This window comes from Xenopus laevis, chromosome 9_10S (genome assembly GCF_017654675.1).
Source record: "Xenopus laevis strain J_2021 chromosome 9_10S, Xenopus_laevis_v10.1, whole genome shotgun sequence".
NCBI lineage: Eukaryota > Metazoa > Chordata > Amphibia > Anura > Pipidae > Xenopus > Xenopus laevis.
Window position 1 is genome coordinate 81,039,573 of NC_054388.1, and position 120,590 is coordinate 81,160,162.

At 38.1% G+C, this 120,590-nt stretch overlaps 3 protein-coding genes and 1 pseudogene across 4 annotated transcripts; all 4 read right to left on the minus strand.

The window, feature by feature from the left end:
• Positions 1-4,144: 4,144 nt before the first annotated feature.
• On the minus strand, positions 4,145-81,720 carry plekhm3.S (pleckstrin homology domain containing M3 S homeolog). Of its 2 annotated transcripts, none has more exons than XM_018239020.2 (8): positions 81,259-81,720; positions 73,377-74,096; positions 60,494-61,423; positions 46,404-46,549; positions 41,808-42,001; positions 35,675-35,738; positions 24,335-24,492; positions 4,145-6,658 (listed from the first exon to the last, which is right to left on the minus strand). In XM_018239020.2, exons 2-8 carry the CDS (start codon positions 73,960-73,962, stop codon positions 6,490-6,492), a joined length of 2,247 nt encoding a protein of 748 aa, XP_018094509.1. In that variant the 5' UTR covers positions 73,963-74,096; positions 81,259-81,720; the 3' UTR covers positions 4,145-6,489. The 2 variants fall into 2 exon arrangements, with proteins under 2 accessions (XP_018094509.1, XP_018094508.1); XM_018239019.2 differs by lacking the exon at positions 81,259-81,720 and adding an exon at positions 80,880-80,983.
• A 14,172-nt stretch (positions 81,721-95,892) lies between these two features.
• Positions 95,893-97,437, minus strand: cryga.12.S (crystallin gamma a gene 12 S homeolog). Its single transcript, NM_001093020.1, is given in 3 exon segments — positions 95,893-96,216; positions 96,636-96,878; positions 97,421-97,437. Coding segments are annotated over 3 exon segments (528 nt in total). The 5' UTR covers positions 97,430-97,437; the 3' UTR covers positions 95,893-95,940.
• A 5,973-nt stretch (positions 97,438-103,410) lies between these two features.
• Positions 103,411-113,828, minus strand: LOC108702290 (annotated as a pseudogene).
• Positions 113,829-115,985: 2,157 nt separating this feature from the next.
• On the minus strand, positions 115,986-118,381 carry cryga.9.S (crystallin gamma a gene 9 S homeolog). The gene is made up of 3 exons (XM_018237866.2): positions 118,277-118,381; positions 116,891-117,133; positions 115,986-116,309 (listed from the first exon to the last, which is right to left on the minus strand). The coding sequence occupies exons 1-3, from the start codon at positions 118,283-118,285 to the stop codon at positions 116,034-116,036; spliced, it is 528 nt and encodes a 175-aa protein (XP_018093355.1). The 5' UTR covers positions 118,286-118,381; the 3' UTR covers positions 115,986-116,033.
• Positions 118,382-120,590: the final 2,209 nt, after the last annotated feature.

Genomic DNA, 120,590 nt, shown 5'->3' on the forward strand with positions numbered 1-120,590 from the left:
CGTCTCTCCATCTGAACTATCCTCCTCTTGCTCTCTTTTACTGGGCACCCACAAAACATCAATCTCCTCATCATCATTCTCCTCAGATGCATCAATTTCTTCTAACAGCTCACAGAAGGAAGCAGCAGCGGGGACCTCCTCATCACTCATTATGTCCATCTCTGTTGTGTTGTCTGCCAGAATTATATCTGGTGTTACGTCCTCATCTCCTTCATCTTCTTCTGCCAATAATGGTTGCGCATCACTCAGTTAAAAAAACTCATGTGTAAATAACTCCTCTGACTCCAGTGAAGAAGGGGCGCCGGTGGTGGAGGAAGTGTTACGTGGGGTGCCCATAGCAGAGGAGGATGAGGATGTTGTGGCAAAGTTAGAAACGGTAGAGGATGGGGTGTGCTGTGTAAGCCAGTCAACTACCTCTTCAGCATTTTGGGAGTTCAGGGTAATTGCCTTTGTAAAACTGGGCAATTTCCTAGCGCCACAGGATAGCATAGCAGCACGCCGTGCCTCTGCGTGGCGGCCTGCCTTTGCCTGGCATTTTTTTTAAAACAACAACAACTCAGGTGGTGTTTCTGGAGACGGTATTATTATTGATATTTAGACAGAATGTGAACAAGCTCACACAGCTAGGTGACCGTTGTTTGAAAATGAAGAACACACTGGGCAAACAATGCCTGCAAGGTCAACGTATACACTACAGCAGTGGATACGGAATATATTATTGCTGCTTGAAAAACGTCACTCAGGTGGTGTTTCTGGAGACGGTATTATTATTGATATTTAGACAGAATGTGAACAAGCTCACACAGCTAGGTGGCCGTTGTTTGAAAATGAAGAACACACTGGGCAAACAAATTGAAACAATGCCTGCAAGGTCAACGTATACACTACAGCAGTGGATACGGAATATATTATTGCTGCTTGAAAAACGTCACTCAGGTGGTGTTTCTGGAGACGGTATTATTATTGATATTTAGACAGAATGTGAACAAGCTCACACAGCTAGGTGGCCGTTGTTTGAAAATGAAGAACACACTGGGCAAACAATGCCTGCAAGGTCAACGTATACACTACAGCAGTGGATACGGAATATATTATTGCTGCTTGAAAAACGTCACTCAGGTGGTGTTTCTGGAGACGGTATTATTATTGATATTTAGACAGAATGTGAACAAGCTCACACAGCTAGCTGGCCGTTGTTTGAAAATGAAGAACACACTGGGCAAACAAATTGAAACAATGCCTGCAAGGTCAACGTATACACTACAGCAGTGGATACGGAATATATTATTGCTGCTTGAAAAACGTCACTCAGGTGGTGTTTCTGGAGACGGTATTATTATTGATATTAAGACAGAATGTGAACAAGCTCACACAGCTAGGTGGCCGTTGTTTGAAAATGAAGAACACACTGGGCAAACAATGCCTGCAAGGTCAACGTATACACTACAGCAGTGGATACGGAATATATTATTGCTGCTTGAAAAACGTCACTCAGGTGGTGTTTCTGGAGACGGTATTATTATTGATATTTAGACAGAATGTGAACAAGCTCACACAGCTAGCTGGCCGTTGTTTGAAAATGAAGAACACACTGGGCAAACAAATTGAAACAATGCCTGCAAGGTCAACGTATACACTACAGCAGTGGATACGGAATATATTATTGCTGCTTGAAAAACGTCACTCAGGTGGTGTTTCTGGAGACGGTATTATTATTGATATTTATACAGAATGTGAACAAGCTAACACAGCTAGCTGGCCGTAGTTTGAAAATGAAGAACACACTGGGCAAACAAATTGAAACAATGCCTGCAAGGTCAACGTATACACTACAGCAGTGGATACGGAATACATTATTGCTGCTTGAAAAACGTCACTCAGGTGGTGTTTCTGGAGACGGTATTATTATTGATATTTAGACAGAATGTGAACAAGCTCACACAGCTAGCTGGCCGTTGTTTGAAGAACACACTGGGCAAATAATGCCTGCAAGTGCACTACTATTGGTGCACTACTATGAAGAACAGCAAACAGCACTGGACACGTTAAAGAACAGTGAGATAAGTAAAATAAAAAAATATATATATATATTAAAAAAAAAAAATTACTCTGGTTGGTGCTGAACTACTAGGAGCAGCACACCAGTCCCACTCCCCACCCCAACACAGCTAGACTAATAGCACTGGGCTCTTATAGTAGCAACTAGCAAAGTAAAAAAACAAAAAAGAAAATAAAAGCAGTCCTTACAAGGACTATTGGGTTACAGGCAGCAGTCAGCAGATGAGAGATCAGCAGCAGTGCCCACAGCAGCTACACACAGAGCACTGCAGTAGAAGGTAGATTACTAGCCAGCAAAGCTACCTAACCTGAAATGTCCCTCAAATCCCTGCAGAGTTCTGTCCCTCCAATACAGAGCAGTATCAAGTAGATTACTAGCCAGCAAAGTTACTATCAACTGTCCCTCAAATCACTAAAAGCTCTCTCCCTACACTAGCTCTTCCAAGCACACACAGGCAGAATGAAAAAACGCTGCAGGGCTTCAGTTTATATATGGAAGGGGAGTGGTCCAGGGGGTGTGGGGGTGGTCCAGGAGGGAGAGCTTCCTGATTGGCTGCCATGTATCTGCTGGTCTGGGGTGAGAGGTCAAAAATAAGCGCGAGCTATGGCGAACCCAAATTGGCGAACGTCGCGCGACGTTCGCGAACATTCGGCGGACGCGAACACCCGATGTTCGCGCAAACTAGTTCGCGGGCGAACAGTCCGCGACATCCCTATCACTGGCTTTCCAGTAAAAATCAGACTGGCCAGCAGGTTTATATCATTTTGACTATAACACTAAACCTGGACTGTCAGGTCTTTTTTTTTTAATGTTTTATTACAGGATCTTCAGGTCTGAAGATTGAGCAATTTATTAATCAAATATTGATAATGTAAAAATATGTATACTATCTAAACTGATAAACAGAAGTAGGTGGTGCTCGCTGGGTTTCTCCAGTCCAGGAGGGATTGTCATCCTGCTTCTTCAGATGCATGCGCAGTAGAATGAAATAGACGGCTTTTTTGTTACAGTTCGGATTTTCACTCTAATGCGCAGCCACTAAAAGAAAGAAGAAGCCGGAAGTGGATCGCTCTGTGGTGCTCGCTGGAATAACCAGTGCAGTTTTCTGCTGATAGGAGCACCGGCCTGGAGTGTTGGGTAAGTAAATACAATACTTGGGGTGCCTGACTTTTGCCACCCCAAGTAGAAAGTGCCTTTCCTTCTCCTTTAATAATGTATTGAACTAAATGCTGCAATATCTGAAACTGAAAGAAAAACATTCTATTTCCTGTTTGTGTGAACAAAATCAATACAAATCACCAGTCCACTAAGAAGCCAACTATCTGAGCTGCTCCTTTTCTTAATGTCTAACAGGCTGCAGATGGGGGAAAGGATGGCATTGTTTATACAGAAGGCTTCTTAGTGGACTAGTAATTTGATTGTGGGTGTAAGAAGCAGAAGCCTAATGTTCATTTCACTAATGTTAAAATTGGAGTACCCCTTTATGCACCTGTGGGTGCTCAGTTCCCATTAGGTTTTCAATAAATAATTCGGTTTCACACAGTGTAAGAGCACTGGCATCAGGTAGCAATCCTTTGCTCCCTTCATGTGTGACCTTTATAATAAAAGTGTATTGCAGATCTCAATCAATTTATCAGAACCAAATAGACCGATATCACCAAATTTAATTTGTTGTGCACTGCGGGGTTTCAGTACTTGTTTGTTCTGATGAATGTAAGATGATTCAGAAAACTATGGCATCAATTTTAAGTACTTGGAACTGGACTATTGTACGTCCCATGATATTGGTAGTTCTTATAGCAGCTGTTCCCATGATGAAAAGACTGTAAGTTTCCAGTATCTGATCTTACGTCTACTTACCAGATCCATTTCAGTTTATTTAAACAGATGCAGCACCTTTTTAATGCAGTACAGGTAAAAGGTCTAGCACCCCATCCTAGTGTGGTTCTCACGGTTGGGTGCAATGCTTTCTAATTCACATCCAAGACCCAAGAGCTCTTCCTGACACCACTTGCAAATTTCATTAAAAAAAAAAAAAAGAAAAACTGCACCGCTATAACAATATTAAGTGTTAACCCATTCAGATAAAATTTACATTTTTATTTATGCAGTACCATTTAAATCAATAAATACAAACAGTCTGGCCTGAACCAAGAACAAAAACATCACCAACCATAACAATTGTAAATACTAAATGGAAAAGATCATATGGCTTTAGTTATTAACACATTTTGCTTAACAGGCCATAAATGATAATAACATAGCATGAGGTGGTTAGACATATGTGGATTGTGTGTCCAAAAGACCCACTTGCTAAAAGGTTGGACATTTTACAATTTGACCAGACAAAAATGGATGACCAAATTGCATAGACCAAAAAAGAGGAGATGTCCCATCACTAATGATTCTGCTGTCAGAGACTGAAATTTGTTTCCGGACATACTGACTGCAAATTGATTGCAGGTCGATACATGTAACAATGGTCATGCAGTAAAACTAGAATTGTTTAAACTGATTGGTGGCAAAACAATCTCACTGGGTTTATTTAATGTGTAAATGATTTTTAGTAGACTTAAGGTATGGAGACCCGAATTATGCAAATATCCCTGCAACTGGAAAAGAAAATGTATACTTCTAGTCTTTTAAGGGAAAATTCTTCATATACAGGTATCGGGAACTGGGGCTGTAAAATGGTAATGCAGTACAGTCCTTATAATTTATACTATCATGTTACTATCACTAGTAAGGAATGTAAAGATGGAATGTGATATCATCTAAAATCAAATGTTTAAAAGAAGACCCCCCCAACCCATCCCTATAGGTTTTACAGTACTCTGGGCTGGGGAGGCACGTTTCCTTTAACAGGTCTAATTATAGCATTTACATCTGGGTAACTAAGTGTATAAACTAATCCCTAGTCACTAATAGTTGTTATACATGCAGTGTTCAATTATTATTTTTAGGTATTTTTATGGTTGCGTTGTCATTGTGTTGCACTCCTGTGTAGCTAGCACACACAGGACCAGAGCTGTTCTTATTTAAAAACAACAACAATTCTGGCATGTGAAACATCACCAGTCAGGTGAAATCACAAATTGTTGTGTGTGTTTATATGGAAGAGCCCGGTGAGCATTGCTTACCAACATGGCATCTGTACAAACTGTGTGCAAACACAATATCACAAAGCTGGCAATAATTATCGACATAAACAAGTGAGTGCACATTATTTTATACTTGGTTGAAATTTCTGCTTATGCCTACCTCATTTATTACTATTATTTATCCTGTATTTACATAGCGCAATATATTTTGCAGCGCCAATATACAGTTTGACGCTTTCTTGCAAAACGCAACATAGGGGCTGTAGCATCTTACACTTTGCAAATGAAACCTTTTGCACTGACTAAAAAGGGTGACATTTCATTTCTGTTTTGTTAGCACAAATGAGCAGCTCGCTAAAGCATAAGCCATGAGGTAAGGCATGCACCTAGTGGAAAAAGCACTACCTATGGCAGATACTGGTGCTGTCAAGTAGAGATTACTTGGTCCAGTGTCTTCTAAATCCCATGTCTGCTATAAGTGAAGTGTTTCTCCATTCAAATAAGTGTGAATTGGTTGGAAGAAAGGAAAGGGCATTGTTTCCTTCATGGCTGTCTATGAGAGGATTGTGGTAGTAGGAATGTGCAGTATGCCATTAGCGTTATGGGCTGAATAAGAGACCTGCTGGCCAGCCCTACATTTCAGAAACAAACCTGAAATAATGACACTGGTAAATAGGTTGCAACAGTTATTGACAATATAAATAAAGTGTATACTTAAAGGCAGATTTATTAAGGTTTGAATGGTAAATTCAAATTTGAATTTTGGAGGTGGAATTTTGGTCAAAACTCACAAATTCGAGTTGGGAATAATCCAAACTCAAATTCAAGATTTATCATACCTGCACCCTGGGAACAGCTCGAATTCTATAGTATGCCACCTAAAACCTGCCAAGTTCATGTAGAAGTCAATGGCAGAGGTCCGGTGACCCATTTGAAGATGTTAATAGCCTTCCTGACATTTGAATTCGATTCTAGTTTTTGGGTCGGTAATATTTGTTTGAGTTTTTTCTTAAATTAGATACTATTCGAGTTCATTCGAGGGGAAAAAACGGTATCACTCGACCGTTAATAAATCAGCCCCCTTAAAGTTTCTGTATGGCCCATTGAGTTTCAAGGCCTGAATTCATATAAAAGTAATTAGCGGAAGGAGAATGTAAGCGTAGTCAACAACTTTAAATAATTCCTTCAGAACAGTACTTTAGAAAAACAAACTAGCAGAGGTATCACTATAGGACTAGAAATGGTTTGTGGTTAGGGCAACAGCTTATTTAGCCAGTATCTGGGTCGGAGAGAGCAAGTGGGGCTACCCAGGTCCAAACATCATGTGCTCTAGTAAGAGAGCTCAAACATGCTGCAGGCCTCATCCAAGCTGCCGTCCATATCCAGCTTCTGCCAAAACGACTTCTGCTTCTTCTGGAGCTCCTTGCGCGCACACTTGGGACAAGGAACAGTTCTGAGTTTGCAATCTGAATGGAAAACTGCGCTACAATTTTCACACCTGTAAGTAAAAGCAAAGTCTTAAATACCCGAAATATGTGTTAAAACATCCTTTAATGGTAACTCTAATATTTACAAAAAAAGGCTGTATACTTAAATAAGTGAAAATAATCTTAACCTATACAATTCCATCTAACAATTCATGTTCTAATATAGAATGTGTTTCCGGATTACAGCCAGTGTGGCTTATATTAAAGGGGAACTATTGCGAAAATAAAAATGGAATATAAGCTTCATTATACTGAAATAAGAAACGTTGTAAATACAATCAATGAAATATTCTGCATCGTTTCTGAAATAATCAGGTTTATGTTCACTATCCCTCTCTCAGCATCTGTTTCTCTTCTGTTTTGTCTTCATGCAGCAGTTGGGTGTCAGATATTCATTGACAGTTAGATTCAGTATATCTTATAGGGGGGCTTCCTTTCGTAGCAGATGTATTTGAGCTCACTCAAATAACTTACAAACAAAATCGAACAAGATAACTGCCTTTTGCACAAATCCTGCATGTAGAGAGACATGATGTCTGGTGATTTTAATAGAGTGAGCTCTAACACATCTTCTAGGCAAAAGGAGCCCCCCTATAAGATATATTGGATCATTCATCTGACCCTCAACTCCTGTATGAAGACAGATTGAACTTGATTATTTCAAAAACAGTACATAATTTTTAATTGATTGTATTTACAAAGTTTCGTATTTCAGTATGCTGAAGCTTGTATTAAATTTTTATTTTCGCCATAGTTCCCTTTACAACATGAGCGATACAACAAAATTGGACATAGGTAGCAATATTTGCATCATATCTGCATTAATGATTTCTCTCCTGTGATATGACAAGAGCTGTAATGTGCAGAAACCTGTTATCAGGAAAGTCTACAGAATCTCTTTTACTATGGGGCAAAGTTTTTTTTTGTTCTGTAACTCTTGGAATCCAGAGAGATTCTACTGCTGCAGACTGAATACAACATCTCATTGCATAAAATACTTGTTACAAGGTTCCACCATATCAACTGTCTTATTAGCTATACAGGTATGGGACCTGTTATCCAGAATGCTAAGGACCTGGGGTTTTTCAGTTAATGGATCTTTCGGTAATTTGGATCTTCACATGTTAAGTGCATTAGAAAATAATTTAAACATTAAAAAAACACAAATATGCTGGTTTTGCCTCCAATAAGGATTACGTATATCTTAGTTTGGATCAAGTACAAGGTACTGTTTTATTATTACAGAGAAAAAAAAAATAAACATTTGGATTATTTAGATAAAATGGAATCTAAGGGAGATGACCTTCCTGTAATTCAGAGATTTTTGTATAACAGGTTTCCGGATAACCGATCCCATACCTACATAGTATATGCTGGTCAGGAAATGCCACAAGCATTGTTCCCTTGTTGTCACTGACCATATGGGAACCCTGCAGTGCACTTGGTGTTGCCTGCCTGTTACAACTTTTCATAGAGATACTGTATATAGAACAGGCTGACCACCTCTTAAAAATGTAAGTAGTGGTGCACCCGTCACACTCCTATGCTTCTGGCATTAACTTTCTTTATATCTCCATGGAAAGAGGTGACAGGCGAATAGGAATGTTGTGACTGCCTCTGTTTCCATCTTAGCACAGAAGTGGTCAAAAAGCCCTCGGAGACTAAATTAACATTGTTTCTCTTCTGGCCTAGCGCAAATTAGATTTTTTTTTTTAAAGCTTTGATAATTTGTCACCAACTTTATCTAAGCTTTGCTATTTCAAGTGTTTATTTTGTTTTAGCATTAAATTTACACATTTACAAAAAAAAAGATATTACTGCCAGAATGAGCTGCCCCTCTCAACTTAGGTTTTGTGAAAGTAGGCTAAATACAGTAGGCGCTAATAAGACGTTAGATTGCTTGGGATGTAAAACAGTGCAAACACATTAAATTGTCTTACTAAGCAGGATGAAAAACACACAGTCATTGTCTACTCTGATTAATGGAAAACAAATAGATGTTAACTAGTGTGAAGGCTAATGGACAACAAACAGATTTGCATCACTTGCAATAACTGGAAACGAATAACCTTAGTTTTGTTCCACTGGCTTCACATTTCAGCCACCCAGGCCAGATACTGAAACTTTTTCTCAAAACTTGCACTTTTATATTATAAATAAGAGGTTTTTAAAAAATTTTTAAATTATGCCGAATATCAAGAAAAACACTATCTTTATAATAAACTGAATTTTAGATTGATAACTATTGTTAAATGAAACTACTATATTTAATTAGTGTCCATCACCCTTATCATATGAGGTACAAAGGAGGCTTCTTGTAGGAGATTATAGATACAGGTATGGGACCTGTAATCCAGAATGCTCTGGACATGGGTTTCTGGATAAAGGCAATTTCTGTAATTTGGATCTCCATACCTTAAGGGGCACATTTACTTAGGGTCGAATATCGAGGGTTAATTAACCCTCGATATTCAACCATCGAAGTAAAAATCTTTCGACTTCGAATATCGAAGTCGAAGGATTTACCGCAATTTGTTCGAACTATCGTAGGAAAAATCGTTTGATTCGAAGGATTTTAATTCATCCATCGAACGATTTTCTTTTGATAAAAAATATTTAGAAAGCCTATGGGGACCTTCCCCATAGGCTAACATTGTACCTCGGTAGGTTTTAGGTGGCGAAGTAGGTGGTCAAAGTTTTTTTTAAAGAGACAGTACTTTGACTATCGAATGGTCGAATAGTCGAACGATTTTTAGTTCGAATCGTTAAATTCGAAGTCGTAGTCGAAGGTCGAAGTAGCCAATTCGATGGTCGAAGTAGCCAAAAAAAATACTTCCAAATTCTAAGTATTTTTTATTCTAATCCTTCACTCGAGCTAAGTAAATGTGCCCCTAAGTCTATTAAAAATCATTAATTAAACCATATAGGATTATTTTGCTTCCAATAAGGTTTAATTATATCTTAGATGGGAACAGGTACAAGTACCATTTTATTATTATTGAGAATAAGGAAATAATGTTTACAAATCTGAATTATTTGATTAAAATGGATTCTACAGGAGAAGGCCTTTCCAGTACTTGGAGCTTCCTGGGTAACAGGTTTAGAGAGAACGGATCCCATACCTGTATACTAAAAAGACATACAGGGTGCAAACTAGAGGGGGCAAATAGATGTCCCTCTCCCATTCTGTAACTTGCATGCCATTCAGATGCACAAGTTTGTGAGTGCTGGTGGGCACAGGGTACAAAGAAGCCCTGCACTTACTGCCTGGCAGCTGGTATGGAAAGGACTTCCTTGTACCTGGCTGAGCTCTGCACCTCATGCTGGCATGGGTAGTGTCAGTGATAAATACAGTTTCATAGCAATCAGTAATCCTAATCTTATTGGCACCGCAATCATTTCAATTGCAGAGGGAAACTGTAGCGTGTTAGAGAGAATCTCTTAGCACCAGCCCTAATGCCGCCTAGACAGCAGTGTCCGAATTACAGTAAAGTAGAACCCCCATTTTACGTTTTTCAGGGGACCAGAAAAAAATGGTGTAAAATCGAGGAAAATGTAAAACCAGGGAAATGTATTGTGGGAACACAAAACAACATTGTAAAATGAGGGAAAACTTGAAATCAGGGGATGAAAAATTGAGGTTGCAGGTCGAGAAAAACTCGACCCGCACCTGACCCTAACCCGCAGCTCCCCCAGCCTGCACCCGACCTTAGCCCAGCGCACCCCCTCTTTATATACCTGCACCTGTCCCGACGTTATGAAAGGGGTGGGGCCTATGCGAGTATATAAAAAAGCACGCAAAGGCAGAGGCGGGGAGAATGGAGGCTAGAGTTCAACCCGAACCTGCCATCGGCCCGAGGACATACTGCGGAAGTTGCCCTGACCCACGGGCTTCGGGCTAACCACTACTTTTACTTCAACCAACGTAAACAACAGGTGTAAAAAGGGTTAATTATGTAGAGAAATGCAGAAGATAATCAGTATATTACAAGAAGAACAGCAATCTGATTAATGAATTAGGTGGAAACTGAAACCCTATGTTACAATTGCATTTATCAAACGAATGTACCCCAGTGTGAATGCAGCTGCACATGGCTTACTGAAGCTGAGATGACTAATAACTCTAATATTGCCGGCAGCTTTGTGTTCTCTCACTGACACACCCTGGCTGTTAACTAATAGCTTCTGCTCACTCACAGCTCTTATCACTAGTCCTTGGTGCAACTGCCACATAAAATGGCTGAACAGCCCGCAGCACCTGTTGTTTCCATCCAAAGGTCTCTACTCAGGAAAGGAAATAAAAGATAAAGGTGAACAATTGCAAAATAATAACATGGGGACAAGAATAATAAGTCACAGATCTTAACTTGGAGCCACTTGGCAAAAAATCTAGGAGGTTCTGCTTATCATGCAGCCTTTGCATCGGCATTTGAATGTAAACACGGGCTTCTGTGTGTTAGGGAAACGCTAGAGATAAAATGTGATTTATGATTCACAGGATACAGAAGTTACACATTAGTGGAAACATGCACTAACTGTAATATTGGAACGCGCTTAATATGTACAGATCTCAATGACAAGATAATGACTGTATTAAATGGACGCATATTTATACATATTTAGTCATCTCACTTCAAGACAGGCTAAAACTGCCATTTTAAAAATGTTCTCTTTGCATTTACTTCAGGGAAATGAAAACATGAATATCAAACTGTATTGCTTTGGTTCATGTAATTGTTGCAGATATTGAGTTGTTATATATGGAGGGTCATTTATAAACTCTGCAAAACTGCACCTGGGCTGCAAACCATGGCAACCAATCAGATGTTAGTTTTTATTGTTCTACTGGCTACAAAAAATAAAAAGATAAATAGAGATTAGTTGCTATAGATTACTGCCCAGGAGCAAATTTGCCCATTGTTTGTAAATGAGCCCCACAGTCCTTCTTTCATAATCATTCCATGTTGGACCCAGCCTCCCAGCACTGACTTGTTGACTTTCTTCTCTAATTCTGGACCAGTCTGCTAATTTAGCGAAATAAGAAATGAAATCCAGTATTAACTCCCAAACCTTGCTGTTAGCCATATTAGCATACAATGAGATGCAACCTGCAAACAGTTCCAGAAGCTCGGGAAAGGAAGAAACGTGTACCAGAAAATAAGCCTTGGCCACTACTTAGGGCAGCTGCAAGGATGGATATTGGGGATCAATTTCAGTGCACCTCAGTGGAATATGCCCATTTGGCTTGGAGCTTATGAGCTGAAATAATATGCTATGCATGTCTTCCAGTTTAATTGCACACTGCTTGCTTGCTTCTATGTATATGTTTCCTGGAAATTTCCTTTCCATTTGACATGCCCCTGTGACAAACATTTTGCAGAAATAACCTCAATGCAGGGATAGGGCAACATTATTTATATATTAGGACCAAATTCTTTAATGCTTGGGGGTAAAGACAAATGTCTTTACATACCAAAATGTTTAATGGCCCAAGCAGCCATGGCATGACCCATGCAAACCCACAGATTTAGGACCCAGCGATTGTACCATTAAGCAAATTGAGGTGGTAGAAGTGGAGGTGATGGACCACACTCACTGAGCTACCTTGTAAATATGTGGAGGCTGAGCTTGTGCATGTTGAGTTTTTCCTCACCCACACATCACTACTACCATGCCCATTAAAAAGAGGGTATAGATAGAGACACAGAGTTTGAGAGCATCCCCTTACTCACCCCACATGTTATAGGGGATACAGCATGGACATAAAATGGCATTTACTTCTCCTGTACAGGTTATAAATATTTGAGACCCCTAAAGTGAATGCTGGCAGAGGTTTCAGAGTCTCAGCAGTGTGAGTCTGTTGCCTCTCCAATAGCCCTAAGCCTGAAAAATGGCCTCTTCCCTGTCCAATTTTAAGACTTTTGCAAGTTCTATGTGGTTCTGACCTGCTGTAAAAATGCGTAAAAAGGGTTAAAAACATTTCCAAAATAATCACCTCCACATGCATGTAACATTGATCCGAATTAACTGTATGTATGAACTGTAACATCAAAAAATGAAGTGTTTTTAAGTAATGAAAATATAATGCAGTTTTGCCCTGCACTGGTAAAACTGACGTGTTTGCTTCAGAAACACTACTATAGTTCATATAAACAAGATGCTGAGTAGCAATGGCGGAAATTGAAAAAAGTCTATATGGCACAGGTTAAATATTGGATAACAGATAACATTATGTTCTGCAGAGTTTATCTGCAATCTGCTGTGTAACCTGAGCCTTTTCTTCTTTGAATGGCTGCCACTATTGTTACACAGCAGCTTATTTATATAAACAATAGTAGTGTTTCTGAAGCAGACACAGCAGTTTTACTAGTGCAGGGCAACACAATTGAATTTTTTGATGTTATCGGCCACTTCTTTCTGCTGAATTGGCCACCTACTTTTGTGTAACCATGGAAAGCAAATGGGTGTGCACATTTTGATCTCTTGCTTATGCAATATACATCTCACCACTGAATAACAGACCAGGAGGTTAAGAAACTTGGTTCAGCTGACAGTGGGGATTCATCTTATTATTGTGACTCGAAATTAGCTCTAGAAGGTATGGACTTCACCAATGATGTCATTTTTGTATTCGGAATCATTCCGATTGCTCTTTGTGGTGACAATACAATTGTGAGGTTTATCTTATGTGGAAAGTTCTTGAAATCACTGGTGTCAGCATATGACATGCGTGATCTTGTCACAGAGCCAAGTTATATTTTACCGCCAAGAGCAGAAGGGTGGAAAGGTAACACGTTGTAATAAAAAGTCAGTAAAAGTTGAGTGGAAACGCACTTTGAATTGTAAAAGTAAACTCTGCATACAATATAAGTTACATAGTAACTATGCAAATAAAATAAGAATGAAGGTATATAAGTTCAAGTGCAGCATAAAAGAACATACGTGCTTGAGTGCTGGCACAGTGGTTGGATGAGGACACCAGGCCTGTTTGAGTGTGTAATCTTCTGCTTGGTCACAGGCCTTTTTTAAATGTTAAAATCTGGTTTATTCAGTCACATAGCAGCTCATCGCTCGCAAGATTGTAATGTGAGGGTTTCAAGTTGCCTCCAGCTTTACACTCACAGTGGTTGGATAAACTGACAGAGCCTGCATGTAACTGAAGTGACATAGTAAAGTTGGCACACAGTGGTGCAACCTGGAGCAGGAATGCAAGGCATGCAGTAACCAACCAGCTCTACTTGCCTGGGGTCTGCAGTCACATAATTGGTGGTATTATGCCAATCATATTGGCCATATTTGTCTGCAATTCTAAGTCAGTTTAATTGAGAATGGTTCTCAAGATTCACAACAGTTAGCAAAATGTACCAAATAGAACTAAACACAACTCTTCAACTGCAAAGGCTTTAATGTCTTTAAAGTGGGGCAGTCTATCTATAGGCCCATAGGCCAGATATGGCCCTCCAAAGTATATTTCCAACCCCTTGTGTTAGGTTCTCGATTCGAGAAAAACACAGACTCAGAAAATGTGCAAGTATTTTCGTAACAATAGTTGGAATTTATTAAAGGGAAAAAAAACTTGGCAAATAAAAGCTGGCGACATTATACACAAGTCAATGGGAATGTTCTCTAACAACTTTATTATCCCAGTTTATTAAAACATTCAAGATATTTCCTCATGAGGCAACTTTGGACGACTTCGGAAAACCAAAGCGACCCGAGTGCCATCACATTCTAGCTGGGGGGAAGGCATTTCGGGGAGATTAGTTGCCTGAAGAAAAGGAGTGACTAATCTCCCCAAAATGCTACATGTGCCACCACCCTTACTGTTTTATACTACATTCTTCTACCCTTATTCTTCCATTCTACCTCTTTATTATCTTTGTTATTTACATTTATGCATCAGGTGTAGGTAAGTTTTTCATTTATTTTCAAAATGGTACATGCAGGTAAGGTGTCCTGCGCCAAATTTTGCATTGGGGATAGTATCATTCTATCTGTCTAGACATTCACATATTATTTATACTCTGTATATTGTATAATGATTAAGCACAAACAGGACAGAAGAGTTAACTGTGCTTTCTGCATATGGTTTGATGTTTGATATGATTGATGTTCTCTAACTTTAGTTTCTATGCTTGTGTGCCTTTACTATGACTTTGTTCTAAGTGGTTCCTCCTGGTAGACTTACAGTTGGGCTTTGGGATGAGATAAGAAATGTTTTGGAAGGAAGCACATCTGATTTTGCTATTTTATTAGATAAATATAATTGAACCTTTTTTTGCCTTTAAACCTTATTTTTTTTTTGCATAGATAATGTTTCCTGTATGTATACATATATATATATATATATATATATATTGTACAATAGGAAAACTGGGTCATGGAAATGATGTATGAACTAATTCAATGTCTAATACTGAAGGGCTAATTAATTTTCATAACTGTAGTTCCCTGCTGTTTAGGGCTCTTTTTTCTCAGTATCTTTTTTTGCTGCAATCACAAGTTTTCCTTCCCCGTGATTGGATTTTTTTTAAAAACAGAAATCTCACCACCGAACCTCACTCACCATAAACCTGATGAGATTTGTAATTTTTTAAATTTTCACAAAATTAAGTCATGGCATAATCACATCCTTGAAAGTTAACAAACGTGTCGCTAGTGTGTAGCATTTGATTTTTGTTTTCCCATTATGTATATACAGAAGAATTGACACATTTCTACAGCACTTTAAGGGTAAGGGCACACCTGGCGATTCGGGGAGCTTTAGTTGCCTGGAACTAATCGCCTCTTCTTTGGGGCGACTAATCTCCCTGAACGGCTTCCCCCAGCTATAATGGCACACGTGGCACTTCATTTTCCGAAGTCGCCCTAAATTGCCTCATGCGGAAACTTCGGGCAACTTCAGAATACGAAGTGCCGGGTGTGCCATGCCACAGGCGATTTTTCATTATAGCCGGTGGAAGCCATTCTGGGAGATTAGTCGCCCCAAAGAAGAGGCGATTAGTCGCCAGGAGACTAAATCTTCCTGAATCACCAGATGTGCCCTTACCCTATTAGGGGTCTAGAGAGTTCAGAATGGCTTTGTTTCAGTCTGTGGAATCAGGAATGTCTGTGTAAGAAAAATAAAACAAAATACATTTATATTTAGTTTCAGATGGTATTTATGCATCAAGTGAATAAGAACATGTCAAAAAGAGGGGTATATTTTCTATTTTATATATTTTTTTATTGATTAAATGTTTTTTTAACTTTTAAATGTTTTGTGCTGCTCCTTAATGCAAAAAGACCCCTTATCCAGTCCCAAGCATTGCGGACAGTAGATCCCATACATATTTGTCACTGAATAGAAATGTTGTTTTATTGCTGGGCAGGATGTGACAGGATAGTTAAGCAGGGTCTCTTTTTTTATATAAAAAGGCGACTAATTAGCTGTGCAGATTTTGTTTGCTTTGGAACCATTTACTAACAAAGGAATGTGTCATACTGATTAAGCGCGACCTGGGGTATGTATGTATTCAGTCCCTGGTGAGTGCATGAGCCAGGTATTCTCCCTGTTTGCTTAAGGGCTGACAAAAATGAATGCATTGCAAACAAGGAGCAGGTAAAAGACTATCTTAGGTAGTGGGACAATAATGTGTTGTTCTCTTCTTTGTCTCCCACCTCTCCCCCCCAAAAAGAAAAATGAGCTGTCTAAAGCTGGGCCATCTTTTCCAGTCTGAAAAATGGCAAACAGAGGAGGCTGAAAGTCTTTTTCTCTTACTGTCAAGGTAGATATGTCTCAGGAGAAAAATGCTGTTTGCACAAGTGGGACTCACCTTAATGAAGCTTTGTGTGTGTCTTCACATAGTCACAGGAAACATTCCTCATTTTCCAAGGTTTAACCCATTGCTATGATTAACATTTTTTTTTAAACTTATTCGTGTACGTGTATAGGATTTATTATCCAGCATGCTTTTGATCTGGGGTTTTCTGGATAAATGATTTTTCTGTAGAAATTTCCTAAAGTTTGATACATAAACGTTATATAAACCCAATAGGATTATTTTGCTACCAATATGGATTAAAGCTGGCCATAGACGCAAAGATCTGATCTTACTAATCGAGGATTCGTACGATTTTCGGACCGTGTGTGGAGAGTCCCGACATTTTTCGTCTGGCGGAGATCGGTCGTTTGGTCGTTTGAACTAGCTTTGGTCGGATTTAACTTTCATACGATTGCTGTGAGGGGCAGAACAACAGCTGATCTGTTCTTTTGTACTTTATTTGATCGGAAAGCTTATTGGCAGGTCGGGAGATGGGGAAGTCCAATCGTACACTGATTCGTACGATTGGATCTTTGCCTCTGTGGCCAGCATTACGCTGCTTAATTACGACAAGGGTGTTATTATTACAGAGGAAATAAAATAAAAAAAACAATTAGAAGCTTTATGGATAATGGGTTTCCAGATAAGGGATCCCATACCTTTACAGATCAATTGAAGTCATTGGGCATAAACTGATTAAACAAAGCAAACATATTCCAAGTGCTTACAATTTACCTCCCAAACATCAACAAACACAATCCTATCCCTGCTGCTTTTCTTCTGTTAAATGAAGAAATTGTGGTAGTTAAGCCAAATAAAGATATTTCTTCGTTTAGAAACAAAAGAATTTTCACATTGAATGCCGTGTTTTAACAGGGTATATTCGACAGGAACTGTTCTTAGAACATGCAAAATATCCATGTCAGCACTGGACAAATACTGGATTTCTGGTTAGGCTTACAAGTCTTGTTGGTGTAGCTTTTTTTTTAGGAAAAATGTCTCTTTAGGAAAAATGTTTTTCTTGTTTCATTGAACTGGGCAGCTGAGACAAAGCAGGTATGCAGCTAATGAAACCAGTGTGTGTTTATTTAAAACTTGAACCTCCCTTAATGCTACTATGGGTCACACACATAATATATACATTTCTAAGCAACAGTTAAGCATTACCATTCCTCTAGTGTGAGCCCGATCTTTAACTTTCTGGATATTTTGATTTATTATTCTAATTCTATTTATTTTTAGCGGATTAATGCTTACTATTCCAGATCTTTCCTTTCTCTAATGAGAGAATAGAGTTGCTGCATCAAAATCTTGGGAACCCGAAACACACTATCTCCTGTCCAAAGGAAACTGATAACAAGCATCTATCTATGGATTTGCAACTACCCAGCCAACATCCAAATGCAGGAAAATCTTGGGAAACTGCAGCAGACAATGCCCTTTCCAAAAAGAAACGTGTCAATATGTGAATCAGCAACCCAGAATCAATCGTTATTGGGATAGATAATGAAATGTAACATAACCTGAATGCAGGTCACATCAGCTGCCTGGATATGCAAGGATGCAAGACAAGAATGTGGTCTGCTAACTCATATGTTCCAGTGTGAGACATGGATTAAAGGAGAAGGAAAGGCTAAAATTAAGTAAGCTTTACCAGAATAGTAAACCCTAAAAGTAATGCTGCTCTGAGTCCTCTGTCAAAAGAAACACAGCATTTCTTTCCTTCTATTGTGTACACATGGGCTTCTGTATCAGACTTCCTGTTTTCAGCATAAACAGGGCTAGGGCTTGAGCATGCTCAGTTTGCTCCTCTCTCCATTCCCCTCCTCTTCTCACTGTTGTAATCTAAGCCCAGAGCTGCCAGTAAGCATGGAGAAGCTCAGGCAGGAAGTGATGTCGCACCAAGCTAAAATGGCAGCTGCTATCCTTAACAAACAGAGAGCATTCTGCAGAATAAATATTGTGTTATAGCTTGCACTATTGTGGCTAATCTATTGGCAATAAATTGCTTCAGTAGCTTTCCTTCTCCTTTAAAGTAACAGCCACTGTGAGAAATAACTGGGGGGAAATGTCGAGTCTATACACTTCACATGTGCTTAGTCGCAAATGGGGAGCAGTTGTGCCAAATATTTTCAAAGTCTGCCTGGAGTCATTTCTGGTGTTCGCTGGAGTCATTTCCAGTGTTTGGTGTGGGAGTGAATTATGAGCCTGATACTTTAGGCACAGCTGAACTGCACTGATTGACACAGGGGCTGAGGGAACACTGGAGGTACCTCTGAGTCTATGGGTGCAGCAGTGCTGAATTGGGAACAGAAGGCAGGAAGGACTGAGTGGTGCCAAGTAGAACTATAGAGAAGTATAAGAAGTGCATTTTGATGCAAGTACCTTTGATGCCAGTGGTTCTAGGTGCAACTCACTGTGGTGAAAAGAGCAAGCCACCCATTGGCCTTGTGGACATAAATGAGCCCTACTGTATCTTGTGAACTTCAAATTGTGATGATAAATATACATTAAACACCTATTTTTTTACTGAGACAAAGCTGGAGTTAGTAAATAAATACATAAGCAGCAGACAGGTTTGAAGTTGAGTAATTGCTTTTAAAGTCAAACAAAGACCATTTGTACCATTAGGGTCCCAGAAAGAATTGAAGGATGGATTACTTCCCACTGCCAACTGGGATAATTTATGGGTGTACAAATTATATGTGAAGTTGAATGAACTGCAATGTTTACCTGTTTTTGACTTCGTGTGTGTCTACTAATCATTTTTCAAATTGGGAATCCCCAGGTCTTATTATCTATTAGGCTGGCTGGGTGCCATTAACAAAATACCAAATATTCTGCGAGTTTAACTATCACAGCACTGAAGGCACTAAAGCAATTTTCTTATTCCGTTTTGCCTACAGAAGAATTTATATGATGTATGGAGAAAAACTGAAGCATTAAAATTGCAATACAGTATATATATACAATAAACATATATCCAATATACACTAATCATTCTGTTTAAGAAAGAATACAACCATACCATTGTCATGGAGATGGGGGAACTATGCTGATAATTTTCGTCTAGTTTTGCTTTATTAGTTGCTACAAGATCTTTCGCCAACCATGAGGCTCTTTTTAAACTAAAGCTGATTTAACATTCATTTGCTTATTTAACTTACACTCACTCTCATTACAATAAAATCCCTCACCACCTTCTTCTACTCCATCATCCCACTTATCTCTCCTATTGCTTTTGTTTCGCAAATCAAAACGGGTGCTTTCAGCTTCTTTTACACAAAGAGTAAAATATCTGAAATAGTTTTTTTTTTCAGTCTACAAAAAGTGTTATTTGAAATGATGAGAAATGTGAATAATGATTAAAATGTAATGGAAGGAATGTGGCTATAAGGCAGAACATGAATTAAATGCTAGACAACCATTCAGGACCCAGAATGGTCTGTCCACTTTCATGGTCACATAGCACCGACCCATTTATTTGTCCAATCTCATAAACAAACAAATGTATGGAAATGAGAGGTTTTGGTCCCTCAAAACTCTGTTCATAGATCATCCATGCATGGAAAAGGCTTTCAGAGGAAAAGACATTCCCAGTATGGACAAACTGACAGCAAATGCAAGGTTGCCATGCATGCTGTAATGGCTTGACATTAATATTAAAATTGGCCAAATCACTTTGACCAACCCAATCTGTGCAAGTTTGGACAGTTGTATCCTCTTATTGTTGCTCAAACACAACTGATACATACATTTTTCTACATATAAGCTACTTATTCATGCTGACCATTGATCCAGGTATGAAAATCTCCGCAATAAACCCATTTTAGATCACTTATATTCTTATTATATAATTTAGTCTTATATTCGAAAACCTCTAATGTTAATATTTAGGGGAGTATTTATTAAAACTTGACTTTTTCTCACTATTTACCCACTGTATATATTTTTATAAAAAAAATCTTGAATTTACTAATAAATCCAAGCAAAAAAAGCATGTGTGTGAAAAAGTTGCAAAAAATTGTATGACTTTTTTGTTTTGATGCCTGAAAAATGCGATTTTTAAAAATTTGACACTGAGAAAATGCAACTTTTTCGGTTTATCAACCAAAAACCAGCCCAAAACCCTTGAAGATCATGAAGGCAAGAAATATCTTCAAATTGTTAAAGGGACATCTGCTATTGATTTTACATGATTTCGAATTTTCCCCCTAAAGACCTGACCTGAAAAAAAATCAAGGTTTCATAAATAGGCCCCTTAAACTTTCTTTTTATTTATTTTGCTGAATAAAACTTCATATACATTTCAGAACTGAAACTTGAAAATAATTTCAGGCAGGCAGTGTGCATACAGTGTAACTCTTTGAGGCCCATTTATCAAAGATTGAATTTCGAAATTCATGTGAATTTTTTTTAATTTGAATATACTCACAATTCAACTGGAAGGGTAATTTCAAAAAGATTTAAATGTCTAATATTCGATCGAATGGTTCTGACCCAAAAATTCAAATCGGATTCGATTCATATTAATTTAGTTTTTCTACTGAAAAAAAACTTGAAAGTCAGGAGGGCTATTAACATTTCCATATGGTTCAACGGACCTCTACCATTGACTTGTACATGAACTTGGCAGGTTTTAGGTGGCGAACATTAGACTTAGGACTGTTTCCATGGTAGAGGTGTGATAAAGCTCACATTTGAATTTACATTCGAATAGGGGGATTAAAATTCGAATGTGTGAATTTGGAAAGTCGAAAATTCAAATTTACTATTCGACCGTTGATAAATCTGTCCCTTTGTGTACCATTCTTTGAAAAGATTTGAGCTTCTGGGCTCAACTCATGGACAAAGTACAAAAAGCATGAAACTTTGCGCAAATTTTTTTAAATGCAGTTTCTGTCTCCTCTGACTTGTAGTTTATATCATGAGAAGTTCATTGCTTGTGCTCAGTTCCAAACTGAAGCTACACTGAAATTTGGAGCAGTACAGTGTAGAGCCTGAAAAAGAATGAATATGTTGGGATTGCCACCCAACAACTGTGTTGCAATTGCGAAGAAAGGTAATTCTAAGAAACTTTAAAATATGCATTAACTAAATGGTTATTTGCAAATGGAATTGCTATTGAAAGCAGCATTTCCCTAACAGTTTATATTCTTTGCACTTCTGGTTCTGACTCCTGAAACAATGTGGCAGAAACCACCAGATTAACAAACCACAGTGGCAGAACTACTGGGGTGTGACTACAACAGGTCCTGCACCCCCTCAGGGCACTTGCGAATACGCCGTGATCTTCGCTTCCGCAGGTGGGTGGCCCGGCTGCACCCAGGCCTTGGCCCGGGTAGTTCCGTTACTGACAAACCAGGAAAGGAACTGACTCCTGCTAAATTGTTTCAAGAGTCAGAACCAGCAAACAAGAAGGGATTGCAAAACCATTTACAAATTCATTGTGGAAATCCCCTTTAAGACAACCAGTTATATTGAACTCATCCCTAGTCTGGTAAGTCTTTATTCATTAAAATATTCAGCATTTAACTATACATTTTTATAGGGTTTTTTAAAAAAAAATATTTACACCAAAAATAACACTTCCTAATGTTTGGCTTTTTAACTGAGAACATTTTAAGTATAAATTGACTAAATGCCCTTTATTTAATACAGTATATTGTATGTTAATATTAAATATACTGTATTTTATATATATGAGAATTTATTTTGTTGACAGTTCCCTACAGATGTAATTGTGCATCACTTCTCCCAAACCTATAGGCCCTTTGCAGTAATTTGGGGGGTTGTTTTCCATACCTTATGTCTTTCATATTTTGCCAGTCGTATGCCTGTAGCGTTTTATTCTTGTTAAACAGACGGACATGTTTCATATAACTGCCAGAAATATCTCTGTTTATCTAAAACCAAAACACACTACCAGCTACTGGAGCCCGTCTGTCATCCTTTTTATAAGTTAGGCTTTTAATGCATGTTTACATTATGGGTTGACATTTGTAATAATAACCTAGAACAGATGATGGACTTACTCCAAAAGTAATGTTTTTTTTTTTTTTAAAGTGGCTTTTAGTTCTCCACACTGCAGCAAACTAAAGATAAAACCTATTGTTCTCAATACTCCACTCTAATGTGCCTCTCTAGCTGCCCAGCAATTTATATATATACTGGAACTTCGTCAGAGATAAAAAAAGTGACGGTTCGTAATTTACTTTTTTTTTTCAATTTATACCTTTATTTATACCTTTACGTTACCTTTTAGTATTGTATAAATTGGTCAATTCTAAGCAACTTTTCAATTGGTCTTCACTATATCTTTTTTATAGTTTTTGTTTAAAATTATTTGACAACTTCTTCTGACTGTTTCCAGTTTCAAATTGGCGACACTGACCCCATCTAAAAAACAAATGTTCTGTAAGGCTACACATTTAGGGGCAAATTCATCAAGGGTCGAATATCGAGGGTTAATTAACCCTCGATATTCGACTGGGGAATGAAAATCCTTTGACTTCGAATATCGAAGTTGAAGGATTTTGCGCAAATACTTCGATCTAACGATCGAAGGAATAATCGTTCGACCGAACGATTAAATCCTTAGATCGAACGATTAAATCCTTCGAATCGAACGATTCGAAGGATTTTAATCCAACGATCAAAGGATTATCCTTCGACCAAAAAAAGTTAGGCAAGCCTATGGGGACCTTTCGGTAGCTTTTAGGTGGCGAACTAGGGGGTCAAAGTTTTTTCTTAAAGAGACAGTACTTTGACTGTCGAATGGTCGAATAGTCGAACGATTTTTAGTTCGAATCGTTCGAATTCAAAGTCGTAGTCGAAGGTCGAAGTAGCCCATTTGATGGTCGAAGTAGCCAAAAAAACACTTGTATTTCGAAGTTTTTTTTCTTCTATTCCTTCACTCGAACTTAATGAATGGGCCCCTTATTGTTATTCATACGTTTTATTATTCATCTTTCTATTAATATTCCAGTCTTCTATTTAAATCAATGCATGGGTGCTAGGGTAATTGGGACCATAGCAACCAGAATACAGAAATTGCAAACTAGAGAGTTGCTGAATAAAAAGCTAAATAACTAAAAAGACACAAATAATAAATAAAAATGCAGTGATATAGTCCTAATAATAAACTAATAAATTTCAATGTACTCACAAAGCGAATGGCAGGTTATTTATGAAAAAAACTGGAACGTCTAATATTCGATCGAATAGGAACGACCCAAAAATTCTATGTCTATTGGTCTAGGGGGCGATATTTTTGCAGTGAAACTTGGCTCATCACTACTATTGACATTTTCAAATAGTTCAAGGGACCTCTGCCATTGGCTTCTACATGAACTAGGCGGACATTTAAATTAGAACTGTTTCCAGCGTCGAGGTATGATAAATCTCACATTCAAATTCAAACTTGAGTTTGTGCTTTTAAATTTGAATTTGTGAGTTTTAACCACATTTTTTTTTTGAAAATTAGAACTTTAATAAATCTGCCCCTAAAAGATAACTCAAATGTGAGTTCTGATGAATGTGAATAGATAATTAACATATTTAGCTAATGCTCGGCAGGGTTGCCAATTAATTTTTTTATTTTGTTGAAGTGTCTAATCCACAGTGCCAATTAGGACTGTATCACTGCACTGTCAGGCTACTTGGGAAACACAAGCAGGTTACCCTATGATGGCATCATATCTTGTAGCCATAAAATTCAAGATAGGGCTTACATTAAACAGCTTCTCAGACCACACACAGTAGCAGCAAAGAAGAAACTTACACAAAAAAAATTACAATTAGAACTATTTTCTACTACACTATATAACATCAGTAAGAGTTAGATCCAAGGCTTTTCAAGGCACATAGAAATGAAACTGTTACCTGCTTGTAGTGTTCTCCTCAAAGGGATAGAGAATCTCTCCATTATTGCAGATCTCACAAATGAATCCCTTTTGGCTACAAAGACTGCAACTGTATACATGAGATGTGGCAAACTTGATTATCTTCAATAGAAATGGAGCAAGCTTGCCTTCAACAACCTGTCAAGACAAAAACAAACACACAATAATAAAACGGTCATTTAGGGAAAAAAAACACATTTAACATTTTGGTGCAACGACTCCAAATTTGCCACATTTAAAAGGGAGGCTTAGTGCTTCAGTGAGAAAAGACAAAATAAACTACAGTGCCCATATTGCTCTGATACAACTGATACTATGGGATTTCAATACTATAGTTTTAATTGTTTTTGTACAATTGGGGCAATTATAATTTGTATATTTTCTCTATGGTTCTTATAAAGCAATATTAAATCTCAATATAAATGTATTTTCTTTTGTGTTATTTCTACAAAGATTATGTGAAGGTAATACTCATCCTGCAGTTTTACCCCTTACCTATGTAGCTACGATCTCACTGCAGCTTGGCCATAAGCTCCTTATCACATCCTACAGGGGGTGTAATGGCCTGGTAATTGTTGTTAATGTAATTTCTGGCTCTTTAATGGCACACAGGCAGATTTGTGGTGTGTGTTTAAATCTGTGCTGTTGATTTGCTGCGACAAATCAACAACATGCTTTTCCACCAGTAGATCACCAGTGGCGCTTTGTTTTCCAAATCCACCCGAAGTTAGTTTGTGAGTTAACCTTGTCCACCTTCCATTCATTTTAATGGGCAATGCATGACAGTGCTGTATCAACACTCTTTATCAGCATACCCATGTCGATGGCAGCCAATGAAAAAAAGAGTAGGGGTTTGTTATTGGTAAATATATTGTTAATCAATATATTTTAACTTCAGAGAACTAATAGTTGAAAGACAGCAGAACTGAAACCTTCCAAGTCTAAAAAATAAAGAATTGAAGTAGAAAAAGAGTTCACTTATTAAAGAACATATGCAAAAACACAATTAGTCCAGCAGTTACATTTTCCCACTTAGTGGCAGATATAAAAATGAGAACAGAGGAGCACTTTATGTAGAGCTCATTTCATGGGGAGGGAAGATTAGGTAGTAAGTGTGGAAAACACAACCATAATCAATATGGGAAAAAAATATCAGCGCATGCTGATTTCTTGCATTTTTGACTCATGTTGAATATACTGTATATGTTTTATTTAGCACATGAGTCTCCAATTTACCATCATTGTACACATTCTTTGCCCATACATTGAATAATGTCAAAATGTGCAAACTCATTGGGCAATCTATACATGCTACACTTTGACAACAACACATTATAGCCATATAGCCTCCCCCCTAGCTCTGCCATCAAATTTAGCAGTGACCTTCTGGTGGCAGGTTAGGATAATTTAAAAAAAAATATCCCTAAGGCTACCATCCTAACCACATGTCACCGTGTGCTTATATAAAATACACAGCCAAGTGGAGCAGGCTTTCACCAGTATGTAGTGGACTTGAGGGCATTGGTCCTATTTTTTATGCAAAATTATTGTCATTGTCCTGTGTTTAGATTTAGATATCTCATGTGCTAGGAACCCAGCAAGAGACTAATCTTATTCAGCATTATAGGCAATACTGCTGTTCAACCAACACTCATCCAGTCATCCATATTGCTCAAATCTGTGGCATTATTTGCTGCTTTGGAATATCAGAGCTGGTCCTTGGAGATGGTTCAGTGCCACTTCTGTACAGATTGGTGCCTGCAAACTGATCCGTTATGGTTACAGGTGTAGGGATGTGTAAAATAGCCACCACTAGTATTTTGTGCAGGCAGTCCCTCAATGTTATGGACACCTAAATGGGTCCTAAAATACAGTTGGGAGGGCTACTGTTTGCTCTTTTCTGCTCTAAGCTAGGCGCTGCTACTTTAACAGTGACCAGCAGATGGCACTGTGCTGGGATATAAAAGGCTCTGAAGCCATGCTTTCAGTCGTCCATCTTGTGCTGGCTCTGACCTGAACAGGCAGGCAGAGCTCTGTGGAACCTAGACAGGTCAGGTCTAGTAAGAATAGGCTACTCACCATTATAGGTCGCTCTAGGAGTGACAGATAGACAGGTTATTTAGCTGAGCAGCTCAAGGCTCCGACAAGGAGAGTCAGAGGGATTAAGATCCCGGGTACTAATAGCCCAGAAGTAGGGACTAAGTGTATAGGAACAGGGTAGATAGATTCCCCTCAGGTTCCACTTAGGGAAAAGGCTGAAAGCTGGGTGTACCTTTATTGCTGCTGAGCTTGTCCTCTTGCCTGTGGGGACTATTACTGACCATATGGTGCTGTGAGTATTGCCTATTCAATGTGATGCTAAATCCTGTCATGCTCTATTGTATACTCCACTAAGGATTGTGTATGTTCAATAAACCAGTTCATGTTTAAGTTATAAGAAGCACTGGCGCCCAATTATAATACCCTGAATCCAGTTACAGTTGCACTACACCCTGCCTCCACACCGTTGCGAGGGCTCACTCCCTAAGATTACAGGTCTCATCAGGTGCACATTTATTGGGAGTGGAGCTCAATAGTGGTGTAAATAACACACAATTTACTATAGCGCTACACAGGCATAGGGGATAAGGGTCTTTCTATGCTTTATTCAGCACTGGAATAAATCTTTTATCATACCACAATTTCAGCTTGTGGATGGCTGGCTTACCCCTTACTATATATTTGGCTTTCTCAAAGGACTCACATGGATACTATGAGATGGGTTTCTATTTTTATTTCTACGTATCATATTTTTTTCTAAAAATACATGTTTTTTCAAAATTTCTCTAAAACGCTAAAGTGTAAAATGCATAAAAAACTCTAGGATCTTTTTCGCTAGTAATTTCAGAAAAATTATTTTTTAGAGGTTTTATAGATATACGTATTTATTTGTGCATATTTTATTATTTGTGCATTGTTCAGCTTTTTTTTCGTTCATATATTTATATTTGGATCTTTTACTAACTTTCATGGCATTTGTGGCTTCAGAGAAAAAGAGTTTAATTGTGGTTTCAAAAACCTCTAAGGGTCAGGGCAAACAGGCAGATTCAGGGAGATTAGACGCCTGGCGAAAAAACTCCTCTTCTTCGGGTGATTTTTCCGATGTCGCCCGAACTCGAGGAGACTTCGGAAAATGAATCACTCCGAGTGCCATCCCGCCAACGATTTATGTTTTAGCCGTCAGGAAGGCATAGAGAAACAGAACGATGCACGCTGAGCTGCATAGATTTAACTGAATGTCCTTTAAGATTAAGTATGATACTATGTCTTTGGATGATGGATTTAAAATACCAGGAATGAACACAATACTTTAAGGCAATGCAAAACAATATACTGGTTGATCTTAAAATGTCTGAACAATTTGTTTGCTTTGACAAAATGTCAAAATGTTAGCTGTGCCAATATTTTCTTCACATAAGCCTTATGAATGTGAATCTCCATATACGATTATAAAAAAACTTAAAATATGTGATAAGAATAAGAAGAACAATTGTTCAGTGGTCTGACAGGTGCTAGCGTTGTTTCAAGACATAGTCCATAACTGCAATAGTTTCTATTGAATGAATGGAGTATTGCTTCCTTTTATGCCTAGAAAGAGTAACAGTTAAATAACGTTTGGATGAAGTGCAAACGCAAACTGCCAAAGCTGCTTTGTGAATGTTTTCACAGCAGGTACAGACTCAACAGTTCAATAGAATGGCCTGAACTCCAACCTCAAGGTCAACAGTTCAGGTCAACTCGACTGTTGTAAACAAGAAAGCGTCTGAAAGGCTTGTTTTGTATCATGTTAAGTAAGATGTTAATAATAGAGTGTCTTTCATTGGCCCAAAGAAACAGACTATACTTATATAGATAGCACATTGTCTACAAAGAGATGATACTGCACAAATTCAAAGAGACGTTTATTTATCTATATTAGGAATAGTTTTGTTCAGGATCGATTTATCTACCTACCTATCATGTATCTATTTATCTATTATCTATCTATCTATCATTTATTATATATCTACAGTGATGCTTGAAGGTTTATGAACCCTTTAAAATGTTCTATATTTTGGGCGTGCGCTGCATCTGGGCCTGGGCGGCTTGCCATCATTGATAGAACAATGAATTCTGAACTATACAAAAGAATTCTAAAGGAAAATGCCAAGACATCTGTCCGTGAACTGGATCTCAAGAGACAGTGGGTCATGCAGCAAGACAACAAGCCTAATCACACAAGTCGTTCTACCAAAGAATGGTTAAAGAAGAATAAAGTGAATGTACTGGAACGGCCAAGTCAAAGTCCTGACCTTATTTCAATTGAAATGTTGTGGAAAGACCTAAAGCGAGTGATTCATGTAAGGAAAACCACCAAGAGCTGAAGCTATTCTGTATGGATGAATGGGCTAAAATTCCAGGACAGTTACTGCAACATTTAGCTTCACACCAAATACCAATTCACTTACTTTTGCCACACACAAATATGTTATTGGATCATTTTTTTCAATTCAATTCAAAATATAATAATTTGTGTTTCATTTGTTTAACTATGTTTCTTCATCTAGTTGTTTTAGGTCACATCCATACCAATATATATAGAAAATTTTAGAATATACAACATTTCAAGCACCACTGCATCTATCATCTATCTATTATCCACCTATCTAGTTATCAATTTGTTAATTAAGGCTTTCTTAATCACTAAAAGGACACTTGATTAAAGACTACTTGAATGTTTTGGAGGCAAAAGGGGCATTATGTAATGGCCACAAAAAAATTGTATTCTATTTAACTTCTCGATTAGTACAATACACTGGAGAAGACACTTAAAGGGGTTATTTGCCTTTACTGGAATGGTCTTTTCATTTCTCTTATCTTTACTTTAATTTTCCCCCACCCTTTTTACCTCATCCTTATCAATGCTGTCCCTCACCATACAACCTCCATCATCCTATCCCTTTTCTTGTTTGGGATTATGTAATAAAATGGGCAAAATTCCAAACAGTTATAATCGCCTATGTCAAGCTATCAACAGGTATCATTTACTGGTTTAAAAGTAAGCATCTTATTATTATTGGTTGCAATGGATTATTGCACAGACTTTGGAACTTTTATTATATATGGGCATTACTGTTATAAATAAACAGTTATTCAACACAACAATCACTGTAGAAAAACAATAACATGAACAATTTACATATTCAGTATGCCACACTGAATAAACTCTTAGACCTTTGGTTTAATTTCTTAACTGTGAATGAACACACAGAGATGATCCTGAGTGCACAAGTTTAATTTCCCAGTCCGTGTCAAAACCCATTTTTTCACATGAGAATAGGCAGAGTGTCTCGCTCTTTATTACGACGATTTGTGTAATATGTTTCCCATTCAAGTAAACATCTGTTAATTGCTCTGATAAAACATTTACATCAGATGCGGACATGAATAGACTATATAGACACATGCTAATCATGCTTTTCCCTTTTATCTTTTGTGCCAAAATTCAGGTTCCAGCATGACTGTTTTTTTCCAACACTTGTAACAGAGAGAGAGAAGGCCAAAACAACACAGAACTACTGTATGTATCAAAGCTTAGCAAAAAAAAAAAAAAATAAGGATTTAAAAGGATGGTGGGTTGGATGAGCAGAGCAATTGATGAATAATTTCCCTTCCACTGAGAATTGAGCAAACAAGCACAACTGGGGGTGGGGATTGGGATGGGGGTTGACCAACATCAGTCTGCACGACCCCTAATTCCCAAAAAACGTTATTCAAATGTGGGACATAAATTCATAAAACCTAAATGAATAAATTTTATTTTTGTACACATATACCCTAATAGAAAAATACAATTCAAGGGTAGTTTTTATCAGAGAGTGAAATTAGAGCTCACCAGAGAAAAACTCATCCACTTTTTATTCATTCCTATGAGATTTTTAGAAGATAATTATCAGAGGTAGTGATGGGCGAATTTGCGGCGTTTCGCTTCGCCGGAAAATTTGCGAATTTTGCGCGAAATTCAGGAAACGGCGAAAAATTTGCGAAACCCGTTTTTTGACGCCGGCGCCCGTTTTTGACGCTGGTCAAAAACGGGCGCCGGCGTCAAAAAACGGGTTTCCATTTTTTACGACGCCGGCAAATTTTTTCGGGCGAATTTTCGTGGGCGTTTCGCGAATTTATTCGCTGGTGTCGAATCGCGCAAATTCGCTGTGAATTCGGGCCTGGCGAATAAATTCGCCCATCACTAATCAGAGGGTGAACTCTACCTTTCAGGGTGAAGATACATGGAGTTACTAGTAGCAGTTACTGGCTACAGAAAGAGACAACGCTAATAATTTACTGACAACTTTCTCTACATGTGTTTTAGCAGAGGCAATTCACAGTAGTGTCAGAGTATTTGCTGACATTTCATAGCCTTGACAAGTAGTTGCTACTAGTCACCCACTGATAAATACACTTCTAAAAATCCCATAGGAATGAATAGAAAGTGTGGTTTTCTGTGATGAGCTGTAATCTCAATTACGGTAAATCTGCCCCTCATATAGGTTTGTTTCCAATATCTGATGCCCAAAAACAATTTAGTAAATATTACTTTGTAGTAATCTATATTGCTAGCTCAAATTTTACAGACTGCGTGTGGTGGAATCCTGTAGAGTACAACCATCAATATTAGTTGGATTCTGATATCTGTCAGACAGGCTGTTGGAAGGCACACATACAGGAACCAATAAGCTGCCAATGTGGTCTGGTGGGCCTGAGCTGTTTTTGTTGGTCTGTGGAACGTCAAATTAAGTAACAAGCATATGATATGAGCATTTAAAGGACAAGGAAAGGCAAAAAAATAAAATCCCATTTTTACTTTCTATAATGAAAAAGAAACCTATCTCCAATATACGTTAATTAAAAAATGTGTACCGTTTTTATAAGAAACCTGACTGTATGCAGTGAAATTCTGCGCTGCTGTTCCTGACAATGTTGCCAAAGATAGCCCTGATTTCATCCCCAACAATGCCATGTCTGCTTCTTTAAAGGAGAATTCAACCCTTAACTAAAAAAAACATACCTCTCTACCCTAGGTAGACCCCCTCGACAAAGAGAAATAGATTAAAAGTGCCAATTTGCAAAGCTGGTAGTTATGGTTAACCAAGGAGTGTGGAAAGTGCAGTTTTTATAAAACCCAGGGAAATGGTGCCAGCAGGACCAACACACAATGTGGTTTCTGAAGGCTAATGTATTTGCTACATGGGGGTTACAAACAATGCTCTGATGACTACTTTTCTATTTAAAATATTAAAACTGAAGGTTAAAAAGACAATTCAGTAGTAGAATTTACTGGATCAGTCCTTATTTATTTCATGTCTCTTTGGTCAATAGATAGGCTTTTGCATAGGCTCATATTCATTTTCTGGGACTGTCTTTATTCTTTTAATTTATTGTTCCTTTAAACTAGATGTATAATATAAATCAACTGATTTTTAACATGTTCCTTATGCCACTATCTTTAATTCTTATATTGCCAGTATCTCTCAGCCTCCTTCTTTATTTTCCTTTCCACTGTCCCCACATGCAACTCTCCTTCCCTCCTTCTTAGTTTTCTCTTATCCTTTTACTACCTTCTCCAGATAGCATTCATTCAATTCTTCTTTACCTCTTCTCTTTGCTGTTCTGTCCTTTTTTGGGTGTGGGCATGCCATCTGTGCACAGAACCCACTCACCAAAAGCAGCCCCTTCCTGAACTTTAATTGTATTAAAGGGGTTGATCACCTTTGAATAAAGTTTGAGAATGATGTAGTGAGTGATATTCTGAGATCATTTGTTATTGGTTTTCATTTTTTATTATTTGTGATTTTTAAGTTATTTAGCTTTTTATTGAGCAGCTCTCTGGTTTGCAGTTCAGCAATCTAGTTGCTAGGGTTAAAATTATCCTAGCAACCATGCATTTATTTGAATAAGAGACTAGAATATAATTAGGGTAGATTTGAATGTATATAGCAATAACAGTACATTTGTAGCTTGCAGAACATTTGCTTTTCCAGATTGGATCAGTGACTTCCATTTGAAAGCGGACAAGAGTCAGAAGAAGAAGACAATTAAAAATTATAAAAAATAAATAATGAAGACCAATTGAAAAGTTGTGTAGAACTGGCCATTCTGTAACGTACTAAAAGTTAACTTAAAGGGATACTGTCATGGAAAAACATGTTTTTTCCATAACATATCAGTTAATAGTGCTACTCCAACAGAATTCTGCACTGAAATCCATTTCTCAAAAGAGCAAACAGATTTTGTTATATTCAATTTTGAAATCTGACATGGGGCTAGACATTTTGTCAGTTTCCCAGCTGCCCCAGTCATGTGACTTGTGTCTGCACTTTAGGATGGAACTACTTTCTGGCAGGCTGTTATTTCTCCTACTTAATTAGTCTCAGTGGGACTTGGCTTTTACTATTAAGTGCTGTTCTTAGATCTACCAGGGAGCTGTTAGGATAGGGGCACACTGGGTGATTCGGGGAGATTTAGTTGCCTGGCGACTAATTGCCTCGTCTTTGCGGTGACCAATCTCCCAGAACACCTTCCCTCTGTCTTGTCCCGGATATAATGAAAATTTACATGCGCTAAAGCACACACGGCACTTCGTTTTCTGAAGTATCCTGAAGTTGCTTCACGAGGAAACTTCAGGCGACTTCGGAATACGAATCGCTGCTTGGCAACTTTTCATTATAGCCGGCGCAAGACAGAGGGAAGGTGTTCGGGGAGTTTGGCCACCGCAAAGACGAGGCGATTAGTCGCCAGGCGACTAAATCTCCCTGAATTGCCCAGTGTGCTCCTACCCTAATCTTGTGTTAGGGAGCTGCTATCTCGTTACCTTCCCATTGTTCTGTTGTTAGGCTGCGGGGGGGGGGGAGGGCGTGATATCACTCCAACGTGCAGTACAGCAGTAAAGAGTGATTGAAGTTTATCAGAGCGCAAGTCACATGACAGGGGGCAGCTGGGAAATTGACAATATGTCTAGCCCCATGTCTGATTTCAAAATTGAATATAACAAAATCTGTTTGCTCTTTTGAAAAAATGTATTTCAGTACAGAATTCTGCTGGAACAACACTATTAACTGATGCATTTTGTTTCCCCATGACAGTATCCCTTTAAAGGTGAACCACCCCTTTAATGTCCTTTATATTAAGTGCTTTGTGCCAGTCTTCCTCCAAATACAAACACATAGCAGAAGTCTTTTCAAAGTATTTATTGTTTGTGGTGAACAAATGTATATAACAGCCCTCAAACTAACGTTCTCCAGCCCATCTCATTAATATCAGCGCAATGCCAATAATCATGTAGCTAACAGCAATTTAGTAATGTTTTAATACTGGTCTCAGCACTCCATTCCTTAGAGAGGATTTTGAAGCCAGGAATGGCTTGGTGAGTGTAACACAATAATTACTAGCAGTTCACTATATAGGAGCTGTCACGCTTTGTCTTTCTGCTTGTTAAATCCAAATGCTTCTAATTAGATATCATGCCTGCGAAGGACCATTAAAAATATGAAAGAGGAAAATAGGAGGTAGGAATGGGGGCTGGTAGAGTAGAATGCCAAAGCATCTTTGGTTTGCCCTTCTTTCTGAACTTGGGTCATTCCTCGGGTACAGCGCAGCACTGCACTGCTGTCTCATTTAAGCAAGGAACAAACCATCCTGGCAGGGAATTTCCAGCTGTGAGCTCCCAGTTGGTGAGGAACATACAGAACCAAGCACAAAGCGTCACCTGTTGATAAACAGCAGGCAACCATGAACAGATCACTGTCTGTACCACCTCTGGAAAACACAAACCTAGATAAATAGGCCTAAATGAATTAGCAACAATACACTGTCATTGAAAATGCAAATGACAGGAGCAATTAGAAAAAGTAGCAGCAACATGTTCCTTAAAGTTTAATGCAAAAATCTGAATCATTTACTTAGAAAAGGAATATTACAGAGCACAAATAAACAGAATATATTTTGATACATTTATTTGTAAGTCTGAGAAAGGAGTTTAGAATAGAGTTGAGAATAGAAAGGATAACTTTACTGGAAAGGTTGCCCGATTATTTAAGTCTTTAAAATAATAATCCTATTGGCATAGGTCAATCAACTGTGTGTGGATGAAAATGGGCTGTGTGTCTTCCTGGCAAGGGCATATTTAATTAGAATTATTAATAGACCCAGTGACCAATACACTGTCAGTTTGAAGTCAGGACATATAAGAAGTCAGGATATAACAGATATAAGGATATACTATAAAGAAAGCCATATATAGAACTATAGAGAGCATAGTCACCATTGGCAATGTTCCCTCTAAGCTGTGCTTGCATGCATACAAATTTAAAGGCCACCAAGCAGCAAATTGTGGTGCACAACCCCGGCCTTGTGTTCCAAAATACCAGAGCAGCCTACCTTTACTGGATGCAGAGCTACATTTGGCAATACTGTATTTGTGTGGGGTAGGAAGAGCAAGGGACATATACTTCAGCCTTACTTCTTAAAGTTAAATTGTGAGGCATAATATAAGGTGAAGTGCAGAGTGCAACATGACCAAAGATGCAAGCGCTTCTTGAATGAGCATTAAGGGAAACAATATTGCGGTCATTTTGCTCTAGCACTTAAATCTGGGATCCTGGTAAACGACCTTTATAATTTAGTACTTATTCTGTGCCACTCATCCCTCTACTCACCAAATATATTTTTTGTGCACATAACCAAACATGAAATATAAGGAACACTGACCCTCAGGCTTCAGGGCTAGAATGTATTCTATCCAAGTCACAAGGTGTGAATATGTAAGAAGCCCTAGGCTTTATTTCTGCCCTCTGCTGCCTATTGCCCCTCTGCCTATTGTGGTATTAGAAAATTTGACTTTCTAACAGACATATCACAAATAAGCTTCAGGGTGCATACACATGACGGTAAGAACTTCAACTACAGCATTTTTGGAGAATTGTTAATCTAATGGGACACATGTCAATAAAATGGCAATACTGTCCAATATTGCTCCTTGTCAAAGTGGCAATAATACTATCCATCTGTCCCTGAGCAAAATGGGATGGATTTTAGCTCATCAAAGCAAACTTGAGGGTTTTCAGGCAGATATCTGCCTTATGTGTGCAGTAAATTATCCAAGAAGGAAAAAGCACTTGCCGTTCCTTCAAAAAGGGGTCAATACGCTCAAGATAACTACGTCAGAGCCATCTGCCTCTGGACTATACCTATAACAAACATTTCAAACAGTGTATCATATATTGCCCAATATAATATCAAAACATACCTGTTGAAGGTCTGAAAGAGAATATAGGTGGATCTGCTGAAAGAGATATTCCCTTGGGAAAATTCTGAAAAGAAAATTGTACAAATATTTTATTCAGTAACAGACACGTAGGGGGTTATTTCATAAAGTCCAATTGCAAAAATCACGAAAAACCCATGATTTAAAAAAAAAAAAATCATGAATTTTTCATAATTTATTAAACCTCGAGGATGGAAAAGTCAGAATCAGAAAATCCGGTATCTCAGACCTGTCGAGGTTGCATATAAGTCAATGGGAGAAGTCCCAATGATTTTTTGATGTCCGCTGGGTTTCATGCAATACCTCAAAGTTTTCTGAGTTTTTGGGCAAAAAGCATAAGAAATCTGTGTTTTCAGGTGAAAAATCTCATAAAAATCCCAAAAAATTGTGAAATCTGATTTTTTTCTATAAAGCAAATTTTCAGGAAAATGTAATAATAAATAAGTGTAAAAACCCCGAGAGGATTTGATAGCAGAAAATATTCAGATAAATTTGGACTTTGATAAATAACCCCCCTAGCATAATCATAGTTTATTCAATATTTTTAAAGATATGTTCAAAATCATCATGTAAAGAACTAAAGCATAACATTTTTTATTTTACAGTATGTGAATTTTACCTTTACCTCAGTGCAGTGCTTTCAAATTTTTAATGTTCAGCTGAATGGTATTGGAGATGTCCTGCATTATTGTAGATGCATTGCCAAAACCCCTGGTCTGTGGCTTTTATAAACTATGTAAACTCATGCAACTCAACACACATTACTGATGTACCACACCGCCAACCACATAAGGATAATTTGATGACCCTGTCTTACATAGTATTAGCAATATTGTTTTTTGCTTTTTATTTTATGTTTTTTGGTTGGTGTCTTTATTACTGATTATAACACTAATTATATATATAATTATTATAATATAATTATTTCTCATTCACTGATATAACTATACAACAAATTTCTGCAAGGCCACCAAACCACATGTTGCAGATGTAAAACATACCATTTGGACAGCTAAGCCACCAGAAACTTGCAATATGCTAAAAGAGCAGGTAGAGGGATTACTGAAAAGGCACAAATAAAAAATACTCCACCCCTTAAAGGAACAGCTCAGTGTAAAAATAAAAACTGGATAAATAGATAGGCTGTACTAGGAATTACTAAAAAAAAATTTAGTGCATCATTCAGAGCTTTTTTTTTATTTAAACTTTTTATATTTAGATCTTTTAATAAATTCAATGACATTTGTAGTTTAAGAGTTTGTGAGTTTAGACGTGGTTTCAAAAACCTCCAAAACCACTAAACTCTGACCTTTAATAAATAAGCCTTCACATCTCTGTAAGCTCATACATGACCGATAGACTGCTAACTTGGCTAGGGACGGCTAGTTGTCACCACTACAGGTATGAGATCCGTTATATAGAAAACCGTTATACAGAAAGCTCCAAACTATGGAAAGGTCATCTCCCATAGACTCAATTTTATCCAAATAATCCAAATTTTATTTTATTTTTTCCCTTTTCTCTGTAATATTAAAACAGTACCTTGTACATGATCCCAACTAAGATATAATGAATATTGGAAGCAAAGCTAACCTCCTGGGTTTATTTATATGTTTACATAATTTTCTTAAGGTATGAAAATCCTAATTATAAGATCTGTTATCGCCAGGTCCTGAGCATTCTGGATAACAGATCCCATACCTTCCATATCTCCCATAGACTCAATTTTAATAAAATAATTTAGATTAGATTAAAGTACCTTTTACTTGATTCCAAATAAGATATAATTAATCATTATTGAAAGTAAAACAATACTATTGCGTTTAAATTATGTTTATATGATATTTTAGTTGATTTAAAGTACATAGATCCAAATTATGGAAAGATCCCTTAACCGGAAAACCACAGGTCCCTAGCTTTCTGGATAACAGGTTCCATATCTGTATTTTTTTTTAAACTAAAATTACATGTCCCTGTGACAACAATTATAAGTAACAAATAAGTAACAACTGCTTAACAGTGAAAACTCTGTGCATCTCTGTGTTGTTACTATTCTGGCTACAAGAATGTGACATTATCCAAAAAAAAATATATATGATATGATATATAATATATGGTAATATATGGCACAAAACTGTTTATGGCTTTGTGGTATCAATTTAAAACTATGTTTTCCTTTCTAGTGTTTATTTCTTATTCCATTTACAATCTAACTACAAAATTTTGTGAAACACAACTGCTTAAGCAGATCATGGCATATGCATTTGTAATTGTCTTTATAAGATCAATATCTTGACATTAAAGTAAATCCATTATTATGTGAGGCCTGCCAGACATTAACAGAGATGCAGTGTTTGAATACTGCGGGCATCTGTTCTGTTTGCAGTGGAGCTGCATCTGTGCAATCATGATTCAATTTCATTTTATTAAACCTTAATCTGATTTAATCTGATAATTTGCCATTTGGAGCTTTGAAAGCCAAGTCTTCAACCCATTACAATATTTGTTTTTGGCAACTCTTTGTAGCACAAGAAAAAGAAAATGCAATGTGTGCAAAAGTATGCACAACAACATCAACACATTAATGTTCTTAGATTTGTCATTTTTTGTTTTTATAATTTACTTTTTCCCTGTATTTCTTAGGGTAGGGGCACACTGGGCGATTTGGGGCAACTAATCGCCTCGTCTTTGTGGCTACCAATCTTCCTGAACGCCTTCCCTCTCTCTTGAGCTGGCTAAAATGAAAAATCGCATGTGCTAAAGCACACGCAGCAATTCTTTTCAATAATTATGTGTAAACATGTAGGCTTTTTTTTCCAAAAAAAAATATATTAACTTGTTTCTTTATTCTATACACATCAACATTTTTAAACACAACCTTCAACACATGGGATGAGAAGGATAGATAATACACACTCAAAAATAACACACTAACACATCTGGAGCGGGAGGTGTAAAGGCCACAGCTTTTATTATTTTCCAGGCAATCAAATCAGCCAAATCATTCTTATACATGACAACCGCTTTATTATTATACAGAACATAAACAATGTGCACACCAGCACATGCTCCCGCCTTAACTGCCAGGAGCCTATCATTTTGTTAATTATAATCCAACTTTAATATAACCAAAATTATTCTTAATTTCCTCCAAGTTGCATAAATATATATACATTTTTTTGGGTGGGTGTTTTTTTTTTTAATGAATAACTTCTCTGCGGTTTTTCTCTCCAGGTGTGCCATACTTCTCCAGAATGCCTTACAGCCGTTCTCTTTCAGCAGGTAAGCTCACCTGACGAGTCCTATTTATAACCCCCACTTGAGTATGACTCATGCTTCAGCATTTTTCCACCAATAGGCTATTACATTTCCCCCCCCCTTATAGCTTAACTCAGGTTACCTGCAACCTATTAACCCTATCCCATCCACTATCCCATATGCCTATCCCATCCACTATACCTTTTTGCCAATGTTTATGGCCCCAAGCTGACAGTAGCACAAAAGAGCCATCATGAAGACTTCTTGCCTATCAGTCTAATAAAATATATCCCTTATGGTTTACTTGTTGAAATATTTGTTAAAATGTTTACAGTATTTTTCACTAATACACCTATCTAAGAAGATACTGTAAATATATGTTCCATTATATAAATTCCTTTAGCCTAGAAAACAGCAGGCATCTGGAATCCTTCAAGAATAAGGGCTACTGAAAGCATAGGCTAGTCCGAGATAAATTACATGCCTAAAATTGTTACCATTACATGTATCCGCAGTCTCTTTTTCTATAAAATAAAAAAATATATCCCATCTTCAAAAATCACATTATTAGTGACTGTCTTAAAACTTTCTATATACATGTACAGTATATGTTTATTATTATACTAATTTAACCTCAATAGGAAAGGTCACAATCATTTTGCATCAATATATGGTTTTGTAGATTATATACTTTTTGAGCAGTGTGTTAAGAAAGTTCAACTGGCAAATGTTACACTTTACTATAACAGATCCAGTTTGATATTAAAGTTTTTTGGGGTTTTTTCACTTAATACATTTAAAATTTTTAGAGCTTTTAAGAGATATTTGAAAACTACACCTTTTTTGAGAATCGTGGAAAAAAATTGCACTTCCTTTATGCTAGTTGATTATTTGGATAAAATGGAGACTATGGGAGATGGCCTTCCAGTCATTTTTCTTTCTGGATAACAGATACCATATCTGTACCACATTTGATGGCTTTGCCCTAGGGCAGTGTGCCGAATCTCAACAAAATCCTGTACATCAATTTGATAGCTTGCCTGTATGCAACCCTGATTAAAGCCCAGCTGAACCCTGTAAATTATGGGGGTCATTAACTACATGTAAGGCAGGGTGCAAAGTGCAAAAAATTTGCGTAATTCACCATGTTTTTGCACCATGACCTACACACAGAAAATTTGCTCCAGGTTTCTGTGCATCTGTGCAAAGTCCTGCATTCACCAAATGCATACAGCACTACATTTAGGGGATATTGCTGTATTCATGAGGACATGCAGTGTGGGGGGACACTTAGTTGTCCTCCCGCCTAATGCGCGTCATTTCTATCTTTGTTAGGCACAATATTAACACTTAACTTTCTCATGGTATGCCCTGAAATGAGGGGATTTTCATTATAAATGCAAAAGCATTTTTCACAGAATAATGGGAACTATTAATAAAATAATAAAGTAGTAAAGAATTTTCCTAATAAGGGTGAAGAGGAGAGAAATAACAATGCTAAATGCAGCATTGTCCTACTGCCATTAATCAGCTTGCTTTGTCATTTTTTAGACAGCAATATTAACAGAGGCTTTTTCATTTGTTTATATGCCTGTCACAAGGCGTTCCATAAACCATGCTTAGTGTCTCTGAATTAGTAGTGATTCAGACAGAGACGAAAAGTAGAAGCTGGAAGGAAATATAATTTACTTCTGCCATAAGTGTATCAGAACAAAATATAGCTCTATACAGCAGACATATATCTTTTTCTACTCAAGGGTCAGTCATATAAATGGAGGGCAATAAAAACAGTGTCTTATTTTACACGTCCTAGAAAGGAACTTCAAAGGGTGTTTCAAAGTAAGGCTTGAACAACTTAAGATGTTACCAACAGCTATGTGAAAGTATAAAATAAACTGCATTTCTTCTACTGCAACATCTGCTGTATTTATGGCTAATTCCCTTTTTTTACAACAAATATTAGGCAGAAAAAATATGTATATTTATTACAAACTGAAAGAATAAAATGTACTCTGTTAAATCCCCATTGTGTATTGATATTTTTAATTCAGAGGATTATATTTATGATTATATCTGTAAAGTTTGAATTAATAGGATATCTATAAAAAGACAAAAAAATTCTTTCTTTTGGTGCTGAAAAGGTTAACACTGCATGTCTTTTACATGGAAGGGTTAAGAATCCTTCACTTCATAGTCATAGCTTAAGAGAGGAATTCTTTACTATTATAAGGGATGAGCTTTTCATTATATGGAAGCTTTGCTTTTGCCCAGAAGAAAAGACCACACAGGCGGTGCTATTTCTATGAAGTGAAGCATGTAAATAGCAATTTGTGCGGCTTGTCGCTGTGTGATATACAGACATCATGTACTCCAAGGCAGGAATAGAAAAGTGGTAAAGGTGCTGCAAATGAGCATGGAATAAACTAGTGTTCTTGTGACAAAACCCATTCTGAGTGAACAACAGCACATCCCAAGGAAAACAGGGGGTAAAGAAATATCTTCCCAAAAGGCAATACATTTTTATAAAACTAGGTTGGACAAATACATTTTGAAAATTAATAATTAATAAACATTTTAGCGGTGTTATATTACAATTAATATCCTGCAAGCTGTATATTTATATCTTAACTTGTCAAGATATCATTTCTTTATGTTTTTCAAATATAACCCAAAAGATAGTAAAAGACATGATTAGTGTCCATTGTGGTTTTACTGCATATATAGGATTGGTGTTTCAATAGAATTAGAATGTAAGGCAGGGATGTTTCGTTAACAGACATTCAGCTGTTGAACTACAACTTTTAGAAACACTGGGTTCCCTTTCACGGCCCAGAAACATACTGGTAATCCAACCCACCTCCTTCGAAGATCTTCAGCTACTACTGCTCGACAGCTGAAAAGGTAGGCTCGAAGGGACTTAAGCTGCTGTCTAAGACGCACAACATGTGCCAACGCATCCACATGTCTGTAAAGCAATGGATTTTCTTGATGCACATCAATCAATGGCTCTTCATACACATACTCCAAAAACTCTTTTGCTTGCTTGGATACCTAAGAAAAAAATTAGGAGGTCACATTGTACCTTGCATTGCAAAGTTTTCCTTGAAATCTGAGGTCTTCCTTTGTGAATATTATACTGATTAAATAACCTTTTTTAACCTCACGGTTGGGAATTGTATTGTTAGAGAAGTGCACCTGCCTCATGGGCCAGACTGCTTTATATAGTTTTCTTTTCTATCCTTCTAGTCAATAGATCCTTGACTACTGTTTAGCAGAGATACCATATCACAAAAAGAATGGTGATGTTTAAAAACAACACAACAAAAGATGTTTTTGCAGTTTTCTCATGCAGCCTTTTCAATTTATTTCAAATGCCAAAGCATTACACCTTTCAGCCATTTTGAAAATAAAAAAAGCACAACGTTGGAAAAATCTGAAATGAGTTAATATGATGAAAGAAAATGCTACCATTCACAAATTTACTTTCAAGCTTTATAGTTCTGTTGTGATTTGCTAGTCTTATGATAAACTGAACATAGGTAAGTAAGCTTTAAGTGGCAATTTATATGCATAAAAGGCAACCATATATTACAATCCACATACACCTTTAAATGGGAATTCTTTAAAAATTAATCTTTTGTGATGATGTCTTATATCCAATGGCATCACAGGGTTCTCAAGTGGCTTACTGTGCACAAACAAGAACGAGTAGAAACCAATAAGGTTGCATGGTATTTAGTCAAGCTCAAGTTTTAATGTTATCTTAATTGTAAAATATGGCAGCTAAATGCCTGCAAAATTTATATGAGGTACACGCACAATTCATTGCATTAATAAAATGCTTTGCTAGTCTGCATCAATTTTAAATGGTGTCTTTCTCATTTTAACTTTGTCCCTTTGGACAAGATGTTCTAAACTCATTTGTTGATCCTGCCTAATTGCAAGGAAAATTTAAACCCTAGCAAACAGATAGATGCTGAAGTTCCAAACTGGAGAGCTGCTGAACAAAAAAAGATATTTATAAAAAATATATTTTTAATTGAATTAAAAAAACAAACAAAATAAAATATTAAGACCAATTCCAAATCCAAATTCCAATGACCAATCTGTACATCAGGGGACCCCAACCTTTTTTATGAGCAACATTCAAATGTAGAAAGAGCTGGGCTGTGATTGGCTATTTGGTAGCCTCTATGTGGACTGGCAGCCTACAGGAGGCTATGTTTGGCAGTAATTTTCTTTATTATGCAACTAAAGCTTGCCTCTAAGCCAGGAATTCAAAAATAAGCACCTGCTTTAAGGCCACTGGGAGCAAAATCCAAGGGTTCGGTGAGCAACATGTTGCTCACGAGCCACGGGTTGGGTATCACTGCTCTACATTATACTAAAAGTTAAGTTAAAGGAAAGTTAAAGGTAATTTAAAAGTTACTTTAAATAAGCCTTTATATCCTTAATGTGCCATCTGTCAAATCAATGGACAGTTATCTTAGTAGTGAAAAATGCACTCACAACCATAGCTGATCATTGCTTTCCCTAGTGATCTATGCTAACACCGTCCTAATTGCTTGTGAAATATCAGAAGATGTAGTTGCTCTTATTATGAAAGTTCTTGCCAAAGGTATACCAAGAGTTCTTTATCTTCTAACAAGAAGAAAGTTGTCCCATGTGGAGATGCTGCCCATTGGATGAATCTCCTTCATAAACCACTGTCTTGAATCATGAATGTTAGGTTCTCAGTAGATTCAGCTCAACTTGATATCCAGCAAAAGGTTGGGTGGATATAACAACTTGCGTACTCTTAAATACAACAAATTAACTGAATATCCCAACGTGAATGCTTTCATATACTCCACAGTGTAAATTTAATTTCAACAGATTGATCAGAAATGACTGAATTGGTATTTGTTTCTGTATGTGGTATAGGCAAAATGCCTGCTATTTTATTCTATTCTTAAACGTTGAGAAACAAATGATGGAGAATGATTAATTGAGTGATGCAATTAGGCTTTCAGACCCTTGAGTTCATGTTTACACTGAAACAGAGCTAAACTATTGCTATGCTATTTCAGGAAGACTAACTGCAGATACAATTATTTTTTCTACTTCCTAACTTTAAGATGTCATCTTTTTTATACATATTGCACAAACAAATTATGTTATAACCAATAATCCTAAAAGGCAGGACAGCACATACAAACCTTTTATTTAAAAAGGGAATATATGCAAACAATGTTGAACATAGTTTATTAACGGCTTCAATGTTTATCAATGCATACAACATGATCCATAGAGAAAAGTAAATGCACAACTTGAATTTGCATATTAGTTTTAAATTACATTTCAAATTAGTTGTATTTGGTGCAGTGCAGACATTACATTGAAGTTACATTGATGACTAGTACCAAAAAGTCCAGTTCTATAAATTATAACATTTTGCAGCTATCTTTAAAGGGGTTGTTCACCTTTGAGTTAACTTTTAGTATGATGTAGATCATGTAGAGAGTGATATTCTGAGATAATTTGCAATTTGCATTTGAAAGCTGGAAAGATTCAGAAGAAAAATGCAAAAAATTGTAAATAATAAATAATGACAACCAATGCAAATGTTGCTTAGAACTGGCCATTCTGTAACATACTAAAAGTTTACTTAAAGGTGAACCACCCCTTTAACAGTAAACATTTAACCAAGTTGAACAATATTGTTAGCAAGAATCTTCCTCTTTGATTGACTATGGGTATAACATGGCTTCAAATGGAACTCATGATGGTATGATACATGACTAGGTGGTGCTTTACTTATGAATATACAAGATTCACAGCTTTAAAAAACCAAAAAAAGATTTTACACATGCTTGCCATGGTATGTGTATTTTGATAGGGGTACCAGAGACTATAACTAGATCTGCATAACATTGGAGAAAGACCAACATAATAAAATGTCATTTCCATTAAATGGGCACTTGTGATAGTCTGCAAGTATTACATTCTGTGCATGCCTTAATATAACATGATACATAAAGAATTCATACTACCCATTTAAATAGTAAGCCCAGTTATGATTAAACCTGGGGCCATTCATATATATCTTGGCGTAAGGAAAAGGGTCCCTACAGTGTCCAAAGCTCTAGCAACCTTATTCACATTACCAAAGATCAATGCTTTGGTTAAATAAATAAGTTAATTGGGGCTCAAACTTCACCTCTGCCTGCATACAGAAGAGAGGGCAGCCCAGGGACACTGGCGTCATTTCAGGTAGACCAGCATACATTTCAAGTCTGCTCACCTCTATACCACTGCTTGTGTGTTTACATATAGGCACTCAAGGGCCTGCACCAAGGCGACAGCTTTACATGGGCAGCATTCAAATGCTTATATGGTAACGAAAACTTCCAGGGAAAAAACCTACTTCCCCTGCTGCCAGATGCTTTCCTATTAAATCAGCAGAAGAGATGGGGTGTAGGGGGCAATGTTTCCCTTTAAGGCAGGGGTCCCCAACCTTTTTTACCCATGAGCCACATTCAAGTGTAAAATAATGCTGGTGACCAACATAAGCATGCAAGTTACTAGCGCTTCAAAATAAGGGCTATAATTGGGTATTGGTAGCTTCTTTGTGGACTTGCAACCACAGGAGGCTCAGTTTAACAATACACATTTTTTATGAAAATAAAACTTGCGTTTAAACCAAGAATTCAATACACACGTGCTTTGAGGCCATTCGTGTGCATTTGAGGTGTCCATTCGTGTGCATGCACACAAATATTGAGGCCTGCGCAAAAAACAAATAGTGGTGCGCACAAAGAATTTTGTTTGAAAACACAAAATTGTGCATCAATTGTGACCTGAGCACACAGTTTTAAAAACTGAGCTAAAAGTTAAAAATGTGTGCACAAAAGATTTTTCTGGCGCACTTAACCAAGAAGAAATTAGAGGGAACATTGGTAGGGGGTCCTGCTGTCACACGGGGCGTCCGCAGGTCAATCAGTAACAGACCTGAATACACTACTGCCAACAGCCAAACCTTGATTTTACATTTTCCTGCAATATACACCACTTTTAAGTCCATGAAGAGAAAATTAATTTGTGAAGAGTCTCATTCTTCCAGGTCATGGTATATTTGTACTAATAAGTCAAATCAGCTGGACTTGCCTTGTTTTTCCCTGAAGACGTTTCATCAGTCATCCGACTGGCTTCCTGAATTAAGAAAAACACAGCAAGTCCAGATGATTTGACTTATTACTACAGATAAAATTAATTTAACTTTTTCTTAAAAAGAAATTTTCTTGCACCTTGCATCATGCAAACGCCTTATTAATGTACAATTAGATTCGACTGTCCCTCTAAAACAAAAAAAGACCAGAAACAACAAAAAAAATCACATTTTATGAAAGCATAGTGAAACCTGATTGAGAAATCAACATTTTAAACTGTACCTACAGATAGCAGATAAATGTACCTTGTGCTTAGAAGTATCCCAGTTGTGTATAAGACGGGCAGGAATAATGAAGCCATCGTCCACATGACAAGTGCTACAATAATACCACCCACTGTAACTGCACACTTTGGCTTTTTCATTGGAGAGGCCTATAGGCCTCTGGCAACCTGTAAGAATCCAAAGAAAGAAAGCAGTCTGAGTGTGTTTGAATACTTAAAGCCATACTGAATTATTAAAGTGATCTACCTTTCTATACACATTCTAATCAATACAAATATTACAAAACAGAAGGTACCAGGCTAAATAACAGACAGGATTTCAGTCTTTCTGAAGTCACATTATACTTTAACTTTATTTAGCTTTTGTATGTAATCCACACAATGTACAGCTAACTATATACAGTAGATGATGAAAGGTTGACATTTCACAATCTGTATGTAAAACCTGCAACCTTCTGAAATCAGAAGGTATATACTTGTCTCATGCCAAATGAGAGTTTTAATTCTCCCATAAGGCATCATGGGCAGAGACATAGGGGCAAATTCACTAAGATGTGAAGTTCGCCGCACTTCGCCACACTTCGCCAGGCGTAGTTTCACCAGGGCTCCGCAAATTCACTAAAATCCGAAGTTGCTCACAGGGGTAGCATAAGGTTGCGAAGTTGTGCTAGCGTTGATTCACTATATAAAGCGAAGTTGCGCTAGCGAAGGCTAATTTGCATACGGCGCGAAATTCAAATTTCAATGGAGGAACACGTATCTGCACTACAAATGCCTAGAAAACCTTCAAATCAGCAAATAAAAATGTTATTTTGCCCTACACATGTGCCCACTGTCTAGGTAAGTTGCCATGAGTCAGGAAATGTAGGGGGGAGGAAGGGGCGCCCCAAAAAATTTTCGATCTTTTTCAGCCTATCAGCCATCATGTAGAAAACACGCCAGCGTTTTTTGGGACTTAGAAAAAAAATTTACTTTTTTTTAAACAATCTCTATCTACTCTATTGCGCTTCGCCAGGTCTGAGGTGGCGAAGGAAGTCTAGCGTAAAAGGTAGCGTTCAGTACACTGCGCAAGTTAGTGAATTTGTGTAGTTTCGTCGCTAGCGAAGATTCGCCTGGCGTAAGGTTGCGAAGTAACACTAGCGAAACTACGCCAGCGTTCGTTAGTGAATTTGCGCAGTATCGAAAATGCCAAACGCTAGCGAATTAACGCTAGCGTTCGGCGCTTCGCGCCTTAGTGAATTTGCCCCATAGTTTGGCTAACTATGCATCCAGAACTGCTGGTTTATAGCACAGATGCAGCCTAGTGGTTCAGAGCCATATATCCAAACTTGCAGACAGCCTGTTTTGATCTCATCAGTGCAACATATTGGAACATGGCTTCTGAGGGGTAGGACATGGAGAGTAGTGAAATGGAAAACCGAACCTTGTTAGGGTGAGAAGGACTAAAAGGAGCCAAAAAGTCCTTCACAAGCAATTACATGCAAAGTGAAGACTTCTAAAATCAGAAGGTATTTTCTTGTCTCGTCACGTGCCATCTCATTTTTAGTATCTAGGCAGTGCTGTGTGTATGGCACGAGACAAGTAAATACCTTCTGATTTTAGAAGGCTTCACTTTGCATGTAATTTTTTGGTTAACAAAAAAAAGACACAATTGCAGCAGTAGGTAGATAAATGACAATGAGAGGCAATGCAGATAGGGCATCTAACCAGTTATTAACTCAAAAAGAGAAATGCTTATTTATAAAAACAAAATCAGTATATAAAAATGTTGAATAAATGTGTGAAAAATAATTCATATGTCTCGTATTTGTACTCATTTTCAACATCTCACATTGAAAAAATGCTTTAAATTTGTCAGACAGCTCCTAGTGACTTTTACATGAAGCCTTTAGAAATTTTACATTTGAATTTTTCACACATAAATATTGTATGTTTGCGTCAGTCAGTCTATTCAAAGCAGTTAATCTGCATTCTGAGTGCTCTCCTCTAGTCCAGATATTCCAGATAAACTGTGCATGCACGTTTTTGAAAGTATAATTTGAATTCAGGAATTTTAGTGCAGGAAATGTAGAATAGTTTCTATAGACTTTTGCATTACTCAAAGTATGTTCAGTACTCGTTAGCAATAATTAATTGATGCCAATATCATAATAGTTTAGTTAAGCCTTATATGGCATTCTCAGTTACCTTTTTGACCATCTGAGCCCATTTTCTAGCGTCATTGCCTGATTGTGCTTAAAATCTCCCAGGTTTTTCAAACTGGACAACTAGTGGGCCGGCTAGGGATGCCCGCCGCTCCTTCGGCCAGGACGCCCGCCGCGCTGATCCTTCTTCCCTGCCTGTCTGGTCCTCTATGGCACACTTCTGTGTGTTATGCGAATGGAACAGCGCATTGACGCAGGCGTCATGATGTCATTGCGCAAAGGCGCCAAATTCAAAGGGTATTTAATTATGGTGATTGCCCATTGTTTGGTTCCATTTGTGATTTCCTGGGTGCTATTCTCGTTATATTCTGCCCTCTGATTCCTGTTTTGACCGCTGCCTGCCTGACTTTCTCCTGACTTCTGTGATCCTGACCTTGGCCTGTTATTTGACTATTCTACACTCCGTTATCCAACCCGTGCCTGTTTGACTACTCTGATTGATTTTCCGGTTTTAACCCTTGCCTGTCTGACTCTGCTTGAATTCTGCCCGCACCGACCCGGCCTGTTTGACTACGTTTTTGTCTAACCCTTGAACTGTGACCTTTTGCCCAAAAGACTTTGCTTAACGATTGTGCCCTCTGCTCATCCAGAACCCTCACTTGGCTCCTCTTTTTATAAGACCTGGCGGCATCCAATTAGCCGAGGGCTCCTCCCGAGGTGAAAGGCGGCTGTTAAAGGCAGAAGTAAGAGCTGAGACCAGGGAGCCTAGGATTGGTTCTGGATTCTGGGTGCCAATTCGTGATAACAACATCACAGGTTTATATCAATGATCTTATCTCCAGAAAACGGAAAGTCTATAACTCAGTAAGCCTGAAAAATGTGTTTGAATATACATACTGCATGTGCATATGATTTGTACATATTTATGCACATACAGTATTGTCCTTTTCTCTTGAACATAAAATATGAATTACATATGAGCTGCAAATTATGCCAATAAGAACATGTACTTTTGATGGCTGTGTCGTTGTTCTTTTGCTCTGTCTGTGACGTTAAAAGATACAGTGCTCTGTGACTGTATCCCTTTGTGAGGGCAAGGGAGGTAGGGTTTACTGATAAGAGAAAACATGCATCCCCTCTGTGAATGGATACTGTACACACTTCCGTGAACACCACAGAAACCATTAATAACTGATCAGATGTGCTGCTCCAATCACTGCCAAGGGGTTGCAATAATATGAGGCCAGTAAGCCTTTGTAAGTAAGTTCCAGCAGAGGTTGATAAATCCGTAAATGAGCAGCCTAGGGGTGGAAGGCCAGAAAAAGGATCTACTGTAATTATATTTTGGTCACTGTATTACCCTTAAGGGTTTAAAGTGATCTACTATTCAGATGACACGATGAAGCTGCTCAGATAAGTGGTGAAAACTTTTCAAGACCACTTACAAGTACAGAATGAAAACCTTCACAAATACTCCTGTATACGTTACCCAAGTCAACAACAAAGTGAAGACCTCCCCATCAACATAATATCCTTATAAACACACAGTTCTCCTCCTCCAAACATATTTGTATTTTCAGCCTATTACCTTCTTTTGCCATTTAGGACATCACAATGTGAATCAATGAATACAGAGTTAAGATCTTTACCTCTTTGATGTTTGGTGCTTCAAAGTAAGAAGAATTGAGCAGCAAACATGAACATCACACAATTATAATAATGGCATTTGTAAAGTTTACCAAAGCAGGTGGGTTGGAAAGAAGCTTTGATATAGCAAGTCTTCTTTTTAAAAATCTAACTAAAAAGTCTATTTTGCTTGCTTGCTTGCTTACAATTTTCAATCTTCATGCAATTAAACCAGAAGAATATTTCAAAGTAAAGGTTTCCCAAGCAATTCACTTCTGACTTATTATACAGGACAAAATATTCCAAGATGCAAGGTACTTGGTGATGTTGATATTAAAGGTTTTCATGTTTTTTTTCACTTACTTTTTTAATTTTGAGAGCTTTTTGGAAATATAGAAAACTCTCAAAATGCATGGGAAAAAAATCTAAATTTGATTGTTAGTAAACAACTTATCCCTTCGGAAGAGTATATAACAAAATATACAAATCTTTTCATTAGGTGTCACATTTTAACACATAACACCTAGCATGGCAAGGCCAAATGGGCTGACGTTTTTGTAGCCAAACCAACAACAAGATTACACTGCATAGCACTGCATTCACGGCCCGATACAGTCCTCAAAAAAAAGGATTTTTCAGACTATGCATTGATGCAAGATCTGAATTTTCTCTAATTCTCTGCAATCAGAGAGCCAGAAATGAACCTTTCTTCCAGGTTAGTTACAATTTAGTAACCACTGTTTTTAGAGACGTGTATAAATATTAAAATGATCTTATAATAAGCATTAGGCCTGTGGCATATCAAGCCATGGTATCCTCAGAGAGAGACAAGAATGTGAAAGCACCCAGCTTTTCCAACATTGTCTCTCACTGAAAAGAATTGAAAATGCTTTACCTACAGCAGATGTTTCACCAACTATCAAACTAAAAACTATTCATGTTGAGATTTAGGGCACATAAGAATGGAAACTACAAGTACAGTATGGGATTCTTTATCCAGAAACCCATTATCCAGAAAGCTTCAAATTACAGAAAGCCGGTCTCCCATAGGCTCCATTATAATGAAACAATGCAAATTTTAAAAATGATTTCATTTTTCTAAGATATAATAAATCCAGCCTATTGGGTATATATAGATGGGCCGATTCACTAACTTCGAGTGAAGGATTCGAAGTAAAAAAACTTCGAATTTTTGTGCTCCTCGACTATCGAATTGGCGTAAATTCGCCTGAGTGGAATGATTCGAATAGATCGAGCGCAAAAACGCTGTGACTATTCGCCATTCGATAGTCGAAGTACTGGATCGAGCGCAAAAACGCTGCGACTATTCGCCCATTCCATAGTCGAAGTACTGTCTCTTTTAAAAATACTTTGACTGCCTACTTCGCCACCTAAAACCTACCGAATTGCTTTAAAAGCCTATGGGAAAGTCCCATAGGCTTGTTTTCCAAGTTTTTGATCGAATAAAAAGGCATTCGATCGAATGAAAATCCTTCGAGCGAATATTCGATCGAGCGCCTATTCGCCTGGCGAATAGTCGCCAATTCGACTATTCGCCAGCGCGTAAATTCGCCCGAATTGCCTATTCGATTCTATTCAATTCTATTCCCCAGTCGAATTTCGAGGGATTTAACCCCTCGAAATTCGACCCTTGATGAATTTGCCCCTTAATGTTTACAAGAATTTCTAGTAGATTTAAGGTATGAAGATCCAAATTATGGAAAGATCCATTACTCAGAAAACCCTAGGTTCCGAGCATTCTGGATAACAGATCCCATACCTGTACCCCATTTTATTAGCAGTGTTTTTACCACTTCTAATCAGGACAAATGCCCAGTTTAAAGGCATTCGCTTTGTTGTTGAATTTGTTAGAGACAATAGATTAATGGATAGATAAATCTCTAATTATTTTCTAGATCTTTCATTTGACATACACCCTGAACCATCTGGAAGCCACTTCACTTAAATGAACAATCACTGGCTGAACTATACCATACAATACTCCTGGGTTAAAATAATACACTTCCTTAATGATGAAAAGACGACATATCTGTCAATTACTACTGACTGATATTATATAAAACACAATAAAACTGCAACATGGTTTAAGTGTGGAATGAATAGACCTTTTAATATAATTTTATATCTATGCTTCCATAATGTTTTCAATAGGAAACAGGATTTTTGTTAGCAGTTTTTCTTTTCCTTTTAAAGAATAAGGGGCAGTTTAAGATTGCTTGTGCCTCTTGGCAGCTTTAAGGTGAAAACATTTTTTTTTGTTTGAAAGGCAGGGAAAATAAAGATTACAGAGGTTTTTTTTAGCACAAACCCCTGTGTGATAAGTAAACTTGCATGGGGTTTCCTTAAAGATTGTTCTTAAATTGGCCCCTAATTCTTGAGAATATTAAATTGTATAAACTTCAAGTGTGGTGCTTTGATTTATGTGTTTTTGTGTTTTCAGCATTTGTGCATACAAATGCTCAAATACTACAAATTTTATATATATATATATATATATATATATATATATATATATATATATATATATATATATATATATATATGTATATATATATTTAATATTCGGATTTTAGAAAATGATACCATAATAACTATATATATATATATATATATATATATATATATATATATATATATATATATATATATATATATATATATATATATATATATATATATATATATATATATATATATATATATATATATATATATAGTAAATAACCCCATAAATGTTACTTAGTTTAATCCTTTAGTTTAATTCTAGTCCTTTAATACTTTGCTTTTGTAGTCTTGACTAGAAGACTGAACTAAGTTTGTACACCCTTCAATAGTCATTTCCCCTTTCAGAAGACTTTTTTAAGCAGGAGCTCAGGACTTTTAGAATTTTTTTCTATGTCTTGCAGACATTGGTAAGAATGGTAAGATGTCATGTTAGACTGTCTGTTATTAAAACTTAACATGACCACTATAATGTCTCTTTATACAATATATATATTTATATATATATATATATATATATATATATATATAGGGTGTTCAATTTATTTGGTTTTTCATACTAAATAACATTTATGGGGTTATTTACTAAAATCTGAATTTTTATGACTAATTAATAAAAAAAAACAGTCTTAACTAGAAACCATGATTTACCCTTATTTATCATTTAAAAACCATGAGAAAAAAAATGGATTGACAAAAACCGAGATTTTTTCCAGAAATTCAAATTTTTAAAATGTGATGCCCAAAAAGTCCAAATGTTTGTGAAATTGGTTGAAAAGCCCGAAATATTAGGATTGTTGTACCAAACCCAGCGCAGACAATAACATCTTCAAATTGCAAATAGGACCTTAGCCATTGACTTCTACAGGACCTTGACAGGTTGAAGATGGAGTATTTTCAGATATGGACTTTTTGCAGCCTCAGGGTATAATAAATCTCGAAACATTTTATAGTAAAAAGAAAAATCGAATTTGTTCGAGTTTTTACCATTCTGACTTTAATAAATAACCCCCTTAAAGTTTAGGAAGCAAAGCTGCTGGTTGAACTAACTGCATCCAGCAAACACGCACACACAGAAAATGCTTTGGTCGTTTCTAAAGAACGGCTTTTGCTAAAAATATAATAAAGCTCACCTCTTCCTCCACAGCTTTGAATTTAACAGAGAGAAATGACAAAAGGAACAATTGTGCCATATGTCTGCTAAATGCAAGTATCTGTTCTTTGTAACCTAACATAGAGATGTGGCAGGCATAGGAAGGCTAGTGGCCTAAAGTGACTTATGTGTCACGTCAATGCAGCTTTAGCTTTCAAGTGAAGTGTGCCGTCCATTAGAGCAGTTCTTTGATGTGCAGGTGTGTTTCAGTGTTTCATTCCTTGGTTATCTGTTTCTATTATCAATATACAAAGTGCTCCACCCATAGTAATTTGCCAGCAAAGAATAAAAGCAACTTTTATCCTCTCATAGAAATAAATGTTATATATTGCTGCTTGCTCTGTTTTGCACTCTTAACTGGATATTATTTCTATATTAAAAATCAAGCAGAAATACACTTTTCCTGAATTTGTGAATATTATTAGCGATGGGCGAATAAATTCGCCTGGAACGAATTTGCGGCAAATTTGCGTGTTTCGCTCCCGGGTAATAAGTTTGCGAATCTCCAGCGAAAATTCGCTGTTGTGAATTTCCGATTTTCACTATTTCTTTGTGAAAATATTATTGTCCCACATATACTTTTTAACATTTTCTAGCGCAAAGATGCAATAGGTTCCCCATAGACCAGGGACTATATCTGAAACATACGCAGGTTTAGTCAGTTAAACAGTACTGCTGGGAAGGTTTCAGCACAACTTTATTTGAAGGCCAAGACTGTCAGTGACACTAGGGGGGTTATTTATTAGTATAATAATAATATATAAGTTCAAATGCCAAATACCCGACAAATTCGGTATTTATTATACCCCGAGGATCGAAAAAGTCAGAATTCGAAAATCTGGCATCTCGAGGTTGTAAGTCAATGGGAGAAGTCCTGAAGATATCTTGATCTGCACTGGGTTTCACGCAAAAATTTTCAGAAAATAATGAGATAAATTCAGACTTTGATAAATGGGCCTCTAGTTGTCTATGCACTTTCTGGATTCACCCTAAACCTAAGACTGATGATTCTCACAGAAACTTCTTAAAATAAAAAATAAATGTAAAATGCAAAAGTGCAGAGAAGCACCCTGAATACGTTTACATCAATTATTTTTTGGGTTTAGATCTCCCTTTAAATTTTGCTTTTGTAGTCTTGACTAGAAGATTGAACTAAGTTTTTACACCCTTCAATAGTCATTTCCCCTTTCAGAAGACTTTTTTAAGCAGGAGCTCGGACTTTCAGAATTTTTTTCAATGTCTGCATTGTCTTGCAGACATTGGTAAGAATGGTAAGATGTCATGTTAGACTGTCTGTTATTAAAACTTAACATGACCATGACCACTATTATGTCTCTTATATATTATATATATATATAGTGCATATGTGGCGTATCAGAAGGTATAAGAAAAATTCAAATGGGAAGAGACCCACTACTAATTAAAGCAGTAGTCCAAGTAGTTATCAAATTAAAAAATCTTTATTAGGACATGTATTAGCCAAACGCGTTTCGTGCCTAAATGGGCACTTACTCATAGGCTGTTGGTCTCCCCTCAATACAGCCTTTTTAATGGGGTGTTGACGGGTGTCAGAAGGTATACTAGGTATTTTTCTGAATAATAGGCTAGATTCAATTATAGTGTAGTTATGTTTCCTGCCTTGTATAGTTACATAGGGTGTTGTCTTAAATTTTGACAGATGCAATCATCCTGTCTGCTGAATCTGCAATAACATTTTACACGCTTTTAGAAAGACAGCTGTATAATTAAAGCATCTGCTCACCTTATGATCTTCAGATTTAAGCTCCTGAGCATGAGAAAATTTCAGTCAGCACATTTTGCAAATAGCAAAACTTTATAACGCATCTAGTAACTATAATTGCCTTGTAAATGTAAAGGTACATCTTTAAACTGATTTTAAAAATCACTCTACATTGCAAAAAAATGGCACCACTGGTTCGTTCTCTAATGCTATAGAATACAATGTCATTGGTCAGATTGGTAGGTGGCCTTTACCCAGATGTGCTGTCAGTAAACGAATGGCAGATTAAAGCTCAGCACCCTTTTTTTCTTGCATTTGGTCCCATATAGATTGGTGGGCTTGTTGGTATGTGTTTTTGGGCTAAATACATCACCTTTTTGCATAATTACAACTGACTTGGTGTGCTGCTGGCAAAAATACATGGTTGACCTCTATTCTATTAATGATCTATAGTGACATAAAATAAAACTGCAGACAATAGTCCAAGATACCCAAGGCCATTGCACACAGGGACCCGACTCTTGGAACAAAAGCTGGTCTCTAAGAAGGCTGTTGCATTCTCAAGCAGCATTTTTCATGTAGCCAGGGTAACAGCAAAATTAGGTCAACATGTCTTGTTAGATTATGTTGCACCATATTGATGTGATACTCCATGAAAATAGCTTGTGCAGTTTAGCCATGTTTTGCATCACTTTCATATACATAACACTTTATAGTATGGCTAAATAAACACTGGTTTATATAATTTAAGTAATACCACCATATTTACACTTTAACATCTAAAAGTTATCAATACCGGTTAAAATGTATCATTAAAACTGGTGTTTGGTGATGGTCACATGACCTATTAAAACTTAGTAAATAGAGTGCCTCCTACTTTTAAATGCGAGGCTATTTGGGTCACCTCAGAGCTCCATAAACTGTATAAACATATCATTGGGCCTTATGGCCTTGGCAGCCTTTGGAACATCGTTTCTTCTAATCGGAATGGATGCCCACGTCATGGCTGGAAGAACCTACTGGTGTAAACTTTACACATTGTGTAAACTTCTTTTTATTTCACTATTTCCCTCTTTCTCTTCAACACCATACACATATTTATGTACACACACACACACACACACACATATATATATGTACATACACGTATGCAATTATCTGAATATTAAAATGCTCTATGAAGAAGACAAGGAACCCTGTGTGTTGGTGGGTATACAAGTAAAAAATTTCTGCAGTAAAAAAAAATAAACCTTGAGACACTTCAAATTGATTTTTAAAAATTTCTAGAAAACCAAACCTCTCAAATTCTATTCAGACAAATCTTCATTCTTGGCAAGGTTGTTTGAATTTGTTAGCTTTTCTCCCATCATCATGCCAAACTAAAAAACAGCGCAGCCCAATTCACGTGAATAAGAAAAATTTGGTCCTGCCAACAAGTTTCCTTATCAGTAGGTTATTGTCAATCAATTAATGTAGACAGCTGGAGTCTGTGAAGCTGGGATTAGGAAGGAAGACAATGGCCTGTTTTAGGCTATTACAATTTAATCACTTTAACTAAATAAATAAGGCAGTCCGAAGCTGCTGACATGTCAAGGGAATGTTGAACAAAAAGAAAACTTCAGCGTACGTTGGTCTTTACTTTTCCCCCTTTTTGGCAGGACAAGAAAGGGTTATTACTGTAGCTTTAAGTTCCATCTTTGTGTCCCTGGCTTTGATTCCCATTCGAACCCTGCAGCTTTCTGGCACTAATTTGTCAAACCAAACAAAGGAGGGATTTGTACCTCCTGTAAGGTCTCAATTAGAACTAGCTTCTGTTGTATTATGTACCATTCAGACAAAGCACAATGACTATAATTACTGGAATTTGCACTAAAAGGCTGAAGAATTTGTAGAAAACCCTGCACTCCCCCTACTCTTATTTGTTCTTCCTTACCAAATGGGTGGGAATGTAAATCTGAGCACTTTATTAAATATAACTGACACCTTTGGATTAAACAGCAACCAGACAAGGGAAACATTCATATCCCACAATGCAGAGGCCCTGGTGAAAAAAGTTCAAGAAATCGTACAGCTCCTAGTTTTTCTTAGATCCAGCTAAGCAAAACCATCTACCGCAGCCTATGCTCAGTGACAAAGTAAAAATCAGAGCGAGCCAAGCACTTCCCCTGTCTATTCAGCAACCCACCACAATTCTACCTCCCCTACTCACACGTACCTCTACTTCTGCCACAAAAAGGAGAGGCCTCCCTTTTAGACTAGAGGAACAGAGCTTTCATTTGAAGCAGCATAGGTGGTACTTTACATTGAGGGCAGTGTGACTGTGGAATGTCTTCAGGGGCGAAGTTGTGATAAATACGGAACTGCGGGTTGAGCTGTCAAAATCAGGACAGTCCTGTGAAAAACGGGACAGTTGGGAGGTATGATAATATGCAAAGCTATAGTGATCTTAAGATCCACAGTTAATTAGTGTAGGAAATAGTATGTACAGTTTATGTATGTGAGCATACCAACAGATCTGTTTATTTGTGTGATGCACAGGGATTCATTTGGAAGGGTTGAACTTGAGGGACTTTTACCAACCCAAATTAACTATGTAACTATGTTTGCCACCCATGCAGAGATGCACCCTAATCTTATGCTAGAAATGCCCTTTGGGTAAAACTGAGATCAAACTTACACAAACATTATTGTTCTACTTTCTTTGCTTTATTTATGATGGATTAAATTAGAATGGTTATTCATTTAAAAAGGATATAATACACATGCTATAAATCCAGACTAATCAAGCAATCTGTTTTATTGATAAGCATGAGGCCTATGCAGAAAATTGGGCCAAATTCTGACTGTAATTGTTTGTATCATAATCAAAATGTGTTCAATTTGCTTCCGTTAAATGATACAACTTACAAAACGGATAAGGATAACTTGTTTCAACCCTGACACAGAGCTGACAGGTATAGTGTATATTAAATAGGATTTGTGGGCAAGTTGCAGTATACAGAGTCTCACGTATATAATGTCACACTGATGTCATCAATTTTACCATAACTCTAGGGGCTTAATTACGGTAGGTTCTGTTTGACATAGCATGCTGGATTTTCTTCAGTACAGGGTTTCTCCTCAGGACTCAAAATCCACTGCACATAGAACTCTCCACACTTAATTTCTAGGCAGAGCGATCCCCTCCTGCCACTCCCCTATTCCCAGGTGGTCCCTCATTAATCACAGTACCTGACATATGGCCTACTCTCCTGTGACTCTCCTCATCTCGTCTTGTAGAGCATTCTAGGAAATATACTCTTTCATTAAGTTCCTGAAAGAGGTTGTTAACCTATAGTAGACAGTCTGAATTTGAACAGCCTGTGGCAGTAAAAACATTTCTTAAATCATCATTATTTTTTAATATAAACCATTATTTTTTTCTGTTCTTCCTTTAGACAGGGGGTCACTAGCACCCCTGCACAGCGAAAGTGGTCTGTTTCTTTAAACCAGTCCAGCAACAGGAATCCAGCCACATTCAGTAGTGTATGTGGACCTGTGACCTACATCTAATTATTATCGTATGCAAAAGATGTAAGTTTTATACTTTTTCAAAGAATACTCTTATTTCCCACTGATTCTTCTCCTTTAAAAGACTTTCATTAAGTGCTTTTAAATCTTTTTAAACCTAACAATAATGTATACATCTTAATATTTATTAGTAGACATTACCACTAGGTGGAGTATACAGTGAAAATAACCAATAGTGAAAAAAAACATGCTAAAATCCTTAGAAGGGTATATCTTTTTCAGATACACAATACATTGGAACAGGGTGCTTCTATGGTCTTTTTAGAGAAATGGCACACTGGAAATCTTGCTCAAAATTCCTATTTATACCCACGAACTGAAAACCATTGAAGTCGACTACTCTGAAATTTCCATTTCTTTTCTGGTGTTTTTTTCTTCCTCGGGAGTGTGAACGTGTGTCACATGATTGCCTTTAAAGGAACAGTTCAGTGAAAAATAAAACTGTGTAAAGTAGATAGGCTGTGTAAAATAAAAATATTGTTAATATAATAAGCCAAAAATGTTATCTATAAACGCTGGAGTGACTGGATGTCTAACATAATTGCTAGAACAGTACTCCCTTCTTCGGATCTCACTTCTCTCTTAGTTGGTAAGCAACTTTAGGGGGGTGGGACACATGGGATATAACAGTTCAGTTAGTTTGATCCTTAGCACACAGGTCAGATTCAGAAATAAACTGTTATGTCCCATATTTCAAATCACTGATTGATTACTAACTGGTAACAAGTTGAGAGATTAAAATGAGGAAGTAGTGTTCTGCTATTATATTAGAAATCTTTTCTCTTCAGTATTTTTTTTTAAATAGTCGCATAGTGGGTTGCAAAAAGACCACCAAAAGTTCAAACCCTCCAAATGAAATTCAGTGCCCATACATACTCCCCACCAACCCCTCAATACACTCACACACTATATATACCAATATCTATATTAATTCTAGATTTTAGTATCACAATAGCCTACAACATTATACTTTATATACATTCTATCCAAGAAATCACCCAAGCATAATATCATAGGCTATTGTAATATAGCACTAAACAGTTCCTTTTAGGTGATGAATTGGCTCCACCAGCAGGTTTAGATGAAAGTTCTGGTGGCGAGCTGGGGAATTTTTTTTCAAGCTTTTTTTTTCTACATAGACCATCCCCGGCACTTGTCTAGATTACTGCCGAAAGAGGCCCCAACCCTTTTCACACAAAAAAATCAGTTTATTAATTTACAATAAGGGGAATATTGTATTCCCAATAATACATGCTTATGTGTAAATGAATGAAAAAAACATATATTTAAAGGGGTATTACACTTTAAGAATTGTGATTTACCTTATAAGTAATAACTTCAACTACATACAGTACCTGCACAATTGAAGCTCTGAGCAGTGAGGCCTCTCTCCAAAGCTAGTGATGTCAAGAGACTAAGAAAGCTAGTGGTCACTGACTGGCGCTTGCTTCTTTGAAACTCTTTTGCTGACAGATTTTCTTTGGACTTTTTTCTGAGAGGCACTAGTAGGCTCTGATCAGATTTCCTTGCAGAATTAGCAGCAGATATTATGGCATCCATCCATTCCTGGGCCCTTTGCCGTGTCTCAGTCCTAAGCCGAAGAACATCTTGTGGAAAAATGACTTGAAAACAAGAATCATATCCATCAAGCTTATCCATCTGAACAGCTATACATGCACCTATATTGTAGCTGAGCAATGGATCTTCATCTAGGCAACTAGGCTGATATGCTGCAAAATGGGAATTAGAAAGCACAAAGGTAAAAGCTTTCCAGTTACTCTGAATTGTTAATCTATATAATGTTCCAGTCTTTATGATGCTTTTCTGATTTCCATTCGAGACATTCATGGCACTAGGAGTGAGCTTGTTGGCATTATTTTCCACGCAATCCCTAATACTATCTGGAAAGTTATTTTGTCTTTTCAAGATGTCCTGATGAATACTTCTGTAGTTAGGAACAAGATTCAAGGCACATATTGCTTCCCATAACTTTTGACCCCAGTCTATTGTCTCCCATGCAGAATCTGCCTTTAGCTGCAAATATCTGTCATCTGTCATTGTAACATTAACAAGTTTAGTTTCATGGCTTCCAGTGATAGTGATGCTTTCAATTTGAGAGAGATGATATGTATCAATGGCATTATGGTTGGCGCTACAATCACTAACATATAAGTGCAGCTTGTATTGGGATATCTCAGCATAACAACCTTTCCAAAAGCTCTCCGGTGTAATTCGAATTTCCAGGAATCCCTTCTTGAGAATATTTGTGAATGAGGATCTTACTTCTGTAAAACAAAAACTTTTATGAATTACAGGAAAAAAATGAACAGAACAACTCACCTGCATGTTATACAAGAAAGACACCATGCACACAATTACTGTATAATACTGTATAATGACATGAAGCTCAGGTAAGCATTTTTACCTACGGTATGGTTACTGGTGATACTTTTATATTTTATACATCTACACCTACTGATGCAGGGGAAACCTTAAGCAGGGTAACACAGTATGCTACATCCATATAAACACCATTGATAATTAATAAAAAATTAAATAAAGACATCAGCATGGGTTGCCAATAATATAGATCTATGCAACCTTTGTAAGGATCAAGTACAAGGTAATGTTTTATTTTTACAGAAAAGAAAGAAATCATGTACAAAATGTAATTATTTGCTAAAATGGACTTTTGGTAGACCAGACATAAGGATATTTTAGACTCAAATTCCAAAACACACAAATATGCCAACCTATCCCATACGATTTATGTGCACAATTGAGCATGTTTTGATGTGTGTGGCTTGAACTACCATGGAATTTTGGGAAAACTATTGCACTGCAGTGTATAGTTTATATTATTAACCAATATCTTCTATTTGTTCTTGGCTATAAGGACAAAACTATAAGCCAGTAAACTTTTGAGTTAATTAATACATTATTACAAATTCACAGGGTATAAAAATAAGTGATTTTGGGATACTTCAAAATACTTTGTCTGCCAACTTGACCAATGTAAATGCAAACGTTCACCTGGCGTAAGTCTCTGTGAAAAATAGGCAGTGATTTCCCCCATAAAAAAGGGGAAATTCTCTTGATTTCACATTAAAGAAATAATGTATATGGCAAATGCACAGAGGAGGTGATGTAGATCAAACCCAAACCTGAAGACATTTCCTTGGTTTCAATTACAGATGTTGTAGAGTATTAAAATAATTGTCTAAAATACAGCAAAATTCAACATTAATAAATATGCCTCAATATATTTTAAAAAGTAAAGTACTAAACTGTCTAAACTAAATTTAGTGCTTTTCCATGAACAAATATTGATAGTTCTTTATGCTTTTTATGGCTACACACACAGAGTACAGTTTATAAGACACAAGGACCCTAATAGTGAGGTGATCCTGAAATGGCCAACTATCTTAAAGTAGTAATCCTGAATTATTCAAATTGGGTAAAAATGGTTTTACAGAAATTTTGTACATTGAAAAGCTTTTCTTAACTAGTGGTTTTTAAAATATTTCCAAAATTCAACTTAAAAATGACTTACATTTTTTCCCATTGGATCTTTTTATTTTTTCAAAACAAAAAAATGATGTAACTATGAATGTCTGCCATTTCCTAAATACAATGTAATTCATTTCTATGGTAATATGTGTGTGTTGCGAGAGACCTTAGGTTATAAAAATGTGTTTCATTGCAAAAGCACAAAGAGGTTGTTTTTTTGTTGTAGTTGCACTAGAGTCCTGCAGTGGGTTGGGTACCCGCAGGTTACCAGCAAAAAAAGGGTAACCTGCGGGTTGTGGGTAAAACTTTCAGGTGTGGGTATAGATGTAGGTTGATGGGTCTGTGGGTCTCAGTGCGAGTTTTACTTCCTTATACATGTTTTAGAAACATGTTTCCATGACCACACCTACTTCTAATGATGTCACTATCGGTTTACACCAGCACTACTGGGGGCAAATTCACTAAAGGACGAAGTGCCTAACGCTAGCATTTTCGTTAATTCGCCGATTCACTAACGGATGCTGGTGTAAATTCGCTAGTGTTACTTCGCACCCTTATGACTGGCGAATTTGCGCAACGGACGTAACTACGCAAATTCACTGACGCGCGCATTTTTCTGAACGCTACCTTTTACGCCAGACTTCCTTCGCCACCTCAGACCAGGCGAAGTGCAATAGAGTAGATAGGGATTGCTTCAAAAAAAGTTTTTTCTGTTTTTATGAGTGATAGGCTGAAAAAGATCGAAAAAAATTTTGGGGCTGCCCTCCTTCCCCCCTACATTTCCTAACTCATGGCACCTTAACTATACAGTGGGCACAATAAAAAAATTATTTGTATTTTTGAAGGTTTCCCAGGCTTGTGTAGTGATGCTACATATACCTCCATTGTAACTTCAATTTGGCGCTGTATGCAAATTAAGCATCGCTAGCGTAACTTCACTTTGCTTGGCGAATTAACACTAGTGCAACTTCGCAACCTTACGCTTCCCCTGAGCGCAACTTCGGATTTTAGTGAATTTGCGTAGCGCTGGCGAAAATATGCCTGGCGAAGTGCAGCGAAGCAGACACTGGCGCAACTACGAATCTTAGTGAATTTGCCCCCTGGTTTCTTGGTGGCCAAATCTACAGTGCTGACACTGATGTCATCTAAAGGGTTAAACTCCTCTCTGATTGCTAGCATCACTGACAATAGGCTTGTAAAATGACAGAATAAAAAATAAAAGTATACTAGAGCAAACTGCCAAAGTTTAAGTCCTGGAATCTGCTTTAGCAATGGTCCTCTCCAAGATGTATTTAGTACATCTCCACCTTTCTCTGAATTTTGATGTGGAAGACAAAACAGGTTAAAGCTAAAAAGGAAAGACATAAAGAATACTGGGGCACTAGGTGATAAGGGGGAAAAATTAAAAAAGGGCTTAAAAAAACCCCACAACCAGTGAAGTTAAAATGCAATAGGAAAAAGAAAAACAGTGCCTCAGGAAGCAATATCAACTTAAAATAAGGAAGATTTCAGATTTAGAAGAATATGAGCGACAAAAAACAGAATAGAAGGGAAAACAACATTCTTATTTTACATTCTCAGTAGCAAGTAAAATCACTTACACAAAGGGAATAGGTTCCTTATTATTTTTACACATATTCCACAATACAAAAAAAGATTCCTTTTTTTATTTATATGCATTATCTGCAGATTTAAAGAAATACACAAACGTTATTGCATATACTGTATTATTTAGAATGTCTGTGACTAAAGATGGGTATTAATACTCAATAGGACAACTGGAAAAACAAAAAAAAGAGCTGATACTTTGAAAACAAAAGTAGTCCGGTTTGCTTCTCCTCTTGACCGTTGTTTGGCAAATTGATAAAACAGTTGTCAAGATATATTATAGGTCAAAAAAAAGCAGCATTTGGTCGCCTTACTTGAATATGCATGAGCAATTCTATGACATCTGAAAAGCTAATACATGTCTTTGAAACCCACACTAATCCCTTGAAAGTGCACATAATGGATGTGTATGTTGCTAAAATCTCTTATTCATATTCTCTTATTAATCCAAGTAGAAGCGCAAAAAAAAAAACGGTTCTTCGCTCATTCTATGTTGCCTTTGCATCTTCGACTCTCTCTCACTCTGGCCTGTTGTGCCCTCATCCCGGCTAATGGCTTTCTAAGCTTAGGTTTGCCTATATATTTAGTTTACAAATACAAGAAGCCCTTATGTTCTATCAGTTGTCAGTGAAGTGGCCCAGTCAATTTAAATTCAAACATCTTGCTGTGGTGTAGGGGTCAGAATGGAAGCTGGCTTTCAACAGTCCAATCAGAGGGCCCTGCTTCTTTCTGATTAGCGTTCTTAATGGAAATGGCAATACATTTTCAGTTAATTTAGTTCCCCAAATGGACAAATTGAATTTGTGCAGCAACAAAGGAAACCTAATCACATTAAATGACCCAGCACCTGGGTTGTACTTTTTTACTGCAGTTTCCTGAAAAAAAATGGGCAGGGAAGACAAGAAAGAAAGAAACTGATATTTAATTCATGCACACCATGTACAAGCCCTAAGCTATTGGATCCCTTTGCATAGTTTTCTTTTGCTGAAAACACATTGAATAAAATTAAAGTTAATGAAAAGGTTGTACAAATTAACCAGATTAAGAGTTCCCCTTCCCTTCTTAGACCAAGTGTATCAGCTAAAAGATGCATCCACTTCTACTCATGCATATTAAAACATACGAGTTGAATGAAGCTGCATTTATTCAATACTTGAAAGAGATGCAGTGAAGATACTATACAACGTTTTCTATTGTGTAAAAAATAATGTTAAAAAATTATCAGATTTGCAATTATAATATTAAGCCAATGAAATGCGTTTCATGAGATCTGCAACTACTTTGCAGCCACAAATTATACATCATTGCTATTATTATAATAGGGTTACACTGATTTTATCTATCCATGGAGTACTTACAATGTCATATTTTTTCATATGTTTAATGAGGCGCATCAGATATACTGTGGTCGTTTTTTATAAAAAGGCTGGTTTTGCAAATACGAAAAAGCCACAGATCATCATATAGGCTTTACTGATCATAATAGAAGAAAAAGGATCTCTTCTACCTAGCAATTTTTTTGAAATTGTTACTATGAGTTTAAAACATAAAAGAAAAATTGCCTCATTCCTAAATGAACAACTCACCTAAAGTCTTAGTACTGGTTTGGGGTCCCTAATCTGGAAACCCCTTATACAGAAAGCTCCCAATTATGGAATGGCCATCTCTCATATAGTCAGTCCATTATAAGCAAATAAATCAACATTTTAAAATTATTTCCATTCATCTGTAATAATAAATCAGAACCTTCTAGTTGATCCCAACTAAGTTGCCCAAATGCATGTTGGTGGAAAAACAACCCTACTGAGTTTTTTTAATGTTTAAATGTTTTTTAAGAGACCTAAGGTACAGTGTTCCAAATTACTTAAAGATCCCTTATCCAGAAAACTCCAGGTCCCAAGCAGTCTGTATAATGGTTCCTTTACCTGTATAATCAGTATTGCATTTGTTACATCTTGTTTTTCTTCCAAAGTTTGTAAAATTACAGCCTGCAAAGTGGTCCGAATTTTGCCACCACCATAGGTTTTATGTAAAGTGGCTCTGAAAACCAGGATGTTTTACCTGGGATTGGGGGTGCTGTAAGTCGGCCGCGGGGACGCCCGCCACGCCGGCCGCGGGGACGCCCGCCTCGTGGTTCCACCATCTTGCCTCCTTAGGACGCGCGCGCCCGCGTCTCGTTTCCTTTATTTTGACGCGGACGCGCGCGCGTCGATCCTGACGCGTGTGCGTCGATTTTGGCGCGAAAACCTTGGCGTCCAAACAGGGTATAAATAGGCCACTTCCACTCCCAGCAAACTGCCCGTGATAGAACTTGTTTCTGGTGCTCTGTTCTGAAGCCTTGTGCTATTTTGCCTGTTTGAATCTGATTATCCGTGTTTGACCCAGCCTGTACCTTGACCATCCTGAATTCTGTATCCTGACCTGTGCCTGATATCCGACTACTCTTCTGCTTGTACCCTTCCTGCTTGATACCCGGTTTTGACCCTTGCCTGCCTGACGACCCTTGCTTTCTGCCTGCCACGACCCAGCCTGTCTGACGATCCTTCTGCCTTATCCTTGTCTGTTACCGTGATCCTCGGTCCCAAAGACTCTAGCTACCAGCCGTGCCCCATTGCCTGCCAGAACACTTGCTTGAACCTCTCGTAAGACCAGGTGGCACCCGATTAGGCTGAGGGCTCCTCCCGAAGCTCAAAGGTGGTCACACCACTGGTGAAGCTTAGCTCAGAACCAGGATTCGAGCACTTGTTCTGGTGTTGGGTGCCGGCCGTGACATTATCACGGGCCATGGAGGACGACGATCACACCGAAGCTGCTGCCGCTGCTCCACTTCCATCTTCTTCCGAGCTGTTGCTAACTACGCTGCTGGAACGCATGGAGGAGCAGGAGCAAAAGCAGAACTATCTACTCCAGGGGTTTCATAACCTAACACGCCAGCTGGAACCCTCGCAGCAGCCAGCCAGTTCTGTTCCTACTCCTTCAGTGGGTTCCCTGCCTGATAGGGGTGCTGTATTCAGACCTCAGGAACCCAAGATTGCATTTCCGGCCAAGTTTGGTGGGGACAGAACCCAGTTTTTTGTTTTTCAAGAAGCCTGTAAGCTGTACCTCAGCTTTTTCCCCCACTCATTTCCCTCTGACGAGGAAAAGGTCAGGTTCGTAATGACCCTATTAGTGGGTGACCCCCAAGTCTGGGCACTTAGATTGCCAGCCACCGACCCTGCCCGTTTCTCTTTAGATATTTTCTTCCGCTCTATGGCCATTCTTTACGATGACCCGGATCGCGCCTCTTCGGCCGATTCCGCTATTCGCAAACTACGCCAGGGTAAACGGGAGGTGGAAATTTACTGCACAGAGTTTCGTAGGTGGGCGGTGGAGACTGGCTGGAACGATGCAGCTCTAAGGAGCCAGTTTCGCATCGGTCTAGCCAAATCTGTCAAAGACAGCCTGGTCAATTACCCCCTATCTACCAGTCTGGATGACCTTATGTCTCTGGTTATCCAGGTAGATAGGAGACAGAGGGAAAATCGGGAGGAACAGGGTACTTCTTCTTTGTATAAGCATAATTTTAGTGCTAAGTTGTCAAACCCCTCTGTGTCTCAACCTCTGGAGGAGCCTATGCAGCTGGGCATCTTTCACCTCTCTCCTGAGGAAAAGGCACGGAGGCGGTCTCTTGGGTTGTGTTTGTATTGTGGGGAGAAGGGTCACTTCCTCAATCAATGTTCCAAGAGGCCGGGAAACGCTCTAGCCTAAATGGAGAAGGGGAGCTCCATTTGGGTGCAGGCGTTTCCTCTCCCCAATCTGCCTCCAAGGTCCTATTATCTGTTAAATTAACCTGGCCTACGGGCACTGTTAAATTGTCAGCCTTCATTGATTCTGGGGCGGAGGGTAATTTCTTGGACGCAGCATTCGCTGCTAAAAATAAAATTCCTTTGGTTGCCCTCAATCCTCCTTTGAGAATTCTGGCTGTCGATAAAAGACCCTTGGGATCAGGGGTGGTTTCCCAAAAGACCACAAATCTTTCCATGTGTGCAAATGATCTACACTGTGAGGAGATAGCTCTATACCTCATTGAGGGAGCTTCCTCTCCTCTTATTCTTGGTTTACCATGGCTCCAGAGGCATAACCCTCTGATAGACTGGGTTTCTAAGGGGGTGACTCAATGGGGTACAGGATGTAGTGGGGTTTGTTTTCCCTCTGTAGTAGCCACTACTTCTTTTGAGGGGTTACCCACAGCATATTCTGTTTTTTCTGATGTTTTCTCCAAAAAAGCAGCTGAGACCTTACCTCCGCATCGGCAGTATGACTGTCCTATTGATTTAGTTCCTGGGTCAATTCCTCCACGTGGTAGAACCTACCCTCTTTCATTGCCCGAAGCCCAGGCAATGAAAGAGTATATACAAGAAAATCTTGACAGGGGCTTCATTAGGCCCTCCTGTTCCCCTGCGGGGGCAGGGTTCTTTTTTGTGGGTAAGAAAGACGGTGGTTTACGCCCCTGTATTGATTACAGGGGGCTTAACAAAATCACTGTAAAAAATCGCTACCCCTTACCATTAATCTCCGAACTATTTGACCAGGTCAAGGATGCTAAGATCTTCTCCAAGCTTGACTTGAGGGGTGCCTATAACCTCATTCGGATCAGGGAGGGGGATGAGTGGAAAACGGCTTTTAATACTAGGGATGGCCACTACGAGTACCTTGTTATGCCGTTTGGTCTATGTAACGCCCCAGCAGTGTTTCAGGAGTTTGTCAATGACATCTTTCGGGACCTGCTGGGGATATACGTAGTGGTCTACCTAGATGACATCCTCATCTTCTCTGCCAATCTGTCTGATCATCGTCTTCATGTTTGTGAGGTATTGCGTAGGCTTAGAGCTAATAACCTGTATGCAAAATTGGAAAAATGTATTTTTGAGGTTGCTTCCGTACAGTTCTTGGGATTTAATATTTCTTCCAAGGGTCTCGAAATGGATCCAGACAAAGTAAGAGCTGTCCTGGAGTGGACCCAACCATATTCTTTACGTGCAACCCAAAGGTTCCTAGGTTTTGCCAACTATTATAGGCAATTCATTAAAAATTTTTCTCTTATTGTGGCTCCTATCACAAATCTTACTAAAAAAGGTGCTGACCCCAGTATGTGGCCTCCGGAAGCTATCCAAGCTTTCGAGTTCCTCAAAAGGGAGTTTAGTTCTGCCCCAATCCTCCGCCATCCCGATACAACACTACCTTTTATAGTTGAGGTAGATGCTTCTGAGGTGGGAGCAGGGGCAATTCTCTCTCAAAGGCACCCGACTACTAATAGGTTACATCCCTGTGCATTTTTCTCTAGAAAATTTCTTCCTGCAGAGGCAAATTATGACATAGGGAATAGAGAACTATTAGCTGTCAAGTGGGCCTTTGAAGAATGGCGGCATCTATTAGAAGGGGCTAAACACCAGGTTACGGTCTACACTGACCATAAAAATCTGTTGTATATTGAGTCAGCAAAGCGTCTAAATCCCAGACAGGCAAGGTGGGCTTTGTTCTTTTCTAGGTTTAACTTTACCTTGACGTTTAGGCCTGGTACAAAGAACGTCAAGGCAGATGCTCTTTCCAGAAGCTTTGACTCAATATATTCTGAAACTGATGACTGTAGTACAATTATTCCGGGTGAAGTCATTGTGGCTACTTTGGAATCTGACCTCTCTTCTTTGTTATCCCCTGTTCAGACAGACGCTCCCTCTAACACTCCTGTTGGGAGATTTTTGTTCCTGAAGATCTTAGAGAACAGGTTCTAAGAGAGGTTCATGATTCCAAGATGGCAGGACATCCTGGTGTAAGTAAAACTATTTCATTACTTACTCGAAGTGCTTGGTGGCCGACCTGTAAACAAGATGTTAAATCTTTTGTGGATTCTTGTCCTGTCTGCCAACGCTCCAAGTCTTCTAGAAATTTGTCCCAAGGGTTACTGATTCCCCTCCCTATTCCTGAAAGACCATGGACCCATCTTTCTATGGATTTTATTGTGGAGTTGCCTGTGTCCCAGGGGAAAACAGTAATTTGGGTGGTGGTGGATAGATTCAGTAAGATGGGTCATTTTATTGCTCTTCCCCACCTCCCATCTGCCAAAACTTTGTCCGAACTTTTTATTCAACATATATTTAAGTTGCATGGGTTTCCCAGTAATATTGTTTCAGACAGAGGTGTTCAATTTATCTCTAAGTTCTGGCGCGCATTTTGCTCGTTAGTGGGGATCGATCTTTCTTTTTCAACCGCCTATCACCCACAAACCAATGGGCAAACCGAAAGAGTGAACCAGTCTTTAGAGCAATTTTTAAGATGTTTTGTGTCCGAAAATCAATCTTCCTGGGCAGAACTGTTACCCTGGGCAGAATTTGCCTACAATAACGCTACCCACTCCTCCACTGGGGAGTCTCCATTTTTTGTTGTTAATGGGTTACACCCAAAAGCCTTTTCCTTCTCTAATTCTGGTTCTTCTGTCCCTTCCGCTAATTCCTCTGTCGAACAATTTTCCTTGATTTGGTCCCAGGTACATGATTCCTTGTCTACTGCTACTTCTGCTCAGAAAAGGGCTGCTGATAAAAGACGTAGAGAAGCACCCCAGTATAAAGTGGGAGACTTGGTGTGGCTCTCTACCAAAAACATCAAGCTAAAGGTTCCTTCCCTTAAGCTGGGTCCCCGTTTCATTGGTCCTTACCCCATCACTACTGTTATCAACCCTTCGTCTGTTCGCCTTAAATTGCCTGTTAATTTCAAGATTTCTGATTCTTTTCATGTTTCTTTACTTAAACCTGCCGCTAATACTCGCCTTACTTCTGTTCCCCCTCCAGTGCAAGTTGACGGTCAGCCTGAATTTGAGATCCAGGAGTTCCTTGATTCCCGAATGGTACGTAACAAACTCCAGTACCTCACTAGGTGGAAAGGATTCGGTCCTGAGGAGAACTCCTGGGTCTCAGTTGATGACATCAAGGCTGATCGTCTTAGGAAGCAGTTCCATTTAAAGTTTCCTGGGAAGCCTGGGGGTCCGGTGTCCCCCCCTAGAGAGGGGGGTAATGTAAGGAAATCTGTTTTACCTGGGATTGGGGGTGCTGTAAGTCGGCCGCGGGGACGCCCGCCACGCCGGCCGCGGGGACGCCCGCCTCGTGGTTCCACCATCTTGCCTCCTTAGGACGCGCGCGCCCGCGTCTCGTTTCCTTTATTTTGACGCGGACGCGCGCGCGTCGATCCTGACGCGTGTGCGTCGATTTTGGCGCGAAAACCTTGGCGTCCAAACAGGGTATAAATAGGCCACTTCCACTCCCAGCAAACTGCCCGTGATAGAACTTGTTTCTGGTGCTCTGTTCTGAAGCCTTGTGCTATTTTGCCTGTTTGAATCTGATTATCCGTGTTTGACCCAGCCTGTACCTTGACCATCCTGAATTCTGTATCCTGACCTGTGCCTGATATCCGACTACTCTTCTGCTTGTACCCTTCCTGCTTGATACCCGGTTTTGACCCTTGCCTGCCTGACGACCCTTGCTTTCTGCCTGCCACGACCCAGCCTGTCTGACGATCCTTCTGCCTTATCCTTGTCTGTTACCGTGATCCTCGGTCCCAAAGACTCTAGCTACCAGCCGTGCCCCATTGCCTGCCAGAACACTTGCTTGAACCTCTCGTAAGACCAGGTGGCACCCGATTAGGCTGAGGGCTCCTCCCGAAGCTCAAAGGTGGTCACACCACTGGTGAAGCTTAGCTCAGAACCAGGATTCGAGCACTTGTTCTGGTGTTGGGTGCCGGCCGTGACACAGGATTTGTGTGTTCTCTCTATGCCCTTAACTCCCCCATAGGTTGCATAAGAAACCAACTTCCATTCCTTAAAACTGAGTTATGAATGAGGATAATCACCCATTAAATACATTTTAATGGATCTGCAGTTCGCTAGTAAACAAACATATTTACCCACACATTTAAGCAGTTCAAGACACCTGTTTTGGAAATAATACATGCAGCTATGTAGTACTCTACTTTTCTTATTGTTATTCTTCACCACCCACTTGTGGTGGTAACTGTAATTACTGACATTTTGGGGGTCATTATGTGTTGCATAGTTTAGGTAATCATAAGCATGTGGTATCACAGTAATCAGAATAATTGTAGCATATATATTTATATGTTTTGTCTATTTGCAAGGGATATAAGTAAACTGAAAATTTGGTATATTTGACTGACCAAAATGCTTGTTTAAGTAACAGTTTAGAACAGTTTAAATATCAGACATTCATATTTATTTATTAATATTTTACCTTTGTAACCAAGAGACGGTGAGAGATAAGATACTGATTTCCCTGTGACACATCATCAGTAACATTGAGATAAACAGGACTTGTATGCTGTAAAGTTCATGCAATGCAGAATGCAGGTTTACACAGATACAACATACTTTGATAAAAAGTTCTGCTGGGGTTGAGCACTGTATTGGTTACTCTGAGCTCAGGAGAATAGGTCAGGAGAACAAAATAGGATCAGACAGCTAGAGCAGAGTTTCTATGGGAACCAGCAATGCTATCTCTTTATTGGCTGTTAGACTGGAGGGTGTGTTAAGTAATCTGAGCTGAGAAGAACTGAGCATGCTCATAAGTCAACAGCCAAATCAAATTCCTGAGGGAGGGGGCCGAGTGGGTTAGAGGAGGAGAAGGATTTCTAAGTGATTAAGGGAATACTGCAGTCTTACTGTTAACCTTTTAACAACCAGAGTGGCAGTTATCTAAAGATTTCAAAGAGGCTGTTCAAAGATTGTGGAGGGGGTTTACATGTCCTTTAATGTATATCTCTTTGACTGTCATTGACTGTACAGTTGCAAGACCAGCAGGCCGTGCTGTTGTTTCAAAAATCATTATATTGGCAGTTAATGAAAACTCTGAAATAGTTCTGAAACTGTAAAAAAAAGAATTTATGCAAATTGCAAAAGTACTTAGCACCCTAAGCAATTTTATAATCAGTTCTTTAAGGTTTACTTATCCTTTAAAATTCAGAGGCAGAAAGTACAAATAATTATGTCTACATGCTACAAATGTTAATTCAGCTTTCTTTACAATAGAAGATATTCAATATTGTGTGATAAACAACATAAATGGAAATGGTACCTACCATTATTTGCTACCATATTATTGTTTCTGGATACAGAAAAAGGACTTGTGCAATGCACGCCCTGGCTTGATGATCGTTGCAAGGGGGCTGGCTTGTAAATGTTTTTCCAGTCAATATGACTAACATCTGACCGAGATCTGTTATGTCCTGGTTTAAATTTTGGAGCATCTTGAAGATGATCTAAAGAGTCATTGACTGAATGAGGTCTTTCTAGCCTTCGGCTACATGACTGAAACAGATTAAAAGTAGAAGTAACTTTATCTTTTTCTGCTAATAAAGGATCATCAGTATATGTCCTTTTAGAAGACTCGTTTTGTTCTTTGGCATGGATTCCATTCCTTGTTTTGGCTTCAAATAAACTACTTTTGCATCTCTCCCAAATGATGCTCCTTTGGGACGTATTGGCATTCTGTCCATCGGCTTCTTCTTTGAGTTTATTGGATATCTCATTTCCCAAGAATTCAGGGACTTGGTGAATTCCAAAAACATGAGACTGATGGACCCCATTTTCCAGCTTATCGAAAGAGTTAAAAAAGTCCTCTGTAACCTCTAATGCAGGACTAATGTCTACTTCCAATGCTTCCATTATTTGTATCAATTAATACTGATGGAGATCCATAACTGGATTTTTTACACATCTGTTTGTTAAATATACTACTAACTCTGACAGGCAACAAGAATTCTTCAATTTTACGAGAAAATCAGCATGTTTGATGATATCTGCAGAAAAAAATAAAGAAAACATATAAAGATTTAGACTTACTTATTTCAGAACCTGGTAGTAGTAGTCATTACTTAGGAATATGGTATGAAGTGACTACTAATAAGTTAGAAATAAGTGCCCTATGTTAGCAGAAGAACAATATTCAGAGGCAGCTTCAGGCATCTTTGGAAGAATGAATCGATGTGTTGGTTTTAACGCCAGCGATTTCAGTTATTTCCAGTGGAGTGGCATTTTTGTGAGATTTGTTGCCCATTGGCCACTGCCCTTAAACTACTTGCTTAGATGGGGTGAGTTTTATTTCCAAATAATTTCTTTTTAGTTGAGATGTGTTAAAAATCACCTGATTCTACAGACTTATTTATGGGACAGCTAGATTGCCAACAAGCTTTTAAAATATACTGTTTATTATATAAAATAATAATATAATAATATAATATAATAATAATAATAATATAAAAGATTGAACTTATGGACCTGTTTCTTTTTTCAACCTAACTTACTATGTTATAAAAAAAGAGATTTATCTATATTGGACATAAATACATATAGAACCCTGGGTCCCCCTGCTGGTCCCCTACAGACCACACTTGTGGGCCACCCCACCCATACATAATCGGCATGTTCCCTAAATCCCCTAATCTAAAGGTTGAAATCTGTTTATTTTAATTTTAAAATGTTCTGTTCATTTTTTAAATGGAGTGCCCTGCATTACTTTCTATTAATGATTATCATGCCCTACAGCAAGCACCCTGCATTATCTTATTTATCTGAATATTTTAAATCACAAGGTGTGCTGCTTCAAGCTACTTCACAGTGATTAAAGTCAAAAAGCGAAATTAACATTTTATTGTGTTAAGACATCGAGTCCATGAACTCAGAAGATGAGATGGGGGGGGGGGATACATTTGGAGTGTGTATATGTGTGTATATATACAGATAAATAGATAGATAGATAGATAGATAGATAGATAGATAGATGATAGATAGATAGATAGATAGATAGATAGATAGATTGGTATAAATCACTGATTTAAGTAACCAGTAGAGGTCACTGTTGACTAAACTATTTAAAGGAGGTAAATAATTACATGTTTTAAGTTTAACAAACTCCAGTAGGCTTGCAAAAGTTGATTCTCTCTGCCCTCCCTCTAAAATAGTCATTTTAGCAATTATTGTGTCTTCTCTACTATCGGGGCATGGTTTTACAAATACATAAACATTGGGATAGCACAGAGTTTGTGAGTATTGCGAGTGTAAAATAGAGATCACAGTAAATAATTAAACATAGGCAGTGAGTTTGTGAATTTGTTTTGAAGGGGCTGAGTTTTAAGTAGTGCTATAACATCCTGGAGGAGATAGCAGAAGTTTATTTGTTACTTAGGTTAACACAAATTAAAATACGTTATAGACCGGTGGGATAAGATCAGTCTCTGTAACAGGTTTTGAATGAAAACATTATTGGAGAAGGGCAAGAATAGAGCTGTGGGTGAAATGTTTAGCCAGGTTGTAGTAAATAAACATTTGCATCATTTTGGAGGGATAAAGAAGGAAATAAAGTTGTCAGTAACTGGTAGGAGATATGTGATAAAAACACAAAAGACTGAAAGCCTGAATGGGTGAGAAATGTATGAGAAAGTTGGCAGAGGATTTCAGAAGGAAAGGAGTCTGTGGAGCAGGTATTGCTAGCTTCATCTAATGTTGCAGAGAAGGAAAATTTAATGCAAGGCATTGCAAGAAAAAAGCATGAGATTTCTGCATTTGTTTTTCTTTAAAATAAGGCCTGATCATAACAACTGACAATCCGCTTAAACCAACAATACACAAATAACTGTACTTCTATTTCTCTAAAGTAAACACACCTTTTAAACATTCACAGTCACAGTTGGAGAGCAATGCAAGCATGGAAATAGTTCCTGGGGGTGGGGGGGGGCAAATATGGCCAGTGATTGGATGGCTGGCAGGCTAAAGGAGGCAGTACATCTGTTTTTTTATGCAACAACTTGCCTCCAGGAATTAAAAAATAATCAACTGCAACAACCAAGGTGTCAGCGAGCAACATGCTGCTTACAAGCTAACTGATCGGGGATCACTGAAGCAGTGACTTCTCCAAAAGCTAACTGTAGTCAGGGGGACTGGACGTGGAAGGGTTACAGGTGCCCTGCCCTATTAAAAGGGAACACAAAGTTGGTCCTCTGAAGTAATAGCAGTTTGTGTGAACCATGCATGGATCAATAAGTGAACAGTAGAAGAATTGGAGAGATGGATAAAGTTAAAGGGGAACTATCACGAAAATTAAAATTTACTATAAGCTTCAGCATACTAAAATAAGAAACGTTCTAAATACAATCAGTTAAAACTTGTACTGTTTCTGAAATAAAAAGTTCATCTTACCTATTACTCTCTCAGTGTCTGTTTCTCCTCATTCTGTCTTCATACAGGATTTGGGGGTCAGATGCATGATCCATTATATTTTATAGAGAGACTCCTTTGACCTAGAAGATGTATTAGAGCTCACCCAATTAAAATCACCACACATCATGTCTCTCTAAATGCAGAATTTGTGCAATTTTGTTTGATTTTGTCTGTACTGAATCAGTTATTTGAGTGAGCTCTAACATATCATATCATTGTTACTGAAATGTACACCTATCTCTTTGATCTTCTGCACTGAACAGCCAGAAAAAGATACAAAGGGGCAAATTCACTAAGATTCGTAGTTGCACCAGGCGTAACTTCGCCACACTTCGCCACACTTCGCCAGGCGTAGTTTCGCCAGCGCTTTCGCAAATTCACTAAAATCTGAAGTTGCGCTCAGGGGTAGCGTAAGGTTGCGAAGTTGCGCTAGCGTTGATTCGCTAAGCGAAGCGAAGTTACGCTAGCGATGGTTAATTTGCATACGGCGCCAAATTCAAATTTCAATGGAGGAATACGTAGAATCACTGCAAATGTCTGGGAAACCTTCAAAACATCAAATAAAATTTTTATTTTGCCCTACACATGTGCCCACTGTATAGGTAAGTTGCCATGAGTCAGGAAATGTAGGGGGGAAGGAGGGGAGCCCCAACATTTTTTTCGATCTTTTTCAGCCTATCACCCATAATATAGAAAACACGCCAGCGTTTTTTGGGACTTAGAAAAATTTTTGACTTTTTTTGAAGCAATCCCTATCTACTCTATTGCGCTTCGCCTGGTCTGAGGTGGCGAAGGAAGTCTAGCGTAAAAGGTAGCGTTCAGTACACTGTGCGCGTTAGTGAATTTGCGTAGTTACGTCCGTATCGAAAATTCGCCAGGCGTAAGGGTGCGAAGTAACACTAGTGAATCTACGCCAGCGTTCGTTAGTGAATTTGCGCAGTAACGAAAATGCCAAACGCTAGCGAAGTAACGCTAGCGTTCGGCGCTTCGGCGCTTAGTGAATTTGCCCCTGAGAGAGGGATAGTGAAGATAATCTTGATTATTTCAGAAACAGTACAGAATTTTTAATTGATTGTATTTAGAAAGTTTCTTATTTCAGTATGCTGAAGCTTATATTAAATTTTCATGATATTTTCCCTTTAAATTCAACAAACAGTATCATCATCTGTTATTTTCATTTTCTCGTTTGTTCCTGTGCCTTTGGCGCTGGCTTTGTTTTTAGATATTGAGATATTGATACAAGTGTAAGCCGGACAAGGAGTGTGAATTTATCTAAACCATGAGACTTTCTCTTTGGATTTTATTATCACATAGGGTTGCCACCTTTTCACTCGGTGCAATCTGGGCAGGGCCGTTACACACCTAGGGACGGAGCAGCGATGTCTAATGCCTATTTAGATGAGCATTATTTTAAAATGAACTTAGTTGTTGAGTCTGCCCCTGGGGGACTTCGCCTTGAAGTTGGATAATAACCCTGCTCCCTTTATATGGCTGTGCTTGAGTACCTGAGAGAGAGTAGGTAATTTTAAGTGATAATATTTGCATTTTTGCCCAGTCTGCTACTAGTCAGATGACATTTTTCTAATGGCCAGTAAAGTCTTTTCTTTTAAATGTCACAGAATGAAAATCTATGTTGTGGCAAAAAGGCTTTGAAAAATAAATAACATTCCATACTCTGTACTTACTGTATATCCTGTTAAATGTCAACCCAAAATATATATTTTTTGTATAATAAAAGAAAACATAATTATAAGTAATATACACTGATTACAAATTGTCAATGGTTTTTAAGTTATTTGTATATGTATCGTTATTGAAAGCAGAGTTTGTTTGTCCCTTTTTATTCTCTGCCCTGATGGCTCAGACTGTTTATACAATGTAAGACAAGGCAGCTGATTAACAAACCTGTCTTTGCTTGGGAACTAAGACTTTTGCAACATTATTTAAAAAGTAACAACCAGGAGTTAAGCAAATGCTGCTTTCAATAACAATTGTTTTTACTAATAACTTTAAAAGCACTGAACATTTTTAACAATTGTATATTGGTAAATTTCTTAGAATTATTTATTAGGCAAATTTTTATGTTGGGGTTGACTTGCCCTTTAAGAGCCAATGTCAGGGATAACTGAAATGCACTGTTCAGATGCCCCCAATTTCTCTAGACCTTACATATGGGAATCCTGAGTTCTGAGCCTTTATTTGGGATAAGGTTCCATATATTATTCCCTGTTCTTTCATCCCCCATTTATAATATCTGTCTGTAGTAACAGCACTATGAACAGTGGAAACCCTCAATAGCGGTATCAAGGACAATTTGTCAGTGGCCATTTCCCAGTAGTCAGGGTGTTGTAAAAAAAAACAGGCTGCAAAGTACAAAACATACCCATACTCTTTGTACCCTGCAACGCACTCTGCTCTTACCCAATGAAAATACTGCTATTTATCCACTCTCCCCCTGCACCGCATCTTACAATTCATATTCCAAACCAACACACTACAGGGTGACCAACACTAAGGGTACTAATATTTTAGAAAAACAAAATGACAGATAAAGTTTCCTGTTGCAAATTCTTGTTTCCCACACAATTCAGCTTGACAGCACCCGCCAGAAAACATTTCTTTGTGCAGATTCATTTTGTATTTGGCAAAAGTTTAGACACAGTTATTGCTGTTCATTGATCCATAAAGGAGCAAAATTGATATGCAAGGTTTTATTTGGAATCCTAAATATATATCAACAAGAGCATTATTATATCGTATTGTACATTGTAATACATGGAGCTGTCTGATGGAGTTGTCATTTCAAAGAAAAGAGCTATCCCTAGTGGTAGGAAATATGCTTGCTTTATTAGTGTAAGATCACTGTTAAGTCTAGCTTACAATACATTTTCCATATATTACTGTGTATCAGACCAATAGAGGTGTGTACTGACCACAATTGTTAAGATTTCGTAGAACATTTAAGGTGTAAAGGAAAGATCCATTATCCAGAAAACCTCAGGTCCTGAGCATACTGGATAACAGATCCCATACCTGTATTAAAAAGTATACCTGTGTATTCAAAATTAAGTATGTCAAAGCATCAGACCTGTGGGTAATTTTGGACTAGTGGGTGGAATGAGAGAGAGGAAGCCTGGGATTGTGAAGAGATATTGACAAGATTCCCATCATTAACACAAAGAGCCAATATCACATAAAAATCAGCTCCCTAGTCTAATAGTTCAACACAGTCAATAAAACTGCACGGCCACTTCAAACAACAAATGTGGATATATCGTCATAATCATATTTTTACAAAGCAATGCAGTTCTACCCATGTACATATATACAGACACTGGTAAGCAAACTGTTTTAGGTGATAGAACCCTGGGCGGTACAAGTTCTCCCACCGAGTCTGTTTTTTTAATTATTATCCTGAATCCTTGTTTTTGTGTTTCAATTTCAGCTCATGGTGCTTCATTTCACCATGATGGAAAAAATACAAAATGTCAGTTACAGTGCTCCCTCTTTATGACACCCTCACTTTCTATCGGGTCAGTTCTCTTGAAAATATGCATTATATCTGTTTGATTATATAAGTCTACCTCTTCATTCTAATGTCATCCATGACCTGGATTTAAAGCAGGAAGTCTATCAGATTTGCACGGAACTAACAAGTCTGCCGAACGATCAATTTCTACATTTGCAGAATGATCTAATAACAAAAAACCATCCTCAGACGGTAAGGTGAATACTGTGTGATAAAACAGCAAATGTAATGACATTCAAATGACACTGTGCAGCCAGCAGCCTGGAAACCAGGACCTAATGCGTCCTGTCATTGTAGATTCGGAAATAGATTCATTAAGGCTCACATTAAGGCTCTTTAATATGATTCTGCACTTTTCTCCTATGGTGAGATCATCGTCTAAAGATTAACTCTTACGTGACTGTGACTGCACAGCATGCTAACAGAACTGAAAGCCATGAATATGCACACCCAGTGTAAGACAACAAAGGCATGTGAAGCGGGGACAATAATCACATGTGATACTGATACACACATACACAACATATACTGTAAAATATACACACCTTAGGTTACAATAATGACTGTATAAGATTATTTATCTTGTAAAATTAGCACAGATCCATTATTGCTTTCAATGGTCCCATGTTTTTGTAGTTAGAATTTCAGAATACGTACATTTATTTTTAAATATTCAACAGTGTTATATGAGCGAATATAAGTTATTTGTAATCAGGCAAGTATGACAACGTTGGCATGCAATAGTTCTATGGCTACTAACAAGGACAAGGTTTTAGGGCCGTTCTGCATTAAAGGGTTCCTTAACCATTAAAGGGGACATCTTACAGCAAATACGCACCCAGCAGGCAGTTTCTAGCACTGAGGACGGCTCCTCTACTGATGCTCATTCTGCATTACTTCCCTATTTACAACCACCCAGCTTTGGTCCTCCCACCTTCACTGTCCTCCGTGCAACAAGCAAGGAAATTGTAGTTCCTAGAAGGCTCGCTAAGCACTGACACTCAGTTTCAAGTGGGCTATTTAGCTATTTGTTTAGAATTGTGTTTAGTTATTTGTTTAGAATTGTGATTGAAGGTAAACTTAGGATGAGTCTTTCATTTGGATATTCAATTATTACACCCAAGGGAATGGGGGGGGGGGGAGTCAGAAAAGCCAAGGCAGTCTAAAGCTAAAAGGTTCCTACAAGATTTGAAACTGGTTTTTCCATCACTACTAACCTGTTCCAGCAGGACCAGAGAAAGGAAGAGGTTGTGCTGCTAAAGAGAAAGATACTGTGGCCTCTGAGCTTCAGGGATCTGCAGAAAACAGCACTGAAGAGCAATTAAAAGGGAAAGGTATGAAAAATCCCCTTCACAGCAACCCCAGACATTATAGCAGACACAATCCTTTCCTGCTTAGCTGAATCAATAGTACATGCAGCAGGTCCCCCTCCTTCAGGCACAACCCATAGCTGTTTGATTTAATCTGCAGAGAGCGCAGCTGTCTCTCCCCTTCCCATGGATGCATCAATCATCCCTATGCCCTCCTTTATTTATGTTCCCTGTGGCGTTATACTTTGTGTCAGTGCCGGAGGTAAATATTGTGTTCCCTCTGGCAACCCCAACTCAAGTGTTAAGGGCAGAAGTGCTATTTCGGGAGATTAGTCGCCCAGAAAACGAAGGATCCAAGTGGAAGGCAGTTCTGGGGGATTAGTTGCCTGAAGAAGAAGCGATTTGTCGATGGGTGACTAATCTCCCAAAATAGCAGTCTCTGCCCTAAAAGAAGACAGCAGAGCACTTCCAGCTTCTCTATCAGCCAGTTGGTAGTAAGGTTGTCATTTTATTCTTGAAAAATATACCAGCTTTCCTATTTTTTTATGTTTCTTCCCTATTAATAACATTGGTATCAAGCAACATTTTTACTGGCCAGGCCAATACCTGCCAGGTGGCAATTAAGTTTCAGGCCAATAAAATACCTGCCAGGTGGCAATTAAGTTTCAGAAACGTTGTATCTTTTTCTGGCATCAGTGCAAGGACTCTGCATATTTCTTTGCTAGTAGTAAAGAAATATGTAGAGTCCCTGCACTGATGCCAGAAAAAGATACATGTTTCTGAAACTTAATTGAAATAAGAGGCTTTTTTGCAGAGAGCCCAGAACAGTGAAACACTGTACTTTGATACATTTGTAGCAATTTAAAATAAGCAAAGAAAAAAATGTAACAATTTAAGATAAGCAAGTCTCTTGGGGAAACTGTAATTTGCAGCTTAAAGGTGAACTCCCCACAAACAAAACTTAAGCAAAACTTAAACATAATTTCAAGCAACTTTGCATTATACATCAATTAAAAAATATGCAGACTTTTCATGATTTTTAATAGTTTGGAACAGTTCCCTAAGTTTAGCACCCTGCCCTCCTGCTAATGTGTCTGACTACTTTACTGAGTTGCCTGACTACTATCAACAGCCATCTTACATGTTACATAAATGCATTACCTGCAGGGACCGCTTAGGCTTCTGATGAAGTGACAAATGAGTCACGAAACGTATTAAGCTTTGCAGTTCCCCTGCCCGCTTCAATTATTGTATTTTAAATGGATTAATAAAGCTACATTTGTTTTATTCAAGTTTGGTTTCGTCGCTGACTGTGGTCCGGTAAAGTGATCCCTTCTGCAATGCATTGATGCTATATAATATAGATCGAAAAAGTCTTGTTCCCAAAGTTTAAGGGCCCAGTGATCTTGCTGTCAGGCCCAATAATCGGTCATTCCACTACTGTTTATTTAGGTAATAGTTCATATAATTCAGTAAATAGATTCATATAATTCAGCAGATTCCAGTACTGTTGTCCATGTTATGGAACTTCAAGGTAACGTCAATGTCTTGTTTTTCAGTAGGGGTTATTATTTTTTATAATATACAAGTTTAAGGGGTTTAATATGTTGTACAACAGTTAGCAATAAGAAAGTGAAAGTTTAACAGAAAAATACTTATTTTATGAATAGAGGGACATGGTCAGCAACATTTAGGATTTTTTACTAAACTTAAATTTTTTCTGGTCAGAGTTTTAAAGGGGAAAAACATAATTTTTTGTAGGAAAAAAGCTTGAATCGTAATTTATTAAACCCTGATGCGGTTAAAAGTAAGAATAGAAAAGTACTCCATCTCCAGCTGAGGTCATGTAGATGTCACATGACAGATGTCCCTTTTACAATTGGAAGATATCTGATGTGAGTTTCGTACAATAATCCAATTAATTTGTGATATTCAGACAGTAATCCTATAAAAATCTGAATTTTGAGCATCAAATTAGAAAAAATTGTACGATTTGTATTTTTTTACAATTTCATCGAGTGTTTTCCTGCACCAGTTTTTTTCAAGTAAATTTATTGATAAATAGGGTAAAAATGTGCAAGGGATGTGGTCAAAGTGGTATGAAGAAAATAGTGAGAAATTTTGGATTTTAGTAATAACCATCTTAATGTGTGTTAGGGTTTGTAACAGGAATGCAGAAGAGAAGAAGAATTGATACCAGAGGAGAAGTTGGTTATGGTGGCAGATGCAGCTTTAAAGACAGAATGAAGAAAAATTAATAACATGGTTTATAATTTCTATGAGATGAAATTTATGTTAACATTTTCATATTTGTGATAATTCAACTGAAATTTCCAGGACAAAACAACATCACAATACTTTTCATATTTCACCAACATAAAATATTCTTCCAACCATGTCCAGCAGATGGAGCTGTTAATTGAACTCCTCACTTCTGCCTTCTTTTTCAGCCATTCCAACATGTTGCCGAAGGTCAAGGTTCTCTGAGCCATGTTCTCCTGTCCTGAGCACAGAACTACACCAATCTCCTCACTCCTAGTAGAAGATTGCCTGTTTTCTCTGGTGACAATCCAGATTTCAGGTCTCTAGTCACCTTGCTTTATATACCCTTGCAGAAGTTTAACACAGCCCTTACATAGTGATTAAACCATTTTATTAGCCCAACTACTCTGCCCTTTTAACCAGCCATCTCATGTTTTTACAGGAGGTAGAAGCACAGAATTTTATTATGTTTAAACGCGTATGGGTGGGAAACTCTGTAAAGTAAAGCATAGCTTTACCCCTCAATATTGTAGTGCAAAAACCTCATGCTCCATGCAATCAAGCACTATTGTCTGTATCGTGTAATGGTGTACGGCTTCTTCCCCTATTACAGTTGAGCTTGCACTAGCAGATGGGACAGCAGTGAAGGGCTTAGCTTCTTGCTTATTAATTTTATTATTATCATCTGTTATTTATATAGCACTGACACATTTTATGCAGCACTTTAAATTATGGCATCAGTCCCTACCCCAATCAAGCTTACATTCACACACAGTAAGGTCAGTTTTATATTGTGGCTTGCATGTGTTCAACAAAAATAAAAAGAGTCAGTTTGGAAAGGGATTTTACCTGACATAATATATATTTATTAAAAATAAACCAGATATTTAGAGACACGCAGTCATCATTGTGTTTTATGACATCTTCCCATTATTTCTGTCTAGCCGGTGCCAGCAGATGGGCCAGTAGCCAAGTGTTTAGCTTCTGGGTGCTTCTTGTCTGTTATATATATAGTGCCAACAATTACATGCAGCTCTTTACAGAGATGATACATCATTCATTTTAAAAGCCCTTGGCTTTCAGAAGAAACTGATTTAGAGCTGAGGGACTGGTGGGACTCATTCTTACTCTGGCAGATATATTGGTTCATTTGATGAATCAAGACTTCCAATGAAATGCTTGTGTTTTTAAGTATTTACATTGCCTTCATGTCTTTTGCATGTTTGCATTGCTTTAATGAATTAGTCCTCACAACACCTGCTAGAAGGCTATTCCTTATAATGTAATGTACTTCCTTACATTACCTATCAGCTTCCCTCCTGTCTACTAATGCAAGTGAGCTACTGGAAAATAATTGCCCTCTGTTAAGTACAGAAACACCCAGTGCAAGTCAGAGCATTTTATTAGTCAATCGATTTCCAGATTGGTGGGCAGGTGACAAAACACTCTGATCACCCCCGTTCATTTCTATGGCAGTCACCTTCACCAGTGGGTTTGCTTGCAGGTCAGCTGAATATTAAATACTGGCTACCCGAGTTTAGAGGAATAACTGCAGTGATTTTATTTTGGCACACTCTTCTGTAAGTTGTACACATTGAGGGCTTGATGTCTTATGCTGATATGCTATATAACTGTCTGAATGTTTTTTTATTATTTTATTAAAATCGTTTGTTGATTGTGCTGCTAAAACTATATTAAGTATTCAAGGTGAAGTCTCACCACTGACCTATAGATTGGGAGAATAACTTCCCCTTTGCTCCTAGTAAAACCTCTTCCTATCTGCAATTTTCTAAGTTGATTTCCCTAGGCCTTTGCTGCATTTTCATACTGTTGATTCATCTGCCATTACAGTTTCTAGTTCTTTGCGGTTGTTGTTGAAAGTAAATGACTATGGCTTCCCATTCCTCCAGTTTGGAGGAATTTGCTCTTGTTCTAGTAGATATTACATTCTTTCATGATTCAGATCATAAAGCATGTTTTGAAGTTTGTTTGGATGGTGTTTCATTGCTTAAGATAACAGTGAATGCATTTACAAAGAAAGTTTTTTGTAACATTGATGTTTTATATTTATCCATACTATGATAAACAGATTTTTTTCAATCAATTTCTGTTCTTTCTGCAATCCTGTTTATTTTATGTCCATTTTATGTGTGCAAAAGTACAAACGCATTTACAGAACCAGAAAATAACACCTGTAACTGTAGGTGCTTCTTTGTTACATTTCTTATTCTCTAGGCTTTCAGTGTACATTTTTCACTGATTACTAAATTAGTGTTGCATTTAATGAGTTCTCCACTTTTATACTGTGCTCTTGTCTCCTTTGTCTGCCATTTCTGCATATCAGCATCACAAAGCTTTGGAGAAACTACAAGCTCCTTTTACTCAGAACATTTGCTTTCATCTACTACTGTATCTCCATGGAAATTGCATGCTCCACTTTTATTTTCATTCTGTTCTCCCCAGTCTCATTCATTGGAATATATTGATTCATGATTACCCTTTAATATTTTTTGTTATTATTCTATCTTAATTTTTTTGGTTTTTACTTTACTAAAGCAAAATTTGAACTTGCAGTTCATGGCTTGAAAAATATTTATTGTGGGATGTAGCCACTGATGCTGCAGGATAACAATATGGAATTGTGTCCGAATAGAGACCAGTGGCAAGATGTGGCCATTCATTGTATTTTTATAGCTTCTGTCAAGGCTTCCATAGGCTTCTTCATCAAACCATCACATTGGACATCAGTAGTAGGTTGCCAGCATACCTTTATTTTGTGACAATGATGTCTGGTTCTTGAACGCCTGTTTATATAATAAATAATATTTTTACACAAAAAAAAACAAAGTTTCCTGAAGTATGTGTTTGTACAGAAGATTACTATAAGAGAAATATTTTCTTAAATTTTTCACTTTTACACAACACAGTGGCATCTCCTTTGCATAGAGAACCGATGGGTACACCTCAAATCATTCTTATCTCACCCAATTGACTTAATGCTCTATTTCTGAATGGACAGAAAGCAGAGTAAATCTTTTCCAATATCTGGTTCATATTTATCAAAATCCAAAAATGTCTGCAAATTTTCGGTAAAATTGTCTGACTAAATCCGCAGATTTTTTTCCCTTATTTATCAATCCATTTCTTTAACATTTTTTATGCAGGAAGACACTTGATAAAATTGTGAAAAAATTCTTTGCCAGAAATTTTTTGCCAGAAAACCACAAAATCTTCGGATTATTGAGAGAAACCGAGTGCAGATAAGTATTTCTATTCGGGACTTCTCCCATTGACTTCTACATTAACTCGGCAGGTCTGAGTTGGAGTACTTTTTTATTCAGACTTTAAACACCCTTGGGGTTTAATACGTTTTGAAAAATCTTAGTTTTTTTCCCACTTAAAAAGTTTTCGGATTTTATAAAAATTGAATTTTTTGAGTTTTTTTGCATTCTGGTGTTAATAAATAACTCCCCCATGATACATGGCATGATATACTACATAGATTTTGTTGCCTCTGACCAGGAGTATCCTTATACCTATACATAATAATCCGCTTTTTCTCCCCACTTTTGCAACTCCAACGTTTAGCTGGTGGAAAGAAAACTGCATTGATAGGGTACAGGACCTACTTCTATCTACTAGAATCAAATCTATGCAATATATGCAATTTACTCAAAGCTTTCTTGAAAAGGAACTCTCTCCCTCCTGTAATATCAAATTGTGTCACTAAGTTCTGATGATCCCTTGAAATATATGGCATATAGGGAAACAGATATAGGGCAAGAGATTTCTCAGCGTGAATGGAATTTAATTTGGCAAACTATGTCCAAAATCTCTCCAAATACAGCTATTAAAGGAAAGCTATACCCCCCTCCAAACAATGTAGGTCTCTACAAAAATATATTGCATAAAACAGCTCATGTAAAACCCTGTTTAATCTAAATAAACCATTTTCATAATAATATACTGCATGGTCAGGGAAATGGTACAAAGGAAAAGCTCTCCCCAGCAGATGACAAAGTTCCAAATACCTTTCCATTGGGAACTGTGAGAATCACTGTCGTTAAAACATATTAATGACATAAAATTGCTTTCTTCTACAATTTTGCATAATTACTCAAATTTTATGTTTTACCTGTTGCAATTCCTTCAGTAGCTAATGGCAAGGTATTTTTGGGAGCTCTGTCACCTTCTGGTGAGAGCAGTTTGTTAGATTGCTATCTCACCAGTTGCTGTACCATGACAGCCTTTTACAACTGATAAACCAATGATCGGGGAACTTTTGGGAATGGAAGTGTCAAGGTCTAAAACTTTTTTAATATGCAATCCTTGACAGCACAGAGAAGTTCAATGATGAGTATGTCTGTATTTTATTCCTCAGATTATTTCATGCATACAATGAATAGTAGTTTGCATTTAGCTGTGGACATGTATGTTTGGTCAGTATGTAAAGGAATGGATAGACTACACATGCATTACCCCTAATTCCCTCTGACCATTGTGTTATGCAGTTGCTCTGCAGTCCTTATAATCTGCCACTTTGTATCTACAACCTTGCTCTGAGCTGAGGTGGGATTGGTCAAATATTTATTCATAAAGGAGCTATAAAACTCATGGAATCTTATTTAATAAAGGTTGGATTTTAGGTTTTTTAAACCACGACTATAATCACAAACTCTAAAATGACGATTGTCATTGAATTGATTAAAAAATCCAAATATATATACCCAATACTTTTTAATACATTTTTATGCCAAACTCTGTAAGTGATGTGATTTGTGTTAAATGCCATTATATACATCTTATAAATGCTCCATAACAGAATATGGATTGCACATAGGACTCTGATACTATTACATAGTAACATGGTAAGTTAAGTTGAAAAAAAACACACGTTCATAAAGTTCAACTTTTTAAACCTATATATAACCTGCCTAACTGCTAGTATATCCAGAGGAAGGCAGAAAAAAACATTTAAAGTCTTTCCAATTTACCTCAGAGGGGGGAAAAATGTCTTCCTGACTCCAAGATGGCAATAGGACCAGTCCCTGGATCAACTTGGACTATGAGTATCTTCCATAACCCTGTATCCCCTCATTTGCTAAAAAGCCATCCAACCCCTTCTTAAAGCTATCTAATGTATCAGCCTGTACAACTGATTCAGGGAGAGAATTCCACATCTTCACAGCTCTCACTGTAAAAAACCCCTTCCGAATATTTAGATGGAACCTCTTTTCTTCTAATCGGAATGGGTGACCTTGTGTCAGCTGCAAAGACCTACTGGTAAATAAAGCATTAGAGAGATTATTATATGATACCCTTATATATTTATACATAGTTATCACATCACCCCTTAAGCGCCTCTTCTCCAGCGTGAACATCCCCAATTTGGCCAGTCTTTCCTCATAGCTAAGATTTTCAATACCTTTTACCAGCTTAGTTGGCCTTCTCTGTACCCTCTCTAATACAATAATGTCCTGTTTGAGGGTGAGAGTGGATGTCCATAATGGAACTACAATATGAGCAACTCTGCAATAAATACGACTAAACAAGCTTCCTTATAGTTATATAGTTATACTGACCATTGGACCTAAGTGAAGAGTTTTTAGGAGCATTTGAATTCTGAAATTAGAAATTCATTTAAAATTAGTAGCACATTGTAAGTAGTGAGAAGGGGACCCTCCTTGTATCCTCCTGTTCATTTTTTATGGGAAAGGGAAATACTTATTTGAGGATTTTTAAATAAAACATGATGGGGCACATTTACTTAGCTCGAGTGAAGGATTAGAATGAAAAATACTTCGAATTTCAAAGTATTTTTTTGGCTACTTCGACCAACGAATTGGCTACTTCGACTACGACTTAGACTTCGAATCGAACGATTCGAATTAAAAATCGTTCGACTATTCGATAGTCGAAGAACTGTCTCTTTAAAAAACAACTTCGACCACCTACTTCGCCACCTAAAACTTACCAAGCACCAATGTTAGCCTATGGGGAAGGTCCCCATAAGCTTTCCTTGCTTTTTTTGATCGAAGGAAAATCGTTGGATCGATGGATTAAAATCCAATCGTTTGATCGAACGAAATGCGGTAAATCCTTCGACTTTGATATTCGAAGTCGAAGGATTTTACTAGTGATGGGCGAATTTGCGCTGCTTCGCTGGAAAATGGCCAAAAATTTGCGAAACTGCGCTGGCCCGTTTTTCCGACGCCCGTTTTTTGACGCCGACACCCATTTTCAACGTCGGCGTCCTTTTTTTGGATGCCGGCGACAGCGAATCGTGCAAGTTTGCCGCGAATTCACCCATCACTAGATTTTACTTTATTTTTCGAATATCGAGGGTTAATTAACCCTCGATATTCGACCAATAGTAAATGTGCCCCAATATGTGGTTTTACCTATACAATTGTTTCACGTAGGGTTTTTTTTATCAAACTCCGAATACAAAAATCACAAAAAAATGCAGATTTGTTTGACCAAAAAAAACCTCTTTTGTCCAGAATTTATTATATGCCCCGAAGCTGAAAAAGTCTGAATTCGAAAATCCGCCATGTCCAAGCTGTCGGGGTCCTGTAGAAGTCAATGGCAAAGGTCACATTTCAATATCATGGTCCACGCTGAGTTTAGGGCAAAAATCTGAATTTTTTTAATTTTGACTTTTTGGCGGGAAATTGGATTTTTGGCAGGAAAATCCATTTCTTTTCGGATTTTTTGCCCGAACCGATTTTAGTGAGCTTTTTCTATGATAAATAAGGTCCAATTGGCAATTCTGAGTTCTGACCTTTTTAATAGCAATAATGAGATAAATTCGGACTTTGATAAATAACCCCCGTAATGTTTGATAGTGGCCCTATAGGTTATATCATTTGGTTTATTTTGGATTTGGAAACCAAAGTTCCCTGGTAGTCATGGTATTGTTCTCACTTGTTCTCAAGTGTGTTTAAATGTCAGACACCTCATGACTTGCATTGGTGTTTTGTTCCTGATCATACAATCCCAATACTACCCTCCAGGCTGTAATTGTGGCCTCTTTAGAGGGTTTACATAACTTTCCCTACAGTACTCTGTACTGTTTATTGTTATTGTGACCCAAAAAATTCTACTTTGTTTTTAGATTATTTTGTTCCTTTGTAATTTTCCCTTCCTTTCCATTTTCTTTTCTTTTTGTTGGTTTAATGAAGAACAATACTACATTGCTTACACAAAATACATTTAAAACAGGAATGATCCTGTTTCTTAAAGGGATACCGTCATCGGAAAACATGTTTTTTTCAAAACACTTCAGTTAATAGTGCTACTCCAGCAGAATTCTGCACTGAAATCCATTTCTCAAAAAGGCCAAACAGATTTTTTTATATTCAATTTTGAAATCTGATATGGGGCTAGACATTTTGTCAATTTCCCAGCTGCCCCCAGTCATGTGACTTGTGCCTGCACTTTAGGAGAGAAATGCTTTCTGGCAGGCTGCTGTTTCTCCTTCTCAATGTAACTGAATGTGTCTCAGTGGGACATGGCTTTTTACTATTGAGTGCTGTTCTTAGATCTACCAGGCAGCTGTTATCTTGTGTTAGGGAGATGCTATGTGGTTACCATTCCATTGTTCTTTTGTTTGGCTGCTGGGGGAAAAAGGGAGGGGGTGATATCACTCCAACTTGCAGTACAGCAGTAAAGAGTGATTAAAGTTTATCAGAGCACAAGTTACATGACTTGGGGCAGTTGGGAAATTGACAAAATGTCTAGCCCCATGTCAGATTTCAAAATTGAATATAAAAAAAATCAGTTTGCTCTTTTGAGAAATGGATTTAAGTGCAGAATTCTGCTGGAGCAGCACTATTAACTGATTTTGAAAATATTTTTTTTTCCCATGACAGTATCCCTTTAAGATTCTGACTTCAGGGCATGAAATAATCAGTGAAATAATTTCCTTTTTCTGTTGATCAGTATGTGCCATACAAAGGAGTACAAATGAAGGTCGTCAACAAATGTAATGGCACATGCGTTTCTGTCTCATAATGATGAGAGACCTAATTTCCCACTCAGTTTCATCAATTTTTTTATTCCAGTATTACAATATATATTATGCATTTTTAACACTGCATTTCACTTTTACAATAAGCAGGACCTACAATCTAGTCTTTTAGCTCCCTCTTGTGTTAAAAGTATGTGTGAGTCAAGCGAATATTATATTTTCCCTATATGCAAATAATTTACCAGAATCTTTAATTTAAGCAGATTCAATTTTCCAACAAGTATGCATTTAACTAACTACAGGTATGGGATCTGTTATCCAGAAACAACCAGAAAACTCAGAATTACAGAAAGACTGTCTCCCATATACTCCATTATAATAAAATAATTAAATTTTTTTTAATTATTTCCTTTTTCTCTGTAATAATAAAACAGTAGCTTGTACTTGATCCAAGCTAAGATATAATTAATCTTTATTGGAAGCAAAAACATATTATTGGATTTATTTAATGTTTACATGATTTTCTAGTAGACTCAAGATCCAAATTAGGAGAAGATACCTTATCCAGAAATCCCCAGGTCCGAGCATTCTGGATAACAGGTCTCATACATGTATTGCATTGGTGGCTTTTACTAATTTTTCAGGTTAAATATTGACTTGATTCTGTATGTAATAACACTATGGGGCCGATTCACTAACTTCGAGTGAAGGATTCGAAGTAAAAAAACTTTGAATTTCGAAGTATTTTTTTGGGCTACTTCGACCTTCGACTACGACTTCGAATCGAAGGATTCGAAGTAAAAATCGTTCGACTATTCGACCATTCGATAGTCGAAGTACTGTCTCTTTAAAAAAAACTTCGACCCCCTACTTCGGCAGATAAAAGCTACCGAAGTCAATGTTAGCCTATGGGGAAGGTCCCCATAGGCTTGCCTAAGTTTTTTTGATCGAAGGATATTCCTTCGATCGTTGGATTTAAATCCTTCGAATCGTTCCATTCGAAGGATTTAATCATTCGATCGAAGGAATAATTTCTCAAATAACCTCCTAAGTACATTTGAATTTATTAAAGTAAAAAAGAGTTCACATGAATTCAAAATTCGACCTTTGATAAATGGGCCTCTTAATGTAAATTGCATTAAAAAGTTTTTTTTTTGTTTTTTGTTTTGTTCAGGTTTTGGGGCTGTCCAGTTCAAAAAGGGTCCAGTTCCGATTTCAGTGTTCAGTGGCACCTAGACAAAAACTGACAAAATGTCAGCTCCAGATGTCATAGCCAATCCCAATACAATAACTCTGCTCATGAACATCACTGGCTGCCATCTGACATCACATTCTCACCCATAATATCAGCAACCTGCCTACTGACATCATTGTCCTGCCCTGCCTTTTTCGACATAGTTTACATTTCAAAAATGACACAACATATTGCTTTTTCAGTGATTTTTTAAAAAAATAAAAATTTCAAAATTTGAAATAATGGCAATTGGATTTTTTTCAATGCAAGTTAGTCCGTAACAGTAATTAGATAATTTTTTACAGAAAGCACAAGAAAAAGCTATTGCAAATTATAAAATCATTTTCATTTTCGAGATCTTGTTGTTAGAGATGCCAAAATGTGTATAAAATACATACAATTTTAGAGAAAGGAAAACCTATAGCTATTTATCTTTTTTTATTTCAGTAAATGCTCTTCATTTAGATTTTTTTTCTTAATTATAATTTGGGACAGTAAAATATAGAAATAAGTTGTGGCATTCAGTTTTGCAGATTTAATCTCCCTTTTATTATTGTGTGCTGATTTAGCTGTTCTTTTATTGAACTTGATTAATCCAACAGAATGAAAAGTCTGCTCAGCGCATTCCATGGAGGCATGATGGCAGTGTAGTTATAAGAAGTAAAAAGTGATACAGGAGGGGACAAATAAGACGAGGAGTAAGCCTTGGAAAATATGAAAAGAATTGAGAATAATGGAGTTACAGTTGTAGAAATGTATTCAAGTCCTTAGAGAAATTTCATTCCTAATATGGATCTTTATGATAGCTGCCAGCAGTTTCATATTAATATAAATTTTTATTATGACATAAATTGATCTGTTCTAAGCAAATATTCTATTTACAGCACTGTGGAATATTTTCCATTATGGCTTTATAAATAGTGTGAACAACAATAATAAGATTTTGCCTGCTTGGTTTAAACTTGCTGATTTCTATAAACACAGGACATAGTTTAATATTCATTTTGGTTTAAAAGACAATAGTCTATAACTGCAGCTCAACCCCTCTAAATGAACCCCCAGTACAAATATACACACACACATAGTTTATAGTTTTGCTGCACCAAGTTCTTACACACACTTCCTACTTGCGTGTCTTTAAATTCTTGGTTCATATGTGTATAATAGACAATGCAGTTACTTTTTTCACTATTACTATTTTTTTTTATTCATAGATTGCTTAGGTCAAGTAACACATTGCTACTACACAGTCGGTAGCATTTTCTGGTGATCTATTTGGTTGGCATGTGTTGCAAGACCTGATACAAACTATGCAATGTTTATTACATTACCCCTTTAGTGGTTTGTTTCCCTGCATTGCATGACAATATTTTGGTTTGGCCCCCATGACTCGTGATATAGACACACACCCCTTCTCCTTTTGTTTGTAAACTCTCATAATCCAGAGGAGGGCAGACAACTTTAGCATCCATGTGGTTAAATATTTGTTAAGTTAGAAAAACATTTCCTTAGGATAAAACACTAATCAGATTGATGCAACATTTTGTATAATTACTGGTATAACTGAATAATACAAGGAATTGATATATTTTCTGTATCATTCTGGATAATTATTAATACAGGATCCCATACCTGTATATGTAATAATAATGTCACGACCGGCACCCAATACCAGAACAAGTGCCAAGCACCCTGGTCTCGGCTCGGCTTCACCAGTAGTGTGACCACCGTTGGGCTTCGGGAGGAGCCCTCAGCTTACTTGGGTGCCACCTGGACTTAACGAGAGGTGCAAGGCGAGATGTTCTGGCTGGCAAAGGGGCACAGCTGTTAGCAGAGTCTTTTGGGCCGAAGGTCACGGTACAAATGGAGCAGGCAAGAGAATGGTCAGACAGGCTGGGTAGAGGCAGGCAGATATCAAGAATCGTCAGGCAGGCAAGGGTCAAAACCGGGTAATTAAACAGATGGGATCAGGCAGAAAGAGCAGTCGAGATGCAGGCAAATGTCAGAGTTTGGATATCAGAATAGTCAGGAACAGGCAGGGATCAAACCGGAAATCACAGATAAAGGAACAAACAGCACAAGGCTTCAGGAACCACTAGAATAAATATTCTATCACGGGCACCCTCTGGAAGCCCATACAGTCTATGTATACGTTTAAATTTGGCGCCATTGCGCGCTGGCGTGATCACGCCAGCGCACCTGCGCCTTTAAGAGACACAGAGGCGCGCGCCCATAGTGGGGCAAGATGGCGCCGGCGCTGGAGCATGTGGCGGGTGTCCCCGCTGATGGCGCGGCAGGCGACCCCGCTGCACTGGTACTTCTATTACAAATACTAATTAAATAATCAATCAAATATGCATTTTTTAAAACATTGCAGTGAAATGAAACCTTTCTAATTGAATAGCAAATTAACCAAATAATCCTGTGATATATATGCACACTATAAAAATAATATTCTGTATAATTATTACTGCCACTGACGCTAGCAAATAGTTGGGACATGCTTGTCAACTATATACCTCTGGCTGATGACACATGGGCTCATGAAAATAAAATGAAAGTGTGAATGGGTATTGGGTAAAACCGGTTTTCTCTTGTAACAACTTTGGTGCAATCGTATTACAATATCTTCAGGGAGGCTCAGTGGAGGTCGCACCTAGATTAGATAATTATAGATTTCAGATATGTGTTGTTGCAGGTTGCAGTATATATATATATATATATATATATATATATATATATATATATATATATATATATATATATATATATATATATATATTATACCAGAAAGTCTTTGTTATGGAAGTATGCAGGGTAGCCAAATGTATTGATTTTTGTTGCACTTTAACTGGGGAACTAGGATAAGTCATAACTTGAAAGAAGCAAAATACAACACCCTTATGAATAGCTCAGTTCTTATATCTATTATTATAGTATTATTAAAACTTTTGGGGTCACATCATTCCTTTTACCAGGAATGCACAGAAAAGGAATTGAAGTGTATAGGATGAGGGCCTCATATTCTGGTTCAGTTTTATCTATCTATATAATAAAGAAACATTAGAGACAGTTTTTGTAAGCATATATGTTTGCTTATTTATTGTGACAGTGCAGCAATTTAATAACTGTCTACAACACGTCTCATAGATCCTACTTTGCTGTTCAGGCTACCCCACTCTGAAAATCTCTTATATTCCCCTTGTTTCAAGAAATATTGCCTTCCTTTGTAGTTTGGGAGCTCATAGAAGATCCAGGACCCTTCCAGGACATTGCAAGACTGAATATCATGATGATGACACTTCTCAAAAACTGATGGGCAGTCTTCAGTCAGTTCCAACATATCACCTCGAAAATCCTCCCTCTCATACATCCGTATCTTATGTGACCCTTTGTACTGTAATGCAGAAGAAAATAATTCTGTTATTACCTTTTTTTGTTATAGTCACTGCAACAATATGCAGGAGTGTCCATGTTTTAAATATTATAAACGAAACAAAGTAGGTTCTTTAGAGCATACAATATACAGAAGTTCTGGGAAATAGCCTCATTCCCATAGCTGAAATGAGTTGACAAATGTATCAAACCTAGAAAATCCTGAATCAAAATTCTAACTCCCTGTGTTTGGTGACAACAATTTGTCACATTGAACATTGGCCCACCTCTGCTGTAGAGAATTTGCCACCTTTCATTAATATGTAAACATATGCAGAAAAAAGGATACTATAAATGTGATCTATGGCCCTTTAATTTAAAATATTATTTAATATTATTATTTTTTATCATTGACTTGATACTAATGCATCCCTAACTTACTGAGGTGATTAGGCGGCAGGACTTGATGGAATCATTAAAACCCAGCCACTGCTGGAAATCAGGATATTCTCCTCTTCTTAGGAAATACTGGTGTCCAGCATAGTTTGGTCGTTCATAGAGCATCCAGTTTCCATTTTCAACCCTGATGGAGTTGCAGCGGTTGAAGAACGAGTGCAGATCAGAGCAGTCAGAGCTGCTTTCATGGGAACGGCCCTGGAAGTTCTTGTCCTCGAAAAAGACGATCTGGCATATAAAGCAGAGTAAGATTAGCTAGCAATTCTTAATTATTTTACAGTTTTTAAAATCTCTAGTCAATTTTCATCTTTGATTGGCTGCAGTGTTTCAACAGATGCCTATAGCTTACATATAGCTAATCAATAGCTAACATATCTTTACAGCCATTTGTACACAATCTCACAATACAATGTGACATATTGAAAGGTATAGCCTTAAAATAACAATAGCACCACACAAAATAAAGGTATTTCAACAAATTAAAACAACAAATTGCTAATCATCAAATCAGTCATTTCAGAGCTATCATTTATTTATCATGCCTAGTATTCAGTTTTTGAAGGCTGCATTCATTTGGTAAATAAAGATGGATTATACTAGAGCTTATTGGGGTTTTGCCATTTAACATTCTGGCAAAACAAAATGCCATTTTTAGTAATATATAATGTTAAAATTGCACATGTAAGGTCAAATCAATTTGATCAATTACTAACGTTAATTCCTTTAAGTGCTAAAACCTTTGTAGGAAAATATTTCATTCTTATTCTTACCTTTCCCATTGTGCCTGGCTTGGTAGAGATCATTGAGCTCTGACAGTAGTTGTTCTGTCCTTTATATATATGTCCTGGTCTGTGTCTGTTATTGTGAAACAAAAGAAGCATTTTTTTATCGACAGCAATTAATCCTGTAATGTGGCTCAATTTTTTGTGGTTGGTAATGAAAATGCTTTGTGTTTTATCGCAGGCTTTTGTAAGCTTGGGGATTTTCATTTATTGCTGTTACCAATGAAATGTCAGTGCACTAACTGTCAGCATTATCATTATGTTGTTAAAAACAACATTTCTCTGTAAATGTAATACAGAACCTCATTAGTTAGAAATAATATTAATCTTGAAATGCTTATTTGGTGCCACCCAAAAGGTCTTTACAATTAATACAATGAAAGTGAGTACATTTCAAATGGTATTAAATTGGTTTATAATTTTTTTTATGTAATAAAAACAGGCATCAGCTTAATATTACAATTTAGTCTAGAAAATGCAGCTGGCAATATGCTATGCTATGCATTGTGAACATTTATTTTCAACAGGTTTATTTGCAGTGTGCAAAAACAAGGACAGTATACACTAACACAGTAAATGATAGAAGTTGAATATGGAATAACATCTTTGAGCTTGCAAGCAATATGTAGAGCAATAAAATAAGAAAGAAAGCTCCTGCAAAGGTTTAAAACATAGGGAGAGTTAGAGTATGTATTAAAAGAGGTGGGGCTAGTGGGAATTTGAATAGTAAGCTGGCAAGGGCATCAATTTTGTGGAAAGGTCAAAATTGGGTGGAGGTGCAGGACATCCCTTCAGGAATAGATATTGTCTAGTTGAAGCCAGGAAAACTGTGGGTAGCTGCCTGCTTGGCCCTGCAAACAATTGGAAAATTGATAGATATTAATATGAACAATGAAAATCTTCTGACCAATGTCGGACAAAAAATCGTTAGCTGCATGATCGTTTGGTGCTCACTAACCTCATGATAATTTGACGGATTTGTCAGATCGCACTAAAATAGGTCTTTACGGAAAGAAATATCTTAATGCCTATGGTGAGCTTTAAGAGTGACTGAAGTTTATCAAAGTCCAAGTCCAAGCTACTGTTTATTATTACAGAGAAAAAGGAAATCATTTTTAACAATTTGGATTATTTGGAGAAAATGGAGTCTATGGGAGACAGCCATTCCGTAATTCGGAGTTTTCTGGATATCGGGTTTCCGGATAAGGGATCCTATACCTGTATTTAAAAATGATTTTAAAGAATTATTGTATTGGCAACAATGGTTACTGCTTGGTAAAAATACGGACTACTAATGATTTACAAACTACTTCAAATGGAGTGATGAAAAACAACAATTTAAGGTTTCATCTCTCAACTACGACCCTCTGGCCCTTCTTCTTTAGAAGATCAGTTTCTCAGTGTCTAACAATTGCAAATGGTAAAGAGTAAAATAAATATGCCACCAAAGTCATTCACTGAGCTCTACACTCTTCTAAGGGGTGGGGGATCCAACAGGAAAAATTAGGTAAACAAATCATGTTGAACACACTTTATTTTGTTTTCAAAATACCAGTGATATTGCAGATGCACAATGAAGGGGGTTCTTTATGACTTTATGACTTATTTAGACAGAACTTTATTTGCTTTTGTAGCCACAGAATGACACTGCCCAGGATTAGACAACTGGTTTTCTTCAAAAACCCCTAACGCCCAACACACTGCCATTTAGGGGGTTATTTACTAAGCCCCGAATGCAAATATCATGAATAATTTGTGATTTTTTTTATAAAACCGGGCTTTTAAAAATTCACAAATTTTTCAGAATTTATTAAACCCCGAGGCTGGAAAACTCCGAATCTGAAATCCCGGCATCTCAGACCTGTCGAGGTTGCATATAAGTCAATGGGAGAAGTCCCAATGATTTTATTGATGTGTGCTGGGTCTCGTGCCATACCCATAAGTTTTCGGAGGTTTCAGGCAAAAATCGGAGGTTTCGGCTGAAAACTCTGAAAAAATCGTGAAAATTGGGTGAAAGCAATATCTGGCATAGGAGCATTTTTAGCAATATCTGCCATAGGAGCATTTTTAGCAATATCTGCCATAGGAGCATTTTTAGCAATCTCTAGCATAAGAGCATTTTTAGCAATCTCTAGCATAAGAGCATTTATAGAAATAACTAGAAAAGTAGCATTTTAGCAATATCTAGCATAGGAGCATTCTTAGCAATATCTAGCATAGTAGCATTTTTAGCAATATCTAGCGCAAGAGCATTTTTAGCAATATCTAGCACAAGAGAATTTTTAGCAATATTTAGCATAGTAGCATTTTTAGCAATATCTAGCATGCAAGCATTTATAAAAATATCTAGCATAGGAGCATTTTAGCAATATCTAGCATAGGAGTATTTTCAGCAATATCTAGCATAGGAGTATTTTCAGCAATATCTAGCATAGGAGTATTTTCAGCAATATCTAGCATAGGAGCATTTTTCACAATATCTAGCAAAGGAGATTTTTTTAGCAATATTTAGCACAGTAGCATTTTTAGCAATATCTAGCATGAAGCATTTTTTGCAATTTCTAGCATAGGAGCATTTAAAGCAATATCTAGCATAGGAGCATTTTTAGCAATATCTAGCATAGGAGCATATTTAGCAATATCTAGCATAGGAGCTGCTTAAGAAAGACACAAAAAGGTGAAATACAACTTTACACTTCAATATTAGAAAAATGGTCACATACAGAAAGTAATTGAAAAAAAGTATTTATTTCTGGTGAACTGGTCTGAAAAAGTGTTGTAAGGTGATCAATTCCATTATTAAGTAGTACAGTTGTGTTTTAAATATTCTGTAGGTATCACTGAGTTTAGATTTAAAAATGATTAGTATTCAATAAATTGTATTTAAAAATGCACTACAGCATTAACAATAGTGGGTAACAAGCTGTCAGTGCGTGGACTGCATCAACTGGCTGATGCATTCCCCAATCTGACGGGAAAATCAAACCCGCCCACTAGACATCTGGACGAATTTTGGGCAGATATTGGTCAGGCCGGCTCATTAGAGGTCCCCATACACAGATTTTACTTTAAAACACTTTAATTTTTTGATATTGATTTTCCTTTAACAGTGATCAGCTAGAGAGCAAGTCCTATTCAGGAGATGCGTACACTTGCTTCCTCTCTTTTTATGTTGTGTCTATCATTTCTAACATCACATCATTAAACTGATTTCTCTTTAGCACTTAAACCTGATCTCCTAACTTACCTTTTGTTTCTTCAACAGTGTGTTACTTAACTTAACTGATTTCTATTTTATATACAGTATATATATTCTTTAGTATGTTCTAATGCTTTAGCATTCTTTACTAGGTTGCATTTTAGCAATGCTGGCAAATGATACAACAAAATCAAAATTTAGCAATTACTAGGTTGCATTTAAAATGCTGGCAAATGATACAACAAAATCAAAATTTAAAACCTGTTCTAGTACTGCATTAAAGACAATACCAGCATCTGAATCAATACCACAGAATAAAAAAAGCAGTCATGCCAGGGATTTGGCACATGATTCTGAAATCAAGTCAGCAGTATTGAAACAAATGGGAAACATTCATGTGATTCAGAGTCTTTTTCTAGTCCATTATTTCCTAATCTATTATGTGAAGAACAAAGGTTTTCTATACAAATAAAACAAGAATGTCATCAATCTTATTTTGAGATCATGTACATTCATCTATCTTTCTGTCTGTCTATCTATCTACAGTAAAATTTCAGTTTTTATGTTATTCTTCATTTTACAACTTTTTGTGGTCCCACCAATATTAAATGCTTTTTTTATTTCCCTGACTACATTTTCCCAGATAGTACACCATTTTTTTCTGGTCCCGTGAAAAATGTATCTATCCCAGTCACTGTCACTATCTATCTATCTATCTATCTATCTATCTGTCTGTCTGTCTGTCTGTCTGTCTGTCTGTCTGTCTGTCTGTCTGTCTGTCTGTCTGTCTATCTATCTATCTATCTATCTATCTATCTATCTGTCTGTCTGTCTGTCTCTCTGTCTGCCTATCATCTATCTATCTATCTATCTATCTATCTCATAGCAAGGCTTTTCTGTTTATCTTAAAGCAAGGCTTCTTTGTCGTTTCAAGGAACTTTAGTCTAACACTCAAGTGGCAACAAACTTTGCAGCTACTTATTTGCATTGTGTTTTGTGACAAGTAGCTATTATGTTGCCATTACTTCAACAGATAGTTACATTTTGCTGCTTGATAATGGCCCCTTCGTGTGCATAATTAAAGCATTCTTAATTTTAAACCTGAGTGCCATCTGGGTGCCAGTTTTCATGCTGTATATATTTTTACTTTATTTTTGAATGGGGTTTCTATATATAAAATGTCTGTTGTAACCTACAGAGTGGTATACAGTGGTATACTTGACCCTCTTATGTAGTCAGTCTTACCTGTTAGGTTAGTTTTAGATCCCACATTCTCATGACAACATTAACAATACATTGCATGAATGCTTCAGGTGTCATAAGTACCAAGGACATCCAATCTTGGTATAAGAAGTCATAGTTGCAGTTACGTACTAGTCAATTTTGAAAAAAGGCACATGCCTCTTAAGGTTGTACTGTTGCGTAAGTAAATCCTACTTATATATTTTAAAATGAATGTTAGTAAAGCATGACAAGGGGACTCCTCAATTGACCCTTCGCTTTCAGCCATTCCACTGAACCCCACACTGAACCCCATTGCTACATACCTTAATGAAACACCAGGAGCCAGAAATGGGTAAAATGTCCACAACATTTATTCACATTATATCAAATAAATAAGACCTTCCCAGCCTCACCCCAAGGCAATATTCTAAAGCCAGAATTCCATAAGAGATCACTACTATGCTCTGCTGTTTCTCAGTGAAGACTTAAGATCAGCACTATGGGGTAAATTTACTAAAGGGTGAAGTGTCCGTCTCCAGCGAAAATCCACCAGAAATCCCAATTTACTAACAGGCAGGACAATTCACTAACCAAAGAGACCTTAAGTTGCATAGTTTTGCACCCTATCGGCAGGTGAATTTTTGCTCAGACGAACGATCATTACTTTGTAAATTCAATAAAGTGCGATTTTTCCATAATGTTACCCCTTTTACCAGAGTTTCCTTCGCCAGCTTAGACCTGGCAAACTGATAAAATGAAGCTACATCCTCCTCAATCTTATGTCAGTGACATCATATTCTGTATGCAGAAAAGCTCACAGTATTGAGGAGACTGAAACTTTAGGGAGGTTAGGCTGGTCACTTAGCAGGCACAGGTGGTGGTGGGGTAGAGATGGGTGACAAATTCATTAAGTTTTAAGGGAAATTAGTGGGTGAAAGTACAGAGTAGCTGGTCAATAGGGAGTCCTCAACAACAGTGTTGTTAATTTGGGTGAAGATGTTGGAGTGGATATGAAAGGATTCAGTCATTAGAAAAGTTTGCTCAAATTGGGAATGTTTACAGCAAAGATGAGGAACTCCACTTCTTGAAAGCTTTTTTGTTAAGCAGGTCCCAGTTTGAAATTTTAGCAGTGGTTTGAATGAGAGACTGTAATTAAATTGCCAGTGCTCAGTCTAACCTACACTATGATTAGTTTCTAGAAGCACCCTTGTGCCAGTGCGTGGTTTGCCTTTAAAAATAATTATTCCAGAAAAAAATACAGTAAATATGACAGGATAGTCATATAAATGATAATTACAATAACATTTTAGACTGACGAGTAATAGTTTGACTTCTGGCTCCATTTGTATGCTAGAAAGATGGATGTTCACCATTTGGAAAGTTTGCCGAGGACTGATAGAACAGGGAAAGGCCCTGGACCTGGAAATTTTCCCTCTTTCCAGGAAAAAATCTCTTATTGGTGGGAGATGAAAGAGAAAAGGCCAGACTAAAGGGTCAGAAAGAGTGAGGAGGTAGAAAGGGAGAGCAAGTAAATGAGAAAGGGAGAGACTTATGCTAAACTTTCAATCACATCTTTTTTATTACAATTCGTGGACTCTTCTGAAGGAGCAAACCCTAGGAGTGACCGCTCCCCACTCAGTGTATCTTCTATACTCTCCAGGTCTGAGGTAGTACTGACGTCCTCTGTAATTAGTTTGTTCATAGAAGATCCAGTGTCCCTCAAGCACATTGCAGGAGTGGATGTCTTGATAATTGAATCGCTCACTCACATTGGGACAATCTTCAGTGAACTCCATCATCTGACTTTTGAAATCTTCCTTCTCATAGATCCTCAGCCCAAAGGATCCACGATGCTGTCAGAAAACGAAAGGGTCTTAATAATGTATAATGTTATTATAATATATGTTATATACAGTATGTTATTCCCTAAGGCATCTGGTATACATTTATATTATACAGTAAATATTTTATATTTATAAACAATATTGCAAAATTGTAATCTGTTTTTAGGACTGTTAAATTGAAGCAATCGCATGCAAGCAGAAGCCATGCCGTGTAATCCTCCTTCCACGTTAGACTTTGTTTTGTAAGCAACTGCTTAAACTATTTGTATGTATTTGTTCCTCTAGTTTTCACTTTTTTAACTACTTTATTCCAGATTAAGGGCCTTTATCACTAGGAGACATTCACCATTTTTAGGAGCTACAATTTTGGCAGAGGAATACAGTATATATTATGTCTAGACTGTCAACATTATTCATACTGGAATGCGATATGAGGACTATGATTTATGAAGCTAATAACTACTTTAAATTTGTGTAAATGCAAACATTTATATTAATTTATAACTTTGCTATTGGTATTGGTGGTAAGAAATTGCTTTCAGCATGCTTTAGAAACAAGCCTTAAAATATGGTTTTCTCTAAAATATATTAAACTTAAACACTATCCTAATTATCCTTGCTAGCTGTTCATCTAAATAACAGGTAAATTAGTTTGTACCTGAGGTATATTGCGACAGGATCTAATGGAATCATTAAAATCAGGGTATTCTCCTCTCCTTAGGTAATATTGATGACCAGAGTAGTTGGGACGTTCATAGAACATCCAGTTACCATTCTCAACACGAATAGAATTGCATCAGCTGAAGAACGAGTGTAGGTCAGAGCAATCAGAACTACACTCATAGGAGTGGCCTCTTTAAGTTTCTGTCCTCGTAAAAGATAATCTGGAAAATGAAAGTAAATTTGTTCAGTAAACACAAGCCTTAAACGGTCAGTATACTTTTTGTAAAGAACAATAAAATGATTAGGTGCAGCAGATTAATCAGGTAATGTAAGCAATGTTAGAAAGGGGTTTATCTTTAGTGCCCTGCTTTATTGATGCCTAATTTGCTTCTTGGTGCCCATATGTAAATGACTGCAGGATTGGTCAAAAAAGTTCTTTGATAAGAAGATGGTTCTTATGAAATTTAAGCAGATGATTATGATGATATAAACTTTAAAGTTTAAAGTTATTCTGAAAAACCACAAATATCATTTTGTAGGGAAAGGTAAAAAACTTTAGGTGTTTACAAAAAGCTTCTATTTAACTTTTAAAGGTCAACAATTCTGAAAAAGGAATTATGCAAGTAATTGTATTGTATTGTACCTTTTTTAAGCTTTGGTACCAGCTAAAAGCCACCCAACCCTTTAGCAGTAAAGATCTGTTCCTCTAAATGTGCCCTAGTAGTTTCCCACCTTCTTTTTTAAATAATTAGGCAAATAATGCTGTAGCTTATGTTTTAACCTTTGGTACAAGCCCAAAGCCACCCCATACCTTTAGTAGTGAAGATGCTTCTCCAAATGTGCCTCATCTTCTTTTTTAAATAATTAGGCAAGAAATGCTGTAGCTTTGGTTTTAACAGTTGGTACCAGCCCAAAGCCACCTCAACCCCTTAGCAGTGAAGATCCGTTCTCGCAAAGGTGCCCCAGTAGCTCTCCATCTAGTTTCTGCTGATTTGTAGCACAAATGTGATTAAGTAACTTGATAAAACTTCACATTAGGTAAGTAATGCTGTATCTTAAGCTTTAAGCTTTGGTACCAGCCCAAAGCCACCCCAAATGTTTAGCAGTGATGGTTTCTCCAAATGTGCCCCAATAGTTCCACATCTTCTTTTTTAAATAATTAGGCAAGAAATGCCATAGCTTAGGTTTTACTCTTTGGTACCAACCCAAAGCCTCCTCAACTCTTTAGCAGTGAAGATCTGTTCTCGCAAAGGTGCCCCAATAGCTCTCCATCTAGTTTCTGTCGATTTGTATCAAAAGTGTGATTTAATAACTCGATAAAATGTCACATTCTGCAAATAATTTCCGATGACACTTAAGCAGTTCTAGTGGAAGACTTAAAATGCTGTGGGCAAAATTGAAGGCATGGATCATAAAAGGGATCCTGTCATCGGAAAACTTTTTTTTTTTTCAAAACGCATCAGTTAATAGTGCTACTCCAGCAGAATTCTGCACTGAAATCCATTTCTCAAAAGAGCAAACAGATTTTTTTAATATTCAATTTTGAAATCTGACATGGGGCTAGACATTTTGTCAATTTCTCAGCTGCCCCTGGTCATGTGACTTGTGCCTGCACTTTAGGAGAAAAATGCTTTCTGGCAGGCTGCTGTTTTTCCTTCTCAATGTAACTGAATGTGTCTCAGTGGGACATGGGTTTTTACTATTGAGTGTTGTTCTTAGATCTACCAGGCAGCTGTTATCTTGTGTTAGGGAGCTGTTATCTGGTTACCTTCCCATTGTTCTTTTGTTTGGCTGCTGGGGGGAAAAAGGGAGGGGGTGATATCACTCTAACTTGCAGTACAGCAGTAAAGAGTGATTGAAGTTTATCAGAGCACAAGTCACATGACTTGGGGCAGCTGGGAAACTGGCAATATGTCTAGCCCCATGTCAGATTTCTGTCAGGGAGCCGGGAGCCCCCTCTGGGGAGTAGTCCGGATCTAGGAGGATCTTGGATTCTTCGCCGCCGGGAGCGGACGCGACTCCTCGCGCTCCCGGCGGTCTTGACAGTACCCCCCCCCTCACGGGGGGCCTCAGGACCACCGGGACTTGGTTTCTGGGGAAACTTGGAGTGGAAGTCTCTTACCAAACGAGGAGCATGCACATCACGGTGTCCCTCCCAAGAGCATTCTTCGGTGCCAAAGCCCTTCCAATGGATGAGGTATTGAAGGGACCCTCTGGAGATTCTGGAATCAAGGATTCTCTCCACCTCGAATTCTTGTTGACCCTCCACAGAGACGGCAGGAGGAGGAGATTGAACACCAGAGAAACGGTTGGAGACGGTGGGCTTCACCAGGGAGACGTGGAACACGTTGGGGATTCTCATCTCTGGTGGGAGTTGAAGTCTGATGGCTACAGGGTTAATTATCTCCAAGATGGGGAACGGACCCAGGAACTTCGGACCCAACTTGGGAGATGGCACCTTCAAGCGAATATTCCTGGAAGAGAGCCAGACACTATCACCCACCTTGTAGGGAGGAGAGGGCCTTCTACGGCGATCCGCGAAAGTCTTGTGGACTAGAGCACTCTTCTCCAGATTAGACTTGGTTGCAGCCCAAATAGCAAGCATATGGGCTGCCAGATCATCTGCAGCCGGGACGTCCGACAACACGAAGTCCTGAGGAAAGGCTTGAGGGTGCTGTCCATACACCACCATAAATGGAGACCTTCCTGTGGAGGAATGACATGCATTATTATGAGCAAACTCACGTGAGGAGGTCAGACCAATCGTCCTGGCAAAGAGACACGTGGTTCCTCAAGAACTGTTCTAAGGCTTGGTTCACACGTTCAGCTGCCCCATTCGTCTGCGGGTGGTAGGCAGACGAAAATTGAAGTGCTATTCCCAAGTCTTTACATAGGGAACGCCAGAACTTGGCGGTAAACTGGGTGCCTCTGTCGGAGACGATCTCCACCGGGAAACCATGCAGGCGGAAGATGTACTTAATAAAGAGTTGGGATAATTCCACCGCAGAGGGTAACTTCTTCAAAGAGATGAAATGGGCCATTTTGCTGAAGCGGTCTATGACAACCCAGATCACAGTATTCCCACCGGAGGGAGGAAGTTCGACAATAAAGTCCATAGAGAGGTGCGTCTACGGACGAGAGGGAACCGGCAAAGGCTGTAACAACCCGCTGGGGCGGGAATGGCTAGGCTTAGAAGTGGCACAGACATTACAAGCAGCCACAAAGTCCTTTACATCCTTGCGGATATCAGGCCACCAGACTAGGCGCCTCAAGAGTTCAAGGGTCTTGGCCAGACCAGGATGTCCAGCTTGCCTGGAGCAGTGGGTTTGTTGCAGGATGGCCAGGCGAAGTTCTGGAGGGACGAAGGCCATGCCAATCGGAGTATCTTGAGGAGCCGAGGACTGCCCAGCCAGGATCTGGTCGGCAAATTGGGGATACAGAGAGGCAATGATCTTGACTGGTGGAATGATTGGTTCCTGCCTCTCAGGGTCACGGTCCACCGGAGTGAAGCTACGAGACAAGGCGTCGGCCTTCAGATTCTTGGAACCTGGGCGATAAGTCAAAACAAAGTTAAATCGAGAAAAGAAAAGGGCCCACCTGGCTTGTCTGGGATTTAGCCTCTTGAGGGACTGTATAAACTCCAGATTCTTGTGATCTGTGTAAATCTGGACAGGAATTTCAGAGCCCTCCAGGAGGTGACGCCATTCTTCAAGGGCAAGCTTGACTGCCAAGAGTTCTCGATTTCCGACATCATAGTTCTGCTCTGCGGATGAGAACTTCTTGGAGAAATACGCACAGGGGTGCAATTTTCCATCAGTGGAGTGTCTCTGAGAAAGGATAGCTCCGGCTCCGACTTCTGAAGCATCAACCTCGATGCAGAAGGGTAGTGCAGGATTGGGATGTCGGAGAACAGGAGCGGACGTGAAGGCCTCTTTCAAGGACTGAAAGGCTTCTATGGCAGATGGAGGCCACAGGCTGGGTTTACCCCCTTTCCGGATGAGGGCCAGGATAGGTGCAATGCGGGAAGAGAACCCCCGGATGAACTGTCGATAATAATTAGCAAATCCGATGAATCTCTGGATTGCCTTGGTACTCAGTGGGAGAGGCCACTCCTGGATGGCCGACACTTTCACGGGGTCCATCTCAAATCCCTCTGGAGAGATAATGTACCCTAGGAAGGGGATCTTGGATACCTCGAAGACACACTTCTCCAACTTGGCGAAGAGAGAGTTCTTCCTCAGACGAGAGAGTACCTCCTTCACCTGGGAGCGATGACTTTCAAGGTCCTTGGAGAAGATCAGGATGTCGTCCAAGTATACGACTATGAACCTTCCTAGGAGATCTCGGAACACATCATTAACAAACTCCTGGAAGACGGCAGGAGCATTGCATAGGCCGAAGGGCATAACAAGATATTCATAGTGCCCATCCCGAGTGTTGAATGCCGTCTTCCATTCGTCACCCTCCCGGATGCGAATGAGGTTGTAGGCCCCCCGGAGATCCAACTTGGAGAAAATCTTTGCCCCTTTCAGCTGGTCAAAGAGCTCGGCAATCAGGGGCAGGGGGTACCTGTTTTTCACGGTGATCTTATTCAGGCCCGATAGTCTATACAAGGCCGAAGGCCTCCGTCCTTCTTCTCCACGAAGAAGAACCCAGCCCCTGCAGGAGAGGTAGAAGGGCGGATAAACCCCCGCTGGAGATTTTCTTGGATGTACTCCTTCATAGCGGTAGTCTCTGCAGGAGAGAGAGGGTAAGTGTGCCCTCTGGGGGGCATGGCTCCAGGCAGGAGTTCAACCGGACAGTCATAGGAGCGATGTGGGGGAAGGAACTCTGCAGACTTTTTACAAAATACATCGGAAAATCCCTTGTAAGTGGAGGGCAAAGTCTTTAGTTCCGCAGTGGAGACATTCACCTTCTCGAGGGGTTTTGGCGGAAGGCAATGTTGCAGGCAAAATAAACTCCAACAAGAGATCTGCCCAGTGGACCAGTCTATGGTGGGGTTATGCAAACGTAACCATGGAAGACCCAATATTACTGGAGTAGAAGGACAGGGGATGATGAAGAATGAAAGTTTTTCTTGATGCAGCGCCCCAACTTGTACAGACAGTTCCGCCGTGAACATTGTGACGAATTCAAACTCCAGGGGTTTGTCATCTATGGCGGTAATTCGCAAGGGTGAAGACAATGGAAGCAGGGGAATCTTCATGCGTTCGGCAAAGAAGGCGTCCATGAAATTGCCATCCGCTCCGGAGTCGAGGAAGGCCCTTTCGAAGATAGACTTACTTGCCAGGTGAATCTGCAAAGGAAGGAGAAGTCTGCGTGAATTTTCTTGATACTTCTCCTGAGGCCCTCGAGTGATGCCCCCTACATGAGAAACCTGAGACATACCTCGGGGTACAAAACTCTTGGCTTTGGCAGGACAGGCGTTGGCAAAATGGGAATGCCCACCACAGTACAAACAGAGCCCTGCCATACGTCTTCGGAGTCTTTCCTGCTCGGAGAGGCGAGCTTTTCCTACTTGCATAGGTTCCTCCAGGGGAGACGTGGACACATGAGTCACAGGGACAGCGGGTGCTTGCAGAATCGGCCTTTGAAAGCGAGGGGCCAACATGGGAGAAAATCGTCTGCTGCGCTCTCTCTCCACCTGGTGTTCTCTGAGGCGGGTGTCCACCTTAATAGAAAGAGCGATCAGTCCTTCCAGGGTGTCAGGAGTCTCTCTGGAGACGAGATCATCTTTGATGCGGATGGATAGGCCTTGGTAGTATACGGCCTTGTAAGCGTCATCACACCAGGAAGTCTCCGCCATCAGTGTTCGGAAGTCTATAGCGTACTCATTGACACTGCGGCTTCCCTGCCGGAGCTGCAAGAGACGGGCAAGGGCGTTCGTGACCCGACCTGGAGCATCAAAGACTATGCGAAAAGCTTGGAGAAAGTCTTTAACATCATAAGTCACCGGGGAATTCTTCTCCCAAAGAGACGTTGCCCACTCCAGTGGCTTGCCTTCCAATCGAGACATCACATACCCCACCTTGGAACGCTCACTTGGAAACTGTGTGGGTTGGAACTCAAATTGAATTTGGCACTGTGTGGCAAATCCCCTGCAGGCTTGTGGATCCCCACTAAAGCGAAGGGGAGGTGGAATGCGAGGCTCACCTGTCGGGTAGCTTGCGTTCATAGAGGCTGCCGCCATGGGGGGATCTCCAGTAGGTGGAGCAGCGGAGGGCGCAGAAGGCACTCGAGCAAGCAGGACATCGAGTGCTTGCCCAATGCGAACCTGCTGGTTTTCGTAGTCCTCCATGCGGGATGCCAGTCCGCGGAGTGCTCGTCCGACATCAGGTGTGGCTTCCTCAGAAGGATCCATGGCCCGAAAATAATGTCAGGGAGCCGGGAGCCCCCTCTGGGGAGTAGTCCGGATCTAGGAGGAAGCCCCTCAGGAGGGATCAGGGTCGTGGTATCCAGGGGTTAGGCAAGAGAATAAACAAAGTCCAAGCACAGGTCAGAAGGCAGGCGGAATACAAACAAAGTCCAGGGTAAGGCAGGGGGTCAAAGGCAGGCAGAGTAACAGCGAAGTCCAGGTCCAGGCAAGGGGTCACTCCAAGGAATCAGGCAGAAATAGCAGGGGAAACAGCAAGGGAACCCAGGAATCACTTAGGGAACAGGATCCTATTTTCGGGCGCCATCTTGGCGCCTCAGGCATCCTTTTATCTTTGAATTTGGCGCCCTTGCGCCAGCGTCAGCGCGCCTGCGACCGTCGCGCAGTGCTGGCGTCGCAACGCCGGCGTCGGAACCCACGTGGGTTGCCTGGGCGCCGCCATCTTGGATTCTTCGCCGCCGGGAGCGGACGCGACTCCTCGCGCTCCCGGCGGTCTTGACAATTTCAAAATTGAATATAAAAAAATCTGTTTGCTCTTTTGAGAAATGGATTTCAGTGCAGAATTCTGCTGGAGCAGCACTATTAACTGATTCATTTTGAAAAAAATGTTTTTTCCCATGACAGTATAGGAATAGTGAACCACTAAGCTGGTACAGTAAGTTCAGCATATAAAATGCAGTATTTCTATCCATATTTTTGTTAGGTTTTAGTTCTCCTTTAACTTTACATTTCATGTACAAAATTTTTATTATGTAATTATGTATTTTTTAAAAATAATGATTCATTTTTAACACCTGGGAGAACCTGACCACTTCAGCGTTTTTAAGTCACCCAAGAAGCTGAAGCATATATATACTACTGTACATAAACCCAACAACTGTTATACAACATCTGTTAGAGTTAGAAATATTTAAAATTAACTTGCAAAAGTTCTAAAGAAAGCCGTAATAAATAGAATAGTATTTCTGCTACCTTGCCCATTACGACTGGAGTATGTCTGTTGAGTCCTCAGTGCTGTGGAATAAAATGTACCATCAGCCTTATATACAAAGTCTATTGCTGTATCTGCATTAGTCACACAATAAAACTATTTTGCTTAGTACAGGGAATGTATAGTACAGTATGTCTCATTCATAATATAGTGAAGCCGAGAAAGTTCAATCTTTGTATACATTGCTTTTGTCAGCTTTTGAGTTTTTGATTATGCCAGATACAAATATACTGTAACTGCTGGTGTCAGTTGAAGAACATTCTGCTTAGTCACTTAATACATAACACAAACTAGGTCACCAGAATACAAATGCAAACAAATTCAGTTTACGTCAAATTATTAATGTTTTTTTACGTTGGAGAGTTGAAATAATTTGGTTTAAAAAATTGTTAATATCGGTTATTTATTCATATCCAATAATCAACAATTTCAGATGGAACTAGCAAAATATAATATCTCATTGCTACAATTCCATTCCCAAATATGTGAATGAACGTTTTTTTTAGAAATCAATGTTCACTTGCCTATCAACACAACAGTGGACAAAAGGCCTTATATAACAAGACTGCCTTGTTGAACCAGTTTCCCATTTGATCCTAGTACAGGTATGGGACCTGTTATCCAGAATGCTCTGGACCTAGGGTTTTCCAGATAACGGGTCTTCATACCTTAATGCTACTAAACTCTTAACATTATGGGGCCCATTAACTTAGCTCGAGTGAAGGAATAGAGGAAAAAAAACGTAGAATTTCGAATGTTTTTTCTGGCTACTTCGACCATCGAATGGGCTACTTTGACCTTCGACTACGACTTTGAATCAAACGATTCGAACTAAAAATTGTTCAACTATTCGATAGTCGAAGTACTGTCTCTTTAAAAAAAAACTTTGACCCCCTAGTTCGCCACCTAAAACCTACCGAAGTCAATGTTAGTTAGCCTTTGGGGAAGGTCCCCATAGGCTTTGCTATCTTTTGGTCGTAGAAAAATCATTCGATCGATGGATTAAAATCCTTCGAATCGTTCGACTCAAAGGATTTAATCGTTCAATCAAACTATTTTTCGTTTTTTCGAATTGCGGTAAATCCTTTGACTTCGATATTCGAAGTCGAAGGATTTCAATTCGGCAGTCGAATATCGAGGGTTTATTAATAAGTAAATAAGTAAATTAACTTATAAGTTTAATAAGTAAATTTGCCCCTAAATAAACCCAATAGGCTGGTTTTGCTTCCAATAAGGATTAATTATATCTTAGTTGGGATCAAGTACAAGCTACTGTTTTATTATTACAGAGAAAAAGGAAATCACTTTTAAAAATTCGGATTATTTTATTATAATAGAGTCTATGGGAGACAGCCTTTCCATAATTCAGAGCATTCTGGATAATGGGTTTCTGGATAATGGATCCCATGCCTGTATTCTAGTTCTTTTCCACATGGGGACACTATAGCTGTTGAACAAAACAATTTTAGTTGCGGTATTAAATCAATTCCAAATAGCAAACTTGTGAAATGAAAAGTACCATAATTAAAATATTTTATTTTGGTAAGATATTATTTTGGTAAAAATTTACATAAAATGTTTTACGTTTTGCCAATATGCTTTGAATCAAGTTAATTATATTAGTACAGGTATGGAATCTTTTAGTTGGAAACCTGTTATGCAGAAAGCTCCAAATGATAGAAAGACTTTCTTCAATAGAGTCCATTTTAAACATATAATTCAAATTTAAAAAATGATTTCCTTTTGCCAGGGCACCCCATCCTGTCAGTGCAGACCTCTAGGGAGTTAAACTTGGTCTCATCTGGAGGCAGGATAATAGTATATGCCTCCTACTGGCAGTTTCTTTTGTCTTGCCACAGAGGGTAGGGATCTGGAGATTCACCCCTTATCTGTAGCATAGTGTAGTTAGTTATAGTTTTTAACTCAGGTGAATATTTGTTTACCGTTCCACAGGAGCCTGGGATGGACTCTACCTGCTTGCCAGGCTGCCTGCCAAGTGGGAGTCCTATTTTGATACAGGACCGCTGAATTCCTATGATATTCTTGCCTAGAGAGATAGGCCCAGAAGACAAGAAGAGGACAATCACAAGTTCCCACCACATGGACAGATGCTTTTCATTGCAAGTTTTGGGTTTCTGTTTGTACAATTCCTAAAAAATTCCTAAAATTTAGCTATAGTGTAAAGTGTAAAGAAAATGTATGGTTTTCTGAGAACTTTTCCTAATACACATACAATTCAAAAGATATTTTTTTTTGGGGCTCTGTATGATGCATTGTTGGGTAAACATATGCAATTTGGGCATCAAACTGATCAGAGTTGCTACGACATTCGTGTTAATGATGTTTTCTAATTCAACATGAGGGCAGATGGGACAGAAAATGCTTTAAAGTTTTGAACCAGTTTAATAACACTTTTTTGCATGTAGTTTAGTGTAGAAACACATTTTGAATTTGTAAGAATGTGTACCATAAAAATATATGATTCTCTTACTTTTGGCAGCTCTTCCTATGCATATTGGGTGTCAGATGGTTCAGATTATTTTTGCAGTTTGTAGATTCATTTTACAAAAATATGGTTTTCTGGGGTCTGAGCTTTTAGCTACTAAAGCATGGTGGCAACTTCTAGGGAAACTGCACAACAGCAATAACAAAAGCGAGAATTTACACAGAATTGTAAAATTGTGAAGAAAGCACACCATTGTATGCAATTGTCAAATTCAACTGGCCTGGAAAAGGCAATTACAATTCTTTTAAATACAACATTATATTTATGCACTTTGTTAGCCTTAAATGAGAGCAATTTTGTGCAGTGACAAAATGCCCCACAATCCGTTAAAAACGGCCAAGTTAATTACCAGTGCCTCCACCCTCTTTGAAAAATAAAATGCACCAACCTAGAGAATTTCTAAAGCACCGCAACAGCACCATCTTACCTAAAATTCCTAACCATCCCTTGCTAGATTTGTTTATTATTGTATGTTGTGCATAGATATTTCTAATGCCTGGGATCTACAGGTAAGATAGCTGCTTTAGAAATTCCCAGGCACACATTTATTGGTTTCATTCAATAGGGGTGCCTCACATATGGACAGCCCAAATGAATTCATATTTTCAGCTGCCCTGTAAAGATTGTATGCCTTTGTAGGGACTTTTACTCTCAAACAGGATTCAGTCTCAGGATTTCTAAAACTATGACTTTTTTTTGTTACTATGGTTACAGGTCTGTGGTCTGACATACAGTACATGCTGGCTCATCTGTGTGTGTAAATATAGGAATATTTATTAACCTTGCTACTTTTTATTTAATTGAACTTATTTCAATCTTATTTGAGCAGTGTCAGACTTGGGGGGGTCTGGGCCCACCAGGGCTGCCACATCAGGGGCTCACACACACCTGATCAGGGCCCCCAACCCCCCTCCCTGCCAACTTCAGAGCCACCTCACCAGCCTCCTGCAACCTTCCTTTATCCACCTTCCCCTGCCCATGACTTGTTTTCCTTGCATCAGTCAGGGTGGGGAGAGATCATGAAGCACTAATTGTCAGGCAGGTGGGAGGAGATCTGAGCTGGTGGGGACCACCATGCTTTTTTCCCATTGTCCCACTGGCCCAGTCCAACCCTTTATATGATATATAGTAAATGTAATGATACATTCCTGTCAAAGTATTTTACACAAGATAATCCTTACCCAGTTGTGGGTCTGCATTATACCTTATCAGTAACATATATCTTTTCAACATGTGCAACAATACCTTGTGTATATATTATATCCTTTTATACCTGCAAACAGGAGTATTCTCATCTAACGCTGTTTTTGCAGGCGGTACTATAGCACCCAGTTTTGACCAATAGCAGCTCATAGCGTTTGAAAATGTCTTAGCATTTCTTAACCTAATTTTAATATGGCTGCTGTCTTATATGATTTTTGTTAATTCTGTGCATAGTCAATAGTAATTTTGCATTCTGAATCCAGCTGTCTCCAAGACCATGATCCATATGTTGGTCCCCCATCTACAATTTCTCATTTTGTCAATGAGAAATCTATTAAGGTGCACCAATTCCAAAACAAATTGATCACCACTTTATCCCTGGCCTCCCCTTGAAATTGTTGAGTTTTATTCTAGCTACTTATTCTTCGTTATCCCATCTTTAAATGCAACCTTACAGATCAGAACACTGTTCACTCTTACACTCTTACAGTCTTACACTCTTCAAAATGAGGGTTTTTTAAGAGCATTTAAAAAGAGACAAGCATTGTGATGCATTTTATAAGATTGTTTTAATCAGAAATGACAGGGTGTTTCATTTCTAGTAAAGATCCATTACTTTTCTAAAAGACCCTACTTTGGCATTAGAGGCACCCCAGTCATTGAACCTTCTGTACTCTCCTGGTCTCAGGTAATACTGGCGCCCTCTGTAGTTAGACTCCTCATAAAAGATCCAGTGGCCTTCAATGACATTGCAAGAGTGTATTTCATGGTTATTGAATTCTTGAAAGACATGTGAACAGTCTTCTATGAATTCTAGCATCTGACCTCGGAAATCCTCTTTCTCATAAACTTTAATCAGAAAGGAGCCGGTGTACTGAAAAAAAAAGAAATTGAAAAGTAAATAATATTGTTTTATCCCAAAATATTTATTTTCTGATTCTCTTTTCTTTTAATTAACCCAACTTTTGAAGAATAAACATTAGTGGTGATATAAAAATAATCATATAAAAAAATAAACTGACTTTATGCATAGACTCCTTCAAAAACCATACAAAAAGGTTTCATTTATAAAAATAATTATCAGTGACACAAGGTTTGAAAATATAAATAAAAAAAAAATATAAATAAAAATTTGCACAAAACAAGTAGCCCTAAATATTTTTTTGTATCCTTAATATTCTGCTGATTTCCTGATGAACTAAAGAGTATGTTTAAAGAATGCATAATTTGAAATTGGGTATACAGTACTGATTCTAAGCAGATATTACATCAATGTAGATGTGTGTGTAACATTTTCATAAAGAGTGGTACATATTCCGCAGTTTACATCTATCACCATTACTTTTGAAATAAAAGATTGGAGTATAAATTATGAATAGATAAAATTGGATATGTACATGTAGCTGCTGCAGAAAAAATACTGTTAAATATGATTTTGTGACTTTCTTTACTGACCTGGGGGATCATGCGGCAAGAACTTATGCTGTCATTGAATCCCATCCAGTGTTGATAGTCAGGATACTCTCCTTGTTTAAGGAAATACTGGTGTCCTTTGTTATTTGCATGCTCATAAATCATCCAAGAGCCATTGTCAACTTTAATGGAGTTACAACGACTGAAATGAGACTGCAGATCATTGTTGTCACTGTTACACTCAAAAGAGTGACCTTTGAAGTTTTTATCTTCGAAAAAAGTGATCTGAAAAGAAGAAAAGAATGTACTCGTAGTGGTACATGAGAATGTAATATTTGATGGATGCTAAAGAAGTTAATCTTAAGGGACACTTTCATAGTATTCAATAAAACTGAAGTTTTTGGGTCAAGGCTTCCTTTCTGTTATCCATGAATCCTGCTTATATCAATAAATAGTCATTATCGTGTATGATTGTAATTCATAAAGGCATTAAAGCTTTGAGGATCATTTACTGATGTATGCAAATAGACATTGCACTATTTACCCTATTCTAGCAATGAATTATGACAGAGCACACACAAGAGTATGCCTTCAGTTGTTGCATGAAAATATCCTGCCTTCCGCTGAATTTGGATGCACTGGTTCAATGAAATATAGCACTGTAAATTGATTTTATTTTCTGATATTAAGGGGCACATTTACTTAGCTCGAGTGAAGGATTAGAATAAAAAATACTTCAAATTTCAAAGTTATATTTTTTGGCTACTTCGACCATCAAATTGGCTACTTCGACCTTCGACTACGACTTCGAATCGAACGATTCGAACTAAAAATCGCTCGACTATTCGACCATTCGATAGTCAAAGTACTGTCTCTTTAAAAAAAACTTCCTACCTACTACCTACTTTGCCACTTAAAACCTTCCGAGCACCAATGTTAGCTTATGGGGAAGGTCCCCATAAGCTTTCCTTGCTTTTTTTGATCGAAGGAAAATCGTTCAATCGATGGATTAAAATCCTTCGAATCGTTCGATCGAACGATTTTTCCTTTGATCGAACGAAATGCGGTAAATCCTTCAACTTCGATATTTGAAGTCAAAGGATTTTACTTTGAGGTTTGAATATCGAGGGTTAATTAACCCTCGATATTCGAACCAATAGTAAATGTGCCCCTATGTAATGTAAATATATACAAGCACTACGCAATTTATGGTTTTGTTCTATTCATTTTATTCCTTTAATTTTAGAGAAGTTTGCAAACCACTTCAATGCCTTCACACTTTTAATCATATAATTATTCAAGTACAATATTTTGATCTAAAAATACCATTGTCTAATACACAGTGATGGAAAACAAATACAAATCTCTGCAAACACTGCCTGCGGATCTACACTATTCTGTATGATTTAATTCACTATGTATGCTTACCTTTCCCATTTCGCTCAATGAAAAGCCTCTTTGAAATGCAATATCAGAGGCAGCAGATCCTATATACAGCTTATAATTGCCTAATCAGCAAATAAAACAAAAGAGGAATTTTGTTGTGAAATATTGTCTAGTTGATATAAGCTTTTTATCCAGAAGGCTTAGTGCATTGCATTTCCATGCTTTTGTTAACTGGATTCCTAACATTGCTGATGGTTTGGTAAGAGTTTCCCCTCCCCTACCTTTTTTATCTTTACATGACTTGGGCTTCTGAGCATGAATAGCATAGTAGTCAATTAATTGGTGTAAATTAAAGAATTAATGTGCACATCATTCCTATTTATAAGGTGAGAAGAAAAAAAACAGAAAACATTAAGCATGTAGTTATTTAGATTTAGAGAAGTTTTGAAGAAATGTTTCTATGCAGTCTGAGAGGCATACAAATGATATACTATTAGCCATATTAATTAATAGTATAATTAATAATGAACCAAAAACAGTGCCATGTACTTGAGCATAGCTAAGCTGCACAAATCCTTTTGGGTGGCAAAATAATGCTATTGGATTTATTATGGGGCAGGTTTATAAAGGGTTGTATAGTAAATTCGAATTCCAATTTTCGAATTGTATTTTTGGTCAAAACTCACAAAGTCCAAACTCAATTTGAATTTCGAGAGTTATCAAACATTAACCATGGGAACAATTCGAATTTGACTATTTGCCACCTAAAACCTGCCGAGTTCATGTAGAAGTCAATCATGTATCCCAAAAGCACGCTTGACGCGTTTCGTGGACTAAGCCACTTTCTCAAAAGCTATACTTTCTCAAAAGCTATAGCTTTTGAGAAAGTGGCTTAGTCCACGAAACGCGTCAAGTGTGCTTTTGGGATACATGATCTGCTTATCCTTTTAATGAAGATTCAATAAAATATGGATTTTAACTACTGCTGGTGCTCCGTGTTCAATATATCCACTTGAAGGTTGTACGTGTCGGGAGCGTTTTTTCGCACGTGAAAGCACAGCAGGAAGATGATCTACAAGGTCTGAGTGCTCCTGTATTTTCTCCCTTTGTTTCTTTCATGTAGAAGTCAATGGTAGAGGTCCAGTGACCCATTTGAAGATGTTAATAGCCTTCCTGACATTTGATCGTCTAATTCAATTTGAATTCGAGTTTTCGGACGGTGATATTCAATAGAGTTTTAGATGTTCAAATTTTTTCTTAAATAACCTCCCATTCAAATTTCAAGTATATTCGACTTTATTAGAGTAAAAAGAAATTCACACAAATTCAAAATTAGACCTTTGATAAATCTGCCCATTAATGTTTAAATGATTTTTTGCAGACTTAAATGGCACCTGTTGGGCTAAAATTTTATCCCCAACCAAAGGTGCATGCTAATAGAACCCACACTCCGTTTGGGGTTAGCTGTACTTTTTTTTGAAAAATTTCCCTCTCCAGCGCTAGGACACTCGCACCAGGAGGGAGCTCCCAGTGACAACGACCATGTCAGTGAAAGCGCATGCTCTTCTGACGTCATTTGCATGCGCATAATAAATAGATTGCGACACTTGCTCATTATGCGTGCTCATTATGCGCATGCGTGTGCCCCAACATGGACACTCATACCGTTGTGGGTGGTCTAGCACTGGTGGGGTACAATTTTAAAAATAACTACTGTTACCCCCAACTGGAGTGTGGGCTCTATTAGCCTGCACCTTTGGTTGGGGATAACATTTTTGCCCAACAGGTGCCCTTTAAGGTAGGGTATTATTTATTTGGGTTGGGAAAACTGCAAGTTTGCCTCCTGCAGGGGAAGATTAAAAGCACATGCTAGCCTAGGCTATAGCCTAGTGGTCCACTGTGATCAGGGGCCCATCTAGCTTTTTTCATTTATTATTACTATTTTCTTTTCTTTTAGAATATATTTTTATTTGTGCTGCTGGGTCCCCTCAGGTGCATCTGCAGTGAAAAGAAGGCAGACAAGGTGCTTGTGTACATGCAACCAGATGCATGCAGATCCAGTGACATTACTAGCATGCGCCATACCTGACTGTAGAAAGCTCAGGTGCATATGTGCCTGGATCTGCACCAGGGTCGGACTGGGAGGCATGGGGCCCACCGGGGCTACTGCCCCAGTGCCCCCTCCAGCCGCCACTGCCGCTCCGGAGTGCTGCAGGCAGCTAGTGCGCATGCGTTTGTGCGCATGCGCAGCCCTTCTATTCTACCGCGACCCCAAACAAAGTGGGGTCGCGCCGCCCCACTAAGTAGTGGATCTGGCCCGGCGGGGCCCACAAGAGCCCGGGGCCCACCGGGGTTT

Bases quoted from the DNA above. Each gene is read 5' to 3' on its own strand.
- plekhm3.S (XM_018239020.2), bottom strand. From the start codon at position 73,962: ATGGAAGCATTGGAAGTAGACATTAGTCCTGCATTAGAGGTTACAGAG. The intron at 35,739-41,807 runs GTGGGTTGGATT...TTTTCTTTTCAG, and splicing joins GCTGAAGATCTTCGAAGGAG to AATTTTCCCAAGGGAATATC. The intron at 6,659-24,334 runs GTAACAGTTTCA...TTTTACTTACAG, and splicing joins GAGGAGAACACTACAAGCAG to GTGTGAAAATTGTAGCGCAG.
- cryga.9.S (XM_018237866.2), bottom strand. The intron at 116,310-116,890 runs GTCAGTAAAGAA...TTTTTTTTTCAG, and splicing joins CTTGCCGCATGATCCCCCAG to TACACCGGCTCCTTTCTGAT.